At 36.8% G+C, this 144,179-nt stretch overlaps 1 protein-coding gene, 1 non-coding gene and 1 pseudogene across 7 annotated transcripts; 2 read left to right on the top strand and 1 right to left on the bottom strand.

Annotated features, from left to right (window-relative positions):
- Window positions 1–4,799: 4,799 nt before the first annotated feature.
- Window positions 4,800–5,330, bottom strand: LOC116877989 (annotated as a pseudogene).
- An 18,849-nt stretch (window positions 5,331–24,179) lies between these two features.
- On the top strand, window positions 24,180–131,147 carry KTN1 (kinectin 1). 6 transcript variants are annotated; one of them, XM_032875322.1, is made up of 44 exons: window positions 24,180–24,362; window positions 56,354–56,906; window positions 60,362–60,499; window positions 61,935–62,105; window positions 63,096–63,226; window positions 68,720–68,836; window positions 70,948–71,088; window positions 75,977–76,083; window positions 76,902–77,034; window positions 78,366–78,453; window positions 81,598–81,764; window positions 82,164–82,232; window positions 83,701–83,738; window positions 84,427–84,517; window positions 84,873–84,941; window positions 85,462–85,499; window positions 85,651–85,732; window positions 86,574–86,642; window positions 92,221–92,255; window positions 92,668–92,758; window positions 93,452–93,520; window positions 94,361–94,398; window positions 95,259–95,349; window positions 95,520–95,588; window positions 96,656–96,693; window positions 97,552–97,642; window positions 97,719–97,787; window positions 98,268–98,305; window positions 100,989–101,079; window positions 102,835–102,903; window positions 104,038–104,075; window positions 106,145–106,235; window positions 108,257–108,343; window positions 111,607–111,696; window positions 117,106–117,186; window positions 117,971–118,060; window positions 118,187–118,279; window positions 119,257–119,328; window positions 119,844–119,927; window positions 120,083–120,166; window positions 122,558–122,641; window positions 124,332–124,424; window positions 125,658–125,778; window positions 130,736–131,147. In XM_032875322.1, the coding sequence occupies exons 2-44, from the start codon at window positions 56,384–56,386 to the stop codon at window positions 130,738–130,740; spliced, it is 4,074 nt and encodes a 1,357-aa protein (XP_032731213.1). In that variant the 5' UTR covers window positions 24,180–24,362; window positions 56,354–56,383; the 3' UTR covers window positions 130,741–131,147. The 6 variants fall into 6 exon arrangements, with proteins under 6 accessions (XP_032731213.1, XP_032731214.1, XP_032731216.1 ...); XM_032875323.1 differs by lacking the exon at window positions 95,520–95,588; XM_032875325.1 differs by lacking the exon at window positions 108,257–108,343.
- LOC116878152 lies at window positions 90,093–90,256 on the top strand. The gene has a single exon (XR_004384784.1). It is a non-coding gene; the product is annotated as a U1 spliceosomal RNA (small nuclear RNA).
- Window positions 131,148–144,179: the final 13,032 nt, after the last annotated feature.

The raw sequence follows: 144,179 nt of genomic DNA, 5'->3' as shown, positions 1-144,179 counted from the left end.
AATATACAAAAGTCAATTGTTTTCCTATATATGAGCAAGAAACAATGTAATCTGGAAAATAAAATGTTATCATTTATGTAAGCACCCCCAAAAAGGAAATACTCAGGTATAAATCTAACAAAATTCATATAAAATATTTATGAGGAAAACTACAGAACTAATGAAAAATATCAAAGAAGAACTAAATAAATGGAGATATTTCATGTTCATGGGTAGGAAAACTCAATATTGTCAAGAAGTCAATTCTTCCCAACTTGATCCACAGATTCAGTGCAATTCCAATAAAAATCCCAGCAAGTTATTCATGGATATAGACAAGGTAATAGTAAAGTTTATATGTAGAGACAAAAGACCCAGAATAGACAACACAATATTGGAAGTGAACAAGAATGGAGGACTGAAACTGCCCAACTTCAAGATTTATGATAAAGCTATCATAGTACTTATGATAAAGCTATAGTAATCAAGATAGTATGTTGTTAAAAGAATAGACAAATAGATGAATGGAACAGGGGAGCCCAGTAACAGGACCATGTAAATATAATCAACTGATCTTTGCCAAAGGAGCAAAGGCAATATAATGGAGCAAAGGTAGTCTTTTCAACACGCTAGAACAGCTAGACACATACTTGGAAAAAAAAAAAAAGAATCTAGACACAGACCTTATATCCTTTACAAAAATTAACACAAAAATTTATATCCTTTACAAAATTAACACTAAATGGAAAATTCAAAGCTCTGAAATTCCTGTAAGATAATATAGGAGGAAACCTAGGCAATCTTAGGTGATGATACTTTTTAGATACAACACCAAAGGCATGATCCATGAAGGAAATAACTGATAAGCTGGACTTCATGAAAATTAAAAACTTCTGTTTAGTGAGAGACACTATTAAGAGAATGAGAAAACAAGCCACAAACTAGTAGACAATATTTTCAAAAGATACATTGACAAAGGACTGTTATTTGCAACATACAAAGAACTCTTAAAACTCAACAAGAAAACAAGCAACTCAATTTAAAAATGGGCAAAAGGTCTTAACAGACACTTCACCAAAGATGATATGCAGATGGTAACTAAGCACAAGAAAAGATGTCCACATTCTATGTCATTAGAGAATTGGACACTGAAATGAAATATGAATACATACCTATGACCATGGCCCAAATGCAAAACACTGGTGACACTAAATGCTGATGAGGATGTGGAGCAGTGGGAATTCCCATTCATTACTGGTAGGGATGCAAAATGAAATAAACACTTTGTGAGACAGGTTGGCAGTTTCTTACAAAACTAAACATTCTCTTTTATGATCCAACGATCACACTCCTTGGTATTCACCCAAATGAGTCAAACACTTATGTCTACACAAAAACCTACACATGAGTGTTTATAGCAGTTTTACTCATAATTGCCCAAACTTGGAAGCCATCAAGGTAGATAAATAAACTGGTACATATAGACAATGAGATATTATTCAGTGTTGAAAAGAAATGAGCTGTCAAGCCATGAAGAGTGATGGAGGAAAATTAAATGTATATTACTAAGTGAAAGAAGACACTCGGAAAAGGCTATGTAATGTATGATTCCAACTATATGACATTCTTGAAAATGCAAAACTATGGAGGCAGTAATATGATTAGTGGTCACCAAGGATTAGCGGAGGGCGGGGGGCGGGGTTTAAATAGGCCAAGCACAGAGGATTTTTAGGGCGGTGAAACTATTTTGTATGATATCACAATGGTAGATACCTGTCATCATACATTTGTCAAAACCCATAAAATGCACAACACCAAGAGTGAATGTAATGTAGACTCATATAAATCTAAACTATAAACTTTGAATGAAAATAACATGTCTGTGTAGATTCATCACTTGTAAAAAATGTGTCACTGTGGTGAAGGTTGTCGAGAATGGGACAGTTTGTGCATAGGTGGGGGGGCAGGAGGATATGGAAATTCTCTGTACTTTTGCTCAATTTTGTTGTGAACTTAAAGAAAACTGCTCTAAAAAATAAAGTTTATTAATTTAAAAGACCCTCTTTGCTATTTTAGTGAAGAGCCAAAGTTAAGTCCCATCTTTGACAGTTAGCTTTCTTGGCCAGTCTACCTGCTCTCAGAGCAATTCATTCTGGAACCGCACTGTTGTTTGACCTTATTTGACTGGATACCAGAGCAGATGTCTTAAGCGGCATCTTTTTCACGCATTTTTGAGAAGTGCATAAAGTGAAAAATGATTTTTTTTTGGCTAAATCATATAGATAATGTACCCAACAGGTACCCTTATCAATTTAACACAGGATTGTGAATCCAACAATTCAACTTCTAATAACTTATTGTGAGAAAATAATCATTTAAAGAAATTCAACACAGGACAACCCTTTTGGGTCCCCTCCCTCCTCAGGAGCTTTGTACTATATCTATGCTATCACTCAATAAACTTTGTTTCGCTGCTCACCACTCTGTCTGGTCTACCCCTTCATTCTTTGAAGGGGTGTGACCAAGAACCACAGGCACCGACAGAGAAAATCCTGGAACACCCATGCTTTAATAAAACCATCATTTTGCACCTAAATAAATAAATTAATAAGGAAGTCCAACATAGCATTGTTTAGAATAGTAAAAATAAAATGCAATTTAAATATTTACCAGTGCAGAATCAGTTATAAAAAACAAAGGGCATATATGCTTTTTTTTTTTTTTAAGATTTTTTATTTATTTATTTGACAGGCAGAGATTACAAGTAGGCAGAGAAGCAGGCGGAGAGAGAGAGGAGGAAGCAGGCTCCCTGCCAAGCAGAGAGCCTGATGCGGGGCTCGATCCCAGGACAGTGGGATCATGACCTGAGCCAAAGGCAGAGGCTTTAACCCACTGAGCCACCCAGGCGCCCCACATATATGCTTTTTAATAGTGAAAAATGTTGATGCAGATTTATATTTATTGACAGGGAAAGATGCCCACAGCATTTATTGCAAGAAAGTAGCAGGTTATAAAACCATATGCATATCTGTGTGTATTCCCACACAGTATCCCTAGGTGGTAGGTTTTGGAACGTATGCCAGTTATCAATTTATTGCTTTTCTGCTTCACATTCATACTTCATTCCTCATTCTGCAAAAATGGTGATGAGCCCCTATATATTTTCCTTTGCCAGCAGATACATATGTTAAACTTTACTGGTATAGGGAGCTTTCTTTGTGGACAGAAGGGAGTTTCCTCCCTTGTTCCAGTGTACTGCTTTGGCAGGCTCCTGTCTCCAGAAAATTCCCCAACACAGATACCCAACCTCTCCAGTGGTTTTGCAATTGAATGCTTCTGGAGCAACTCCTCCCTCTGATTAGCTCTCCCCAGCACCCTAGAGAGTAGATTTTGAGCCAGTTTGGACCACACAGCAACACAGTAACTTCCCTGCTGACCCAGGTTGACCACAACCTGCCCAACAAATCCTCTCCTCTGCTCTTGGTGGAGAGGGTCCTTGGACCCTCTATCTCAGGTCTTGGGGTTGGGGCTGCCCCTCATATCTACCCTTCTTATATTCTTTAGAGCTCTCTTTGTTTCCTACTGGCTGACTCCTTATTCCTCCAATCCCCTGCCATAGTTAAGAATTCTTTATATTAAACTTTCCCCGTTCAAAAAAAAAAAAAAAAAAAGAAAGAAAGAAAGAAAGAAAAAGAAAAAGAAAAAGCCAGAACACCAAAAGCAAACCCTAGATAAAATTACCTGTAACTGTACTCTTTCTGTGATAATTACCATTTACACCTTGATGTATACACTCTAAACCTTTTCTCTTATACAAATGTGTATGCATGTATTATATGTGTATGTATATACTTATAAAATACATATCTCTGTGTCCACATATAGTATTGAAAACAAAAGGTAAAGCACATTGTGTGGGTTATTTTATAAAATTTCTTTTTTTGTGTGACATTTTCTGTATCAATATTGACAATGGTTCCATTGGGATATCTATCTATCTATATACCTTAAATTTGTTAAAATTTCCCCCTTGTCTGGGACATTTAGGCTCCTTTCCATCTTATATTACAAATGATGCTCCAATGAACAACTTCATGTCAGATATCTCTTGTTTATTCCACCAGATCCACTTTCTACTTTTTTCCATCCTTTTCTCAGCTCTGCTCTCCTTCAGGGAATAAATTAACTGGTTCCTTTGCCCTCTGGTTTCCAGTGTGGTTCAGCCAACACAAGGTCCTGCAGGAGATTGGAGACAAGGACAAGACTGAGATCAGGGTATTAGTCCTTGGCTCCCCCCTTCTGAGGTCTCCTAGAGCTGGCTGTGCTCCTCGACTGGAGGTCACTGTTCTCAACGTGGCCAATCCTTTCTTCCCCTTTCTCAGAACCAATCCTTCCTTTGTCCTTTTTTCCTCTGCACCTCCTCAAGCCCTGGGTACCTGCACCATCCCCTGTGGTTTTCCTACAGCCCCTCCATTCCTTGGTAAGTGAACCCCACGTGAATTACCTTGGTTTGAGTGTGCCAGGTGTTCTCTTCCTAATACAACCTTTAAAACTAAATCTTTGTGTATGTCTTTCATTATATTCTTCAAGTAAATTTCTAGATGGAGAATTTGCTAGGACATTGAGTATACCTGTTTGTTTGTTTTTTTTCGTTTTTGTTTTTGTTTTTTCCTGCAAAAAAGCTTTATTTCCATTGGGTGTGTGGTTTGGGAGAGGGCTCCAGGGTGGTTAAAAAGCTGCCTGTGGCTGCAGGGAGAGACTGGGGCAGAAGCCCTGACATCAGGGGGTGGCCAGAGAGGCCCCTTAAAGGCTGCTGGACTTCAGGGTTGTGCTTGAGGGTGAGTCTTTGGACGCAATCCTAACCTAGCCCAGCTGGGGGCAGCTAAGCTGTGAAGGTGAGTCAGGTGGTCCCCATCTTTTTGATGCGTTTCAACTCTTCACCCAGGAAGTGGTTCTCCAGGAAGTCAGAGAGATGGGGGTCTACACAGGCAGAACTCAGGGCATGAAGCTCCAGAAAGGCCTGGTTCCAGTTCTTCTCCAAAACCAAGGTGGCTTCCATGGCATCCAGGGCTTTATCACCACTCCAACTGGGAAGGTTTCTGCACGTCTTGGATGAGGGCATGGTTACTGCGCCGGTTTGGCATCTTCCAGAGATGTTCAGTACCCTCCAGCTTCTCCTCAGCCAGCTTGAGGAAGAAGGGGCCCACGTCATTCACAGTTACATCCTCATGGTTGAAATAGGAGCCCAGAGAGAGGTAGGTGTCGGAGGCTGGCAGAGGCATGTTGACCAGGCAGCTGATGGTGGTGGCCTCCATATGAGTGGAATAATTCTCATGAATCTGGGAGCTCATGGTGGATCCATAATAAGGAGCTAAACTCAAAATAGGGTGCTGGCTGGTCCCAGAGGCAGAGGTTGGCCGAGATGATGGCTCCCAAGTTTGTGACTGGAGGAAAGTTTGGAGGTTGGTTGAAGACTGATAGAAGGGATGTCCCTGGGTTGTTCCATCCAAACATTGTTGAGGCAAAAGACAGATCCCTGGGACCTCCCAGAACATTGCCTGAGTAAACCTGTTTTTAAGCTGTGTGAAACATGTTTTGGTGTTCAGTTTAGTTAGAATGTTTATAATCTTGGTGGTGTAAGAGGTCACCTTCTAAAAAAATATGTAATCTAAACTCTGGGTTCAACCAGATGAGAATATACCTAAAGATTTAATAAGGATAAAGAAATTGGCAAGGAATAGAGCCCACTGTTTACCCTGGTCCCTGAGAAGTTCTAGAGACCTCTAAATCTTTCTGAGCTTTTTAATAAGCCCATTTTGTGAAGGAGTTATTACTAGGATCCAACTAGAAAGTGAACTAAAGAAAGAAATCTAAACAGTTGATGCTGGTTTACTGAGTAGAATAAATAAGCCTTCCACATCGTAGCTGTTATCTGGGCTTCTGAGAACTCATTCATCCAATTTCTAACACAGGTGACCAAAATTTGTCTTCATGTTTCAACGTGAGACCCAATTCTCATGATGATGATTTCTTATACCGGAGCCCTTCTAAGATAATTTAAAACAGGTGTGGCAGATATAACTGTTTAAAAAACTCAAAGCACAAGAAATACTCCATCTTTTACAGGGTGAACCCTATGAAACTGATGTTTTGTGAGTTAAAAATTGTCAAATATCAGCAATTTCATATGCTTTACCCTAGTACTTTTCTCTAAATCAATTTAATTCTATTTTGCGCCTCATCTTGCCATACTGGCTAGAAAGATAACCTTAGCTGTTTGCAGGACTCCTCTCCACTGACTCTTCATCTACCCCTGTCCTTTCTCCAACCTCCTCCCCTGCTTGAAAATATGTCAGACTTTCTGGGTGAATAGGGAGTCGGGGGGAGGAGGAGAGCATCTGTTCAAGTCAATGCTGTATCTTCCATGTTCTCTGTCTGCCTCTGTTCTTCCTAGGCTATAATGGGAGCATGGGAATCGAGAAGCTGCCTAGGGATCTGGCTGGGCAAACTGGTCAGCAGTTTCTTCTCTGAGGTCTTACTGTTCCCATAGTTGCAGAGCTGTAAGTAAAAAGGTGTTTCCAGATGATCATGCCGAGGCTTACCACAAAGGAAATGGATCACTGTCCACAGTCCCTGGAACATCACAGGTACTCAGTAAATATTGATTGAAAGAATAAATAAATGACTGAAATTGCCAACCTAAGCAGACCAAGCAGAGTGAGCAGAAAAAGAGCAACAGCAAACGCATACAGGACTCTTCACGTGATAGGCATTGTTCCAGTCGCTTTGCATAAATTAACTCCGTTCTTTTTTTTTTTTTTAAGATTTAAAAAAATATATATTTATTTGACAGAGATCACAAGTAGGCAGAGAGACAGGCAGAGAGAGTGGGGGGAAAGCAGGCTCCTTGCTGAGCAGAGAGCCTGATGCTAGGCTCGATCCCAGGACCCTGGGATCATGACCTGAGCAGAAGGCAGAGGCTTAAACTGCTGAGCTACCCAGGCACCCCAAATTAACTCTGTTCTTGCAATGACCCCAAGACTAAGGTAACTGAGTAGAACTAAAGCATTTTCTCAAGTGTGTGGCCCACACTATAGTCTGGTTCAAAAGCCTAACTGCTTAAGTTCTAATCCACACTGCCCCCAAGCATGGAATCACAGATGCATTCTAACTTAGGAGAGAAGGAGGTAGACTTTCAGTGTCCTTGGGTGTTTCATTTAGCTTCACAGATTTTGCTAGGGACATTTCTCTATGATATGATCACTAACAAAGCCCGGACAACCTCCGGCTTGCAGCAGCCCGCTGGCATTCCCCTCTGGCACACTTCGCAGGACTGGTCATGTGAGAGAGACCGCTAACAGCAACAATTGCTGGGTGATGAATGGCTAGAAGTAGGGCAGCTCAAAGCATGACGGAGACAAGGAATGCAATCGGGAAGTGCTGACCTGGGACTTGGAGTGGGGTAAGTTGAGCCGTGATGGATGGAGGGCGACAGCTGTGCGAACAGCATGCTGGCACACACCAGCCGAGAAGCGCTGCTTCATTTGAACTGAAACAGGCAGCTTGAGAGGCAAGCAGTGACCAAAGCCACAAACCAAAATACAAACCTTTCATTAATCTTTCCAACCACACTCATACTTTTGGGTAGTGTTGTTCAGCATCATTCTTCAATATGATTAAAAAAACAAAACAAAACAAAAAAAAACCCAAAAAACCAAAAACCCAAAACAACCATGATGCAGAACAATGGGCCTGGGGCCATTCACTATGAGACTTTTGAGGGAAGAACAGGCAGAAGAGGCTTCGAGTTGATATCTAATGAGCCGATCTCCAAACAAAGGCTTCTGTTTAATTTTTGGAACGGCAGTTCTAGAATGCACTGAGGTGTTTGTGCATGAGAGCAGAGTATGGACGGTTCCCTTTTTTTCACACCTCAAAGTCAAGGGCTCCCTCTGTTATTTCTCCCCTTCCCCACTGTGGTCCTACCTCTTGGATCTCATCCCAGGTCAGAGAGCTGGGTGTCCGGGGTTGCAGGGGACTCCACCAGCAGGAACATGATGACCCTGAGCAGTTAGTATAAGTTTGGGTCCAAGATGTAGGCGCCATGTTGTTCTGTATGCACTTGCACCACTTACAAGGAGAAGACCCTTCATGTGTCTGTTGTGACTTTTCAATAAGGCCTCAAATAAGACTTAAAATTGGTGTTTAAAAATTGATCCCCTCTTTTGGAGCATTGGGCTCCCTGCTCGGTGGGAAGTCTGCTTTTCCCTTCCTCTCTACCCCTCCCCAGTGTTTGTGCTCTCTCTCTCTCTCTCTTTCTCTCTCTCAAATAAATAAACTCTCTAGAAAAAAATTAACCCCCTTCAAATACATGGTTTGCAAATATTTTCTCCCATTTTTTAGGTTGTCTTTTCAATCTGTTGATTGCTTCCTTTGCTGTGCAGAAGCTTTTCAGTTTGATGTAGTCCCACTTGTCAATTTCTGCTCTTGTTGCCTGTGCTTTTGGTATGATATCCAAGAAGTCATTAGCAAGACCAATGTCAAGGAGCTTTTCTCTTATACTTTTCCCTAGAAGTTTTACAGTTTCACATCTTAAATTTAAGTCTTTAACCCTCTTTGGGGGCAGGGAGAGTGGGGTTGGGAGAGGGACGGTGGAAAAAGGAGAGCGAATCTTAAGCAGGATCCATGCCCAGTGTGGAGCCTAACATGGAGCCTGATATAATGACCTTTGATATCAGCCAAAATCAAGAGCTGGGCACTTAACGGACTGAGCCACCCAGGCACCCCAAGTCTTTAACCTGTTTTGAGTTGATCTTAGTGTATGTTGTAAAGTAGGGATCTGATTTCGGTTTTTTGCACATGGATGTCCAATATTCTCAGCACCATTTACTGAAAAGATTGTCTTTTTTCTCTTGTGTATTCTCAGCACTATTGTCAAAGATCAATTGATCATATATGTGTGGGTTTGTTTTTGGGCTTTCTATTCCTTTCTATTGGTTTATATATCTGTCTTTATGCCAGTATAATACTGTTTTAATTACTGTAGACTTGTAATATGTTTTGAAACCAGGAAGGGGCGTTTTGTTTTGTTTTGCTTTTTAAAGATTTTATTTATCTCAGAGAAGGACAGAGCACAAGCAGGGGGAGGGGCAGAGAGAGATGGAGAAGCAGACTCCCTGCTGAGCATGGGGCTCAATCCCAGGACCCTTGAGATCATGATCTGAACTAAAGATAGCTGCTTACCTGACTGAGCCACCCAGGCACGCTGAAATTGGGAAGTATGAATATCTTCATTTTTGTTCTTCTTTCTCAAGATTACTTTGGCTAATTTGGGTCTTTTATGGTTCCCTATGAATTTTAGGATTATTTGAATTTTAGGATTATTTCCTCTATTTCAGTAAAAAAAAAAAGTCATTGAATTTTGATGGGGATAGCATTGACTCTGTAGATCTCTTTGGGTAGTACAAACTTTTTTGGGTACAAATGTTTTTAGAATATTAAGGCTTCTGAACATAGAACTCAACAGTAAAAACAAACAAACAAACAAAAAAACCATGAATAATCTACATTAAAAATGCACAAAGGCCTTAAACAGACATTTCTCCAAAGAACATATACAAACAGCCAACAGGTATATAAAAAGGTACCCAGGGCTCCTGGCTGGCTCAGTGGGTAAAGTATGCAACTCTTGATCTCAGGGTCATAAGTCCAAACCCCATATTGGGTGTAGAGCTTAGTTTAAAAAAAAAAAAAAAAAAGATGATTAACATCAATAATTATTAGGGAAATGCAAATCAAAACACAAAGAGATAACACTTCATATCCATGAATAGCTATAATAAAATAGGATATCTATCATCTTTTATTTTTTTTATTATTATTTTTTAAAGATTTTATTTATTTATTTGACAGAGAGAGATTACAAGTAGGCAGAGGAGGCTGTCAGAGAGAGAGAGGGAAGCAGGCTCCCTGCTAAGCAGGGAGCCCGATGCGGGACTTGATCCCAGGACCCTGAGATCATGACCTGAGCTGAAGGCAGCGGCTTAACCCACTGAGCCACCCAGGCGCCCCTATCTGTCATCTTTTAGAGTTGTAGGAGTTCTTTACCTATTCTGAATATAAATACTTTGTTGGATACATGTATTGCAAGTTTTTCCCCTACCCTGCATTTCCTTCTTTTAGTGGTGTTTTTTGCATAAGAGAAAGTCCTAATTTTAATTAAGTACAACTTTTTTTGTTTTATACTTATACTTTCTTTTCTTATTTTATATTTTATACCTTAAGATTATGAAGATATTCTCCTACGTTTTCCTGAAAAACATTATTTTACTTTTCATATCTAGGGCTATAATCCATTTCAAATTAATTTTTGTGCATCTCCTGTGAAAGAGGCATCACCTTCCCCTTGTCCGATTGATCCACTGCTATTTACCGAAAGGCCAGAATGCATAAATTTAAACTATGAGTATAATGTGAGGAATGGAAGGCAGCGGTGTCCCAACACTAGAGAATGGAAGGGAGTGCCACAAGGAGCAGTATGTTTAGGAATGAGTAAATAGGTCCGCTTGAGGTGAGTATCTAACTTTAACATCCATGGTATTACCTGGCAAAAACACTGATTCCCCGATATACCCCCGTCCCCACCCCCCTTCAATCAGGTCTAATGTAGATCACAAGTAATTTGTGGACTGAACTTTGAGAAATGCTGGTAAAAGCATGCAGGTGCTGTACATCTGTCTTTTTCAGATCATGCTGATATAATTACTTTTAAAACTTTATGGAGTTCCTGAGTGTCCATTTATAATCCATTCCATGGTATAGAAGTCAGACTCACAAATCTTTTTGAAATAAGCTTTCCTCTATCTTGGACTCTCTGTAAAACCGCCGTGGGACCATGACCTTAGATCCTTAGAAGCCCCGTTGCTGCAACAGAGAAAGTCTAAGAGACACACTCTTAAAATCCTTAGAAGCCTTTCTGTCTGTCTGTGGGATCTATGAGGTGCTCCCTTAAGTCTCCCTGACTTTTAAATAAAGGATCTTACAGCTGTATCTTAGACTTGGTCTCTGCTCTGGAGCCCTTTGAGAATTGTTTGCCACTTACAGTACACTCCTACAGCTTGATGAGACCAGATTAACAACAGGATTTATGGGAAGAAATAGGGACAGAGTTGAGGGATCATTCAAACCAGAAGCTTTTGTGTAATGCTTCAGCTGCTGATTTGAACTCCTTTTAATCCAAACATTTTTTCTTTTTTTTCCTTTTTTAAGATTTATTTAAGTGAAAGAAAGTGAGAGTGTGTGCACACGTGCATGAGCAGGGGGAGGAGCAGAGGGAGAAGCTGACTCCCCACTGAGTAGGGAACACGAGTTGGGATTTGATCCCAGGACCCTGTAATCATGATCTGAACCCAAGGCAGACAGTCAACCGACTGAGCCACCCAAGTGCCCAAAACATTATTGTTTCTTTCAGAGATATCCATTATTCCTCTTTTCCTAATATTAAATAACTTTTCACAAAAGTATTTATAGATTGGTGGGGCATTATTAATGCTTGGATCTGGGCTTTTTACCAATCTTGACATTGTATTCTCTACTGTCAGACTAGGAGCTGAAAGGAGTTTGGTGCTGTTGACCCTCCTGCTCTTGTCATCTTGGTTTCTTTCAATCTCCTGCACCAGCGGGAATTCAGATCTCCCATAACAGTTTCAACCCACTCAAAGTGAGGAAGTAAAGTAATAAAAGAATAAGTTTTAAAGTGAAAGAAGGAAAAACATGGTTTAAAAAAAATCTCTTTCTGAGGCTTTTAGCTAACTGTAGGAATCTCCTTTCTTTCTTGGCAATTTCATAGCAAGTGGATTCTGATAAAACCTTGCATTAGCTTTTAAGCATGATGACTATATCTTGGTCAGTGTTTAAATTCAGTTTGTTGTTTCTGCATATTCTGCTCTTCTTTATTGTTGTCATTGAAATATTAGAACTGATTCGTAAGAACATAATACAGAACTAATGATCTATTTACCCATTATTTGGTGGAGAGTAGCACCAATGGAGGTTTTGTGGGAGGCTATTGTTTTACCTTAGTTTTTGCTGACTCGAAATGAAATACATCTTAATCTTGAGTTCTACTCTGTGATTGGTGCTGTAAGCTAAGTCCATCTGCAAACGGATCTTTTGACACTGATGTCATTACTCAGGCACAATAGAAAATGAGACTGATGTGCAATACTTAGAAGACTAGGGTCCCTCATCAACAAACCCTCATTGAGTTGTGATTTTTGATGAGATGCTAAAGAACACTGAGCTTTTTCTAGGTTTTGAAAGTCAGAGCTCACAATCGTTTTACATGCAAAAAATAGGTTACTCACTGGATTAAATGTATAAGTATAATTTTTGGTTGGTTAAGGAAATGAATGTTTTGTGAACATGACAAATCATAAACTAAAACAAAAATAAAGAAGTCTAAATAACAGAACATTGTAAATGAACACGAAAGTCTTGGGGGATGAGATGATTTCTGTGGTTTCTTCCAGATCTAACATAAATTTTCCATAGTCCTGAAAAATTAGATCAATGAGAATTCACAAAAAAAGATAAAGATCAAAGTATTATATCCATGCCCTAGAAAATATGGGAAAATATGAGTGAAGAGCATAACTGAGCTGAAGCGCGTGACTTCCAAGACTTTCTCTTCAACTTGCCAAGAAAGCATAACTCTGTCCTCAAATACATGTAAGCCACTGAAGATAATTCTGAGAAGTGAGCAAAAGGAAGGGTAAGCTAATATTACTATCAAACATTTCTCCCTGGGAGGCGAAATAAGTTTGGGTGTCATCAAAGATATATTTTGGGGACACCAGGGTGGCTCAGTCAGTTAAATGTCCAACTATTGATCTCAGGTCAGAGCTTGATCTCAGGGTCGTGAGTTCAAGCCCCATGTTGGGCTCCATGCTGAATACAGAGCCTACTTTAAAAAAAATATCAATAAAAGGATATAATTTGGGTGGGTAGTGGTGGATTTAGTCTGATATAAACAAGATCCACTCTAAAGCAATTTTACTGAATGACTTAAATATCTCAAGTGAGTTGGGTAAACATCTGCCCCAGTTTGCCTAGGACCATGGGGTTTTTCGGGATGGGAGGCTTTGAGTGATAAAACTGGGAAAACCTCAGGCTGTTTTGCACAAGTTGGTCATCATAGTTATAAGAGAACTAAGCAGAGGTCAGATACCCTTGGTACAGATCCATCACTATAGTCAGTAGTGTATAGCCCTCTTCTTGTTCAGTGGCTTGAGAAAACACAAAATGGCCAGATGGAAGCCTCGATTTCCAGTTCAAACTGAGTCACATTGGGTCTCCTGGGAGAAACCTTTCTCCTTTGAGAACTAAGACTTCTAAACCTGAAGAGAGCAGAAGCAAAACTTTGTAAGTAGATGATGAGGTATAATAACAAGAAAGGCTACTCTCCTGTCTTTCCCTTGGTTTCTGCACCTATATAATCTATGGGGAAAAAAGCCATACATTTTGGTAGCTGACTCAGAGTATATATTACACTTCCAGAAAGAGCACGTTCATGTTGCAAGGTATTGTCTTTGTCTCTCATTTGTCACCAAAACAGGGTCTTTGATAGCCATTCCAACCATTTTGTAACATCAGCTATTTCTAGCAAATCCCTTGGGTCTTAGTCCATTGCTTCACTCTTTTTGTTGCGAAATGAGGTCTTTTGTCAGAACAATATTGTATGGGATTCTGGGACAGTAAATAGGCATTCACTAAATACACAGATGGTGGTAATGGCAGAAGTATTGCCTGCAGGGAAGCAAATCCACATCTAGAATGAGTGTCTATTCCAGTGAGGGCCAATCTCTGCTTCCTTCATGATGGAAGGTATTTAAGAAAAATCAGCCTGCTATCTGGTGGCTGCTGTTCCACCCATGGTATGGTGCTGTGTACCAGGGTTCCATGTAGGTTTCTACTGGTTGGTAGGTTGGGCACTTAGCAGTGGTGGTAGCTAGATTAGTCTTGGCGAGAAGTCCCCATGCTTGAAAACTTGCATAATCTCCATCCCTGCTAACTGTGTCCATTTTATTCATGAGCTCATTTAACAAATTGCAGGTTGGACAAGGAAAGAGTTGGTATACCTGTAGTTATGGCTCCTCTTGCTCCTTCAATTATAAAGAATGGCAATCTTATGCCCCCGATGAACATTGACATGGAAAAGAAATGTCCTTACATTTTATGTTGATTATTAAGTAGACATATTCACATGCCTCTCTCCCAAACCTCCTTGTTATCAGTTCTTCAATCTTGCACCTTCTAGGTCACTAACCATCCATGAATCTGTGTAGACCTAAATATATAAGCATCTCTCCTTTCAGGCAAAGTGCACACCAAATGTATGGCTTGATTTCCTGTCCACTCGGAAGATTTATCTTTCCTATCGTCCTTCAGGGCCACCCTTGAATGGGGTTATGATTCTGCAACAGTTGACTTTCAGCTGGTGCTCACATATTGTGTAGTTGCATCTCTAAGCCAGACTCAAATTTTTGGCTTTCTCGATCAAGTGGAATTTCATATGAGACTTTAGGTGTGAATGAAGCAGAGGTGGCACCAGAGTAGACAGCACATTTGTGTAACTCATTTGTGCTTTCAGAAACTGCTCAAGCTAGATCTTACATAAGCCATATCTTTCTTTTTAATAATTTTTTTAAAGAATTTATTTATTTATTTGACAGAGAAATCACAAGTAGGCAGAGAGGCATCAGAGAGAGGAGGGAAGCAGGCTCTCCGCTGAGCGGAGAGCCCGATGTGGGGCTCGATCCCAGGACCCTGAGATCATGACCTGAGCCGAAGGCAGAGGCTTTAACCCACTGAGCCACCCAGGCGCCCCAAGCCATATCTTTTTGATGATAACATCCTTTCCCCCACCCAAAATGGGTTGTTTACATCCAATTTATAATGGGCAGCTCAGGTCACCTGTTCACTTGGTGTCATTTCATGGTCAGGTACTTGAACTTGATTAGGGCACAGTGGCATTCAGTATGTCCCAAAACCTAGATGTCTGCACTCTGATTCTTCTATTGAGACTTGCCAGAGGCTGTCTACCGTTTTCTCTTCTTCTGGGGATGACAATGCCTCCAGCATTATTGAACCTGCTGAGTCATAAGGTTCAACTGATGACAGGGCACAAAAGCCCTGCATGGAGTTCTTTCTTGTCCTGGGCCCCACTTGAAGTTAGCAAACTAAATCATTCAGTAAATTAGAGTAGCAGACCCAGATGTGATATCTATCACCCTCAGAATCTAAAGTTACTCAGGATGGCTATTTTTTAGGTATCAACTTGACTAAGCCACAGTATCCAAATATTTGGCCAAACATTATTCTAGGTGATTCTATGAAAACAGTTTTTAGATGGAATTAACATACAAATCAGCAGATTTGGGGTAAAGCTGATTGTCCTTCATAACGTGGCTAGCCTCACCTAACCAGCTGAAGGTCTTACTGGAGAGAGCCTGACCTCCCTGGGAGAAAATGAATTCTGCCAGTAGACTACTTTGGGACTTGAACTGCAACATCAGCTCTTCTCTGAGTCCCCATCCTACCTGCTCACCCATAATATTTTGGACTTGCCAGTTTCCAGAACTACAGAAGTTAAGGAATCATCAATTCCTTAAATCTCTCTCTCTCTCTTTCTCTTTCTCAGTATATATTACAACTTATTGGTTCTATTTCTCTGGAGAATGTGAACTAATACAGTTGCCTTTTCCATAGTGGCAGGGGTTGCAAAAATGTACCAACTTGGCCCTCGCTCAGGAATACAGCTTATACTATAATCCAAGGGAGGAATGGCAAAATGAGAGAACAAAGGGACCAGGCTGGAACCCTGAGGGACAGCAAAATGAAAGTGACAGAGAAGAGAAACTCAAAAGGAGACTGAGAAGGAGCTTCAGGCTACAGAGAAGGAGAAGAAGAGGCAGAAGAGCCATGTTGGTATGGTCCCTGAAGTCAAGGAAAGAGCATTTCCAGAAGTAATCAGTGGTGTCAAGTGACAAAGAGAGGTTAGCAGGGGAGGGATCATTGACATTGATGAGAAGTGTTTCAGAAACCAGTTGTGGTCGCAGGTTACTGTAGTATGAGGAGTAAGTGAATGGCTAGTGAGAATAGAGTCAAGTAAGTTGTCTCTTAACCAAGCAATCAACCAACCAATCAAAAACCTGGCATTGCAAGAAATGGGGTGGTCTAGAGTTTGAAGGAATGCCTCTTCTCCCTCCATTTGAGTGGAGGAGCCCTGAAGCATGAATGGCTGACAGAGAGGGAAAGAGTGAAGAAACAGACAGAAAGGGTATTGCTGATTAAGTGAGGTCTCTGAGGAGGCCAGGAGGGCTGACATTCAGAGCTCTGTGTATGAGTCAGCATCCAGAGGAATTATTCTACAGCCTTCACAGGATGATGATTTATAATGGAGTTTGCAATCTGTTTACCTTGTCTCATAAGTACAAAGTTTCCCAAACAGGGGCACCTCAATTGCTCAGTTGGTTAAGTATCTGCTTTTGGCTCAGGTCATGATCCTGGGGTCCTGGGATGGAGTCCTGCATTGGGCTCCCTGTTCAGTGGGGAGTCTGCTTCCCCCTCTCTCTCCCTACCTCTCCCCTCTGAGCACGGGACACTTGGACACTTAAATGACTGTGCCACCCAGGTGCCCCTGGCAACAAAAATTTTTAGATGTACATTTTATATTTAAATACCTAATGTGATGCTATACATGTTGCAAATATTGCTTATTTGGTTTGATTTGATCTGCCCTCAACAGGTCACACTCTTAAGAATTATTTGAGTAGGAGTGGTGATGGTTTATGCTGAAATATCCATTTTCTCTTGCCTGAGTCCTTAGGCCATGGTTCATCCTTGCAACATGGCTGGTTGGGATAACGCTTGTAGACATTAGTGTGAAAGAGAGTTTTGTTTAGTTATTGTTGTTGTTTTGTTTTGTTTTGTTTTGTTTTTAATATGACACTAAGCAGCCTGAGTGTTGACCACATTTTTTCTTTAGGCCTTATTAAATAGTTAATACTAATGAACAGATAAAACCTACCAAACAAGAGACCCTTGTCATGGGAAGACTCAAGAATGAAAAGTTAATCTTCTTTGACCCTGAGCATTATTTAGGTCTCTGATTAGTAAAAGTGTAGCATTGGTTATTAGGGTGCCATGAAAATGTTAAGAGAGGACCCCAAAGATGAGGCGAGAACTAAAAAGTAAGACAGGTAGTAATTGGATTAGAGAAAGGAGAACACTGTGAGGGTCATTTTCCTAAAGTCTTCAAGTACTTACAAAGAAATGTATCAGAAGATACAAGAAAAGGTTTAAAACCACACTGACTTTTGTCCTTACATTTTTGTGTTTTCTGCAAATTTTCTATTAACAACCATATGTTTCTTTTGGATTTTTTTTCTTCAGTGTTTTATTGTGGAAAAATTTCAAATGTACAGAAAAGTTGAAAAACAGTGTAATGTATACCTGCATGCCTACCTCTTAGACTCAACAGGTTGTTGACATTTCCCCGTATTTCCTTTATCTATATATAGTTTTGAGGAATCATTTGAAAGTATGTTATAGACATCATGATTTTTCACCTAAATACTTCGACAGGTGTTTCTGAAAAATAAAGGGATCAGACATGTTTGTTTATTGCCGTCACATATATTGTTACACACCAGAAAATTAGCAATGGTCCTCTAGTATTATCCAGTACTCATTCCATATTCAGATAACCCCAATTTGTACTCCAAATGTCTTTCAAAACATTTTTTGCATGATGATCCAATCAAGGGTAACTTATCACATTTCTTTGTTCTGTCTCTTTAATATGTAGCCGTCCTGCCAGCTTCCTGAGTTAAAGTCAGAAAGAATAGATGATAAAAAACAGAACGTTATCTAAAAATTTTTGCATATGTTACTTTATTTGGCATTTATAATTATACTTATGATAAAAATGTGCACAGATTTTTAAAAATGGAAGAAATTTTAAAATGTTACCTTTGGTGACTCTATAGCTCTATAGGTTATAAACTTATTTATTTATTTTCTTATTTTGCTTCTTTCTATTTATTTGTTTTTCTTTGCCAAGTGTATTTTAACAATGAATGTGTAATTAAAAAGGTGTCCAAGATGGAGGTTAGATTAACAGAAGGATTACATGGGGGGGGCACTAAACATTTTAACTGTGAAGTCGCTGTTTGAGGAAGAATGTTGAATTGTATGTAACTTTTTTTTTTTTTTTTTTTTTTTTTTTTTTTAGAGAAAAGAACCATTTCTGCCTAATGGGTAGGGGTAGGAGTGGTTTGGCCTGAGGTGAAAGGAGAGATGTCAGCTCTCTCTTTTTTAACACTGTTTAAGCAGTTTATCCACTAGCCTACTGGCATGTCAGGGGTAGAGTGGAAGAAGGTTGGATTTGGGAATTTCAGATTCAGCTCTGCCACTAACGAGCCATTTGGCCTAAGCAGGTTACTTGACTTCCGAAGACTGCTTTCTCAACTGTAAAATGGGCATAATTATGTCTCACTCAACTGTTGTTAGAATTAGCAATTTTAAGCAGTACATAAAAAGTAGCTGATATCATATTTATACTTCAGATATAATTTAGTTTAAACAACACATGATTTAATATTCATATTGAGTAAGAACCTGTCATAAGGTGGTTAGTCTATAATAACATAGTAGTTATATTACCATCTTATTTTGGAATATTTAAAAATACATAATCTCAGGGCACCTGGCTGGCTCAGTTGGTAGAGCATGTGACTCTTGATCTTGGGGATGTGAGTTTAAGCCCCATGTTGGGTGTAGAGATTACTTAAAAAAAAAAACAAAACACACACACACACACACACACACACACACACACGATCTCATTTAATTCTCACACTAATGCTTAAAGCTAAGTACTCTTATCTGCTGTAATAATGGAGGAAACTAAAACTCTGAGAAGTAAAGTGACTTGTCCAAAGTTACACAGCTAGGAAGGAGCACAGCTAGGGAGCAAAACCAGGTTCTGTGATTATAAATTCAATTATTTAACAAAAGTCCTTATAAGGAAGTGTATAAAATCATGGAGTCAAGTATCAAAGAGGCTTTAAATTTAAAGGTCGGTTCTTCCAGTTACTATGTATACTTAGACAAAGTGTATGTTTTCAATACTGAATTTATTTTTCTTTCTTTTTTTCAAAATTTAAATTCAATTAGCCAACATATAATACATCACTGGTTTCAGAGATAGTGTTCAGCAACTGTGTTGCATAGAACACCCAGTGCTCATCATATCATGTGTCCTTCTTAATGCACATCACCCAATTATCCCATTTCCCCACCCAATTCCTCTTTAGCAGCCCTGTTTGTTTCCCATAGCTAAGAGTCTCTCATAGTTTGTCTCCCTCTCTGATTTCTTCTCATTCAGTTTTCCCTCCCTTTCCTTGTAGTCTTCTGCACTGTTTCTTATATTCCACGAGTGAAACCATATAACCGTCTTTCTCCAATTGACTTATTTCCCTTAGCAAAATACCCTCCAGTTCTATCCACATGGATGTAAATGGTAAGTATTCATCTTTTCTGATGGTTGAGTAATATTCTATTGTATACATATATACACCACATCTTCTTTATCCATTCATCTGTTGATGGACATCTTGTCTCCTTTCATAGTGTGGCTATTGTGAACATTGCTGCTATGAACATTGGGGTGCAGGTACCCCTTCGTTTCACTACATCTGTATCTTTGGGGTAAATACACAGTAGTGCAATTGCTGGGTTGTAAGGTAGCTCTATTTTTAACTTCTTGAGGAACCTAAATACTCTTTTCCAGAATGACTATACCAGCTTGCATTCCCACCAACAGCATAAGAGGTTTCCCTTTCTCCACATCCTCACCAACATTTGTTGTTTTCTGTCTTGTTAATTTTAGCCATTCTGACTGGTGTAAGATGGTACTTCATTGTGGTTTTGATTTGTATTTCACAGATGACAAGTGATGTTGAGCATTTTTTCATGTGTCTGTTAACCATTTGTATGGTTTTTTTTTTTTTTTTTTTTTTTTTTTGAGAAGTGTCTGTTCATGTCTTCTGTCCATTTCTTGACTGGATTATTTGGTTTTTGGGTGTTGAGTTTGATAAGTTCTTTACAGATCTTGGATACTAGCCCTTTATCTGAGTTGTCATTTGCAAATATCTTCTCCCATTCTGTAGGTTGCCTTTTAGTCTTGTTAACTGTTTCCTTTGCTGTGCAGAAGATTTTATCTTGATGAAGTCCCAATAGTTCATTTTTGCTTTTGTTTCCTTCGCCTTGAGAGACATGTTTAGCAAGAAGTTGCTGTGGCTGAGGTCAAAGAGGTTGCTGCCTTTGTTCTCCTCTAAGATTTTGATGGATTCCTGTCGCACATTTAAATCTTTGATCCATTTTGAGTTTATCTTTGTGTATGGTATAAGCGAATGGTCCAGTTTCATTCTTCTGCAAGTGGCTGGCCAATTTTCCCAGAAGGATTTATTGAAGAGACTGTTCTTTTTCCATTTCAATACTGAACTCTGTTAGAGTTTACAGGACGGTGGCTGATAGCCATATTCAAATTGCTGATTTAGTTGAATGTTATATGTGTGCTCCTTATTTATGCTAATGACAGAAAAGACATCTTGAGTAAGTGAAACCTACATATAAATGAAAACTTAGGTTTTAAATGTTTGTGTACCTAAGGGTTTATACTTTGGAAGTTAACATAGTACAGTGGCACATGCGTGGAATTGGAGTCTGGGTTTAGATGCTGGTTTTTGAGTTCTGTGCCCTTAAGCTAGTTACTCAGTGTAAGCCTAGTACTATACTATAGGGTGGTTTTGGTAATTGTGTGAACTAGTGTACAATAAACACTTGCACTGTGCATAGATACAATCAGTACTGGTTTGTCTTTCCTCATTTAATCTACAAGTTTTCGATCACTGGACAAGCCTTTGAAGATGGGAGACATGAAGGTGGTTTCAATAATATTTAATTATGCTATAAAGTAGCTTTATATCACTACCCAATCCTGCCCAAGTTTCCCTTGAAGACTTCCCCCAGTGAAGTCTTGGGGTTGTATGGGTAACGCTGGAACTCCCTTCTGCTTATACGATACTCTCATATTTCTTGCAGCTATTTAGAAGTGGAAGAAAGATTGTTCTGCTTATCTATTATTGATTAACAAACCACTTAAAAATCATAAAAATTATATGGGGCCAGAAGTTCATTTGGGGCTTGGCTGGGTGGATTCTTCTCCTCCACATGGTATTGAGGACCCCTTGGTGGTATTTAACTTGTGGCCTGGGTGATCTGGGGTTCTAGAAGGCTTCGTTCATATATCTGGCACAAAGGTAGGTACAGTTAGAAGGCTAGGCCCAGGTGGGTCCTCCCCCCCCCCCCCCCCCCCCCCCGCCCCCATGTAGTCTCAGGATCTCTCCACATGGTCTCTCCACAAGGTAGTTGGACTTCTCCCATAGTAGCTCAGGGTTCTAAGATCAATGGTTCCAAGGGATAGGAAGTGGAGCTGCCTGTCTCTTATAGCCGGGGCCCAGAACTTGGGATATTTACTTCTAACGTATCCTATTAGTCACAGCAGTCACAGAGCCCTCCCACATTCAAGAGTAGGGGACACAGACCCTACCTCTCCGTGCAAAGATTGGTGATAATTTTTCATGAAAGCACTTGAATACCATATGCTTGAAGCAACAACATAAGCCACCCAGGCGCCCCTTGAAGCAACAACATGTCAAAGGGGGCACAGTTCAGATTCAAATATGCACAGTTATGTGCCAGATACTTTGTTGGAATAGCTGATTACTTGTAGATCAGCCCCTGCAGATGTTCCCAAGTGCTTCCGCATTCCATTACTTGGGAAGAGAAGCATACCTGGAATCTGCCCTTTACTTTCAGTTCCGTGAATCGCTTCATTATACTTTCACCTCTGACATCCCTGATCTGGTGGAGATGTAATCCTTTACTCACATATTACTCAGATCTCTACATAACTCACAACTTCTGGGAAATCTTCCCTAGATAAAACGGGAATAGCCAGCTTTCTCTCTCTCCACTGGAGAGATGTGTACTGTGTCTTTAAAACTTTTCCAAAATTCAGAACAAAGAGAATTATTATCGGGAGGCACGCTCCAGTAAATTGCACTTTGTTAAATTAAAAAAGAGACACACACACACACACACACACACACACACACACACACACACACGAGTCCTCTTAGGTAACAGTGTTACACTTTACAATTTTCAATTTAATTTATTTCTTAGTTGTTACAATTAGAGATACCTCAGATGCTAATCCTTTTTAGCAGGTTAGTTGCTGTCTCAGTAGCTTTGGAAGGTAGTAAGCAGCAACCAAAATTAATTATACTTTAAGTTAATTATATGTGCTAACTATAGTTAATTGTACTATATTTCAAAATTTAGAGGATATGTCTTAGTTCTTAATAGGGTTTACCATGCATAATAGTTCTAGTTAGTGTTTTTGTTAAGATGAGAATAAATATGAAGCTTATAAAAATGAAGCAACTAATCACTTTCCTTTTAAGTCAAAGTTCAATCACCCAGAAAAACCTAAATAGCTGATACATTTATGCTTCTTTGTTTCAGACTGCAGAGTACAAAAATAAGTGTACTTTGATTGTAAAACTTAGTGTATTTCGGGTAAACATGTCCCCAAACTCCTCTTATTGTCTTATGTATAAATGTACTTAAATATTACTGTCTCTAAAATGACACTGAGGTTTTACTGAAGTCAGGAATATTATAGAAATTTTTATTCTAGCCTAAAACGTGCTTTAGTACTAACCCAAGGGAATTAGGTGGCTATTTGTAAGCTAATAAAGAGTCCTTAAACTCCATTATACAAATGATGCACTGCCACCTTTGTATTGGGTCTAATGGCTTCCCTCTTCAATAGAGCTGGATCCTTGGGCACACACTCAGGAAACTTCCAGTGGTTTAGAGGTAGATTGCTTTGGGGGCATTGGCGCAGCTGAGGGAATGAATTACATTACTGAGAAAGGAAAAAGGAGGACAGTTCTGGAGTTAAAATAAGACAGAATGCATCTTTGGAGGACATAGTGGCGGCAGACTGGCAGAATTCTCAACATCTCAGGCTAACACATAATTTTCAGTTTTCATTTGTATTTTGGGGGTGCTCTAGAAAGCTTAGACAAAAAGAATTGAATTCAAATGTAAAGTGCATTTTTAGCCAGCCCATATACAGGAGATTCTCTGTTGGTGTAGGAACTGTTCTGATGTTCATTCCTTGAAGACTGCTGCTATTCCCTCTAGGTCAGGATGTAGGGGGAGGAGTTAGTGAAGAGTCCCTAATTTTACTTATCTCAGTCCACATCTTCAAATGATTGAAAGCGTTTCAATCATTTTGAGTTTCCATAACGTTTGAGGAGAGCTTGGGGTGTTTGTGTATGTTCTGGGCAGTGCCTGGCATTTTGCAAGGGACTGATGAGCAATCAGTAATGATAATCAGCACATCTCCTTTGCCAGTAGACCAGGAAGATCGCTGCTATCCTCTCAGCAAAGAGCAAACTAATAAGCAGGGATTCGGGCCAACCTCTCCTTTCCGTTGCAGCTTCTTGTTATTTACTCTGGCTTAATGAATGGCCACCAGCTGGCAGACACAACAGCTTCATAATATTTGCATACAATTTGTTTGGGTCGGTTTTTCATTTCTCTCTCCGCTTGAAGCTGGGGTTACCCGGAGGAGAATTCAGGCAAACTCTGGAGACCGAGGAGAGGAAGATTTCGTTTTCTAGTGATTTCTGGGAGGAAATTCAGGACGGGCAGGGTGAAATCGGGTACCATTTGGTTAAGGTTTAAAAAAAAAAATCATCCAGTGTGGGGGCCAGGTGGTTCTTCAGTGGGAGGGCCACGCAAGACGAAACCAGCTTTGGCGAAAGGGGGGAGAGGGAGAGAGAACGAGAGTAGGGCTACTGAATGAAGGGAATTCCGCTGAGCCTCCAAACCCTGTGCTCCCACCCCCCCACCTAGCTGCGGGACGTTGCCTCGAGAGGAAAGCCCTGGAATCCCGAACCAGTCTCACGCTGAGGTTTACCGGAGCCCGCGGACGCGCACGCGGAGGTCGAGGCGGCGGGCGCCTGTCCCTTTAAGGGGCCGGTCTCCGGGCACCGCCGGCCCAGACGCCGGGACGTGCCGGGGGCCGCCCCGCCCCGAAGCTGCCCGTTTCCTGCCGGGCGGCGCGACGGCACCTGAGCAACTGCGGTGGTGGCGGCGCCTCAGAGCGGGCGGCCCGGGCTGTAGTGCCCGTGCCGCCGCGTCCTCCCGGTCGCCTTTCCCAGCTGCGCAGAGTAAGGGTAAGCAGGCCGCGCCGGGCCTGGCGCCGGTCGCGGGGACCGCGGGGACCGCGGGGACCGCGGGGGGGAGGGTTGTGCCAGCCGCGGTGTCCCAGGGCGGGCGGGAGGGCTGCGCTGGACGGGGGGCGCGGCCCCGGGCCCCGGACGCCGCCCGCTGCTTGTTCCTGCCCGCCGGTAGGCCTCGGGCGCCGGGTCGCCCCGGCGGGGCTCCCGCCGGAGCCGGGCCGCCGCGGCGGGAGAGTTCCGAGGGACCGCTTGGCCTCGCCGGGCCGCTAAGGGCCCGACCCCGGCTCCGCGGCAGCGCTTGCGAGCGCGGAGTCTCCTGGGGACGTCTCCCGGTGAGAGGTTGGCCGGAGAGGGCCCTGGGGTGACCGAGGCGCCTATTTTTAGCTGGGGCTGAGGGCCCCCAGGAGGAAGGCGGATTACTGCCTCCTCGGCCGGTGGACAGAGGGAGCCCGTCTCCGGCGGCGTCCCTGGGCCGGAGCTGGGCCATGCTTACGCCATGCTGGAATTTCAGTTCTCGCTGTCCCTCCGGATACTTAGGGAAGCGGCGCTGGCCCCCTTCCCAGTGCTCCCTCCCACCGCCGTGTGCGTGTCCCCGGGTCGCGGTGGGGGGCGGTTGGGGCTAGGAAAGCGGCATGAGGGGAGTTTGGAAAAATGTGGACCGCCCTCAAGCCGGGGGAAGTTATCCCTTCCTCTCCCCGAGGGGTGTGTCTTCCTTAGTGATTCCCCCTCCCCCCTTCGGTTTCCAACAATGAGATTTTTGGCATTGGGGAGCTCCGCCGAAAACCAAACCGGCAGCCTAGAAAAGTCGTTCGGTAATCAGACACCTGGTGTGGGATGTGCAGTCCCGCACGTTTGTCGTGAAGGAGTGTGTGTGCACCAGAGACGGGGAGCTCCCAGCGCGGGGAGCGGCATCCTAACCTCGTCCAGCAGCAGCTTGATTAGGTTCAAGAGCGGGCTGTTTAATTTTAGGCATTCCTTCTCCCGGCAGGAAGGAGGAATCGAAATTCGTATTTGGGCATGTATCAGAGAAGGATTCCATAGCAGACATGTGAATATGCACTGTCTAAAGAGCTAACTGTTTAAAGTTGTGGGGTTTTTTGAGATGCTTTGTGGAAAGTCCTGAAAATTATTTAGACACCCGTGCCTTGCTATAGATAAATACCTTGGGGTGTACGAAACACTTGGAATTGAGTAGGAATTGATTTAAAGTTTGAGTTCTTGCTAAATTAGGTTGCACTTGTTCTACCTCACCTAGCCGGTGAATGGCAACACCGTCTTCAGTCTGGCTAAAACGGTTGCTAACAAGATTGGGATGATCTCCCCAAGAATAACACTGAGTACTCTGGTAGACGTGCTTTGCTGTAGACTTTGGTATTTACTGTGTTCTCTCATAAACAGGCTCCCCCCCTTCGCCCTTTATCTTAGGATCTAACAAGAAATAGCTGGGCTTATTGGTAGGTTCTAAGAAAAACATTAATTTCCCTCCGTAACATTGAATTAGAAATGAGTTTTCTAATTTTGCAGCATGAGCAGTCATAACAGTATCTGTCAGGTGTGCTTGGAGAATGAGGTGTTCTGTTTACCTTTCTGAGACTCATACTGAAACTTAAAATATAAGAAAGCCTAATGAAAATTTTTCGTAAATGCGTTAAGCACTTTAAAATTATAAAGGATATCAAATATTATTTAACCTTTTCTTGATGACTCAGGGTCAACAATATGGAGAACCACTTATGATTTTGTTCCCAATTTAGTTTTTTCTGTATTATTCCTTAATATCAGTGTCTCTTCTGCTTGATGATGTGTTTTCTTGGATCTCTCACTCCAAGTCTTCTTCCAGTTTGTAGGCCTTAATCTACTTCGAGTAGGGAAAACATTTTAATTAGATGTTAAATAACAGTCAATATGGATTTTCTAAAGGGCCTAATAAGTGAAGGCTTTTTTGAAGGACTGAAGGACTCATGTTAAAATTGTTACTGTTATTAAAGTAAAAATTGAATTTTACTTGACAAGATATGGAAAGATGTATTTTTAATTGAATGTTTATTATAATTTTTGTATTGCAAAGAAAGTTTTAATCTAAAAGATCTCTAATGTTTCCAGGAAGGTTTTGGGTTTTTTAGGGATCTGATCTCTAATGTGTAATAAAGAAGTGAAGAGAAATCATGCTTTGCGGGAACATTAAAATATTTGAGGATGACAGCATGTTATAAGCTGCTTGTTCTTGTACTGTTTATGTTTTTAATTACGTTGAAGGTAAATCCAGAGTATACTTAGAGGTTAGAAGCAAGTAACTGGTTCTTTATAAATGACATCGATTACTCTTATGCATAAATAGAGTTGGGTTTTACTGCTTTCTCTTCCAGTTTTTGTGAACATGACTTTGGAGGTTCTGATCTTAAAAATGTAGTTCATGTGCAAATCAAAGGGAAAACACTGGTTTAGGTAAGAGTGTAAGCTACTATTTCTATGAACAGAATTAAACAGGAAAAACTTAAGTACTGTGAATTAAGGAGTTTGAGTAACTTAACCTGCTGTAGCTGAGCTCTAGAAAAAGAAATGATAATTTGTAATTGTTTGCATGCCAGGCTGTTCACTTGTTTAAATATTTTTTGGTCTTTGAGAGAGAGAGCAGTGCAAACCATTTAGGCTTCCCCCTCACCCCATTGGCTTTAAGGTTGGAAGGATAGGCAAAATGTACTTTTAGTACTAAGCCTAGTTTTAATAGAGACTCTGCTAGGAGATAGAGTATTCCTAGGAATTTTTTAAGAAATGTTCCACTCCTTTTGAAAAAGTTGTGATTTAGTATTTTATGTATCATCTTTACTACAGGTGGGATTAAGAACTTTTAGCTTAAATCTGGTTTCAGCAAAGTGATTTGTACACTAAGTAGAACCTAAGTTAATTTGTTTATACTCTCCCCTCCTTCCAGGACATTGCTTTTTGGGTTTCTCTCCTATTAATTGCTTTGCTCTTTCTGCCTTATGATTCATCCTCTACTCTTGAAGTAGAAGTGCTCAGTCCTTGGTTCACTTTTTATACTCCCTTGGTGATCTCATCCAATGTCATGGCTGATGGCTTCCATATTTATATCTCCAGCCCAGGCTTTCCTTCTGTACTCTACTCCAGACAACCTGTTCTGCCTTTCCACTTGTAGGTGAAGCAGTCAATTCAAAGCTAACTTCCATTTTTCCCTTTAAAACTCCTATGGTGCAGTCTACGCCATCTCATTTGATGGCAGCTCTACCCAATATTCAGGCAAAAGAAAAGTTGCGAGTCATTCCTGACTTCTCTCTTTTTTATCTTTTACACTTGGCATTCTTGGCTTTATCTTATCTTGGAAATATATCCAGAATCTGGTCACCTGTATTGCTTGCTAAGTTGGTCCAGGCCATTTATCTTTAGCCTAGAGTTTGGCGATTAGCCTCCTGACTGGCGTTCCTGCTTCTTCCCTAGCTCCCTATAGTCTTTTTCAAGCAGATCCAATCACTTCTCAAAACACTGCAGTGACTTGTCATTTGCAGAGTAAAGGCCAAAGTCCCTATAGCCCACAGTGCCTTATAGAATCTACTCTTCCATATCCTTTACCTCTCAAGTTAGCTACTGCTCTGCCCCCTATTTATTTCTTTCCAGACCTGCTTGCTGTCTTAAGGCCTTTAAATTGACTATTGTCCCTCCTTGGATCACTTTTTCCCTAAGATATCAGCATGGCCAACTCTCTCGTTTCCTTCAAATCTTTATTCTTCAAATATTTTTTCAAAAGGTCTATCTTACTGCTTTATTTAAAGCTGCACTCCCTCCGGGTGCCTGGGTGACTCAGTCCGTTAAGTGTTCAGCTCTTGGTTTTGGCTCAGGTCCTCATTTCAGGGTGGTGATGCAGTCCCGTAGTGGGGCTCTGAGCTCAGTTGGGGAGTCTGCTGGAGATTCCCTCTCCCTTTCTTTCTCAAATAAATAAATAAATGAGTCTTAACAAAAAAATAAAGCTGCACTCCCCTACTTAATGAGTCTTGTATCCAGCTCTGTTTTCTCCATGGCACTTGCACCTTCCAACGTACTATATAATTTCGTTGTTGATTGTGTTCATTGTCTCTCCTCTCTGTCCCCCCATACATACTGTAATGTAACTTCTATGAAAACAGGGCGTTTTGTCTGTTTTGTTTATTGATGGATCCTAAGGATCTCGGGCAGGTGTTCAGTAAAGATTTATTAAATATCTGTTCATTGTAAGTGAATTAAATCCTTATCCTGCAGTTTCTTATTGTGATGGATTCATTCTTGAACACACGGAGTTTTCAGTTTGCTCCTTTCCCAGGAACAGAGAACAGAAGAAAAGTGGCAAGAGCCTTTGGGAACCCCTTGTTGGAGGTAGTGGTGTTAGAGTGTTAAGATCTTCTGGACCTTCCCTGTGCGATTAGGACCATTGGTTAGGTGACTTAAAAAGTTGGTTGAAACAAGAACTCATATCTATGTACCTTAAGTGTTTTTGTTTTAACTTAAAACACTTATTTTTGTCTTTTTATTTGGATCAGTCTCTTTGAGTAAGGGTTACTGATCTTTTTTCTTTGTTATACCCTGAAAGCATTGCCTAGGGTTTCTAGTATTGGTTTCTTTAAAATGGAATGAAAATGTAGGCTCTGGGAAACATTCCAGGTTAAAAATCATTCTAGATTTTCCTTTCATTAAGGCCTTCCAAAGGATATAACTTAGTTTTTATAGAAATAACAGCTTCTGTTTTTAATCTTCTATTTAATGAATTTATAGAAATAAATGAGTATATAGGAGAGTAGACTGCTCTCCAGAAACATTTAGCTTTCTGTAGACACTAGCTCCTGTGTTTTTACCAAGGGGAGAGATGTCATTTACTGCAGTGGGAGAGATCCTTGAAGATAGCTTCCATATTGAAAAGGTTTTGTTGTGGCTATAGGATCCTACCTGCCTACCGTTACTTGAGGAAAATGTCCTTTATCCACATTTTTTTATTTTGACTGGTTAGTAACATTTAAGATTAGTTATCAGAACTTACGTGATTTTCAGTAATTGGCTATCAAGAGACCTGATATTCTACATTCTCACTGGAAAATGTAGGGCAATTATTACTTATTTTTGCTCATGAGTCATTTAAGTTGCCAGGGAAACAGTCTGGCCTGGTGTAATAAGCTGGAAGTCAGTACTTAGGAGACCTACACGTCTTAAACTTTAATAACTCCAAGATTTTATGCAATTTTCTTTTTTCTCAGTACTTTATATAATGTATGGTGTAATGGAAAAAGCATGGTAGGGACTATGAAGAGCTTAAGTTTGGTCTTGCTAGTTAGTACCACTTACTGTATGTGTGAACTTACTATCTTTAACCTGCCTAAGGCTCATTTGCCTTGCGTGTATTATCTTACTAGTTGCTACATAAGTGATAGCTAATTATTAGAGTGCTATAAGTCTCTGTGAACACTTCCTGTACAGTACCATATTTAATCCTTCTGAACAGTTTTATGAGATTGTTACTGTTGGGTGGAAACTAGGGAGACAGGTTAAATAATTTGTCCAAAGAGCAGCAAGTAAGAGGAGGAACCTGAATGTGAACTGAGGTATTCTGACCCTAGAGTCTATCCTCACTCATTGAGCTGTTTTGTAAGTATGCTTTCTAAAAATAGAAAGACAGAAGGAAAGGGAAAGAAGGAAGGAAGGAAGTGCCTGGTTGCCTCAGTTGGTGGAGTGTGGTCCACCATTGGTGGAGTTCAAGTCCCACAATGGGTATAGAGATGTCTTAAAAATAGGGGTGCCTCCATGGGGCTACCTACTCAGCTAAGCAGGGAGCCCACTTCTTTCTCTCCCTCTGCTGCTCCCCCATTTGTGCTCTCTCTCATTCTCTGTCAAGTGAATAAATACAATCTTAAAAAAAAATAAAAATAAGGCACTGTCCATGTGCAGTTATCTGTTAGGTGTTAGAAAACTACATTAATGTTATACAGATTTTTTTCTCCCAGAGTTAGAGGGTTGGCTCTTAATTCTTAATGTTAGTGACTTAAATTTGAGAACTTGAAATTTTTTAAGTGGAGGAAATAGAAAAAGCAACTTTAAACCAAATGCCATAAAATGTTTTATGTAGAAAATAGATAGACTATGATTGTTCTGGATCCTAAGAAATTTTTTCAGTTTTAATTCTTTTGACTGTGTATTATGAGTTACTGCCATGTGATCTTGTAGGCATCGCTCAGTGGTTATATCAGAAAGGCCCAACCCTTACCACCCTGCCTAAAATATTCTATTCCTTGTCCCAGCCTTATTTTTCTTCATTGATCAGTTACTACCAACCATTATAGTATATGCTTATTTATATTGCTTGATAGCTGTCTCACCTGTAAAAATATAAGTGCTACGAAGTGGGAACTTTGTCGTTCACCACTGAACTCTATCTCTGGTAGGTGGTGTTCAGTTCAATGAATGAATTGCTTGATTGAACGTGGTGAGGACTCACTGAGCCTTCTGCTTATCATTTGTGCCATTCTTCTCTGCTAGCAAGGCTAGTTGATTTATATGAAATCCCATGTAAAACGAAACCTCCAGTATAAGGGTTTAGGGTTACTCTTGGGAGCTGAATGAAAAGCTATTTAATACACGAATTTTAGCAAAAATGTATCTGTGCCTAGTACCAGTTAACTTTGTTGATCATTAATGTGTTTTGAGTAAAGTGTGTACATAATTTAGTGATTACATGTGTTTAGATCTAGTTGTCTTTGAAATAAACTAGAACAAGCTAAGCTGTACACTGAAAGCTCCCAAGTGTTCTGAGTGCTATGTTGCTGAACATTTAAGATGTTTCCTTACTTTTTTAATATCTACACACAGTTTGAATTCATTTATGTTGCTTCTGACCGTACTTACTTAGTTTATTGGAAAGTCATGTTTATTTGAAATGTGCTCTAATTCTTCTTACAGTTTTCTTAACCTGAATGAGGTTGACTGACAGTTACGATTTCTGTGATGTGAATTTCTCAAGCTTGTCATATCATTTGGTACTCTTCATTTCTGGGTACAGTTTTCATGTACTCTTGTGTATAAAACTTGTGGTTGGTACACTGTTCTGATGGATGGAAGTAATTTCTTAAATTGCTTTCAGTTTGACCTAGATGTTAACTGTAATTTAAGGTTAAATTGGATCCTTTGTAAAAGTGTCTTAGTTCTTTTGTTCCTTTGGTAGTTGCAGGTGGGAGTCCAAAAAATTACATTTAGTTTTAACCTGAACGAAGTCTTTCTGAATTTGAAATTTTTGGAGTACTTTTCAAGTAAAATACACACTTAAGATTAGCCTTGGAATTTTATGTGAAATATAACCTGTGCATTTACCTTGTTTAATAGGGGTAAGGGAAAAAAAATACTTTATAAATATAAAATAAGTATAAAATGGGCAAGGCTGCATTCTTATCTGCTTGTCTGGCATTAATTTATCTGGCATAAATTGAATAATTATATTCCATATTCTTTCAGTTTTATTTAAGCAAAACATCCCAGCAGCATTTAAAATAGCATACTGCTTTTTTTTTTTTTTTTAAGATTTTATTTTTTTAAGTAATCTCTATACCCAACATGGGGCTTGAACTCAAAACCCTGAGATAGAATCAATCACTCCACTGACTGAGCCCGCCAGGTGCCCCTAAAATAACATTACTTTTGTGTAAGGAGTTTTAGTTACTACTTTGGGTTACTATATTTGATTTCTTAAGGTAGCTTTGTGGTAGGTCAAGAAAACCCTAGGTATTTTTGGTTAAGATTTTAGAAATTTCTTTATATTTTGAAGTATTTGCTTTTATTTTGGGGGGCGGAGGATTTGTTTCAAAGTATAACTTTCTAGAGGTATTTAGTGCTGTCGTAATTATATTGTATACATTTAAGAAGGGGGGGAGTATATACCTATTTGTTAGTTTCAAACTTACTTTGACCTTTTTGTTCTTGTCATCATTTTATTTTGTTGAAAGTTAAAACAAATACTGAGGGGCGCCTGGGTGGCTCAGTCAGTTGAGTGTCTGCCTCCGGCTCAGGTCATGATCCTAGGGTCCAGGATCGAGCCCCATATCAGGTGTCTGCTCAGCAAGGAGTCCACTTCTCTTCACCTCCCTTGCCTACCATTCCCCTGCTTGTGCGGGCTTGCTCGCTCTCAAATAAAACAAATACTGAATGATTCACATGTACAAGGGAATATAGAATGTGTCTGTGCAATTTAAAGATAAAATATAAAAGAAGTGCCCTTGTACCAAATACCTGTGTACCTTTCATTCAATTTTATTTTAAAAAATTTTTCTTTAAAACTAAGTACATAAAAATAGTATTTATAAGATATATGTAAGATAAAGAGTAAGGATACAGTGAACAGCCTTGTACCTAATCTGCAGTTCAGGAACATTATCCTAACTTTTAATTCCTTTTTGTGCTCTTCCGCCCCAGAAGTAACTATTATATTTGCCTTTTTTTTTTTTTTGTAGTTTTGCCACATATATTTTTATACCTTTATACCTAAAATATTTTTTTCTGTTTTTGTATTTGAACTTTTTGTTTTGTTTTTGAACTTTAGAAAAGAGATCCTTCTGTATGATGAGTTTATTTGCAACTTCCTTTTTACTCTCGGCTTTATGGTCCTGATATTCTTCCACCGTGTTATATATAGCTCTAAATCATTCACTTCCACTGCTTGCATGGAATTTCATTGTGTGAATATTTTTCACTTAATTACCTGTTCATGGGCATTTCGATTGTTTCCACTTTTCTTTTGCTGTTGTAAAAATATGATGTTGTGAACACCCTGCATAGGTCTTTAGGTACACTTGCATACATAAATGACATACATAAATGTCTCTAGGTAGTGTTTAATTTATTATTAAAAAAATTTTTTTTCCCAGGATAGTGTTTTGAAAAACCTTTTTGTTACTACTTACTGTAATAAATTTTACATTGTGAGACTCAGTACGTTATCAGATGTGCCACATCTATAACAAAAAATGTTCAAGAAAAGGTACCTATGTGATGCTAGTCCATTTCATTAAAAATAAGAATATTGATTAAGACCCACTAAGTTGATTTTTGCTACCCACTAATGAGCTGAAATTTGCAGTTTAAGCATATTGTTTTGGAGCACCTGTTTACCCTAACCCTAACCCTAACTGTTGGAGGGGTGCATTTTCAGCTTTATTAGGTATCACCAAAATGTTTTCCAGTGTCGTTGTACCAGTTTATTTTTTCCCCTCACTAACATATACATGTGTTGGCTCACGTTCTTGCCTATACTTGATAATTGGCAAATGCTAAAGTTAGAAACCCTAATGAAATGATAGCTTGTAGTTTTTGCATTTTTGCTTCCTGAGAAGAAACCTTTTTTCTAATGTTTCTGGCTATTTTTTCCCCTTCTCTCGGAATGGCTGTTTATTTTTCTGTTGGGTTGTTTTTCTTTTTGATAGGAGTTCTGTATATGTTCTGAATATTAATTCTTTGCTGATAAGTATCACAAATGCCTTCTCCCACTTCATGGCATCTTACTTTTTTTTTTCTTTGCCTTATATATTGTCTTAGTAAAAGTTCAGAATTTTAATTTAGTTGAATTTATTAGTATTTTCCTTTTACAATTTATACTTTGTGTCTTAAGAAATCCTTCTCTACTTCAGGGTTATAAAGATATTCTTACACATCCTTTTATGTTGCCTTTCACAATTCTTTGCCTGGAATTGATTTTTGTTCTCTTTTATGCTACTGTTTTCTCTAAAATTTTATTGCTCAGCATTTGTTTGTTTTTTTTAAGGCTAAAATGTGTGAATTTACTAGATACTTTGAAGTAAGTCTTTGAGTTACTAGTTTTTATGCAGTGTCCACAGCTTGCTTTCATAGAGTCGTAATTATGTAAGAATGTTCAAGTATGGATAGAGTTTAAAGTATAGGTAACTTTGAAGTCTACATTCATCCCATGCAACTTTATAAGAGATTTGAAAACATTTTAGTGATGCCAGTATTTGCATGTGGTTTCATTAAGTTACGGACATTGTTGTGAAGCAGTCTGGTTAATTATTTCCTTAAGTAGCAGCTCTTTGTGCTTGCTATTTTGCAGTTTTCACCACAGTGCATTTAAGTGTGGGCAGACTTCTTTATATCCAGCTAGTACTGAGAATAATTACATATACTGTGAGGAATCTGATCTTCAAGTTAGGAAAATTCTCAGCTCTTTAAATATGGCTTCTGTATTTTCATTTCTCTTTTGAAAGACCTAAGTTGGGGTCTTTGTATCTTAATTGTTATTTCGTTTTTTTCCCTTTATTTTTCTATGCCGCATAATTTAGTACTATGTAGCAGTTACCAATACTACTCTATTCAGTGTAGACTATCTTCTCTCTTGGGTCTCTATGCTAGTATCTACAGTTTTCTTGGATTTGGAGTTGTTTTTTCATACATACCTATTTCAATTCCTTCTGGTTTTCTATAATCTTTTGGCTACTTTAAAGGAGTCTCTTATCTCTCTGACATCTTCAACATGTTCAAATTTAAAAATCTTTGTGAAGACTATTTTGTAAAGCTAGTACCATTTGGTGTTAATTTTTTTATTAGGTACCCCACCCATCATTATATTTCTTCTGTGGTTTGAAATTTGGGTTTGTTAGGCTTATTTTGAGTGGAGAGTTTTTAAAACTTTTTTTTCCATCAGTGCTAACCCCCTTTACCCCTCTTTCCAAGTTATTTAGTTTCTACCAGGCCCACTGCCTTTAGATGCAGTTAAAAAAAAAAAAAAGGCAAAGTGGATAGATGTTTTTAATATGTGATCATGTACTAAGAAGGAGATGGTTATATATATTGCTCTTATTAAAAGAATGAAGTCTAAAAAAATGATGGCTACTTATGGGGAAAGAAGCATAGTGTAGAAAAGCACAAGGGTATAATCTATGCTTTGAATTTTCCTTTTTCTGAAGACTTTACTTTGGAGCCGTTTAATATTTTATATAATTATTAAACAAAAATCTAAAAATCTGTAAAAGTCAAAAGTAAAATGAAACCACTGAATCTTTCTTGTATTTGCTTGCTGGATGCCAGAGTGAACTATGCCACATGACTTTAAAACATGGTACTTGACTGTAAGTCCTAGTTAGAATATACTTTAGGAAGAGAGTGGAGGAGGGATGGCAAAACAACAACAACAACAAAAAAGAAAACAACAAAAAAAAAACAAACCAAATCTTCAACTATCATAATCATAATTTTGGTAGTAATGTGTACATTGTTGTTCCAGTACTGAGTAATGTGTGCATTGTGGGCTAAATGAAATGAGCAATTACATTGGTATTACTGAAAATGGATTTTTAACATTGTTGAAAACTGATGTAGTGTTAAGGTCAGTGAAATTAAGTAAAAAATCCCATAGTACTATATTTGAATGAAAGGATCTGTATGAGTCATGCAATAATTTACCTTATTAAAGATGTGTACATTTTCTGGCCCAAAAGACCTAGAAACAATGATTAAACCCAGTAGCAAAAAACACTCCTGCTGCCTATATTGTGGTCTTTAAGTACCTCTCTCAATAAAAGTAAACTAGTGTTTAGAATGGGCATTTTCTAAGGCAGGAATTGTATGAGATGAACCTACAAATTAATGATTAATTTCTGTGTTACAGTATTAGTACAAGTTTAGAAACAACACATTTATTATACAATACACATTTAAAACAAGACACATTATTATACTACGGTTTCTGTGGGTCAGAAGTTGCTTAACTGGGTCCTCTGCTTAATTGGGTCTACAGTGTTTCACAAAGCTGCTATTATTGTTTTGACCAAGGCTGGGACCCCACCTGAAGGTTAGCTGGGGGAAGATCTGCTTCCAAGTTCATGTGGTTGTTGGTAGCTTTCGGATCCTTGAAGATTGCCCAAGTAAAAGCCCCACTTTGTTGCTGGTTGTTGTCTAGGAGGCCGTTGTTACCTCCTTGCCATATGGCCCTCTCCATAGGCAGCTTACAACATGGCAGCTTGCTTTTTCAAAGCCATTAAGGGAGAGAACGCATGTCTTAGTAACATGGGTTACAGTCTTAGGTAGTGTAAACATGTATATGTACGGTGACTTAGATCATGTCACTTTTGCCCTACTTTATTAATCAGAAGCAAGACACAGGTCTCACGCACACATAACAGGAGGAGATTGCACAAGGGTGAGAACACCATGAGGCAGGGGCCATTGGGGAACTCTAGAGTCTGTTTGCCACAGCCTAGAACCTATCCGAAGCAACAGAGAGGCTGCAAACTATGAGGGTGGTATCAAAACAACCCAGGGGCCATCCTGAATAATATCTCATTGGCCAAAAAGGGGGGGAATTTGAACATCAGTGATAGTAATTAGTGAATTGAGACCAATCAAATGTCTAACCTGTGAATTCAAGATACTAAAAAAACATTAAAAAAAAAACCCTTTAATTAGTTGCTATTGGGCCAGCTTATTATTTTGACAACTGGTACATAAAAAAATAAACATTTGTCCTACTCATATGATTTATGTCTCAGGGTAACCAAGTAGAGCAGGAGAGAAATTTCTGTGGATGTATTCTACCTAATCAAGAAAGAATAATGGAATACCACCATTTTGTATCTCTTAATAATGTCTAGGCAAAGATCATCAATGGCTGCTATTGTCACTACAAAGGGGGAGACATCTGGACATTAGATACATACTTTATGTATGGATGTACTTTTATGCCATAATCATACACTCAAGTCATAATCCTGAATCTGACATAGCCTTTATTATTATTTTTTTAAAGATTTATTTATTTGAGGCAGAGAAGAGAAGGAGCAGAGAGAGAGAGAGAAACTTAAACAGACTCATGCTGAGCACAGAACCTGATGTAGGGCTTGATCTTATAACCCTGAGATAGGGACTTGAGCCGAAACCAAGAGTGTCTCTTAACCAGCTGTGCCACCTAAGTGCCCCCGGATGTAGCCTTTAAATTTACCAATTTATAGGAAATAAAAGGACAAAAAACTTGTTAAATACTATGAAGATACCATTAACAAAATTCACACTGGGAATCCCTACAGGACCAACTGGCTTTTCCAACCCCAAATTCTAAGAATGATAAACTGAATAATAAAAAGAGAAACCAAGATGATAAATAATCAGCAAAGAATAACTGAAAAGATATTTATAAAGCAGTTGGATTGTTGTGAATACTAGCTTAATACTTGGTATTAAGGAGTTAGTTAATTTAAAATTTGCTGTAAGATTAGATGTTTTGTCCTCTTTCCCATCCAGGTTCAGAGCTTTTATGAAGTTTTAACTCTAGGTAATATGTTTGCAACCTGATTATTTTTCATCTCTCTTCTCTTCCTCTCTTTCCCTGTCCCTACTTTCCTCTCCTCCCTGTCCATACAACCTGTGCAAATCCTATTCCCATGCCTACCCCTTGGTGTCAGGTAGTGAATTTGGTTCAGTTCTGTTGCTGTTACCTGCAGGAGCTGAATTTCTGACCTTTTGCTTAGTATAGAGCGAGTATCTGGTCTTCTCCGTTCTTTCTTTCCTATACTGCATTTAGGTATTGGTTACCGTTTTGGATTTTTATTTTTTCTGACTCAGGGAAATGTTATTTTAGTTTTGAGTTGAGCCAAATCTTTGTTAATCTCTTCTTATGTTTAATCTATCATTTTAAATGTTTGGAATAGAACCATCCTTATTGGCAGTCTTCATCTTCGTTTTTACCTGTTATAATCCTGATTTGTTTTTTGACGGTCAGCTCACAGTATCCTGACTGCTATAGTTGTGTTATCTGTTCCTTTGTGCAACTCTGCCTTCTTTTAATCTTGTTGGGTATTTTTCAACTCTATAGAACAAATCTGATTTTAGTATCACACTAATTTGTTATGATTGCAATCAATTAAACTCCATAAGACTTGAAGTGTGATTCTCGTTGCTGCTAGTTGATACCGCTCATCCTATGCTTCTTTAGTCTCTTTTGGACTGTAGGTATCCTTTGCTACTCTGAGGTTGAATAATTTTTCTTTTTTAGGGTAGAACTGGTATCTTTTGCTGTCTTAACTCTTGTTGTACACTCTGGTTTTTCTTCAGATCCTTATTAGTCTTTCGCCTTTTAGCTCGTGTTTGTTGCCTCAAACTCAGAATCAAATGTACGTATCCTTTCATGTCTTGAATTCATTCTTGAAAACTCTCCTGCTAAGTGAAAAACCATTACATGAAAACATATTTCCATTAATTTAAAAAAAATTTAAAAGATTTTGTTTATTTATTTGAGAAAGAGAGATCGTACAAGTGGTGGGCAGAGGTAGACTGGGAGGGGGGTTCGGGGGAGAGGTGGAGCTGGGGAGAGTAGGAGCAGAGAGGTGAGGGAGATGTGGTACTCAGTCCCAGGACCTTGGGATCATGACCTGGGCGAAATTAATCGGCTGAGCCACCCAGGAGCCCCTCCATTAATTTTAATGGAAAATTAATTTCCATTAATTTTAATGGAAAATTATGCTGCTTTCCATTGCAACCGATGAATCACACATATAAGAAAATATTAATTCAGCGGGACTCTTGGGTGGCTTAGTCTATTAAGTGTCTGCCTTAAGTCAGGTCAGCTCATGATCCCACAGTCCTGGGGGGTCAAGTCCTGCATCGGGTTCCTTGCTCAGTGGGGAGCCTGCTTCTCCCTCTGCCTGCTCTGCCTGCTGCTCTCCCTGCTTGTGCTCTTTCTCTCTCTGACAAATAAATAAAACCTCTTAAAAATATTAATTTAGCAATGAAGATGAACTTATGTAAATGTAAACAATTTGAAAATAAATATACTTTGAATGTAAAATGTAATTGATAAAGTAAAGGTATATTGTACTTGCCAAAAGTGAAAGAGAAAACTTGGTGATGGTGGTGATGGTTGGTGGGGTGTTTACTCTTTGGAAAGTTTATTCTTTTTGTACCATTTTCTTCACTCATGCCAGCTTTTCTGATGCTCAGGGTTATCTTGCATTTTACACTTAAAAGTCAAATTATGGCACAGATAAGCACCTTCAAGGGAATAAAGGCCAAACAGAAGTCCTTAAACAGTATGGAAATAGAACACAGACAGAAAAGACCGAAGAGCCATAGGAGATAATAGCTCTGCATTCCTCTTTATGTATACAAAGCAAAACGTTCTGGGTTCATCCAGTTGTGTGTAGTACATAGATACCTGTGTATAACTGGAAACCAACCTCTCTTTGCAACCGCCCATCTACTTTCTGTGTCTATGATTTTTTTTTTTTTTGAAGATTTTATTTATTTATTTATTTGACAGACAGAGATCACAAGTAGGCAGAGGGGCAGGCAGAGAGAGAGGGGAGGAAGCAGGCTCCCCGCTGAGCAGAGAGACAGATGGAGGGCTTGATCCCAGGACCCTGGGATCATGACCTGAGCCGAAGGCAGTGGCTTTAACCCACTGAGCCACCCAGGCACCCCTATGATTTTTTTTTTTTTTTAAAAGATTTCTCATATAGATGAGATGTTAATAGTATTTGCAATATTTGTCTTTCCTTGTCTCCCTTATTTCATAATGCCCTCAAGGCCCATCTTTGTTGTTCAAAATGGTAAGGATTTCCTTAATATTGTTCATGGCTGAACAATATTCTTGTGTGTGTGTGTGTGTGTGTGTGTGTGTGTATACATTTTGTTTATCCATTCATCTTTCAAGAGAGACGTTTAGACTGTTTCCATATCTCGGCTCTTATAAATAATGCAGCAGTGAACATGAGGGTATAGATACCTCTTTGAGGTAGTGATTTCATTTCCATTGGATATATAACCTGAAGTGGGATTGCTGGTTTATAATGGTAGTTCTGTTTTTAATTTTTGAGGAACTTCTGTACTGTTTTACACAGTGGCTGTACCAATTTACATTCCCACCAACAATGTACCAAGTACTCTGTGTCCTCGCCAGCACTTGTTTTCTGGTCTTTTTAATAATAGCTATCCTGACAGGTTTAAGGTGATATACCATTGTGGTTTTGATTTTCATTTTCTTAATGATTAGTGATATTGAGCAGCTTTTCATGTATCTATTGGCCATTTGTATATCTTCTTTGGAATAATGACCATTCAGACCCTTTGCCCATTTTTTAAATCTTTTGTTTTCATTGTTGGGTTGTTATAAAATTTGGATATTAACCCCTTACTTGATATATAGTTTACAAATTTTTTTTTCCTATTTTGTAGGTTGCTTTTTCATTTTCTGATTGTTTCTTTTGTTGTACAGAAGCTTTTCAGTTTGATGTAGTCTTTGCTTTTGTTGCTTGTGCTTTTGGTCTCCTATCCAAACATCACTGCCAAAACCAGTGTCACGGAGCTTTGTCCTTATATTTATTTTCTAGGAGTTTTACATTTAAATCTTTAATTCATTTTGAATTAATTTTTGTGAGTGTTGTAAGATAGGGGTTCAGTTTCATTCTTTTACATGTGAACAGCCAGTTTTCTCTGCACTGTTCATTGAACTGCACTTTTTACCTTTTCCCTATTGAATATTCTTAGCTCCCTTGGTGAATATTAGTTGACCACATATATGTGAGCTCATTTCTGGGCTCTTGATTCTGTTCCATTGCTTTATGTGTCTGTTTTTTTCCTACTACCACACTGTTTTGATTATTGTAGCTTTGTAGTATAGTTGGAAATCCGGAAGTATGATGCCTCCATCTTTGTTTTTCTTTCTCAAGATTGCTTTGGCTATTCAGGGTCTATATGAAATTTGGGATTTTTTTGTATTTCTATAAGATGTGCCATTAGAATTTTGATAGAGATTGTATTGATTCTATAGCTGTAAGGCTTAAGGCAGTATGGACATTTTTTTTTGTTTGTTTGTTTTTAGATTTTAAAGATCAGATTTTTTTTTAAGATTTTATGTATTTAAAAAAAAAGATTTTATGTATTTATTTGACACAGAAGAGAGAGCACATGTGAGCACAGCAGGGAGAGGAGCAGGCAGAGGAAGAGGGAGCAAGGAGCCGTTTGCAGGGCTCGATTCGAGGACCCTGGGATCATGACCTGAGCTGAAGGCAGACGCTTCACCGACTGAGCCACCCAGGCGCCCCCAATATGGACATTTTAACAGTATTCTTCTATTCCATGTGATAACTTTCCATTTATCTGTGTCTTCTTCAATTCTTTCATTGTCTTAATACCTTTCAGTGTACACATCTTTCACTTCCTGGCTATGTTTATTGAATAGTGTTTCTGGTGCTATTATGAAAGGGATTGTTTTCTCGTGGCTATATTTTAGATTTCTGATATCTGGTCACCTTTGAAGCTCTTAAATATTTCTGTTGTTTGGAGGGGAGTCTTGGTAATCACGACTTCGAAGGTTCACTGTATTCAAAGCTTTGATTATGTTGACTATATAGACTTACAAAGCAGTTTTGAGTGTGGAAATTCAGTTGGTGAAATCTCAGAGACTTGACTTTTTCTTGGAGATTGTTCTTAATAAGGTAACTTTTCTCACTGTTTTTTGTTTAGGTTGCTTATTGGGAGTCTAAAAGAATAGCATCAAAAGCAGAAAACAATGCAAAAACAAAACTTGTTTTTTTGGGGTTGTTGCAGGTGTAAATGTTTGTTGAAATACAAAAGTTATACTTCCGGTTTATGGTAGTCTTGTCTAGACTTTCTAATTTTTAACTTTCCGTTATACATTCCTTTTGCAGCTTGAAGAGTATTATAATGAAGTCCATATTGTGATAAAAAGTCCTTGATTTTGTTTTTCAGAGTACTAGTGAACACAGATAGGATTAGCGTTTATTGTATTTATGAAGGTTTATTTTGAAAGAAAATCCAAAGGGAGGGACTCGTAAGGACTACCAGTATAAAGTTATTTATGTTTTGAAATTATTTGTGTCATGAAGTAAACCTTTTTCTTTCCAGGTTTATGCTAGTTGCCTTTTAGATAGTGCTATGCGTTGAGCACCATGTTGGGCTTACATTACAAACAGTAGGTGGGAGAGAACATACAGATCAGTAGGGAAGTCACTTATTTGTTATTTTGTTAAACTCTCAATAGTATAAAGTAAACCTTGTAGTAAGTAAGTAAAAATCTTAAGTGAATTTTTTTTAAACTGTAGTTCTCAAGGTACAATTTCAGAGAAAGGTGGCAACATAAAGATTGTGAATGTAAAAGCAAAGTGCTGCTTCAGTTCAGTGAATGGGAATGGGAAAATATTCTGAAATTTTTAAAGATTATTTAACTTCAGTGTAGGTAAATAATTTATTATGTAAGTGATGTTTTGGAAAAATATGAAAATGAAAACATAAGTAGTTGCCTTGCAGTCTTTTAGTTCCATCAATTTATATGTGCTTGCAGTTGGGATATGTGTTAAGATTTTGCTGTTCACAATTTTGCCGTTTGTGTAGACTTTATATCTTTGCTTTCTCTTAAGTAGAAGAAGTAGGAATTTGTGGAATGACATTAAAAAAATTGAAATACAGACTGTGGAAGTATAGAAATTAAAAGGTAGACTGAAGAATAGATTGTATTGTCTTAGAAAAAATCACTTTGGTGCACTTGATTGTAAAATACTGTGAAGTTTTGTTCTAATTTTATATGGTTTTGTATTTGGAAGCTCTGAACACTTTAATTGAGGGGCCAGAAGAAGAAAGTTGTTTGTTAGCACTTTTCTCCCTGGCTTCCCGAAAAGTTTATTAGGAAAAAGGTCAGCTATAATCCCTAATGTGATGAAGGAGTCTTGTAATATTCTCTATTGTATTCTGATAGGAAGTATTGCTCATTTTAAAAACTGCATTTTAGATTATTAAGTTTCACATCAATTATTTTTAATTGTTTGCCAACATTAGCAGTCTGTTTTGTTTGTACAGTCTTTTCTGCTTCTGAAAACTAGATATTCCAGTGTTTAGCTGGATCTGGAATTTTGTGTTAATGGTAATTTTTTTCTACGGAGATTTTATTCCATTATCCTTTGGCTTCTATTGCTGAGTAGTATGTAAATGTAATTTAATTTTTTATAGGTTTTTCCTATTGCTTTAAGACCATTGCATCTTCTGTTACATTGTTTTAAGATATATATGTGTGTGTGTGTGTGTGTGTGTACACACACACACACTTAATGTGTATACTATCTAGATTTTATGCCCTTCTGGAATTGGAAGGTTCTAATCTTTCAATAGTTTTTGAAAATTCTCAGTTATTATCTCATCAAATACTACCTTTCTTGATTCTTTTCTCTCCTTGAATTCCCATTTGACCTTCTGGACCTTTTCTCATTCTTTCCTTTGTGTCTATTAGTTTTTCTTTCATGTTTTCTCTATGTATGTATTTTGTGCCGCATTGTCAGTTTTGATGAGATCTTTCTGTTTTATTATTCCTCAGTTATCATTATCAGTCTGTTTAGTTTTAAAAGTCTGTGTATCTGTGTGTATATATATGTAAGGATGTTCATACACAATTTCTTCTGTTCTTTCTAATCTCTCTGGTCTTAAGAGTTTTCTTTCTTGTATGTGATTTCTTTTATGCTTCTAACAAATGAAAGTTTTTTGTTTTTTTTTTTAATACTCTCTCACATTATTCTGTTTGGAATTCTTGGAGGTATAATCCCTGTTTTGTAAGTTCACTTTCAGGAGGAATGTAAATACTGTACGGTGCAGGCTCGACTGGGTAGAAGGAATTTTTTTCCAGCGGATTTCAGGACGTTGGCACCATTTTTGTGTTATTTTTGATTGAAGGGGTGGGAGTGTTCTGGACTGGCAGAGACTGTGGATGCAAATCTCAGAACCCATGGTTATAAAAATCTTTATGAAAACTTTGTTAGCTTTTGAATGGTAGGAAAAGTGGGACAAGCTTTCTCTTTTTCTTGTGTAAATATGGGAATTTCTTCCTCTTAATTAGCCTTTGCTGACTGTGGAACCCTCGAAAGTCTCAATTTTAGTACCTAATTTCCACTTTCCCAAGTGCAGCTCATTGTCTTCTGTCTTTGTCTCAAATGGCCATTAACACTTTCATTTCCTATTTGATTTTCCCCCTTCCTTAAGGAGTTCCCTTAAATACCAGAAGACTTGCCTGTTTTAGAGCAAAACAATTTTAATTGGAAGAGTGTTCACTCATAATGCTACACATGGATTCCTCAATTTGGTTTTTAAGTTATAAATAAACTCATAATTTAAAAACAATTAAATTTAAATTATGTTATAAAAGTAATGTGTGCATGATGGGAAAATATAAACATTCTGAAGGATAAAAAGTGAAAAGTTACCAAGAAAAGTATCCAGAAATCACCATAGAGTTAATGGTTTCTGATGTTTCCTAGGGGTTTTCTAAGCATGTATGAGCATGGCTTTGTCACGTGAAAGGTAATTTTCTCTCTATACTGCTCTGCAACTTTTTATGTGTGTTTGACTTGTGTGCAATATTTCTTTCAATGTCTTACCACATTACATGTGAAACTCTATTACAGGCTTATTTAGTCATTTCCCTAATGCTGGACATACAGTTCTTTTTGGTTTTCACAGAGTTACATTGCTAAGTGAACACTGTGGGGTATGTCTTTGTACTTGTGTGATTAGATTGATAGAATATGGATGTCTGGTGGCTTTTCTGGAGAAGGAATTTTTTTCTGTCAAAGAGTATGCACTATTTTTATACTTAATGATTTCCGCAAATTTCTAAGGAGATTATACTATTTATAATTAAAAACTAAATGAGAATACTGGTTTTCATACTCCCTGTCCATGCCTGATATTTTAGGCAGCTTTATCAAGATATAACACACAATAAACTGCAAATATTTAAAGTATACAATATGATAAGTTTTGATGTGTACATTGTAAAATTTGATGTGTACATTGAAACCACTAGTCATGATAATGAACATATATGTATCACCTCCAAAATTTCCTTGTACCCCTTTGTGATTCCTCATTTTCACATTTTCTTGCCCTGCCAATTTAAGTAGAAATTTGCAGTTTAAAAGAAAAAATTACACCACAGCTTTGAGATATGTATTTGGTCTATTTCTTCTGTGTTTATTTGGCTGTTCTTGGGCAAGTTTTAAAAATTCTTGTTTCCTACTAAGTGAAGCTTTTTCAGTAGTTCCCTCAGTCTTTTTGGATAGTATTTGACATTCTTGTCTCATCATTTGCATTTCATGTTTGGTTTGTGAAATGATGTTTTTTTAATATTATGCCTTTCCTGGGAACAGGCAAGAATAAATATAACATTTTATCATTTTAGTATTCTCATTGTTGAGTGACCTAAAGTGATGAACATAACAGGCTGATAAAATAACTTTTAGGTGCAACTTTTAACACTCTAGTGAGGCTTTCCTAAGGGATGACAGGTTTTGAAGTAGGTTTTCTGTTTGCTGGTAAATTGAATTGATACCAGACATTAGAACTACTTTTTGGTGGTGGGATTGCACCTGTTTCGTGAGGTTAGGCAGGAGTAGGACCATGGGAAGGAGTTATAGGGAGATAAGATTTTGGATCAAAACCAAGAAAAATGTTCTAACAGCTTTCTAAGGCTATAAAAGGGGCTTATGGGAAGTGCTCATCCTAGGTTTTCAAACAGAGACTCACTGACCATTCAGGTGGGTCCAATCTTTGAATGGTTAATTGGATTGGATGGCCCTCTCTAACCCAAAATTCTAGTGAAAAGGTAAAGGTAGGGTGCCTGGGTGGCTCAGTTGATTAAACAACTGCCTTCAGCTCAGGTCATGATCTCGGAGGTCATCGGGTTCCCAGCTCCACGGAGAGTCTGCTTCTCCCTCTGATCTTCTCCTCTCTCATGCTCTCAGTGACTCTCTCTCAAATAAATAAATAAAATCTTTAAAAAAAAAAAAAAAAGAAAAGGTAAAGGTAGGTCAAGATTATAGATGTTAAGGGAAGGAAGTCTTCTGTATATGGTATAGCTATTTTACAATTATATTACTGATGCGAATTTTATGTCCTACTGTTCATTTTTGAGCAGTTTTGATGATTTATGTTCGTATCTTTGGAAACTATGTATTGATTTGAAATACTGAGTATTTAGGGGTGCCTGGGTGGCTCAGGTTGTTGAATGTCTGATTCTCAATCTCAGCTCAAGTTTTGATCTTGGGGTTGTGAGTTCAAGCCCTGCATTGAGTTCCATACTGGACATGGAGCCTATTTGAAATACTGTGTGTTTAAAGTGTGCTTTTGGTATTAAAGTTTTTGATTTGTTTAATTATCAGAAGTTAGATTTCTTTACAGAACTAACTTTTAACAAGATTACTACCAATGGAGGTGTTATGCAATGTTGTTTGCTGAGAAAATGGACTAGTTTGGGCTTGATGGTTAAGCAGAAGTCTGAAAGATACTGGTTTAACATTCAGCACCTACCAGCTATGCAGATCCTTTTTAATTTCTTGAAGAAGCTGTTCAGACTGATTTATCTATTCTTGTATTAAAAAAAAAAGTAAGCTTGGCTAAAAGAAAATATAGAAGCTTCATCATGTATTGTGACATAATATCAAATGGAGAAATTAAATTTTATTACTCATCTCTGGCATTAGTTGAATTTGTTTCAGATTGGAGTAGCAGTGCCTTAGAATGGGTATTGCTTCAAATAAGTTAAGAGGTGTGTTAATAAGGTATGAGTCACAGAAATAACTGTGTGTTACAGTTTAAAAGAAGAAATTACACCACAGCTTTGAGATTTCAGTGTAGTCTATAAAGTTAATTTTAGAAAAGCTGTTGTAAATGGAATTCCCATGTCAGGCAATTCAGTGTTTCATTTACTAGATTATATTTTAGTAACTTTGAAATCTTTTCCTCTTATTTTAAAAGATGAATTTATAGTTTTATTGTGGATTCTGGGGCCCTTATGCTTTTGGTGTAGCAACTGACTAGAGAATGGAAATTTAGATGAGTTTTTATATTTTGATGGCCATTTCAGGAAGTGGCTAATGGCTTCGGTTTTTTTCTCATTGGTGTCTTTTTTTTATCGATGTGTAGAATCAAGTGGGTGTTTTTTTGTTTTTTTTTTTGGACTTATTTATTTATTTATTTGACAGAGAATTCACAAGTAAGCAGAGAGGCAGGCAGAGAGAGAGGGGGAAGCAGGCTCCTTGCTGAGCAGAGAGCCCGATGTGGGGCTTGATCTCAGGACCCTGAGGTCATGACCTGAGCCAAAGGCAGAGGCTTAACCTGCTGAGCCACCCAGGCACCCCTAGAATCAAGTTTTTAAAAATTCTTACTGCAGGTATAATACAGTTGTGAACTTTTAACCATACACAACTGTACAGAATAAGGTGAGTCTTTTATTTCTTGTGTTTTCTTTAGTACTTTATACATTTTTTTAATGTTTAAAATTTTAATCTGGTGTCTTCCTTTGATATAAATGATGCAGCCTTTATTGACTTGGAATAACATACAGTAAACATGCAGTAAACTAAATATTTATCTATTTGGTTCCATCTTAGATTTGGGTTCTGTTACTGTCCTTTTATCTGTACCACACTGCAATAAACTGTTGCCTCCCTTTGTTAGATAGTTTCCTATGTCATAGAATTCTGTTAATGTGTACATGGAAAATAAGTACTCTAGGATTTTAGGAGAAGGGGGACTAGCTGTAGGAATGGTACTTGAGCTGTAAGAGTAGAACCACATGGAGGTTCGGGTTTGGTATTTATGCTCTGATTTATTGGTTACTATATGCTTAACTTCCTCAGCAAGAGCACGAATTCATTTAAAGTCAGCAGATCAGTTTGTGAACACTGCTAAAGCATCCTGCATTCTCCATTCACATTTTTAAATTTAACTGGACAGTCAAATAATTTACAAAGAATAAAAAATTAACAATATAATAATGATAGTGTTTTCAGTGGGACCTCCAATACCATCATTTTTATCCTTACTCTGGACTAATAACTGTTCCCCATTTCATTAAGAAAATGGCAGCATTGAGGAAGAGTGTTTCCACAAACTTCTGTACCATATCTATCCCCTTGCCTATGTCAGTGCCTATGGACTCTTCATTCCTTCTGTTTTTACACAAGTTTATGCTTCCATCTAAGACCACTCTCTCTGCTTGTACACCAAACCCTGTTCTTGCCCTTTGAAAACATTGCCCTTCATTCTCCAAGACCCAGTCTTCGCTTTCTACTGGATCATCTTTGTCAGTATATTAACGTGCTGTAATTTCTTTCTTCTATTTTTAAAAATCAAAATCTCAAGCTCATATTTCCTTCTAGCTTCCATTTCATTTCTATAATCTCTTCATAGAAATTCTTCCGAAGAGTTGTGTCTACACTTGCTGGCATCCTTCTCACTTTTGAATTCATTTCAGTCAGGTTTTCATCACAACTACTGCTTTAGCCAAAATCACCACTGATGTCTGTGTTCCTAAATCCAACAGTCACTTTCTAGTTTTCATTGTACTTTATTACCAATGCCATTTGGTAAATTTGATCCATCTCTCCTTCTTCATACACCATTCATTTAGCCACCAGGGTAGCATGCTCTTGATTTTTGTTAATTGACTTTAGGTACAATTCATGTGCTGAATACTCCTAAATTTGTATCTCCAGCTTGCATGTCTCACCTGTCACCCACTCTTTTGTTTAGCTGTCTCCTAGACATCTCCACCTGTTTAAAACCTATCTCCTGATCTTCAACCCCAATCTTGTCCTTTCCACATTTCCTTCATCTCAGTAAAGGGCAGTTCTGTTGTTTTTGGTGTTGTCTAAAATCTTTGGAGTTAGTTGACTTTTTTTTTTTTTTTTTTTGGCTGATTCTCTCACACCCACAGTTTAGTCCTTAGCAAATCATCTTGTCTTCACCTTCAAAATGTAGATAATTTGACAACTTCTTATTAATAGCCCCCATGCCACCAACTTGCCTAGCTAGAGATGAAGAGTGTGTTAATCTCCTCCATCACTTTCACTATGTTCTAAGAGTTGCCTTGTCCCTGTTTGTTGTTCCATCTAAGTGCCCCTGTCTGCATTGACTTAATTTACTCTCATCAGATCTCTTTGGCCTAGCGAAATAGTAATTTTATTTTTTTAAAAGATTTTATTTATTTCTTTGACAGAGAGAGATCACTCTGAAGGCAGAGGCTTAACCCACTGAGCCACCCAGGTGCCCCGAAATAGTAATTTTAATGGGTTTCCTTGTATGTATGTTTTATGTATCCATTGGATTTTAAATTTTATATTTTTATTTGTAAATGTTCTGATTGATTCATATCTACCCAGTTAACTTTTGGTAGTTTCAGTTCTTTTCTTATTTTCCCAATTCCCTCTTACTTGTGTATGTTGTAATCTATTGGTTCCAGTATCTTAAATTTTTAGGGATACTTACTTAGTTTTTGTTGCCTCTTGCTCATGGTGGCTTATCTTGTGTTCTGTCATTTTGGATTGTGAACTCTTATTTGGATGATAGTCTTTGGGTATTTTGAGGAGCCTAGCTTGAGAGAGCATTCCACCAGAGAGGGTGTGTGCGTTTATTTCTGGCCACAGGCACTGTGGGCACCATCATCTTGGGACCACTTAAATTTTTTGGCTTCATAGTCCAAGATATGTGGGTTTTTTGGACCTTAAGAGCTTTGTAAGAAAAGACCCCTGGAGCCAGGGCAGAAGGGGACCAAAAGTCAAGACTCTGTTTCATTTTAGTGCTTTATTATACTGCTATTCATTGGTCTTAATTTATTTTGGCTTAGGATATATTTGGACTGTAACGTGCAGACTGTATTTGAAGGTTAGCAACAACACAATGCCTACTCTTAAATTTTAGCAAGAAGAGTTCAGAAAAATTATAGATACTTCTGTTGTGGAATGAAAATCTGATTAAATACTTGTCCACCAGTAATAGACTTTTTATCACTGTACTTTCCATAAACCATTTTTTATAAAAAAATTAACTTGTTCATTTAAAAAGTGTAAGATGTTATTATGGATTTAAAGGAAGGGAGACATGGAGTGAGTAGTGGCATGTTTGGAATGCAGATGATTTAGATTCAGTGCAACCAGATTACAGATCTCTTTTTTACTTACGAACAATATTTTTATAAAGAATCTGTAATAATAGCTTTTAGTTTAGGCTTCACAGCTACTTACAGAATTGTAGCTATGTTGTATACTGAATAAAGCTCCTATAAGCTACTCTGAGTGTATGTATATATTTTAAAGGTGTGTTCATTTAGTTGTCCAGACAGTATTGATTTATATAGGAACTTTAATGAAATTTAGTATTCCAAGGTTGAGAACTATCTTTCCCTCAGTTGATTGCATTTTTACAAATGTGCCTGCTTACTACTATGTTTAGTGTATATCAATGGAAAAAAATTGACTTTGAATTTGTTTGGATCTTAGTCTAAATTTTGTTATTGTTTTCCCAGTAATTCTTTGAGTCATCCCAGTTAACACAATTTTATCAACTTATGAGCAGAATTTATAAAATTAGTTTGTTTTTTTCTTTTTGGATATCCTTTGTTTTAAATCTTTTTAGGTTAAAGATAAATGATGGCAGAAACAAGAGTAACTGAAATGCTATGGTGGTAAGAAAGTAGAATTTAAAATCTTATATTTACTTGAAATTCAGTAGTATACTGATCAAATTCTTTTTGTTTTCCCTCCTTATAACATGTAACCAATTCCTTTTGTGCTTACGTAAACCTATAAGAGTGTAATGTGCATTCAAGATCGTTACTTAAATTTCTGTTTTAATGTAGAAGGATTTAAAACTTGAACACTTATGCAGGGGTTAGAGGCAGTCAAAAACCCACATTTAACTTGACTGCTCCAAAACTTAACTACTAATAGCCTATTGTTGACTGGGAGTCTTCCTAATGAAGTTAACGTGTTTTGTGTAATCTACGATTATATACTGTATTCTTACAGTTAAAGTAAGCTAAAGAAAATAAAATATTATTAAGATAATCATAAGGAAGAGCAGATACATTTATAGCACTGTTATATTTATCAATAATGAAGGTTTATGTATTGAAAAACTCTCATAACCTGTGCAGTTCAAACCTGTGGTGTTCAAGGGTCATCTGTACATTAAATATATTTATAATCTTAATCTAAAAAGTGATTCTCATTTTTCAGTATAATATCTGGTTATATTTATATGTATATAATTGTGCTCAACAGAATTTTTAGCTTTTTTGTTAGTGTAACATATTTTGCTGCATTACACTGTCTTAATTATTTTAAAATGGTGTGATTTTTAAAGATTTATTTTAGAGATAGTGAAGGCAGGAACACTAGGGGAAGGGGCAGATAGAGGGAGAGTCTCAAGCTGATGCTTCACTGAGCTCTGAGCCAGGCTTGATCTTACCACCCTGAGATCATGTCCTGAGCAAAAACAAGAGTCAATGTTCAAGGGACTGTGCCACCCAGGCATCCAAAGGGTGTGATGTTTAAATGTGTGATGTTTCTGTAGATGTCCCACACTTAGATAATTTTGTTGCTTTATCATTATAAACCGTGAATCTGTTATTATCTATATAGTTTTATCCTTTTTGATTAAGTGATTTGGTTGAAATTATAATAATTGTTCAATTTTATTTTTTTATCATTTAAAATGTTAGGTTTTACATTATTAATATAAAAAGAATGTTAAGTCTTCTGAAAAGTTTACAAGATTTAACTGAGTAATGGAGTTCAATTTTTGTATGAACAAATTAAGTTATAAGGACCAGTAAATGGAATCTTAAAATTATTTGATTACCATTCATAATATATACTCAGATGAAACAGAATTTTATATATTGTTTCTCTGTTCTGATGACTTTAAAAAAAATTCTAAAATTCTAAGTCCTTTATTGGTAGGGCAGGGATGAAAACTCTCATCTCTTATTCTAGAGCAGGATTTTAAGCGTGGGATTCCTGTATACTCTTTAGGGAGGCCAGAAACCTTTTGTACACCTTAGCATGTTAGACTTTTTTTTTTTTTTTTAAGATTTATTTTTCAGAGAGAGAGAGCAGTAGAGAGAGCAAGCACAAGCAGGGGGAGCAGTAGGCAGAGGGAGAAGCAAGCTCCTCGTTGGGCAAGGAGCCTGATGTGGGACTTGATCCCAGGACCATGGGACCATGACCTGAGCCGAAGGCAGATGCTTAACAACTGACCAGGCATCTCTGCTTTTTGAGGAAGTGGATTGTTCTTTGTTCAGTTCTTTTGGAGGATTTTAATCTAAATAAAATATTAAGGCCACTGGTATGGAATACCTTTTGAGAAGAGTTTGAGCTACATTTCTTATCCAATGGATATCTCATTCCTGTCTACCACTGGCTGTTAATTACATTCAGGTTAGAATCTGTTAAGGCTTAAGGAATGATTAGGTTCGAAGTTCATTAATATTATAAACGGAATAGTGAGGAGAAATTATTGATGCTGGTGAATTTTGCTGTCATCTCAAAACCTGAGTTGCCATTTGTCTCCGTGTTTTATGAACTCAACAAACATTACATTGAGTTGCATATTGTGGACTGAGAAAATTTTAGCAACTTGATTCCTGTCACCCTGAGCTAAATTGACTTTGTCTCAACTTCTCCTGCCCCTTCCTTTTATTTTTCCATTGTCTTCCCCTGCCCCCACCTTTGCTCTTCTTTGTATTTCTCTGGATTTCATTCCCAGTCGCTTTTTGCCTCTTTTCTCTCCTTAAATTACTTTTTTTTTTTTTTAAAGATTTATTTATTTGAGAGCATGTGTGTGCTTGCACTTGAGGGGGGATAGTGAGGGAGAGAATCTCATGCAAGTTCTTGCTGAGCACAGAGCCCTGTGCTGCTTGATCTCATGACCCTGACTGAGCTGAATCCAAGAGTCAAATGCTCAACTGGCTGAGTCACCCAGGTGCCCCTCTCCTTATATTACTCTTCTACCTGTGTATGTAATGTGAAGTTTCTTATTTTGATTTTTTACTTATTATAGATATTGTAGTACTTATTTGCCAGTTTTAAAATAGGGAAAGAATTAAACATTTTTATGGATTTATTTTAAACAAAGTATAAAACTAAAATGTTAAGGCAGGTGAGAGACTACAGCCATGATTCTGGCACAACTCTTTTAAAAAATCATCTTTATATATCCTATTGTTCATGAAATGTCTTGATTGTAGAGGTAAAATTATGGTTTTGACACTTTAGCTTTATGGAATTGAACTTGACAAAACTTATTTTTAAGTATTTACAGTTTTTTTAAAAGGTTTTATTTATTTGACAGACACACTTTGAGAGAGGGAATACAAGCAAGGGTTATGGGAGAGAGAAGCAGGCTTCCTGCTAAGCAGGGAGCCCCATGTGGGACTCAATCCCAAAACCCTGGGATCATGACCTGAGCCAAAGGCAAATGGTTTAACAACTGAGCCACCCAGGCTCCAAGTATTTACAGTTTTAATAGCAATGTTTTATTGAGTTGATATTTGCTACAAATGAACCCATTTTGATGTTGGATATTTTATGTTTTTCTCAGTTTTTCATATTATGTGTAATTCTTGCTGTGAACATCTTTATCTGTGCTTTTCCTTACAAATGTCTTGGATTAAGTATCGGGATTATTGGATTAAAGAAACTCAAACATTTTCTTGACTTTAAATTTGTCACGGTGTTCTTGTTAGGCTCTTGTAGATGTGGAAAGCAAGTTCAAGAGAAGGTGAATTGAAATTGGGTAAAGGGAATCTCCTGAAAATCCAAAGATGGGAATCATGATTCTTCCAGGCTTATATGGGATCTGGAAAAGGAAATGAGAAAATCATCAGAACATTTGAGGAATGTGTGTTTCAGAGTTCTTGTGGTCTTATGGCTTCTCTTTTCCCTGAACATTTGCTTCTTACTCGGCTTGCTTTCCTAAGACCTTGGCTGCACATGGCTGCGGTTTGCTGTTCATCAAGATCTGACTTTGACCTGACCCTTTTTTCAGCATCTATGGCTGCTGTTAAGTGCCTTTGTGTCTTTTCTTCCCCAGGTTAAAAATCTGGGTATTGACTTGTTGTTTTGTCCTTTTTCTTCCCCAAAATCCCCAGCTAAGTTGGATAGGCTATGGGTAGCCTATGGATGGTAATGTTAAAACAAACAAAAAAACAAAAATAGAACATGGTCTCTGCTCCTTGAAAGCATTTCTGGTTGACCAGTAACACTTAACAGACACAGTAAAATATGTCTAATCAATTAAAAATCTGGAGAGTTCATGAATCATCAGGGAAGAAAAATTTTGTTTAGTTTCTTTTAGTATTTTGTTAGTGTGTGATTCCTGTTCCACTTCAACTTGTTAAAACCTTGTCTAAGTAAGTCTAGGGTTGTGTTAATACCATTAAAAATTGCTTATGGAAGTATGAAGTGTTAATAAATGGTATTTGATTAGATTTTATTTTAGATTTTATTTTAGATTTATTTATTTGACAGAACATGCAAACAGGGGAAGCAGCAGGCAGAGGGAAAAGCAGGGTCCCCATGAGCAAGGGGCCTGATTTGGGACGTAATCCCAGGACCCTGAGATCATGACCTGAGCCAAAGGGACTCAGGCTTAACCAGCTGAGCCACCCAGGTGTCCCTGCAAATGCTGTTTTAATCATAAAGATCAAGAATGTGCCTAATAAACAGCTTTGTTTTCAGGTTCCAACTTGAAAAAGTATACCCCACATTTTAAAATGAGATATAAGCAAGTTGAAAGACTTAAATAATTTGCTTAAGTTTATTGTTATCAATAAAAGATTTCTAGGTCTATCTTGGCAGTTAATAGAGACCACTGTGAATAGCTTTATTTTGTCTTGGAAAATTCAAGTCCTATTAAAATCGTTCTGGTGAAGTCTTAAAATCATTAAACTCAGATTTATTCTGTTTTAAAGCTGATGTTTTCAAAGGTCTAAAATAATTCTCAGAATGATTCCTCTGATCAGGTAGAATTTTGTTTCTTTAACCATTACCTGTTTTTGAGACTTCAGTGGATAATTTAAAAACTTAAAATTCTCAGATTCATTTATACATTAAAAGCACAAAAGTTGAATTTAACCAGCTTTATCTTAAGCATGTCCTCAGGCTTAATTTTATCTGCATTCAATACCTTGCCTTTTTTCACAATAAGTTTGATAAGAGTTACAAGATTACAAACCATATTTATGTGGCTTATACATATTTATAGGAATAAGGATATCTAGAGTCTAAACATCAGAATCAGTCTTACTTTGGGGTTTAATTTTAGCTGTAACCACCTTTCAGATGAGGGATTATAGTGCCTATATTCAAGGCAGATCTAGATGACCACAGCATTACCTTTATTTTCTGTAATTATTGGGTTAATCTAAAAGTAGGACTTACTCTGTTGATTAGGCAAGGCCTCTTTTATCTTTTAGCATTTGGGAAAGATTATGATGGCCAGCTTTGTTTTTGCAGTATGTACTTTGTTTGTAGTAAGGGATACCATGAAAAAAAATGAGAAAACCATCTAATTTATAATTTATTTTAATACCAAATGTTACAACTTAATATTTTGATTTTGTCTTTATTATATTTCCATATTTGTGGCGTATCCCATTATATCATGAGGCTGTTAGTCCCTGAAATTAAGGTGCTAGGAGTTTGTGAATGGGCTTAAATCTCTAAGTGAAGGAATGAGCTGCCTTTTTTCCCCCCCACTTAAAAGTATGGTACTATTAATGAATACTCAGTGTTTCAGTAATAGTTGATGCCTCTATTTCCACATATAGTTGTATTAACTAATGTTTAATAAAAGGAAAAAAGGTAAATACTAATAAAACGTCAAAAGTTGATATTTGGGGGAAAAAAAGTAATGGATATCTAGGTTCTTTTCCTCCCAAGAGGATCTTTTCACATGATTTAAAAATAGCAGGATGTGTTACACTCTTTAGTTATTGCCACACATTTTTCTTTCGTAGTGTATTTGAATTGTAGATGGCAAAATAAGAGTGTGATTTAAGCGATTAACCTGTTTAGATTGTATATCAGGTTAGATCTGAAATACTGTTTAAAAGAGCAGAAATTTTGCATGTTTAATTTTTACAGTACTGACTCAAAGTTGTTTTTTCCCCCCACATTTAGGTTTTATAGGATCACATTAACCAAAGCACCATGGAGTTTTATGAGTCAACATATTTTATTGTCCTTATTCCTTCAGTAGTTATTACAGTAATTTTCCTCTTCTTCTGGCTTTTCATGAAAGAAACATTATATGATGAAGTTCTTGCAAAGCAGAAAAGAGAACAAAAGCTTATTCCTACCAAAACTGATAAAAAGAAGGCGGAAAAGAAAAAGAATAAAAAGAAAGAAATTCAGAATGGGAACCTCCACGAATCTGATTCTGAGAGTGTACCCCGGGACTTTAAATTATCTGATGCCTTGGCTGTAGAAGATGAGCAAGTTGTACCTGTTCCACTGAATGTAGTTGAAACTTCAAGTAGTGTCAGAGAAAGAAAGAAAAAAGAAAAGAAACACAAGCCTGTAGTAGAAGAACAGGTCACCAAAGAAAGTGACGTGTCAAAGATTCCAGGCAAAAAAGTAGAACCTGTCCCAGTTACTAAACAGCCCACTCCCCCCTCTGAAGCAACTGCCTCAAAGAAGAAACCAGGACAGAAGAAGTCTAAAAATGGAAGCGGTATTATAATATATTCAACTATATTATATATAATTGTATTTGTTTTAATAACTTTAGAGCCTGAAATTTAGTTTGTTAGGTGTGTACACTATATTAGATACTGAGTTAGAAACCAAGAACATTGTCCTTTTACTGTGTGTTTGCTTTCATTAACATTAATTGCTGATAAAATAATTGATCATAAAACAGCATAAAACCACTAAAGACCTGTAAATATCAGCAGTTAGAAACTTACATTTATTTCAACCAGTACTTTCTAATCAGTGTGATAGGAATTAAAGATGAAAAGATTAATTAGATACCACTTTTTGCCTTTGATTTTGCAAAGGTTTATGGTACAGCTTTTTTTAAACCAGGCATTACACTAGGTACTAGGACTCCAGAGATGAAAATAGTGCATTTTTAAGCTGTAGACATGAACATAAGTAATTATTATAAAATGTCTATTTAATTTTTTTTAATTAAGTAGGCTCATGCCGATCATGAGTCTTAAACTCATGACCCTGAGATTAAGAGTCATAATTGAGTCACCAGGTGCCCCTCTTACAAACTGTTTAGAATAATGATCTTGGTTATGTCTAAACCAATGTCGTAGTTCTAAGGTGGATCACTTAGAGGCTGTAATGCCTGAAATTTATCTTAGAGGTTACATAAGTACTAGCTAGTTTGGATGGTAGGGGTGGGGTGGGATAGGTTATTCCAGGTAGAGGGGTTAACAGATGTAATTAAGGGACACCTGGGTGGCTCAGTCAGTTGAGGGTCCGACTCTTGATCTCAGCTCAGGTCTTGATCTTAGGGTTGTGAGTTTGAGCCCCATCTTGGGCTCCACATTGTCTGTGGAGCCTACTTAAAAAACAAGACAAAACAAACATGTAATGGAAAGCACATAAGAAATGGTGTCATGATGTGTGAAACTGCAAATAGTTTATATGAAAGGATTTGTGTTCACTATTAAGTTGTTTGTGTCTTAATGGAGTGTTAAATTAGTTATATTGAATTTTAAATATTTGTTTGCCAACTATGATCAAGGCATGGTACTTAGAGAAATAAGAGTAAGCACCTCTATTTTAGCAGGGGGAAAGGACTTGTAATAAAAATGTGACTTGCATAAGAGATGTACAAAGTATAGAAGAAATGCAAGAATCTAAATGACTACTGATGGGGACCAGCGAGGAGGAGCTTTACTAGGAGGCAGTGCTTGAGATCTTCCAGAATGAAACACTTCACCCAAGCAACTAGTGGATCTCATTCCATACTGGCAGAATATCATGTAGAAAGGCATAAAGAAGAATACGGAGTATTGTTGAACCATGAAATGTGAGGTTGGGAGTGGAAGGACACAAAGATGAAAAGATATGCAGGGGATAGACCATGATGGTTTTCGTATATAATGTTAAGGAGATGGGATGCTGTAGGTTGGCTGTTGTTGAAGATTTTCAAGCTGGTTACTTTACACGGTCACATTTATATTTTAGAACTGTATCTTTGGCAGAGCTTGAGGAGGACATGTTTTATGGGGCAATGTTTGATGTAGATAGACTAGTTAAGTAGACTAGTGAAGAGGTTATTTTCTGAAGTTAAATTGGAGGATTGAACTATTGTGATGAGAAGAAATAGGAAGTAGATGAAAAGGGTGCCTGGCTGGCTCAGTTAGTAGTGCATTCAACTCCTCAGTCCAAGCCCCACCTTGGTCATGGAACCTACACTGGGGCCGGGGGGTGGGGGGGAGAAGAAAAGAAAGTGGATTAGAGAGGTCTACAAAGTTTAAAAAAAAAAAAAAAGATGACATGACTAATTGTATTAGATAAGGTATGATGGATTAGGAGAAGGCAGGATCAAAGCTAATTACCCAGTTCTAAGTTTCTCAGGGTTCGCATACTAAAATCATTGAGCTAAATCTGGCCTTGCTTTCTGTTTTTTTTTTATGGTCCATGAGCCATAGAATAGTTTTTACATTTTAAATGATTTGAAAAAAATTCAAAGAAGAATAATACTTTGCTAAATGTGGAAATTATATGAAATTCAAACCTCTTTATCCATAAATAAAGTTTTTTTTTAATGCAGCCACACTCATTCATTAACATATCTATGGCTAGCTTTCCTACTACAACAATAGATGAATAGTTTTGATAGAGTCTGTGTGGTCTGTAGAACCTAACCTATGTAGTGTTTGGCCCTTTACAGAAAAAGTTTGCCAACCCCTGATTCGTAGCACTAAGACTGGGAAGGAATACTGGAGGGAGAGGGGATGTATCTGGAGAGGAGAATGCCTTCAGGTTGTTTCAGGTTCCTATGAGGGGCCGCTTACCTAGGGAGCAATTTAGGATGCAATAGGACATGTAAGTGCAGAGGCATAAAGCTAGAATATAAATTCAGAAGGCTTAAGCATGACAGTAGTCGTTGAAATTATGGCCGTAGATAAGGGCATCCAAGGAAATTATTTAAATTAAAGACTCTACCCTGAAGAATACTCCCATGAGGTCTTCTGTAGGAACAGCTCACATAGGGTCTGAAAAGGAATATTTCAAGTGTAAGAATATTTCAAGTGTAAGAATTATAGGAGCTGATAGAGAATTTTAAATTTATTTTATTGTGGTAAAATAAATAATAACATACAGTTTACCATTTTAACCATTTTTAAGTGTATAGTTCTGTGGCATTAAGTACATTTACATTCTTATGCAACCATCGCTACCAGCTATCTCAAGAACTTTTTCATCTTTCCCAACAGAAGCTCTGTACCCATTAGCCAGTAATTCCCCTTTCCCCTCTCCCCCAGACCCTGGCAGCAGCCATTCTGCTTTCTGTTTCTGTGAATTTGACTATACTAGGTACTTCATATCTATGAAATCATATGTTATTTGTCCTTTTGTGACGGTCTTATTTCTCTTATGGAAAGGGGAGAATTTTAGGAGGTAGAAAGTAGTAGTGTAGAATGCAAAATAGAAATCAAAGAAGAATTAAAGGATATTGGTAGAGTATAGCATTTGGGACACTAGGTGGCTGTGTAAACTCTTTCATGGATATAATGAAGGAGATAAAAATCAGGTCTCAGTCGAGAAATGATTGGTAGAAAAGGAAGTACAGATCATTCTTTTGTCAATATTAGAAGGAAATGGGTGTGGGAAGCTAGGAATTACAGTGGTGGGAAGGGTTTTATTTTTTTAAGATGGTAGAGATTTGAGCATGCACATAGGCTGAGTAGATTAAGAGTGGCTCGGAAGTGGGAGGTAAAAGAAGGAGCAAGTACTTAGAAATCTTGATAAAGTTAAAAACAGGTGTAACCGTAAGAAAGCTAGAATGATGTTTACAGTAGAGAGTTTCAAAATTTGAAGGTAAAGCATTTAGGGAATTATTCATTAGTAATTGAATTTTCTGTGTTTGCTAATTATTCATTAGTAATTGAATCTTCTGCATTGTTGGCTGTGATGACTTTTCATTTATTTTCAATAAAGATGATCAGGATAAAAAGGTGGAAACTCTTCTGGCACCTTCAAAAAAGCAAGAATCATTACCCCTCCATCAAGAGACTAAACAAGAAAGTGGATCAGGAAAGAAGAAAGTTTCTTCAAAGAAGCAAAAGGCAGAAAATGGTGAAATGTGTAGATATATATTTTATAAATACTAATCCTAGAGAAGTACACTAGGATAAGGACCCTAGAGACCTTGCGTGCTCTTTAATTCCCAGCTTAACGTGTACTATAACAACTGTTAATGCTAATACAAGTCCAGGGATCTCTTGAGCTTTGGGGTTTTGTAGTGCTTTGACAGATGGCCAGGGTCTAAGCTTGTGATGAGGAAGTTAATCTGAAATTTAAAAAGGACAAAGCATTTACTAAATATTCTCATTCTTAATAGAGTCTTGGAAATAATGTAAATAGCATATAAATCATAGAAGAACAGTATTCCTGAAACATTTGTACTTTTAAATATCACTTAAAGATTTTGCTGGGGGACATTGACTAGATCTGTCATTATCCTATAGTCCCAATTTCCTAAACATAGCTTGCATGTATATATAGGAAGCATCCAAGTAAGAGTGATGGAGCAATTTTTATGGGTTCAGAATTGTCTAGAGAAGGCAGTTAAGAAATGAATGTAGATTAAATGGTGATATTCAAATAATACTGGGCTGTGATATCAACTATTGCTAGAAGATAGTATAATTGGGAAGGGAAAAGATGAAATTCTATTATTTGTATTAAAATTATAATGTATCAAGCAACCAGATAGAAAATATACTACCCTCAATAGAAAAATACTACCCTCAAATATTTGATGATATTAAATATTTATTAAAATTTTAAATAAAAAACTATGTACCCCAAGTTTTTTTTTTTTTAAAGAAGTAGAGAGAGATTTCCATATGTGTGTGGAAGTTTATATCTCTGGTCACCAGACATCAGACTTTAATTTTGAAACTCTTAAAGTTCTTCCCATTAAAATTGGGAACAAAGTGTAAGGAGGGTTCCTACCTCCACTTTTAATGTTGTTTTGCAAATTTTAACCAGTTTAGTAAGATGTGCCATGGAAATTATAGGCATAACTTTTAGAGATGAGATGATATCTGCAAGGAACAGTGACAGATTCTTGTACCTAGAAAGTGACTCAATTAAAAACTAGCAATTGCAGTAAGAGTTTAGTAAAGTACCAATATAAATACAGATTAATGGTTTTCCTTGGTCACTCATTAAATGTGGATGGATTTTTGGTTAAAACAGGAAGAAAATGAGAACTAACTAAAATGTAAAGGATGTAGAAGAAGAAATCCTAAGATACAATTAAAAAGATATGCTAAATCACTTTTAGATAACTTAAATGATTTACTATAAAATAATATTGAACGGGTACTGCTTTAATTAGACTGTTTTGACTTGTTAAATGATAAAAGAGGAATTTAAAGCCAAGTTGGTGTTAGATATTTGAAAATAACTGCATTTATCATTAAACTTAAATGTGTGTGCTTGTCATTAATTACTGTTACATAAAACCGTGAATAATTGTAATTTTGTTGAATTCAAATTGCAGTCTTGGTAGATGAACCCCTTATTCATGCAACTACTTATATTCCTTTGATGGATAATGCTGATTCAAATCCTGTGCTTGATAAGAGAGAGGTTATTGATCTAATTAAACCTGACCAAGTAGAAGGAATCCAGAAAACGGGGGCTAAAAAATTGAAGACTGAAACTGACAAAGGTAACACATGGCATGCAACAGTTTGTTGTGTTGAAGAAACACATTTTGAGTTCTGGTGGAGTCGAGGAAATTTTCTCATAGAAATAATGAATTGTAAAAGAATAATAGAATCTTTGTACTAAAAGGCTTATTGGTGGTTTCTAGTCCAGTCTGCTAAGTTTTGTAGAGCTGGACTCTTGAATTTGACTTCCCTAAGATCTCACAGTTGTTTTGCTTTGGCTGTTGTCTCTTGTGAGGTTTCTATGTTAATTCACAACCATCTTTTACTACTACTTTCTTAATAGACTTTTTTTTTTTTTTTTTTTTTAAGAGCAGTGTGATAGCTTCACAGCATAATTGAGTGAAAAGTACAGAGAATTCCCATATACGTGTTGTCCTCACACATGCACACATCTGATTTTTTAAACTTACCATGTTACTGAACTGTTAAAACTCTGGGCTTCTTTGGGTCTAATGTGTTGCAGTTGCTTTTTAAAAAGAGGAAGTTTGTACTTGATATTAAGAGCTCCCTGGGGAAATTGGGTGAATCAGGGGATGCTTGATGCATGGATTTTTTTTAAATGTCAAGATTGTTTGTATTTCTATAATATTTATAAAATTAGATTTTCTTTTTGTAATTATCTTTGTGCTTATTTTCTCCTGTAAAATTTGATTCATACGTCATGAGTATTAAATGAGAATGTTTATGAACATATCTGGTATAGATATTAGCATACTAGACATTTGAATGTTTTTAAAGTGAGGGCTATTGGCACTTTAAAGTATTCCACAATTTGACCAAATTTTTAGTTAATGTAATTATTCCATAGTATATTAAAGATGATGAACACTTTTTTTCTCTCTTGACTGGAAAACATTTTTTGTTGTTTGACCTGAAATGTAAATCTGTTTTCTCTTGGTTATTGACTTTCTGGGTCAAGAAATTTTGATGCTTACCTTTGCTGAAGTTATTACTTGTGTTTCTTAAATGCCAACTCTATTTTTTTAAAGAAAATGCTGAAGTGAAATTTAAAGATTTTCTTCTGTCCTTGAAGACTATGATGTTTTCTGAAGATGAGGCCCTTTGTGTTGTAGACCTGCTAAAGGAGAAGTCCGGTGTGATACAGGATGCTTTAAAGAGGGTAAGCATATTTTTAATCATGGGCATATTTGGGAACAGAGACGAGAAGTTCATCGAACAAGGATTTCCCGACTCTCCGTTGGTTAGGTGTCCAGCTCTTGGTTTCGGCTCAGGTCATGATCATGGGGTTGTGAGATTGAGCCCCATGTCAGGCTCTGTGCTGGATGTAGAGCCTGCTTGAGAGTCTCTCTCCCCCTACCCCTCCTTCTCTGCTTGCACTCTCCAACAAAAACAAACAAAAAAAAGTTCGCCAAATAAGATTTTTGCTTAGAGGAATAAATTCACATTCCTATAGTTCATACTCCAAAGCACAGTCACATTTAATTCCAGAATGGCTTCAGAAATTATTTCTTATATCCATACTAATCATTATACTTATTTTGTCAGGTGTTGAGTCATCTGATATTTTGACAAAAATGAAGTGCTTATAATGAGTAAGATGATTTGATGATTTATAGGACTTTAAAGTCATTTGGCACATAACCTTGCTTTGCTCTGCTTGGAAGTATTGAAGGCAAGGTCAGGTGATTTCTGGGTAGACTATATGGAATGTTTCCGTGACTCAGTATAGCATACTTCAAAGAACCTGGGAGTGTGTGTGTGTGTATATGTATGTATATGTATATGTATATGATATCATACTTCTAAAATAAGTGATTTGGATGGTAGAATTTCTGCTATGACTGACTAAAATTTGTTAAAAGAAACCAAAAACACCACAAGAACAACAACAAAAAACAAAGAAAACAACCCCTCCCAACAAAAGACAATCCATCGAGTTAATATTTAATTTCTCATGAGTCATGCTCACTGTATTTTCATGTATACTGTGTCATACTGAGAAAGGTGACAAGTTTTCAAGTGTTACTTGTGTGAGATAAGATGACATGGTGTCTGATATTCAATATTAGATGTTGGACTTAACTCTTCTTATTCTAAACACCCACATACTAACACACACACAGCTAACCACTTACCTGCTTTAAAACCATGAGTGGCTTCCATTTTTTCTTCAGTCCAAGCCATCCCCCTCACCTGATTACTTTTTGTAGTCTCCTAGTTGATGTGTCTGTATCATTTCCTCATAGAAGGCTAATGTGAATTTCCCTGTCTAAATTGTTCTCTCTACTATTCTTTCTCCTAACTATATGGACTTTTTTGTCATAGCATTTATCATAGCATATTAAGTCTATACTTCTGAGGATCTGTTGACAATGTATTTTACAACTCTGGCCTTTTATAATGCTTTTTGAAGGGTCTCCACATGGTGCCAGCAATGGCCTAGAGTAAACAAGGAATTCCAGGGTTAATCAGGGTATGTGTGGTGACTGTGTGTGACTTTGGATACAAAATCAGACTATTCGGTTCCAAGAAACTTTCTTGAAATTCTTATTTGAAGAATTTGCCCTTTCATTTATTTTGATTGGGTAAGTGTATTTCTTAAAAGGGTTCTTAGTTATTTGTGGGGATAAGGGAAAGGCCTCTAGCTGAAGTTACTATGCCTAATGTTTGAAATTACTACTTTTTAAAATTGAAAATAATTGCTTTAATTGTTCTTTTCTGAGGATGTTGGTGGTGGCTTATGGGGGCAAGAATAATTATTTTATTGTCTGAGATTGCTTTGAACTTTAGAGACTGGGTGGTAAATGAGCCTCCCCTTGATAGCTGTTTTAGGTAGGCCAAAGAGGAAGTTGGGTACTCTTAATGATAGCGTTTTAAAATAGAGTACTTTGCAACTTCATATTTTTCCCCATCTTTGGAACTATTTGGTTTTTTGTAAAATGTTCTGGAACCACTGGAGCGGTTCTGTTCTCACCTGTAGAGATTCAGTATCTTTGTCCTCTGTGACTGCAAAAGTAAGTTTAGTTTCTCCCTTTCCTGTCATAGCAACTGCCTTGATCAGACCTTTTAAGAGATGGCAGGGTTCTAGGTATAAATAAATCCCCACACCTAGTAAAGATTGCTCCAGGTAAAGGGTGAAGGTAAGTGCAGGAGCACCAACATAGGATGGAGATATAGGAGTTAGAGGACTTGGTGACCAGTTGGATATGGTAACTAAAGAAAGGTCTAGAATGAATGCTTATTATTCCTTGAGTAACTGGATAGATTGTGGTGATAGTGGTATTTGTGAACGCTTTGCTGAGCAGGAGAGTGTAGAGGATTGTGAAAAATTTTAGGAAGTTGTTTTAGGCATCCTTTGGATCATTTAAGTGGGTATATTCATTTCACAGTTGAATATATATTTTCTGGAGTTGAAAAAAGATTACTTAGGAAAGTAATCTATCTCCAATGCACATGGTAAATGTGTGATGTGGGGAGTGCTAAGAAGGTTTAAGAATGAGCCCTGAGAAACACCAACATGTAAAGATTAGGTAAAGCCACCACAAAGGATATGAAGAGGAACAGCAACACAGGAAACAGTGCAATCACAGATGCTTAAGGCGGATAGAGAGTTCACAGGTGAGGGGGAAAAGTCAGCAGTGACATGCTTTAGAGAGATCAAGGAGGATTAGGATGGAAAAATTGGATGTGATATCCTCAGTGAAAGTAGTTTCATTGGAGTATTAGACTGTAAATAACTATTGAATAAATAGGAAAGGTGATAATGTGTCCAGTTTGAATAACCTTAGATGGGAAGAGGAGAATAAGCGCTAAAGGGGTTGTAGAGTTGAAGAGATTTTATGTTGTGTGCATGTGTGCTCGCATGTGTCTTTATCTTTAAAGTACAAGACACTTGTGTTTTATATTAGACCTAGGTTAATATATTGGGTTCTAGAGTCACATTTCCTGGTCAAATCTGAGTTCTGCCACATTGAGATTTATTTGCCTTTAGGTAAGTGACTTAACCTGAGTGCCTCAGTTTCCTTATTTCCCAAATGGGAATGATAATCAGGTTTTGAAATTAAATGAAATAATATATAGTAGGTGCTTAGAGTTCCTAGCATACAGTAAATGCTCAAAAATGTTAACTGTTAATGTAATTATTAGTAAGAAAATATTTGATTTGATTTTAGTTGATTATTAATTTCTTAGTGTTGCCTTTAGATATACTTGCCTTAATTATGTGATTTTCAACTTTAAATTTTAATTCTTTTGACTCTATGCTATATAACAGGAAGAAGCCTGCCTACTTAAATTTTTTCCTATACTTTCTCCTTTTTGCCTCTAAACTTTTGTTAATTATAGCATTTGTTTGTCAGATACTTAGAATACTTAATGTTTGTTTTGTGACTGTAATTTTCATGTTTGTTTTAGTCATAGTTTTACAGATTAATGGTGGGTTTAAAGCTTGATAACTGTTTTTGGACATAGATTCTGTATTCGTTTCTTGGTTGGCTGGTTATTTTTCTTGAAATTTCTTCAAAAAGGGCTCATAGGAACTCTATTTTCCAAATTCTGGCAGATTAAAATGCCTTTTCTGGTCATTATATTTGAATGATAATTTGGTGGGGTATAATATATCTGGGTTTCACTTTCTTGAGAATTTTTCACTCTTGCTTTACTATTCTCTACTCATATAGTTGGATAGAGGTCTGAAACCATGCTGAATTTTGCACTCTTTTCATGTATTTTTGTTAGACTACACACTCAGAATAAAAACATCCTTTGGGCAATCTTCCCAAGTATTTATTGGACTTTACCAGTGTCCACCTACTATACAAACATCAAGGGATTCAGCTTCTTTTAAGTTCAGCAGTAAATTTAATACTGTTTTGGCCTTGACACCTGTATTCTCTTTCAATATTTCTTTGGGTAAAGCATGTCTTTTCAGTCATGAGATTTGTCCCTTTAGCATAATTGAAATAATGGGTATTGATTAAGTATATGCCAAATCTTTACCTGTTGTCTTTATCTTTCATATTTTAATCCTTTAAAAAAAAAAAAAAAGCTTTTGGTTTCTTTTTCTTTCTTATTTACTTTTCTCCATCCTGGATGCTGTGTCTTACCGTAGTTTAGCAGCGTGTCTTTTTCTGTTCTCTGCTTCTAGTTGGATTTTACTTCTCAGGTGGTGTAATCTTTACTTCCGGTTTGGGTTTTGCCAGCTCATATTTCATCTCATTCTCTGGTCATTCTTTGAGCTTATCTATTCTCATGAGCTTTGTTCTTTGCTGTTGTTTTTCCAAAAGTGACTGCTATAAGATTTTTAAAAATCATGGCAATATATTTGACACAATTTTGTCTGCTCTTTTACAATCCTTTTTTGGTGATTTTTCTTCATTTGTCGCTTATTTTTGTTATTTTCCTTCCATTTTTCATGTATCTTTCATAGACTCTATTTTCTTTTAAAGATTTTATTTTGAAGATTTTATTTATTTATTTGAAGAGAGCACAGAGGGAGAAGGAAAAGCAGGCTCCCTGTCAAGCAGGAAGCCCAGTGTGGGGGCTGGATCCCTGGACCCTGGGATCATGACCTGAGCTAAAGTCAGATGCTTACCAGACTGAGCCACCCAGGCGCCATGACCCTGTTTTCTTTTTAAATCAGTACTCTTAGTGAGGGTGTTGGATCAGCTCTGTGCCTGGCGATTGATAATGAAAGGACCAAGGGTAGCTGCTGTTTTCCTCAGGCTGTGTGTGAAAATAAGTTCTTTTAGCCTTTCTATCTTCCCAGATAAAAGAGTTCACTACTATGGGGCACATGGGTGGCTCAGTTGGTTAAGTATCTGCCTTCAGCTGAGGTCATGAGCCCAGGGTCCTGGGATCGATTTCTATATTGGGCTCTCTGCTTAGTGGGGACTCTGCTTCTCCCTCTGTCTGTCCCTTCCAGTGCTTGTGTGCTCTCTTTCTCTCTGTCAAATAAATCATAAGAAAAAAGAAAGACTTCACTGTGGAGTCTCACTATAGAGAATTTCTCTTGACTCTTTCTCACTAGCTGCTCTCTTTGTAAAGTTTTCTGTCTGATTTCTTCTTTCTTGCTTCTTGAGCTCTCCTTCCAAGAAGATTCTTACCTTCTGTCTTTGTTCCTGATGTCAAGTGGAAGATTGTTTGTTTTTCCTTTCAGGATATGCTGGTTAATTTCAGAGAACTAGGCACCGGGGCACTTCTATAGTCTTGTGTATTTTGACAGGGTTGTCAAGCACTTGTATTTGATCTGCACTAATTTGGGCAGTCTTTTCTGATGTACGTTTTGATATTACAGATGATTGTTTCATTTTGGTTGTTCTCATTTTGGTTTCATATTCCTCTTTTGATCTTTTAGGAAGAGAAGGAGGAGATTGCTATCTTGACTCTGGGTTTAAAACTGGAGACTTAGAATTCTTTGTAAAAAATTTATTTCTTGGTTGATATGTATCCTATTGTATGCATCAGAATATAGAATGATACAGTGACTTTCATGAATGTTATTTCATTGAGTAGTACTTGAACATGATTCTGCTTTATATGTAATTGTGAACTCTTCATTGGCCTAAGAACACTTTATTAGATACTTCATTTTCATAATTTTCAGTAGCTCATGTTCACTCTTACTAATTCTGTATTGATTTCCTAATTGTAGTCAAGTAAAGGAGAATTGACTGCACTTGTACATCAGCTTCAAGAAAAAGACAAGTTACTTGCTGCTGTGAAGGAAGACGCGGCTGCTAGTAAGGATCGGTGTAAACAGTTGACTCAGGTGAAGACATTCTTGGATTTAACGGTTATGTGTTCTGAATCAAAAGCAGTGAGGGATTTCAGAAATTGTCTGTAATCACAGATTTAATTATTTGTTATAGCAAATTTATACCCAGTAAGAGTCAATTTCTTACAGAATTATGGTGGTGATTTCTCACTTTTTCATATTGTAACCTGCAGTTGAATTACAAATTTAAAATAACAGTACTCCTAAGTATATTAATTTCAAATAACAGAAGCATTTGGGCATTGGGGGCATGTTTCAGTTGGGTCTGACCTATAATTAGTCTCTAAGGAAGCATAGAACTGGTTATTTAAATCCAGTAGGATAAATGTGGAACTCTTAATAGGTGATTTTATTTATAAAGGTTCTTGTGATAAATATTTATAATTTTTAATCAATGAAGTTCTTCAAACCCCAGATATTTTACTCTGAGAGATTAAAAAAAATCCAAAAAACCTTTAAAAATTATGTTAAAGATCATGTGAAATGATAAAAATTTCTAATTAGAAGATAAGTCCTGGGGATGTAATGTACAGCATGGTAACTATAGTTAGTAATACTGTGTTATGTATTTGAAAGTTGCTAAGAAAGCACATCTTAAAGGATCTCATCATGAGAAAAAAAATTTGTAACTATAGTGGTGATGTTAACTAGACTTATTGTGATCATTTTACAATATATATAAATATTGAACCATGTTGTATATCTGAAACTTACATAATGTTCTGTGTTAATTATATCTCCAAAAAAAATTAGGTAGACTGAGAACATAATTGAAATTCTATGGAAAAATATGGTCTTATTCCTCCTGAAGTACTTGTTTCTCCTTTTAGGAGTTAAATACAGTAAATGAGGGTTTTTTTTTTTTTTAAATCTTTCATAAAGCTGCTTGATGACATTATGAGGATGGCCTCATTTGAATATAATACCTTTTATGTGAATTTGAAGTAAATAAAAGTTAATGGAAAAACTTGGTCAGATTAAGATTAATCGAAGTTGTTACTCAATAAATGTTACTAAAATAGCATGTTTCCTTAAGATTACACACTTTAGTACAGTTTTATGTGGCTATAATTTTCAGACTATAACTTAAAAATTAAGAAGTTACCCACTTCGTAGAATTCATTGAGCTATATACTTATGACGTGTGTACTTTCTTCCTAAGTGTATTATATACATCAGTATAACACTTTGCAGATATAAGTAAACTCTTATGGGAGGAAACCATCAGTCTATACAGTCCATAAAAGTTTTAAGTTTTGGGGGTGCCTCAGTGGCTCATTCAGTTAAACGTCCCACTCTTGATTTTGGCTCAGGTCATGTCTCAGAGTTGTGAGATTGAGTTGTGTCCCATCCTGGGCATGGAGCATACTTAAGATTCTCTTTCTCCCTCTCGCTCTGCCCCTACCTCCACCCCCCACCCCTGCATGTGCGCGTATATTCACTTGAAAAAAAAGTGTAAAATTTTTCAGTTTCTTAGAGGAGGAAGTATAAACTGATGATGTCTGCAGGTAACTTTAAAGTTGGTTGGCTCTCTTTTACTTTGGTAATATTTGTTCTAGGAGTTCATAATAGTTGCAATACAAAATGAAATCACCCTTTTAAGATTTGATTTGGGAAGATAATAAAACTTGGAGTTCTGATTTTTTACTTTTCCTTCTTCCAATCTTCCATTCTACTATAAACATCTTTTTATCTTTTCTCTTAGCAAAGAGACTTTTTTCTCTGCTAGGTTATTTTTTTTAAGGTCTTTATCTAAACCCTAATTATTTTGCCTTAAAACTATTCTTTCTTATAATCAAGTTAGAATGTAGGAATTATTCTAGATTCAGCTCTTTAACTCTTAGACCAGAAAGTAGATTTGGAATAAGAGTAGATGGAACAACAAAGTGTTTATGAAAGTAACTGATGTAAAGCTAGATGCAGGTAAGATGCAGAGACAATTTCTTTTTTAAACCTTTGACCTCAAGCATGTACTTATTTCAAAATTCATGATTGTCTTACTGACATCAGTTTTGCTGATGCTAAAAATGTTTTTTAAAATTAAAATCTTATGGTATTATTTTTAAATAAGTTTTCATAATATTTTTTCTGGTTTATTCTTCTAGGAAATGATGTCAGAGAAAGAAAGAAGCAATGTGGTTATAGCAAGGATGAAAGATCGGATTGGAACATTAGAAAAGGAACATAATGTATTTCAAAACAAAATGCATGTTAGTTATCAAGAGACTCAGCAGATGCAGATGAAGGTATCTTTTTATTTTTTGAAAACAAAATGAAATTTTGCATTCATTAATTAGCAAACTTTAGGTGCCTAATATGTGCAAGGGTATGTGCTGGGCAGTGGTACAGTGACTAGTTAAACTGGCTCCCTGTCTGTAGGTAAGCACCTTTTTGAGGTAGGTGTGAGGCAGAGGCTCGAAACTGACAAGTAAATACTCCATTACAATGTAGTAGTCCTGCCTTATCCCTTTTCACTTTCTGTGGTTTCAGTTACCATGGTCAACTGTGGTCTGGAAGCAGATGATTCTTCTGACATACTGTCAGAAGGTCAGTAGTAGTCTAACACTGTGTCACGGTGCCTACGTCACTACCTTCGTCTCCTCATGTAGGCATTTACTATCTCACATCATCACAAGAAGGGTGAATGTGGTGTAATATATTGGAGAGAGAGAGATCACCTTCATGTAACTTTTATTACAGTGTATTGTTGCACTTCTGTTTTTAGTTACTAATCTCTTAACTGTGCCTAATTTATAAATTAAAGTTCGTGATATGTATGTATGTATAGGGAAAAGACATAGTATACCCATGGTTTAGTACTCTGCAGCTTCAGGCATCTACGTGGGGATCTTGGAAGGTACTACCTGTGGATGGGGGGGATTACTGTAGAAGTAAGCAGTGGATGCTTTGGAGCTATTGGGATGGGGAGTAGGGGAGAGGAGGATTATAGGGAAGACTTATTAGAAATGATATGCAGACTATGTTGAATGTTTTAAAACAATTAGGCATTATCAGGTAAAAGAGTGAAGAAATGGGCAGTGAGTTACTGGTGTGATTCCTTAGTCCCATCCCTAGAGGTGATTGTTCAGTAAGTCTTATTTTGGGGCCCAGGATGGAACTTTTTAAAGTTTTTTATTAACATGTAATGTATTATTAGCCCCAGGTGTACAGGTCTGTGAATCGCCAGTTTTACAGACTTCACAGCACTCACCTTAGCACATACCTTCCCAGTGTTCATAACCCAACCACCCACCCCCACCCCCTGGCAACCCTCAGTTTATTTTGTGAGATTAAGAGTCTCTTAGGGTTTGTTTCCCTCCCAATCCCATCTTGTTTCATTTTTTCCTTCCCTACCCCCCACAACCCCTAGCCCTGCCTCTCAAATTCCTCATATCAGGGAGATCATATGATAATTGTCTTTCTCTGATTGACTTATTTCGCTCAGAATAATACCCTCTAGTTCCATCCACGTCATTGCAAATGGCAAGATTTCATTTCTTGTGATGGCTGCATAGTATTCCATTGTATGTATATATGTATGTATGTGTGTATATATATATATATATCACATCTTTTTTTTTTTAAATTTATTTATTTGACAGGACAGAGAGAGAAGGAATAGAAGCAGATGGAGTGGGAGAGGGAGAAGCAGTCTTAATGCTGAGCAGGGAGCCCGATATGGGGCTCGATCCCAGGATGCTGGGATCATGACCCGAGCGGAAGGCAGACGCTTAACGACTGAGCCACCCAGGCGCCCCTATACCACATCTTCTTTATGCATTTATCTGTTGATGGACATCTAGGTTCTTTAGGATGGTGCTTTTTAATGAGTGCATCCCAAGTGTTTTTGATAGAGGTTGCCAGGTGATAACAGTTCATAAGAAATGCAGTAGAAGTTGTGTTTGGAAATCAGGGGTAGAGTGAGGAAGAGATCTAGAGATGTAAATAGAGGCCCTGTCTTAAAGGGCCTTATATACCTGAAGACTGGGGAGCCACTAAAAGAGTTTATGGAACTCAGCAGTGTGATTATACTAGTATTTTTAGTTATTACTCTGGTAGCAGTATGGAGAGTGGAATGAGATAATTGCAAGGCTTTTGCAGGAATCCAGGTCTGAGAACAAGGGCCTAAAATCAGATGTTGACAATGAGGGGTTGAGTTTGAGTGATGCAGAAGAGTTAGTAGATGGGGCTTAGTGATGGAGTGGAGGAGAGAGCAAGAGAGAGAGAGCTGATAACGAAGGGTGATGACTCCTAAGGTTTTGGCCAAGTGACTTGTCTCTTGTCTTACTTCCACCTCTCTTCTTTCAGCATTTCAGAAGGTTCAGTTCTTACTGTCTTTTCTATGTGTTACTCGTTTTCATGATTCCAATTAAGTCTGGTTGGTTGGTTGGTTCTCTCTTTCTCTAAGATTGAAATACCATTTTTATCATTGATGAAGAGACTGTTGAAGAATATGGTTTGTGTTGGCTTATCTATTGGGTGTGTAATATTTAGCCTATATGATCTTTGTGGGCCAGTGATTTTTTGAATTTTTTCCATTGCTAGCTGATGGTTCAGTTTGGAAGCTCTCGTCATCACCTCAATTTTAACATATGTCTAAGATCAGACTCTTGCTTTTGATCAAATTCTCATTTTCCAACATCCGAGGCATTATTATCCTCAGGCTTGAATCGTTTTGGTTTCTCTCTCTTGCCCGGTTTACAATTTTTTCTGAAATCTTTAAGATACTTTATTTCAAGGTACTCTTGCATTCAGTTCTTAGATACTTCCTTAGTTTATTATTTCATACTGGAATAATTATAGTGGCTTTTTAATCTCTCATTTCCATTCTAACATGTAAATACTGTCAGATATTTATTTCTTAGATATTATTTTGATCACATTGCTAGTCTGCTAAAAAATCTTATTCTTCACAGCTATCAAAGTCCCAGTGTTTTCCACAGAAAAACACTAAAAAAGAAGTGAATGAATCTGTTGTCAGGTTCTTATAGTATCCACTGCTTTTTGCTTTCACTTGACCTGATCCTCTGTCTTTTCAACCCCGAGTGGTGTGAGATATCCTTTCCCATTAATAAATGGGTTATTAAAGAATTGATTTTCCTAGTTTCAAATGATTTTTTTCTTTTTCTTTCTTCTTTTCTTTTTCTTCTTCTTAATTGCTACTTACTATTAAGTCAGGTATTTGTAGTACTCTTATTGAGGGTGGAAGGTGATTTATTTTTTCTTTTTGTTTTTTAGAAGCCAGGATATAGGTTCTATGTGATATGTTCTCTGAAAGATAAATACATATACTTTAATTTCTCTCAATTAGGTTTTCTTAAAATTAAGATTATTTCACATTCTAAAATAAGACCTTTGCTTACAGGAATATGAGATTCGTGTTCTTTATCTCTTGGTTCTGTAATTCTGAAATAAGAAATAAAGGCCTGAATTTTTTATTTTTTATTTTTTAATTTCTTTTCAGTGTACCAGAATTCATTGTTTATTCACCACACCCAGCGCTCCATGCAGTATGTGCCCTCTATAATACCCACCACCAGGTTCACCCAACTTCCCACCCCCTGCCCCTTCATAACCCTCAGATTGTTTTTCAGAGTCCATATTCTCTCGTGGTTCATCTCCCCCTCCAATTTTCCTCAACTCCCTTCTTTCCATCTCCCCATGTCCTCCATGTTATCCCTTATGCTCCACAAATAAGTGAAACCATGTGATAATTGGTTCTCTCTGCTTGACTTATTTCACTCAGCGTAATCTCTTCCAGTCCCGTCCATGTTGCTACAAAAGTTGGGTATTCATCCTTTCTGATGGAGGCATAATACTCCATAGTGTATATGGACCACATCTTCCTTATCCATTCATCCGTTGAAGGGCATCTTGGCTCTTTCCACAGTTTAGCGACTGTGGCCATTGCTGCTATGAACATTGGGGTACAGATGGCCCTTCTTTTCACTACATCTGTATCTTTGGGGCTAATACCCAGTAGTGCAATTGTGTGGTCATAGGGAAGTTCTATTTTTAATTTCTTAAGGAATCTCCACACTGTTCTCCAAATTGGCTGCACCAACTTGCATTCCCACCAACAGTGTAAGAGGGTTCCCCTTTCTCCACATCCTCTCCAACACACGTTGTTTCCTGTCTTGCTAATTTTGGCCATTCTAACTGGTGTAAGGTGGTATCTCAATGTGGTTTTGATTTGAATCTCCCTGATGGCTAGTGATGAAGAACATTTTTTCATGTGTCCGATAGCCATTTGTATGTCTTCATTGGGGAAGTGTCTGTTTGTGTCTCCTGCCCATTTTTTGACATGATTATCTGTTTTGTGTGTGTGTGTGGAGTTTGAGAAGTTCTTTATAGATCCTGGATATCAGCCTTTTGTCAGTACTGACATTTGCAAATATCTTCTCCCATTCTGTGGGTTGAAAGGCCAGAATGTTAGAGAATAGATTTTTGCATGATGAATTTGCCATCTATTTGGTTATAGCTCAGTTTGTGATAATATGAATGTGTTAAACATATTTTCAGTTTTTAAACTTTTGATTACTAAAATCTTTTCATTAAAAACTGCAAACATAAAATTGATAAAGGATCAAGATAGGGTTATTCTGTAGGAGTCTGTTGGGTAGGAAAGAAATTCTAAGTCTTTTATTTCTAAAACAACATTTCTATTTGTATTAATCATTTCCAGTATGATATCCCCTAACATCCACTTGCATTCTTGAATGTTGGGGCAGCTTGTATTTACTTTGCATTCACCACAATCAAAATGTAATTCATCCTTGGGGTGCCTGGGTGGCTCAGTTGTTAAGGGGCTGCCTTCGGCTCAGTTCATGATCCTGAGGTCCTGGGATGGAGCCCCGCATCTGGCTCCCTGCTCAGCGGAAACCTGCTTCTCCCTCTCCCAGTCCCCCTGCTTGTGTTCCCTCTCTTGCTGTATCTCTCTCTGTCAAGTAAATAAATAAATAATTATTAAAAAGAAACGTAATTCATCCTTTAAATTTGTTTATATTTATTTGAGAAAGATGGTCCAAACTTCATTCTATTGATGCCTTTTACATTCTCATTATAATGAAGTATGTTTTAAGTTAGCTTTGGCAGTCATTGTTTGTAAATCTTATGTTTGTAAAATACTTTTAGTTCCAGCAAGTTCGTGAGCAGATGGAGGCAGAGATAGCTCACTTGAAACAGGAGAATGGTATACTGAGAGATGCTGTCAGCAACACTACAAACCAGCTAGAAAGCAAGTATGTTTCCAAATGCTTTATTTTTAATTGAATGGCAGAATATTTTCATTGAATGGCAGAATATTTTCTTGAACCATCAAAATTGGGTTTGATAATAATAGATTAGACTTCTGTGTTTTACATTTGTTTCTAAAATGAATTAATTTTCTAAAACAATTTTCTTGTTATGTAAAGATCCTCTTCAGCTAAACTATGTGATAAACACAGTGCTAGCAGTGCAACATTGTCTACAAATATATGAAACTGAATTTCTAAGTTTTAAAACACCTGTCCCCTTTAACAGCAGTTTTTAAGCTTCATTATTCAGAAAGGCATCTGGCATGTTCAGTAAAAAAGCATATTCTTGAGTCTTACCCCTAAAAGATTATGATTCAGTCAGTGGCTCTGAGGTGGAGCCCAGGAATCTGCATATTAAGACCTAGTCCTTGTGATAGTCATGAAATTGGCCCTGATCTATACTTTGAGAAACTGTGCCTTAGAGAAGAGTTAGTAGCATGGTTACAAGAATAATAAGCACTCTGACTGATTTCAGTAGATTTTCAGAACACCCTTTTGAGGGTGACGCTGTTGACTTATGCTCATGAGTATGTGGTCATCCATTTTTCTTGATTATGGTGATTTTAGAATTTGTGTAATTATTACCAGGATGATTCACAAATTATAGTCAGCCAAACTTCATTATTAGTAGACGTAAAACATTTTCTTTTCGACTGGCTGTAAGTGGAATTACTCAGAAAAACAGGTATCAAATATGTTTTGTTTATTCTTTTTATGTGTTTGTAATAACAGAAGGTTCCTAATCCAGTTACTGTTTTCAGGCAGTCTGCTGAACTAAATAAACTACGCCAGGATTATGCTAGGTTGGTTAATGAGCTAACGGAGAAAACAGGAAAGCTACAGCAAGAGGAGGTCCAAAAGAAGAATGCTGAGCAAGCAGTTACTCAGCTGAAGGTGATCTAGTCCCATCCCTTTTGTTATCATTTAATAAATAATGTAGATATTCAATTCAGGGACCTAAATATGTATGTAGGTTTGAGAAATGCAGTTTGAGGTTTAAAGGAACCTGTAATTTAAGTGCTCTGCCTGTGTAGAAGCATGTGTAGTAACAAGAGAATTGAATATAGGCTTGAGACTGAAGTTAAAGACTGAAGAAATGAAAAATTAAATTTGCTGATTGACAGATACAATTTCTTTGGGTGGTTAGGGTTCACATGTGAGGCAAAAATCAAGTAGTTAAAATTACCTTTAATATATCACCCATAACTTGGATTTTTCAGTAAGTTCTGTAGGGCATATTTTTCTTCCAGCATTGGAATAGATGATTTTCCTTTGCAACAAGACCAAGAACTGCTCCAGTAGCTTTCACTTGAGCCATAGTATTAAGGGGAAAAAAAAAAAAAAAAGTCACAGTTTTTTAAGATACCAGAAGGATACTTAGTACCATAAGAAGCTCATGTTGAGAAGTCATGCATGGGGTTGCTTAGGCTACAGAGGAATAGATTTGTTTCTTTTGTACCTTATAGCATATGCATATTGAGTAGAGTGATAAATAGAATTGTCCTTTCCTCCTTTTACTGGGGAGAGGATTTATTGAACACATACTTCAATTTGTGTAAGTCCAGTGTATTAGATTCCTACCTAGGTCATTGGTAGAATCATACCTTAATATCCGTTTCAGAGTGGTAGGGGTTAAAAGGACTTTGAGAATAATTGAAGGTGGAAGTTTGTTTTCTTGGCATTTTCATGGTCCCTCTGGGAGATTAATATAATTATCCTTTCTTTTATTCAGAATTTATCTTGCTGGTCTGTTTACTGCTGGCACTTAGAAATAGGGCAGTTCTGTATGGATATGGATAAGGAGATAAATGATATTAAAGACTATAGTCTTCATTGAAGTGTTGTGCTGGACCTCAAAATTTGAATTTTAGGTACCAGTAGGTACCTGGGATTTAGCAGTAAAGATGCCATTCTGTCTTTTGAAAGCCTATCAGCTGAAGAAAATAAAAATGGAAAACAGATCTTAGCTAAATAGATCAGATATATACATAGTAGTAGCTATAGTGACCTACCTGCACAAATATTTGGTTTTTGTAAATTGGAGGGTAGAATGACTGCAGCTGATATCTTTGTATGTTTTAAGTCTGGACATACCTGCCTGTTTTATTAATGTAGGAGACTGATGGGATAAGCAGTTTTATGACAAGAGTAAAGAGGAGGATGTTTTTTGTGTTTTTTTTTTTAATTTGAAATCCTGTGATTATTCTAACTTACTCTTTTTCCAGGTTCAACTACAAGAAGCTGAGAGAAGGTGGGAAGAAGTCCAAAGCTATATTAGGAAGAGAACAGCAGAGCATGAGGCAGCACAGCAAGGTAAGGGGAGAGGTATTCGTGTAAATTTGGTATATAGTCCTGGGTTACATTTGCTCCCCTCTTGGTATTATGCTAAATGAAATAAGTCAATCAGAGAAAGACAATTATATGATCTCTCTGATAAGAGGACTTTGAGAGGCAGGGCAGGGGGTTGGGGGGGTAGGGAGGGAAAAAATGAAACAAGATGGGACCAGGAGGGAGACAAACCATGAGACTCTTAATCTCAGGAAACAAACTGAGGGTTGTTGGGGAAGAGGAGGGTGGGTGGGATGGGATGGCTGGGTAATGGACATTAGTGAGGGTATGTGCTATGGTTAGTGCTGTGAATTGTGTAAGCCTGATGATTCATAGACCTGTACCCTTGGGGCAAATAATACATTATATGTTAATTAAAAAAAAATTTGCTCCCCTCTATGTATGAAGAAAGTGTGATTTGACCTTTTTTGTTTAGGCCGTTGAAAGTAGCTTTTGCACTTTCAGAGTATTTTATTTTTTTAAGAGTTGTTAGAGTTCCTAAAATAAATTCTCTACTAGCTTTATCCTGAAGCATTAAATTGCAAAGGAAATTATAGTTTATAATGGAGTAATAGGAATCTAGTTGTGTGTGTTTCCTTTCTGTAGTTACTCCCTTTGGTTCTTTGATTACCTCTTTATTTTTTGTTTGTAAAGGAGGACTCACTTTCTGTATTGTGAAGAGAAAGAGCATTTCAAATGGCTGACTTAAAACAGTCTACTTAAATGTTGACTTTCATTACTTATTCTTAATTTGATGAATCCATCTGGGGGATAATGGAGCTTGTGTTATGTGTATTATTTGTCACCGTTACTCCTTTTCTCCTGTAAGAGTCAGTGTAGTAAAATATAGTTCCAAACAGTAGGATAGATCATACAGTTTTGGCTTTTTAGACCTTTGGTTTCCTCTGATTCTCCATGCCTGCCATCCCTCCATTCCCATATTTCCCTTTGGTTCAATATTTTAATATACCCAACATACTTAAAGGCTTTTTTCTTTATATATAAAATTTATGTCAATGTTCAGATACATTAGCTTATTTTTTTAATTTACATTTTACATTTCATCAATGAAGCACATATGAATGTTGACAAAAGAATTGAGCTGTAAACTATATATATTTCTCTAAAACTATGTAACTGTAAACCGTAAAACCTCACTCTGACCAGAAGCAATCATTTTTGCTTTTAGTATTCTCCATCATATTTGTAAATACATTTATTATTTGTACGTTTACTGCTTTCCCTTAATAGGCATCTGTTGACTTTTATTATAGGAAATGAGGTCTTAACTCCCACACCATTCCTCCCACCTTCCCCTCATTCTGCCAGCATGGTTACGCATACTTCTTGATCATGTCAGTATTCATTGTTGACATCATTATAACAGTGTAGCTTAGTCCTGAGCCAAGATAAATATTAAAACTGCAGTTCTTCCTGTGAACGATGTTTTCTTTTCTAGAACTAATTACTGCTTTATGTTTTTAACTTGTTTGATTTTTATTTTATGATTTAAAATTTTACCTATGGTTAAACTATTATCCTCTCTCCTCTGCCTGTCTCTCAACATATGAGGGAGTAGAGAATCTTTTCAGATTTTCCTGGGGATATCCCTCTGGAGTCCTCTGTCTTCCTATTTCAGGACTTGTTTTCTAGGTTGGCTCCATAGCTGTCTTCCTGAGACTACCCGGATTCTGGATACTATGTTAATGCCATCTTTCTTGTTTTCCTCCTTCATTTAATTGCATATCTTTTAGTCCCATGAGGGCATGCCTCTAAGTACATTTGTTAAGGCTTTGCATATCTGAAAATGTTTTTATTTTTTCTGTCTTCATGCTTGATTTGAGTTTGATTGGATGGAGAGTTCTAGGTTATTCATAATTTTCCCCACAGAAATTTGAAGGCATTAATTCAGTGTTCTAACTTTCACTATTGCTGGTAAAGAAATATTATGCTCTTCTGAGTTCTAATCCTGGATATGACCAGTATGTTTAATTATAAGTTCTTTTTTGAGTTCTGTTTCATTCTGTTATTAGTGTCTTGTTATGACAGCAACATCTTTTAAAATATACACACACTTGTGGGCACCTGGGTGGCTCAGTCGTTAAGTGTCTGCCTTCGGCTCAGGTCATGATCTCAGGGTCCTGGGATTGAGCCCCACATCAGGTTCCCTGCTCGGCAGGAAGCCTGCTTCTCCCTCTCCCACTCCAACTGCCTGTGCTCCCTCTGTCACTGTGTTTCTGTCAAATAAAATCTTAAAAAAAAAAAAATATATATATATATATATATATGTATATATATATACATACATACATACATACATACACGCACGCACACACACACACACACTTGCATTTTCTCTTTTTCCCTATATTTGCTTCTCTTCCATGGTGGTTGTGGTGGTGAACTTGTTTATTTCGTGGGGCCAAGAAGTAGCTCTCATGATACCTAGTACCTCCATTTCCTGAGACTTTCCAGGTTTTTCAGACACCTTCCCCTTCCATGTTAGTGATCATCTATTTCCCTATTCATTTTATCTTAATTTCTGGATTTGGAGTTAATTCATTTCTGATTGCATCAAAGATAGTTTGTGTTTGTTTCTCATTTTTTTGTTGTTGTTTTGGGGTCATTGCTAATAAGAGAAGCAGACAGAAAAGTTGTACTTCCTTCTACACCAGGACATTTGTCAGCCCTCAACAACTTTGTCTGTTTTCTAGGTAGGATAGTACAGGGAATTTATAAGAAATTCACTAGATAACTTACTAAAGTGTCTGGGGATATAAAGAATGCTTTCAAGACATGATACAACACTTTTAAGCATTCATGTACTATTAACTTAACACATTTTTGAGAATATGTTGTGTACCAAGCCTTGGGCACTGCTCTGGATATAGAGAAAAGGTAGTTCTGATCTCAGAAAGTGTACTTCCTAGGTGAGGATAAGAATTAGTATAGTGTGGCAGGTTCTGTGATAAAGGTAAACCTGGAGTGCTCAGAGGAGCCATGTGCAGGTGGGGGAAAAGAGGAGAGATTCAAGGAGTTTTCTTCTAGAGGAGATAATGCTTGTGCTAAAGATGAATAGTAGTAACCATGCAAAGGAAGAGAACTTTGTAAAATGCTGTTTGGTTACAGATTTACAGAGCAAATTTGTGGCCAAAGAAAATGAAGTACAGAGTCTGCATAGTAAGCTCACAGACACCTTGGTATCAAAGCAACAGTTGGAGCAGAGACTAATGCAGTTAATGGAATCGGAGCAAAAAAGGGTGACCAAAGAAGAGTCTTTACAACTGCAAGTTCAGGTATCTAATTCTCTTTTTGAGAAAATGTGTGTCTCTGTAGAAGAGAGAGGACCATCTACCTTATCCTAATTGTGGAGTGGTGATGAATAATTATAACTTAATCTTTGAGCAGTTGTCATAATATGGTGTGTTTGAATATGTGCTTAAAGATGTCCTCACTCAGTCTTAAGTTCTTTGTGTTAGATTAGGGACAACACAACCTATTCTTAATTTACCTTCTATATCAACTCTCAAAATATAGTGCCTAGTCATTGTTGTTAAAATTATGGCTTTTGGAATCTGAGAATGCCTTTTTAAAGATAAACATAAGTTTGTACCTCATTTAGTTCATGTACATTGGTATATTTGTTAATAGCACACCTCCCCCCCCCTCTTCTTTTTGGTTGTTATTTATGTAAGGATATTTTGGAGCAGAACGAGGCTTTGAAAGCTCAAATTCAACAATTCCATTCCCAGATAGCTGCCCAGGTAATTGTGCTTTCATATTGCTTGTCGTTACTAATATGTATTATAATAATGATAACATATTATTACCAATATATAATATAAATACATATAATTTAATAATGATATAATAGAATATAATTCTTAGCCATTAAATTAATTGTCTGAATGCCTGTTGAGTGCCAGGCACTGGATTAGTAGTTGGGAAACTAGTCTGTGAATCAACACTGATAGTCCTGATAGCCCAACACTCTGATAATTATATATATAGTGTTGTGGGAAAATACCAAGAAAGAAGTCCAAATCCAACTAATGGAGAGTTTTTACCATAGGAGGAAGAAACGTTCATAATCTTGACTCAGAACAGAAGAAATTGCCCAAATGGTGTTTAGAATAGTGGTTTATGTATTAAAAATGCTTACTAAATACTGACTGGCCATAAGGGAAAACTTTATATACCCTTAGTTGGTAGCAGTATGTTAATAATATAATATAGTATGTTAATACATAATGTGTGCAAAAAGATCACTTTGTGCAAAAAGATTATGTGTGCAAAAAGATCACTTTAAAACTTCTGTTTAGTAAGTGGGGACACCTTCCAGAGTTTTGCAAGTTGTATTGTTAGACCTGTTATACTTTGGCAACATTGCTTTTTAACATAGTTATAGTCTAAAGTGTATATATCTATAATACAATATTAAAAAAGAAAAACTTCTAAGTACTTATTTCTGTAACATGTACTGTTCATTTCAATTCCTCAACTTCAAAATTCTAAAAATTGTAGAAAAAGTACTAGTTTTTTTCTACCTTAAAAAGTAATTTTAACATTAAAAACTTGTTTTTGAGGTTCAGGCAATTTCAAATTCTCGACTTTGAGATTGCACATATTTGTTTCTAGTTGTTTTCTTTGTAGAAACTGTAATCAAAAATGAACTAAGAATTTTTTACTATAGAGGAGGTTGTTTGTATATATGTGAATGTACATGTATATATGAATTATCAATTCAGAGTGGATTAAAGTCTTAAGTTATTAGCTGTGAGGTAGCTCTAGAAAATTTATCAGGAATTAAATATAGAATGCTATAAGTATGTTTTTGAAAAAGAGGAGAATGGTTATTACTAAATGACTTAATTGTTACCTTAATCATGAACTGTATCATTCCATTATTGGAAGTTGTTACTAAGATAAAGATGAAACGAGGCCTTTGTAGGTGTTTTTCTTGTATATTGTTACTTGTCAGTTATATAATTTCCAGGCCTGGCAGTTTGTTTCATTTGAACTGCTTTATGCAATGTAATTCCCTGATACTGGTTGTTGGTGATCAAGTTGCTTTCAGAATAATAGCTACTATTTATTGAACACTCATCATGGGCCAGATACTGCCTTAACAACTTGATATACATTAATTTCTTTTAATTTTTAAAGCTGTTTGATTATTGTACAACTTTTAGACTTAAATGCTTTTATGTTGACACTGTTTTTCTTTCTTAGACCTCTGCTTCAGTCCTAGCAGAAGAGTTACATAAAGTGTAAGCCTGCCTTTCTACACTTCTCTTATAATTGCTTAGTCACCACTAAATGATACGTGTTCCATCAAAACTTATGATTTCTTTATATTCTGACTTGTTCAGAAAATACTCTTACCTAGATCTGGAGCAACTTTTGCTCTCCCCCCTTCCCTCAGTGAGTTGAGTTCCTAAACATTGCACATTTTGTGTTTTTATGTCTTCATCGTAAAAAGAGTTGGGGAACCTTTTTTTTTATGTGGGGTTTAGCAGTGAAAGAGTATTGTGATTTGAGATTAATGGAAGTAAATTAGTTTTTGTGCCTCATAAGTAGTTATTACCTACTCTGTATTTTAACTATATGGTGGTATACCCCAAACAAGGTTCTGTTTTTAGTGTATTGTTTAATTTGCATAGACATGGCTCACTTGAGTTCAGAAGATCTAAAATCTGGCTTTGGCATTACCAGGTTTGTGAGCTTAAGCAAATTACTTCTTTTACCTCAAGTTTTAAAACAGGGGTATGTATTTTAGGAAGTTGTAGAATATATATGATAGATACTACTAAACTGAAAGGAGCTACAGAAATGGAGGGTACAGATGCATGAGAAACTACTTAACTAAGGGTGAGCATATTTAAGGCTTTTAATCCTTCGATTTGTGACTTGACATTGAAATGTTTATTGAATATAAAAATGTACTTCCTGTTAAAGGATTGCTGAAAAGGATAAGCAGATAAAACAGACTGAAGATTCTTTAGCAAATGAACATGATCATTTAACAAGTAAAGAGGAGGAACTTAAGGTACAGTAATTCTGATAAACGGCAAGTTGTTTTATAAGCATTGAATTATCCTGATATGGTAATCAGTATGACCATCTATGAAAAATGGAAAATACTCTAAAGTCATTTAAAAAGTGTCTGTCTCTTTATTAAGCTACAAAATCCTCATTAGCCTTCCAAGAAAAGAAGTTCGGAGGATTTTCTCATATGATACAATTCACAATAATTTGGGAAATATGCTAAATAACAGGAATTGATGATTTCCTTTTCCTATTTAAGAAATTGTGATTTGAGGCCTTTACTTTGAGACCTTTACTTAGGTAGAAGAGATGCTTTACAAAGCATATTTACATGTTATTTTTCCTTCTTATTCTAGGACATACAGAATATGAATTTCTTATTAAAAGCTGAAGTGCAAAAGTTACAGGCCCTGGCAAATGAACAGGTAGATCTTTATAGCTGTTGAGCGTTTACGTCAGAATTTGACCTTGTCTATACTTACTTCCATTGGAATTGCAAGCCCTAATTTCATTCATATACATAGTAAATGTAATGGTTATTTGTGTTTGGTTACATGGCATATTGTTGAAAGCCTCTTCTATTTGACCATGACTATCACAACCCACCTAGATAGTACTATTTTCATGCTGAAACTCATGTTTGATCAAATGAATTGATCACTTTTAGTGGATTCTTCGGAGATCTTAAAATATTCTTAATGTGCTCATTTGTTTTAGCCTTCTGCTATTTAATCAAAAAAGGATACTTTCATTTGGATAAAATTTGATGAATGAGAAGTACAAAATACTGGACAGCAAAAAGTATTACAAAAATATGTAGATACTGCTTTAACATTTACTTCAAATATACGGAAATGCAGCTTTTCAGTACATAAAAATAAGGGAAAGAATGGTTTTGAGTGCTTCCTAAGAAATGATTTAATTCTCATCCCATTCCAAACACAGGCTGCTGCTGCACATGAACTGGAGAAGATGCAAAAAAGGTGATTAGAGCGTTGCTATACATGGAGCCGTGCATACATTTATGTTTAAGTATAGTTGCAGAAATTATTGCTACTCATAACTGATAGTTGTGCACATAATTTATGTAAACCTTTGTGTGAATTATTTTAATTGATTTTTTTTTTCTCATAGTATTCATGTTAAGGATGATCAAATAAGATTGCTTGAAGAACAGCTACAGTGTGAAATTTCAAACAAAATGGAAGAATTTAAGGTGTGTGATTAAGCTTGTCAGCTGAGCTTAGAACAACCTACTAAAGTTTACAGTTGAAATGAATCTGATTGTACTAGTTTTTATATGAAATCACCCTGAAGCAATATTTCTGTAGTTTATTTGGGGATTATACGGACAATGAATGTTACACTTTTTGCCTGGATTATCTGTTCTTATAATAGACTTTTGAAATTTGTTTTGCCTCAGTCTTTGCTCTACTGTGGTTTTCATTTGGTAGTCTGTGATAGTTTTAATTGCCTCCATTGTCAGTTCAGTGCTAGTTTCTCTGGTCATGGCCTCTCAGCTTGAGTTGGAGTGCATTCGGACTGCTGGGGTACATCTCTTCATGTGTATGAGATTTGTATTCTTCTTCCTCTTTTTTTTTTTTTTTTTTTTTTTTTGCTTTTGTTTAATAGGAATCCTGTAAATATTCACTTAGGAAAGCAGGATTTCCCAGAATCCATTGGCATAGACTGTTTCAGTTCTTTGAAATACATATGAAACAATTCTAAGCACAGTGTTAACACTGTTCTGTTTTGGGATAAACCACATGACTGAATTGGGAGGCTTAGTTAAAACTAGTTTTAGAGATCATTGTACAAGTGGTTTTTACTAGTCCTGTATTTTTATATTTTGGAAATATATTCATTGAAAATGAAAAATGGAAACCACATGAAATTTGCATTGTATGTCAGTATATAATTCACCTGTCACTTTAAGTATATTTGGGTTAATATGGGTTTGAATGAGGGGGGGGTTGATTTTTTTTTTTTAACCTATTCAAATGATTGCTTTATCTTTTCTTAATAGAACAGTAAATTCAGATTTTTTTTTTCTTCAGATTCTAAATGACCAAAACAAAGCATTACAGTTAGAAGTTCAGAAGCTACAGACTCTTGTTTCTGAACAGGTAAGGCTTTAATGAATTGTAAGGCAGAAATATCTAATATTAACAAGATCTGATTCTTCTTAAATAATAACCACCTCATTTTTGAGGAGTTTTGCTGAATTATGGGTATATCTTTTCATTGCATTTCAGTTCACCTTGTGCTTATCAAGTGTCTAAGAAAAATATTTTTCTTCTTGAGGGGAAGCTAATGCTAACTTCCTGTTATAAGCACTTAAAAAAAAGTTCCATAGAATACAAAAAAAGTATTTTACGTTCGGTTCTCAGGATAAAAGTCTTTACACTTTTGGAGCCTTTTTTCTAAGGCAGCATGGTTTCTTAAAAAGAAAGTGGGTTTGAAACCTGCTACCAGCACTTAAAAGCGGAGTGATATTGATCAAATTGCTTAACCTTTTTGAGACCTTGTATTCCAAGTCTCTTACACTGAGATTTTATTTATATCATAAGCTTGTTAGATTTAAATGGGGACCTTTATGTATAGTGCTTAGCCTAGTGGTTGGCATTAAGCAGGTATTTTAAACCTCAGTTCCTTTCCCTTAGAATATTTATTTTTTCATCTCCTCTTTACCCCCTGTTGTCATCAGACTCTTCTGTATTTATAGCAACCTATCAAAACCGTAGCGGCCTTAGTATGCATGGCTTCATAAACTGGAGCTCCAGGCAATGTCCATTCTATGGCTATTCCTAAGAGTTGCCTTTGGACTTTTCTCCTACAGAACTCTTCAAATTCCAGGGTTTAAAAATACTCTAGAAACTCTTGATATTAGATGACACATTAAAATAGCTTTGAATGTTTCTCTAATAGTGTTAAACTTAGGGACTTGTATTAGAAGCTGAAATGTAAGTTGCAAATGGTAGCACTTCCTTTCAAAGATATATGCTTTCATTTTTTATTTGAAAATTCACATTGTGGAGGTATTAAATTGTTATAAGTAGTTGTTTTTCAGGCGAGCCACATGCTGTGGAAGTATTTGTTAATATCTGTTCACTTTTCAAGAAATAATCTTATTCTCTTCCTCTTAAATATGATAGTGCCTTGCATAATCTTTATTATTTTGTATATACTTTACCCTTGCAAACAAAAGGCAGTAGAGGAGGTAATGCTAAACTGATGATATTTAGTGCAGTGCGGGGACATGACTTAATGCCACTGTAATCCTAAAATAATATTTAAGTCTTACTGTTAAATCTTATTTCCCTTTGTTGTCGTATAGCTTATAAGAGTTTCATTTCATCAGTTGTAAGAATTCTCCCCCCTCAGTTTATCATCTCTGAAGTCTGGATGTATCTTAGAATCTCTGGTTAGCTGGCAGCATTTAAAATTTTAGTAGCTACATAAAATACCAGGGGGGAAATGTAACATTAATGACTTGGAAGAGGTAAAATGTGATTGATAATTTTTGATTATGTTACCTCTTGCCCAGAAAAGCAGAATGTTAAATTGTGAGTTGGTTATAGAGATTCTGAAAAACTTATTTCAGTGTATAAGCTTTTAAATACTTCCTAAAATTAACTTCATGAAAGGGAAAACAAATGCCTAGAAATGTATGACTCTGTTGTGGAATTTTAGTAATAACGGTGCTGGTAACTCTTACATTTAAATAGAAAACCGGAATCTTTACAAATCTTTTAACTTTTAGAATCTTTTAATCTTCTAGTTCTGCCTCATTAGACAGGAACAAAACCAATAGCTTTAAATTTTTCTTTTTCTTAAAGAGAATATGATGATGATTTAAGAATTGCCATTCTAATAGCTTACATAAAATTCCCCAGCATATGTGTGGAAGTTAATATTAAAAAAGAAAACCCTCAGGACACCTGGGTGGCTCCGTGGGTTGAAGCCTCTGCCTTCGGCTCAGGTCATGATCCCAGGGTCCTGGGATGGAGCCCTGCATCATCCGGCTCTCTGCTCAGTGGGGAGCCTGCTTCCTTCTCTCTCTCCGCCTGCCTCTCTACCTACTTGTGATCTCTGTTTGTCAAATAAATAAATAAACTCTTAAAAAAAAAATCCTCTAATTTCTACCTTAACCAAATCAGCCTTCTGATACTCCTAAGATTCCCATGTACTTGTAGATATTCGATTAGAATAACAACTTTTTGCATGAGATAGGTTTTAATGAATGAAGAATAGTTTTAGGAAGTTTAATGAAGAGTCCACAGAACAAAATTTTATAGCTACATTTTTAAAAAGAATTTGACAGGGAAAACTTACTTTGTGGTACTAATTTAAGATTTGCCAGTTGGTAATTCTTAGAACTTTTCTTCTCCTTAAAGTTCTCTTTTTAAAAAATAGTTTAGAAAACATGTTAACTACGATGGTGTGTTTTGGTTGTAGTTGTGACTTAGCTTTCTCATCTTGGCAGACCAAAGAACCATCTCTTTGGCTTCTTCTCTGGTCATTTTTATTGCTATCACTAGTGAAAGAAGAGATAAAGATTAGTGTAATCTTAATTTCTTTGATTTCCACCTTTCTTTAACCCCTTCCTATCCAGCAGTCAGAATTCTAAGTGACAGTTGAGAGATGAACAGTTTAGTTATATAAAAAAAGAAAATTCAGTCTTTTTGCTCCATGGATTTTTATCGGGGAGGAAAAGATTGAGCTTATTGAAACAGAAACCAGTGATGGTGCCAAGTTGTTGTTTCTTCAGGTGTAGGAGACAGAAAGACAACAAATACCAGGTAAGGTAAACTGTTTATACACTAAAGAGGGCAAGGCTCCATGCTGATATAAGCCTATATGATAATCCTAATGAAGCAAATAAATCAGTTACTTACTAGGATCTCATTTATTCAAAATAAAACTTCTGGGGAAGCAAGGTTCTGAGTTATTTTTTTTTTTTTGAAAGCATAAGGGCAACATTTTTATTCTTATTCTAGAAGATTTTTATTAAGTAAAAACTATAGGGGTAGGAAATTCTTTCTTCTTTGCCCTGTTGCCTGTTTGTTTTATTGCAGAAGAATTTATTGTATTAAATGTAGTTTGGGAAATTGTCTAGGGAGAATAAAATTGGATTGGGTTAGGCTGGTAATGTTTAAAGTAAAAAGGTTGGATGGATGCTAAGCTGGTCACTTTTCTGCAATTGAATATTTGGTAGGCTGATGACCGAGAGTACATGTTAAAGTGTATCTCTGTTAAAGGAAATTAATTTTATTCAGGTTTATGAATTGAGTATCTGCTAGGTACTATGCTCCATGCTGAGGCTACAGAGATGAATGAGACTTGGTTCCTACCCTCAGGAATATGGCTTTTAGTGTGGAGATAGATGTGTAACACAGAAAAGTATGATGAATAAAATTCTTTAATTGTGGTACAGGGTTGGAGGAAGAGATAATGAATTCTGTCTGAAGGACACTGAGGGTAAAGAGGCACCACAGAGAAGGCTTGATTTTGAAAAATAGCCATTACTTTGCCCAATAGCTAAGGGGAAATCCAGCTCAGGGAATACAGTATTAATACTTACTTGGCAGGGGAGATACTATGGTCACAAAGGTGTTTTTCCCAGGGCAAGGCTTATCCATTGCACTCCGGATGTGCTGACTCCTGCGATTTCCCCAAATGTGGGAAACTCAACTGCATAATTTGTGGTGGTGGGGGACTGTGTTTGCGCTTTCCCCTGTTCAAAAAAAAAAAAAGTCATGGGTCATGGCAGTGTGTGGCCAAACTGGTGTATTCATAGTTTATTGGCATGTTGTAGAAAGTGTAAAGGATGCAGTGTAAGGAGTAGAGAAAGAGAGGCTATGGCCCAATCATGAAGGACTTTGTATGCTGTGTATGGTCCATGAACTTGATCTAGCATGTTGGTAAATCCCTGAAAGATAATTGCAAGGATGAGTAAGTGTCTTGTCTAGCATTTTAGATTACTCTGGTAACAATGAGGTATTTGAATTTGAATGGGGGAGGAGTATGTAGGACTAAAGGTATAATGCAATAAGTGATTAAGGTTTAGATAACTTGAACTTAATAGTGTTGTCTTTTTTTTAATTGAGATATAATTGACATATAACATTAGTTTCAGAAGGACTAATGATTTATGTGTTGATAATGTGAAGTGAGCACAGCAAAAGTCCAGTTAATAGTTAACATTCATCACTATACGGTTACAAATTTTTTGTTTAATCTTTTTTTTTTTTTTTTTAAAGACTGCAAGTGTGTGTGCACTCTAGCTGGGTGGGAGTTGGGGGAGGGGAGGTGGTAGGGGAAGGGGGGAGAGAGCAAGGTCCACACCCAGCATGAAGCTGGGATGTGGTGCCTGATCTCATAACTGAGATCATGATCTGATCTGAAATCAGGAGTCCAGTGCTTAATTGACTGAGCCTCCCAAGTGCCCCTGTTAAATCTTACGTGAGATGGCCATCATCAAAAATAAAGATGGACAAAAACCCATCTTGATGAAAAATTTGTAAACTTACTGCATGATTTATATTTGTAGTTTATAAACCTGACTTACTATACTTTTGACAACTCCAGTCTCCTTTCTGGTGATAGGGAAATTTTTCCCATTGGGAAGTTTTTCCTGTGCCCCTCACAAAATACTCCTTGTAGGCAACAGGCAGAGAGAAGTATAGTGTGGTATTGTGATATTTGAGATGGATGAAGCCAAGGGTCTAACCTAAGGCATTGAAGAAAAGGGGGTTAATTTTAGAAATATATAAGAAGTGGAGTCTCAGGACTTGGATTTGGCAATGGAAAAATTAATAGTATTTGTGAAAAGGGTTATAATAGAATTGGGGGAAAAGTAAGAAACTAGAAAATTAGAAAAGTACAGATAAGGAATGGGATGGGCAGAAAAAATATTCAAAGAAAACACCTCAAGTCTGTTTTGGTAGGCTACTTAGCTGCCTGAAGGCTTACGAGCTAAGGGGGAAGCCTCTCTTCTGGACACAAAATAAATTATAGCAGTGGGGACTTTTTGTGTTTCTGGAGAGATGCTGGAAGGGAAGTAGTTAAAAGTGGGAGTCAGCTTCCATGTCCTGTTTTAATGCTTTACAAGGAGAATATATTCATGTGTTGTTCCTGCAACTTACAATCAGTTTTAAAACATTGTATATATTTGTCTAGGTGGTGGTCACATAATATCTACATGTTAAAAATTAATTGATTTGTATATGGGATTTTTGCACTTGCCCATATAAATGTTATATTTTAGTTTTTAATGTCAAAAATCAATTTATTAGAAGAAAGAACAAAGCCTCCCTTCTTGGTCTTCAAGGCTTTAGAGCCTTGGATTTTTTATATTCAAAGAACAGAATTGATACAGAATTAAGGCAGATTCTTTTCTTTATTCTTAAGATTTTCTTTTATGGCAATTAAAAATTATTCAGAAGGTACTGCTTCATTTTACTGGCTCATACTGCATCTTTTTCTGTGTCTTTTGTGTAGCTGCTTCTCTTTTGTCTTGTGTTTTCTAAATTAAATAACACTTTAATTATTATCAGTCTTCAAGTATGGCTCACCTTCCTAAATTTTGGTTCTAATTAAAACTAAACAATTTTCATAGAATTATATTTTTAAATTAGTTTTACATCATGCAAACTTAGTAAAATTAAACGTTTTTCTTTTTGGGGGTAATTTTTATTTTAGCCTAATAAAGATGTTGTGGAACAAATGGAGAAATGGTAAGTTTAAATTTTTCTTTTTATATTTTAATGACTAATTTCCACCAAATTTGAGGTAACAGAATTATTAACTAAATTAATCTAGATTTTTAAAGTGCTCTTTGTACTTCATAATGGAAGTATGGTGGCATGCTGTTGGTGGCATGCTGTTGATTGGTTTGATTTGGGATTACATTAGGTTTGTGGTGTTAGGTGTGGGAATGATTTTATTTAGGCCATTATGTATTACTTGACACATTTTACTTCCAGGTTAAGAAGTACTTTTAGACCATGATCAGAGATCCTCAGAAACCTTTCTAGAAATTAAGTTTATAAGAAATGAGAGACACAGGAGTTGATTGATATAAAATATTTAGCAGTGATAGTATTTACCTTGACAAATCGTTAATATATTTTAAATTTATGATTTCAGTATTCAAGAAAAGGATGAGAAGTTGAAGACTGTAGAAGAGTTACTTGAAACTGGACTTATTCAAGTGGCCACAAAAGAGGAGGAACTGAATGTAAAACATTTTGTGCATTTGTTTTCCTTGTGAGTTTGTCAGTGAACATGAAGGGGATTACTGTAAATTAAGATTTTTTTCCATAACTTTTAAAACTTAATATTTGTTATCCACATTTAATGAATATATTATTTCTTTTTTCTGTTAAACTTAACATTTTATTAGGAATACAAAAATGCATAGTTGATGGTAGCATTCACTGTCTTAATGAAATACATTTTTTTTTTTTTTTTTTGGTTTGTAATTAAAGCTTCCCCACCTCCACCATGCCCAGATGATAACTAACAGGTTTCATAAGTTCATGAAACAGTATTAGAGGCCAGGGAAAGGAGAGACTCCTGTTCTGTTGTGTGATTATCATTAGTTCTAACTAACTTGATTAGGACAGGGTTGCTGGAAGAAATGTGAAAAGATGTATTTGAGTTTAGGGGGAGAAATGACTTAAGTGGTATACTGTGTGCTCTTGAGGTGGTGGAAACATAGGTAGAAATACTTGTGGGAATAAATGAATTAAAAATTCATTTGAGTATCTCTAGAAGTTATAGAATTGTAGACATGTGTGACAAAGAGACTTCTGGGTCTTCCAGAGAGGGAAAGAAGCAGCTAAAGAAAAATGAGAAATGAGGATATTTTGAAGATAGCTAATTTTTTAGAAAGTTAAGAGTGTGTTGTGCTTCTTTATCTTTGAAAAAGGCAATAAGAACAGAAAATTCATCTCTGACGAAAGAAGTTCAAGACTTAAAGGCTAAGCAAAATGATCAGGTAATGTATTCAGTAGATCCTGCAGCTGTTCTCTTTTAAACTGCACAAACCTGTTCTCTTCAAATAGAGCAAGTCTGTTGTTTATTCCTCCTTTCACCAATGTGGAATTTGTCAGTCATAGGTTTTTTTTTTTTTTTTTTTAAGATTTTTATTTATTTATTTGACAGACAGAGATTACAAGTAGGCAGAGAGGCAGGCAGAGAGAGAGGAGGAAGTGGGCTCCCCGTCGAGCAGAGAGCCTGATGTGGGGCTCGATCCCAGGACCCTTGGACCTGAGCCGAAGGCAGAGGCCTTAACCCACTGAGCCACCCAGGAGCCCCTGTCAATCATAGTTTTAATCCGTTTTAGTTTTAATGATTAGTGACTTGATTAACAGTATTAGAAGCTGCAATTTTTTGAATGCTGACTATTTACCAGACACTGGGTAGCATACTCTAGATAGGATATCATTGCTGCTTACTGCAGTTATAAAAGTTCTGAGTGTACAAATATGGAGAAAGACTCTAAATAGCAGTAGAAGGAGCTATCTGGAATTAGGCAATTTCCTAATTCTGTTTTCTTTTTATCTGGTTAGAATTATTAATGAATTGTAACATGTATCTGTTGATTTTTCTTTTAGCCTACACTTTCCATAAGTAGCCTTAAAGCTACTTACTTTCAGAGTGCTTTTCATTTTCATAATTAGAACATTAAAAAAAACCTAGAAAGAATCAATTCCTGGGTTTATTGTTCTCATTTGGATTTTGGTATAATAGAAAATTTAAGGATAATATACTCTCTGTTTCTGAATTCATTAATATTTTGAGCAAATTGCTAAGTAGGTTACTTTCCTATTTCCAGGTTTCTTTTGCATCTCTAGTTGAAGAACTTAAGAAAGTGTAAGTGGTGATATTTTTAAACTGGTCTTTCTCTTTTGGTCCATTTTCTTAGTGCTCATAAATCTTGTGCAATTTAGATAGCTGTATGTTAGTTTAACCTTCACTCTAGAATTTTTCACTGCTGGATTAAGGGAATTTCATTGTGCTTTTCTAGTGTAGTGTGATTGCTAAAACATTTATTTCTGTAATTGATTCCAATTATTTTCTTGTGGCATCGAACTGTTAATTTTCTGTTTCTGCAGTAAGAATTGAACTATTTAAAAAAAAAACCAGGTTATACTGGATATGGAGAGCATGTATCCTCTTCTTGACCTCTGTAAAGTTTCGATGCCATAATTGTGTATACATTCTGCCACTGCTTTCAGAACTTTGGAAGCCAATATTGTTGAGAGAAACTTGATTCTTCCCGGTGTTTTTCAGGGTATAAGTCATAACATTCTCTGTGCACTTTTGAAGCAGATCACCTGCTTCTCCTTGTGTGTATCAGCTTTAGCCATCTGGTATTTACTGATTAATTCTCATTTAGGAATATTTCCCTGCCGCCTCTTTTAGAGAGGGTGGGCAGAGGCAGAGAATCTTAAACAGGCACCACACTTAGTACTAAGCCCGATGCTGGGCTTAATCTCAGTACCCTGAGATCATTACCTGAGCCAAAATCGAGAGTCATATGCTTAACTGACTGAGTGACCCAGGCGCCCCTCATTTAAGAAGACTTTTAAGTATGTTTTTCCCTTCTTCTGTGCAAGCTACTTTGCTATTTTATTTAAAATGGGAAGAGTTAATTTGGATGACCCCTGTTGGTGCTATTTGTTTATGTCTTGATTTCTATTAAAGTTTAATACTGTATTTCTTCATCTAAGGATTCATGAAAAGGATGGAAAGATCAAGTCTGTGGAAGAGCTTCTGGAAGCAGAAGTTCTCAAAGTTGCTAATAAGGAGAAAACTATTCAGGTATTGGGAGAGAGTAAACTGTGTGCTGGGTTTTTTTCTTCCCTTTTTTTTTTCCCTTGTTTATCAGCTTTAGTGAATATCATTTAATTTCATGTGTTTGTCTGACATTGCATTTTATGTCAATTTCTGTGTTTCCATTGTCCAATTTTGTCTGTTTTGTCATTGTCAAGGATTTGAAACAGGAAATAGAGGCTCTAAAAGAAGAAATAGGAAATATCCAGCTTGAAAAGGCTCAACAGGTAAAAATCCCAGAGCCATAGCATGACAGATTTGTTAGTGTATGTGTTTATGAGCTATTTGGTTTTTTTCTTGTTACTCAGAAAAAAACTTTTAGTAGTGTGCTGTAAGTATTTTGGGTTATGTGCATTTTTTAAAAATGTATTTTATTTATTTATGCCTGATTTGAGAAAGTGTTCTTGATATTTTATTCAATATATTTTTTAACTTTTGAAAATTATTTTCTGTATTAATGTTTCATTTTAGTTTGCCAAGTTAAACACAAAACAATTTGGTAAATCTTTTTTTAACCTTTTTTTTTTTTTAATTGCATGGATTCAGATGTTTTGTTATAGAGTATGTATTGCTTAACTTTTGCCTATAGAACAAAATACAGACTTCATTGGGGGGATTTCAGAGGTAGCCGGAGATTACTGGACATAGATGGGGTTTGGTGAGTTTAATCTGATAAGGCTTCATTGAAAAAGTAAGATTGCATAGAAGTGAGGATTCATCCATTCATCCAGCAATATTTCCTGAGTTCCTTCTGCTTGTGAAAACACTGTGTTAATGATTTAAGATCATGTGTTGAAAGAAACAGGTTATGATGAAAAGATCACAGTTCTCTAATATAGATTGAAAGGTTAGGAAAATCTCTTGAGGAACTGACATCTAAGCCAAAATCTGAAGGAACTCTGAGAAGACAGTGGAAGGTAAAAGTTGGTGTTGAATAACTGTATGATTTTAAAAAAAAAGGACAATGTTGAGTACTGTTGAGTAGACAGCTTGGAAGACTGGAAAGAAGAGCTCTGATACAGTAGAGAGGTATATGTACAGTTACTACTCTAATTTTCACAACTTTAGAATTACCACATTATTTAGACTTATTATTCACATTTTTATTTTGTTACTCTTACTGTCTTTGGAATCAAGAGAAGGCAAAATCCAAACACATCTCATTTTGGCATGAATAATTCAGCTAGGATCTCTGTAATTTGAAGTGTACACATTTTAAAGTTTATCATAAAGCATAAGGTCAGTTGAATGGATTATAAATAGCTTTTTTTCTGCTTTTTTCTTTCTATTTCAGTTATCTATTACTTCTCAAATTCAGGAGCTTCAGAACTTGTAAGTACCATTTCTTTCATTGCCCTTTAATATCTTTTTCCACAGGTTAAATATAAGTATGTATAATTCAAATACAAATACAGTATAGTTATAATGAAAATCAGAGCTTCTTTTCATTTAATTTCACGTAGTATTTTTAGGAATATGAAATTATATCTCAAAACGTTATCATAGTTTTACGTTTTCATTAGGATTTAACTTAAGCTTTTTGATGGAAATGGGGATAGAGTGGAAAGTCTTATTTTTCATAATCTGTAATCTGAATATGACCTCGGACTGAGATGTTGCTCTTTGCCCTTTTTAATAGCCACTGTGAAACTGACTGTGTATTTCATAGCCAAACCAGTGGTAATACGCTGTCTGATTTCCTGGTATTGATTTAAAGAAGATGATATGGAGTGAGAGTAGAGCTACCCTAATTTATTCACTATCTGGATCTGTAGTGATAGATGGAAATTTTTTAATAATCCTATACTTACTTTCTTAAGATTTTATTTGAGAAAGAGCACACAGAGAAAGAGAGAGAAGACACAAGATGAGCAGGGGGAGGGGCAGAGGAAGAGAGAGAAAAAGACTCCTCATGGAGCAGAAAGCCTGATATGGGGCTTGATCCCAGGACTCTAGGATCATGACCTGAGCTGAAGGCAGACTCTTATTTGACTGAGCTGCCCAGGCACTCCAATCGTCTTATACTTCTTAATTTATTATCTGCAAAATCTTGTATGGTTTTGTACTTAAAATATTTAGTTTATTTTATGTCTGTTTACAACCTAAAATCTACTTCTCCAGTCGCCAATAATTTTGGTTTGTATGGTCCTGTAATATTTTCACTGATAGTTCTTACTAACTTATTTTCAGATTACAAGGAAAGGAAGAACAGATGAATACCATGAAGACTGTTTTAGAAGAGAAGGAGAAAGACCTAGCCAATCGAGGGAGATGGTTACAGGTAAGAAGTTAAAAACAAAAGTAAACACCTTTTTTATACTTGACTGTCAGTTCAATTCATACCAATTCTTTTTCAGGATCTTCAAGAAGAAAACGAATCTTTAAAAGCTCATGTTCAGGAGGTAGCACAATGTAACTTGAAAGAGGTATAGTATAAATAGACTACCAGTGCATTACATAAAAAGTGAGGAGTCTGTTTTATATTTTGCTAGAAAATAAAGAAGTTAGTATACTCTCTTAGTTTACTTGGCATAAAAATTACTGTACCGTAGTTGTGGTGTTGTTGATAAAATAAGTTACATTTTATCTTTTTCAAGTCTTTCTGCCTGATTTGTCGGCCTAAGCCTAAAAGCATTTCCCATCCTTACTTTTTGAGATTGACTCTTAAACTTACCTAAGTATCCGTGTTTAATTGGTATATTAATCTGTAATCCTTAATAAATGGATATACAAAATTCAGTTAAAGTTCATTCTATCTTTGTGGATAGCCTAATTTTAACATAAAATTATGTCTTTATTTTTATGTTTCTGTTTTATTGGTGCTTTATATATAGTACATATACTTTGTAGTTTGTAATACCTGATCTTTTTGATGTTAGAATTAAAAATGTGAATCTCTTCCTTAGGCATGTTCTGCATCACGATTTGAAGAACTTGAGACTGTGTAAGTATAATTTTGTACTTTTGAGACAGTGTAAGTATAATTTTATACAGCATTTCAAAGAGGAAGTTCTCATTATTTTGCAGAATGTACTTGAATATCATGAGTTTCTTCTCAGTCATTTCTTGTTAAATTAGGAATTAAAGTCCAGAGGCATATAAGCTAATAAGTCTCTTTCGGTGTAATAAAACAGTATCTCTCAGTGCTTTCAGATACATGGGGATATTATCCTTTCCAAGCCCTTCAAACCCATCAACCGGAAGATAATCTTAGTTATAACCTTGATGAAGATTATTTAATCTCTAAGAAATAACTTGCTTATTGAGAAGAATGGTTATCTGTTTTCATACCAGTTACTGTGCTAAAGAATAAAAATATTGAGTCTGATCAGCCCAGAAGGTATTACTAGTCTTAATAGACGTTCATCCTAGCAAATTTTTATATTAAAAAGTCTGTTCTCTTAACTTTAGCTAACTAAATCAGTTCACAGTGGCGAGAGGGGTATCTGGACTTCATCTTTTTGGCATACTATAGAATTACTTTAAAAAGATTTTTGCTTTGCTGTGATGCCGTCAATCTTTATGGATGTTTAAGAAGTGGCCCTTTGAAACTGTGTCTTTAAAAGTAAGATATTGAAGACATTAGGTCATTGTCTTTATGAGGACAAAGGAGATGTCTCTATTCTTGACACTAAAATTCTCATTTGTACAACTAATTGTTTATCATGGGGGCATTGTACAGTTATCAAGGTACTTGTTTCATTTGCTAATAGAAAGCTTAGAGACACATTTCTGGCCCATTTGTACTAGGTATATAAATCATTAAAGTATGTGATTTTTTTAATTTTAATTTTTATTTATTTTTTTAAGATTTTATTTATTTGACAGAGATCACAAGTAGGCAGAGAGGCAGGCAGAGAGAGAGGAAGGGAAGCAGGCTCTCTGCTGAGCAGAAAGCCCAATGCGGGGCTCAGTCCCAGAACCCTGGGATCATGACCTGAGCCGAAGGCAGAGGCTTTAACCCACTGAGCCACCCAGGCGCCCCATTTTATTTATTTATTTTTTAAAGCGTTTACATATTTATTTGACAGACAGAGACTACAAGTAGTCAGAGAGGCAGGCAGAGAGAGAGAGGGAAGCAGGCTCCCTGCCGAGCAGAGAGCCTGATGCGGTGCTTGATCAGCCCGATGCGGGGCTTGATCAGCCCGATGCGGGACTCGATCCCAAAACCCTGGGACCATGACCTGAGCTGAAGGCAGAGGCTTTAACCCCCTGAGCCACGCAGGTACCCCAAAGTATGTGATTTTAGATCTATTTCTGCATCAGTTTTCTTTTTTAAAAAAACTAATAGGGGCCCTTTGGTAGCGCAGTAGGTTAAGTGTCTGCCTTCAGCTCAGGTCATGATCTCCATCCTCAGGTCCTCAGCAGGGGGTTGGCTTGAGCCTCCCCCTCTGCTCCTTCCCCATGCTTGTGTGTTCTTTGTCTCAAATAAATAAAATTTTTGAAAAAATAAAAAAATAGAATTAGGTTTGTGGGGGGAGCAATTTTAGGTTTACAGAAAATTGAGAGAAAAGTACAGTTTCTGTTTTCCCCCCACCTCCATCCTGTTTCTCTTGTTAAATCTTGTGTTAGTGTGTAGGTGTGTTACAATTGATGAACCAGTGTGGAAATACCGTTAGTAACTGAAGTCTATAGTTTCCATTAGGGTTCTTCTGTCTTCTGTGGGTTTTGAGGAATGTATAATGGCATGTATCCATCATTACAGTATCATACAAAATAGTTTCACTGTCCTAAAAATCCTTCTGGCTCTACCTGTTCCTCCCTTCCTTCCTCCAAATACCACCCCCCACCACCCCCAATCTTCAGCTACCACTGCTCTCCATAATTACTGTCTCCATAATTTTGACTTTTCCAGAATGTCATATAGTTGAAATCCTACAGAATATAGGTTTTCAGAATGGCTTGTTTCACCTAACAATATGTATTTAAGTTTTTCTGTGGTTTCCCCCCAACTTTTTAATCCTATTCTACATGTGTTCTCCTTTGCCATTTTTCATGTAGACCTAGAAACATTTTGAAGTTATTTCTACATTAAGGTGGGATAAAAATAACTTTCAGTTCAGCAAATATTTGAGAGCCGGTTTTGTGCCCTTTGGCCCAGGAATACTGAAATGGCTAAGATGGGTTCTTCCCCTGAGGAAATAGATAAACAGATCAGTTTAATAGTGCTGGGTGTTACTGAGGTCTTTTGCTTAGGTTGACCAGGGCAATTGGGATTCACATGAGCTAGATAGAGTAAGACTTAAATCTATGTTGGGTAAGGGAGAACCAGATTAAATTATATGTAGCATAGCTTTACAAAGGCTTGGCCATATTTGAAGTTCCAGTGTCAGCTAATAATGGCTTTTTTTAAAAAAATTTTTTTATTTTAGATTTTCTGCTTTGATAAAGCCATGCTTGCTTAAGAAATGCTAACTATGAAATAAACTGTAACAGTTTTATGATGTACTTTGAGTTGAGTGATTCTGGAAATGTTTTTTAAAACAAATTTATAAATTGGTGTAATCTGGAGAGAAGATCTGTTAGACATTGTTTCTGCTATCTTTTTTTCCTTAGGGGTGGTATTAAAGTCTGGTTGTCCTTTTTTATCTGTATAACTAAATATAAGGTCTTTATAAAAATTCTAGGTTGAAAGAAAAGGAAAATGAAATGAAGAGAATAGAAACTGTACTAAAAGAGAGGGAGAATGATCTTTCTAGCAAAACAAAGCTGTTACAGGTGAATATATTAGTTAAAACTAATTATTGTGTGAATTATTGTCTTTGCATATTTTAAACAATTTTAACTACCACAAAAGAAAATCGGATAGAGAGATTCTTTCCTCCCAGCCAGGTACTGGGTCTCATTCTTCAGAAAACTAGCACTTACTTGTATATCTTTTGAGAAAGTGTCCATTCATAAAATATGTGTGTACTTGTTTTCAACACAGTGTATTCAACTATACACAAGTTTGTATTTGGCTTTTCTCCCTCTATTATTAATGTTTTTGAGATCTTTCCACATAAGTGCATTTCTATCTTCAAGTTTTAGTGGCTTTGTGGTATTCTGTTTTATCATCTGCTGTCATTTATATAACCAGTCTTGGTTTATGGATGCCTAGATTATTTAGAGTTGTGCTTCCTATTACAACAGTGAACATCCTTGTGTGTGCATTGTCAATACTTTTGCTAGTATATCTGTATTTAAAATTCCAGGAAGCAAAATTTTGGGTCAAAAGTTATATAGTTTTTCTTTTTGAAAAGAGGTAGTTAAAATTGAAAATCCATATCTTCTCATTCCCATGTTGTTACATTGAAAGTATTGAAAGAACATTAATTTGAAATGAAAGCAAATTTTAGATGGCTGCATTGTTTCCATCCACTCTTGCTTATTACATTTCTTGCTCCAAGTGTTCTTTTGCGTTCTCTTTCTCCGCCAAGTGGATTCATTTTAAATATTGTTAGATAATGCTAAATCACCCTCCAAAAGTTTTTTTTAACACATCTACTGCAATAGAAGGCCATTTCCTTTTCATTCTCTCCCAACACTGACAAAGATGAAAACATTTGATACTATGCTTAAAAGATGGTTGGATTGTTGTAATTTGCATTTGATTGTGAGAGAAGTACTTCATTTGTCTATTAATTGGCCTTTAATTTTTCCCACATTTTTTTTTCTGGGTTGACTTTTTCTCACCAAATTAAAGCCTTTTTTTTTTTTTTTCATAATAAGAGAAGTTAACCTTTTGTCACGTAAGAAGTAACTTGTTTTCTTAAATTTTTTTAAAATTTCGTTTGTGTTTTTCTCCCTACTTTTGGAAGTTAAAACTTTTATATACTCAAATATAAGTAATTTCCTGAGAAGTCTTGGAATGAAAGGTATCTCTCACTCTATGATTATAAAAATATTTTCACGTTTTGATATGTTTATAATTTGCTTTTTTGTTTGATGTCTTACTCTGTAATTTATTTGAGTAAGTTATGAGAATAACATTTTAGCCTTGGGGGAAAAAAAGGTTAACCACATTATTAAAGAATCCATTACTGCTTTACTGGAGTGGTTCTGCTTTCTAGGGGACAATGTCTGGAGACATTTTTGGTTGTCATAGCAGGTGGAGGGGTGCTAGTGCATATAGAAGATGGAGGCCATCGATACTGCTGAACATGCCAGAGTATACAGGATGGTCCTGTTAACAGAGAAACATCCAGCCCAAAATGTCACTTAGAACTTGACCTACTGATCCGAAATGTCACCCTATACACCTTAGAGGTATTTGGATCTGTTTCTGGATCCTGCACTCTTCCATTGAGACATACTCTCAGATTGGTACTGAGTAATTTATTCTAATTTTATACTGTGTTTTAATATAGGGCTTATTTTTAAATGATCACTTAAAAAAAACTAGAATTACCCTGGCTTATATGGTATGTTTCAAAAATTTATATGGAAAATAATCTCTGTGCAGGTATTCATGTTTAATTTTTGTTTAAATAGGAAGTACAGGAAGAAAACAAATTGTTCAAGTCTGAAATTGAGCAATTTAAGCAACAGAACTACCAACAGGTAGGTACTATTAGGTAGCTTGCCTTTCATTTATGTGGTAAAAAGTTACATAACTCCTAACTGTCTATAAGTATTCTTAACTATTTTGCCTTTTTATGGAGACTAAAGTATCTTGTTTTATTTATAAGTGTTTAGAAGATGTCCTTAAAAAGAGTAATTTACTATGCCATATGCAAGATAAAATAATCTATAATTTATAAGGTATATGCAAATAATACTGCTACCTATATTCTAGCTCTTTTATATAGCTCTGTGTTTTCAGATCCTCTAGAATGTTTTTCTTAGCAATTCAGTTAAAATCCTATAGAGGTCAGTTTAACTCTAGGTGTATACCGTATTTCCCTCCTCCTTTCCGTCCCCACCGCCCTCCCTGCAATTTAGTAATTGGAGAGAAACTAGGAAATGTGTAATGTTATGAATAATAGTTGACCTCTATTTAAAATACTTTTTCAAGGTATAATTCTGCTTAATAAAAATAAAATGGAAATGTGTAATTTTTTTTTTTAAGGTGTTACCAAAATACAGTTTGATTTTTCTGTAAGCTAGAGAGTATTATGAGGGGCTAAAGAATGTGTTCTTCTTAGCAAGAAGATTATAGAATAGTGGTTCAGTTTGGGAGATTGTAGTCATTCAGTTTGGGAGATTATAGTATAGTAGATAAGTTTGGGAGATTGAATGTAAATACTGTATGTGAAGGTCTGTGTACTTACACATATTATGTAGAATTTCTGTTTTTACATGGAAGCTAACTTTTCTTAGTTTTTCTTTTGACTTCATCTTAAGGTTTTTGTGTTTGTTTTTGTGTTTGTTTTTTTTTTTTTTTGGCTTTTGGAAGTTTAATATAGTCAAATAAGAATTATACAATAGGAAGATTTAGGGCATTAGCTCAGTGCTTTACATATATTGGAAATTGATAAATACTTGTTAAATGAAGAGTTTATGTTATGGCAAGGAAGATTCGATTTAATACTCAGTACTTTTCCAAATTTATACATATTTTTATTAAAATTACTTGGTCACATTGTATACAGAACATACAGTGTTTTTACCTTTGTTAATTTATATCTGAGAAGAGCTTTTTTGTAGTCTTGTAGAAATAACTATTTTGAAATAACATTTAACTTTTTTTAATAGGCATCATCTTTTCCCCCACATGAAGAACTATTAAAAGTGTAAGTAATAATTTTGATGCACAGTTTGGAAAGTGGTAATCGTTTTTATGTGTTAAACAGTTCTCAGATAAGAATTTAATGTACTTCACGTGGCACCTAATTTTTCCATTTCTGTTTGGATTTCTTGAACTACAGGTCACTAGCATTTAGCTATGCCCTTGGCTAAACTGATGTGCTTTTTTATGATATTTGGATTTTTTTAAGGGAGATTTTAAGGTTTTTAGTACTTTAGAAAACATCTAATAAAGCTAAAATACATATATGTATATATATATTTTTTTCAAAGATTTTATTTATTTGACAGACAGTGAGAGAGGGAACACAAGCAAGGGAAGTGAGAGAAAGAAGCAGGCTTCCCACTGAGCAGGACCCTGGGATCATGACCTGAGCTAAAGGCAGACGCTTATCGACTGAGCCATCCAGGCGCCCCAAGTTAAAATATATATTTAAGCCTTTATTTTCCTTAAATTATCTCAGTTATCCTTCTAGTATCGTTGTGGAATTGAATGATGCAAATAATTTTCTGCTTCTGCCCTAAAAAAAAAAAAATCTCAATCTTTATAGTTGCTTGCTTTCTTAAAAAATTTATTACCTTTTTTTTTTTTTTTTTTAAGAGAAAGCTGAGAGGGGGTAGGGACAGAGGGAGAGGGGAAGGGAATCCCACGCAGTCTCTGCGTCCAGCCTGGAGCCCCATGCACAATCTCATGGCCCTGAGATCGTGACCTGAACTGAAATCAAGAGTCAGATGCTTAACTAGTGAGCCACCCAGGCAACCATAGGAGTGCTCTTTTAAAGAGACATTTTTTTTTTTTTTAATTTTCCGGTGCAGGTTTATTTTAGAGAAAGCTCAGAAAGGAGGAGGGAACAGAGCGAGAGGGAGAAAAGCAGAGACTCCCCACTGAGCAGGGACCCTGCAGTGGGGCTTGACCTCGTGACGCTGAGATCATGACCAGAACTGAAACCCAGAGTCAGATGCTTAACTGACTGGGCCACCCAGTCACCCTTAAGGAGACTTTTTTTTACTAAAGCATTTTTCTTTGTTAGCTTGTATTTTTCTCTAAAAGGGTATATTTAAGGTCATTTCAGCTAAGTTGGTGTGTTTGAATATTCTAGTTGTTATCCACATTATGTGTATTAGGTGATAAAAGTAAATATTCTTTCATCTTGATTCATTTACAAGGTTGTTGGTTTACTAGTTTAGAATTATTTACTGGTATATTGAGTCTGGAGTTTGTATAGAGCAAAGGTCAACAAACTTTTTCTATAAATGGCCTGTAGTGAACATTTTAGGCTTTGTGGGCCACAGAGTTCTGTTTTGCATCCCCCCCTGCATTTTTTTTTTTTTTTTAACAATTCTTTAAAACCATAATATCAGCTCTTGGCTTGAGGGCCAGACCAAAAAAGACTGTGGTTTGGGCCTCGAGCCCTAATTTGCCAACCTCTTATATAGAACCTACTCTTAAGGAGGAGCTATTTGTAATTTAACTTTCTACCCAAGCTGCTCTCAACTATAACAGAATTGAATTATGAATCTTTGCCATTGTTTTCTGCATTTCTGGGAATTAACTAATGCATTAGAATTAGAAAAACCTGAATCTTGAGAATGTTATGAAAATGATGATACCAACCTCACATTAATATCATACTTCTGTTGTGGGTTAGCCATTTAAGGAAAGTCATAACTAATTTCATTACCTTTTGGGAAAAATATCAAAGGGAATATGTCTATGTCAGTTTTCACTCTTCTGAAAATAGCTACTTCCCTGCCGCAGATAAAAATAGAAACAACTATAACTACAGCAGTTCATATATTCATGAACTGTTTCTTAAGAGGATGATTTCTCTTGAGCACAAATATCATCATGCCATATTGTAAAAGCCATTTTTGAAAGTAAGAATGTATCACAAATAGGTTTTCTATGGTGACAATTAATAGCTAAGCTTAAAAGAGTTTGCTTGTTAAGTTAATAAGTTTTGCAAAGCATCATCTACTTGTTTTTATTTTGTAGTAATAAATACCTTCACTATTTACCTAAAATGTTGCTATGTGTATTTATGTTCTGGTTTAGAATTTCAGAAAGAGAGGAAGAAATAACTGGTCTTCAGAATGAGTTAGATTCTTTGAAGGAGGCTGTTGAACACCAGAGGAAGAAAAACAATGTAAGCAAATCTTTGTCAGAGTAAAGCTTTTCTTTTTATTTACTGAAATACCATGCATCACATTTTTAAAAAATTTACTTCTGTAGTTTTCTTCTTGATATTTGTAAGAAAGTACTGTTCTGTGTGTACCTTTTTGGGGAGGATTATTAATCATTTTGTTGGAGAACAGATATTTTAATGAATAAATGAAAAGACTAATTTGTGTACTTCTAATTATCATTTTAGATATTGAAACTATAATTACTACAGCTTCAGATTTCTTATTTTTTTTAAATACAGCTAACTTTCTGTTGAACTTTTATTTGAAAAAATTATTTTTTCATCTCAGTATTTTAAAATCAGTGGCATCTCCTTTTAATTTGACTGGGCTAGCCTTTTTGTAAACCAGAAGTAACCCAGTATTGAAACCTAGTATTTTCAGTAATTGTCTTCTGGAGCCTTGTGGAACCTCCTTTTTTAAACTGACAGTTGGTTCAGATTTTTGGTAATTAAGAGTGTTAGGGGCCTTAGAACCTTAATACATTAATACTAGAATGGGAAGGGGTAGTGCCCTAAGAAATTTAAGTCCTAATACTTTTACTGAATAGACAGTGAATTTAGGTGATTTTCTTAAATTCTTTTTGACCAGAAGGTGATACCTGTAAGTGGAATCCAAACATTCTTGTTAGAGAAGGGATTTTTGCACACAGAAGTATGATTGCTAAGACTTCAACAAGGTTAAACATGTTACTGAAATCTCTTACGGGGATATTGGTAGGAAATTGATATGTGTTTTCTAATGAAAGCTTAATTTTTCAAAGTTTGCATAAATTTGTTAATTTAACAAGTTGACATGTACTTGCACCCCTGAGTTTGTCAAAATTAGGTATGTGAATTGCCCTTTGTATTTTTGTGTAATATTACTAACAGTATTGCTTGGCCACAAAACCTGAGGTGAATTTGCCAGTATACTGCTAACATCTTAACTGTGTTTTATTATCCGGATTCAGAGATGAGGTGGACATAGTAAATGCAGCAGCATTGCTCCAGGCATTGAAGTGTGTGAAAAGAACCAGCACATTGGGGAATCAGTCCATTCTAGTTCAGCCACCACCCTGGCTGTGTACATCTGGCCAAAATTGTTAACTTACCCTACCTGTGGTTTCCCCATCTATAAAATAGGAGTAAACACCACTTAGCGTTGTTGTGAGGGTTAATGAGAATTTATGAGAAGCACCAGGTTCAGTGTTGGGCACATTAAGAATTCAGTAAATGGTGATTATTGGCTTTTTATTTGTTTTTAATCTAATGTTTAGATTTCTAAATCTGAAGAAAGACTGAAATATAGCAGATTGTCCTTACTGGTATTTGCTAATGAAATGCTATTAAAATAGTTCAGAACTCAGTTTCCAGTGACTTCTGTTTCTCTTCCAAAAGAATGTGGTTTTTAGTTTTCCAGCCTTGATCAAATAGCTCATACATTCATGTCACGTTGCTTTATGGCATACACATTTGACCATGCCAAAAAAGATGGGCAAGCACAAGGAGTGACTCTGTTATTCCTAGGTGGACTCGAGATGCATTAATTCAATAAAACCTATTTAGAGGAAAAGATGTTATGCTGTAGTGGAAAGTCTGAGTGTTCATGGGCCTTGTTTAAGAATCACATGTAAAGCTTTTTGCAGTACTTGTGTATTTGCCCTGTCCTTAATCCCCTAATATTTGGTGTACCTGAAATCCTATTTTTATCTTGGTTTGTGTGTTTACTTTTGAATGCTTTCTTCTTTGTCACATGTACACAGTAATTACTCTATAGCTGGCATATCTGGTGTGTATACTAAAACATGGGAAGTGGGCATCTTTATTTTCTCATTCAGACTTCTAAACATTGCTTTTTATTTTTTTGCTAATATACATATTTCCCATTGAAATAATTTTGCAGTAACCAGCATTTAAATGCAGTGCAAAATACTGATGAAATAAAAAGCAAAAAATCTTTCAATTATGGATAAACTGAAATCATTCTTTCTAAAAATGATTAGGACCTTCGGGAGAAAAACTGGGAAGCAATGGAAGCATTGGCATCAACTGAAAAAATGCTGCAGGACAAAGTGAACAAGACTTCCAAGGTTGTAATGCTAACTCCTAGAAGCAATCCACTGAACAGAGAAAATCTGCAGCTTGTCTTAAAATCAGACTAAAGCATTTAATTTTACTGCAATTTAAATATAAAATCTCCTTATCATCCACATTTATCATCTCTGTCATCTCTGCTTTTTTCATCTACTCTTTGAAGCTTTAATTTTGAGCATGCAGTTGTGATTACCTGATTGTTAGAGCTTTGGTGATTACTGCTTTAAGCTGAAGAATCTCAAGAGACCTATGCTATCCATGTAAGCTCTTGTCACTGTACCCCTTGTGGGTTAGTTAAGGGCACTTTAGTAAAAACCTTGGCCCCCAAAAATCTAACTGAATTAACGAACACATTTGAATATCTAAATGCACACTAACTCTCCTAAGTTCTTTGGGGCACACCAAGATGACTCACACAAGGTAGAAAATGATCAAAGTGTTAAGGATCAATTCTGGTGGTTCCTTAGAAGAGATGAGTTAAAACTTCAGGTTTTGAAGTGGCTGGACAGTAATGGGGCATGTGTTATGTTTAGTATGGAATATTAATAAAAGGGATAGTTCTCTTGACCTGAGTGTATAAAGTATTCCTAAAACATATAGCTCCCTCTTTTTCAAAACAATAGAAGATATTCTCCATGAGTTCAGGTTGTTCCATGGGTTCAGAGATTCTGATGGCTTAATATTGAGAAGAGTTGTTTTTAAAGATGGAGACAAATGAATGTGCCAGTGCAGTCAAGCATTTTGACAATTTCTACCAAGAATATATGTGGAACAGCGGTATTGAATTTTGTAAATGGGTTAATAAAGTTAATTATGTGATTTAGTTGAGCATTCTCTAAGTATTTTGTGGACCATGGTAATCTATTGAATTTTAAATGTAGGTCTTAATGACATTTGAAGGACTTTTTTTTCTTTTTAAATAGAATAGTTTCTATAAAGTTTTTTTTCTAATCAAGTGTGTTTGTCATTATTTTTCCTCTAGTGTAATAGATTTGTACTTCTGTACCTATTCACCTGCCTTAAATTTCACTAAGACCTAAATTTGGGACAGCTGGCAGACAGTGGGACAAGAGAAATATAGGCCAGGGAAAATAGAAAGCAGGGCCAGCTAGGTAGGACATTATTTCATTGTGAGTGGTTGCAGTCAGTTCCATTAGCAGTGGGTGTTCTGGTGTAGTTTCTGGTTGTTTTTGTTACTTTGTATTTTACTGTAACACCTGCCTTATAGTTTTTATTTTGTTCATAAGACTGGGTTTCTGGGAAGTGTGCATCCCTTACTTAATATCATGCCATTCCTGCAAGAAATTACAGGCCACCGTTTTCGGCATTCTTGCATATTATTTCCAAAAGAGAACTAGAATTTACCCATGTTTCATCATGTGCTTGGTATAGAAATTGACCCTTATTTCAAAACTCAACACCAAGTGTATGGTGGCTTCTTGCATAGCTAGTGATCTACAGAGAATAGAATTTACAGTCTTTCTCTAATTTAATGGAATTTACACTGTTGTCAGACAGCCTGGGTGTAAAGTGATGTTGATTGAAGCAGAACCCTAAGTTACGCTGGAAGGAGAAAGAACTCTGTAGAACTCCTTTAGTGCTTTAGAAGATAGAAGTAACAATAACTTTATGTAAAATGTAAGAGAGGGTGAAACACTGCTTTTTCACAGTTACCTTTAAAGTAGTAAATATTCTTGAGGAGCTACTCTAAATGATAGGTTCATATGGAAGATACTTCATAAATATTACACTTAGATAAAAATAGCAACTTTCCATATTAGATCTTTTCCAGGTATTAAAGTGGAATAGAAAATGCTGTCCACAGCCGAACCAAATTAGATGGAAACTTTTTAGCAAAATTAGTACAAATCAAAATTAACTTATTTTTCTCCCTCTTGTTAGAAATTAGACACATTTCTTTTAGTTAGATTCCTTTTCCCTTGGAAAGTTTTCCAAAAAACTTCGTTGCACGGTGCTCTTTTCCTCTTTTTCTTTAGTGACTGTTCTGCTACTTCTGTTGTCAGATGATAAAAATGACCTCTTAATTATGAATTAATTCTGAATTAGCAGTTAATCATTTTCCTTGAATGAATGTATCTTACGCAGTTAGGTGTATTTCTGAAAAATAGTGGACTTTATTGAATCACTGAAAATAATCCATTAAGACATCTAGTAAAATACTGCCACTAATGTTGAAAAAAAGTTTTTTGTGTGTGTATAGAATGTGATGATTCTCTAGCTTTTTATTGTGTAATTTTTAGATTTTCATGTTATTTAGACTTTCTAAATTGATGTGTATTCATCTTAAATCAGCGATGGATTTCAAAGGTCACATTTAAATGGTGTTTGAGAGATAAGGTTGAGATGTTGCTAGCTCGCTTTCCTTCTTGTCACCTGTTGAATTTCGCAAGTGTTTTTTTCTTGGCTTAGTTTAGATGTGCGTTTTTTGGGTGTCATTTTTTTTACTTTTGTAGAGGTAGTTTGACCATTAGATTTTTATTTTGCGTGTGATCAAGTTACCCTAATTTTGACAAACCATAGTTTTGAGTTAATAATTGATATCCATTGTAGTTTTAAAATCACCAAATTTAGACATGCATTTGTAATACCTTCAAATTTACAGCTGATAGAGTCCCTCTAAGTGTCAGAATTAGTCGTCTTGATGCTTGGTATTGGTGAATTAATCACCATCAGTTTTTCCTCTTTTTTCTTTCCTGTTTTTCTCGTATGTACCACCCATCAAATTTTGATGGCCTTTTTTTTTCTTTGTAACTTCACTTGACCTTGAAACTGGAAATGTGAAATTGCCATTTTTAATCCCATGATGCTTTTTTTTTTATAGAAAGAGATTTGCCAGCCAGTAAGCCTCAGTTATATTGTCCAGGTGGATATTTTTTTGCATGTAGTTTAAGTTTTAGTTGTAGGAAGTGTATTTTTAATTTTTTGTTCTTGTTTGTTTTTTGCATTGTTTCTAGAAGGGCAAATCACTTGATTTCTAAGAGCAAGGAAGGTGTCCATATTATCCGATACCGCCTTGGTTTGATTAACTTAAAACATCATTATTTAGGATGCTTTAGAGATTTGCAGATTTTTTCTTATGGAAGCATTTTAACGTTTTAAAATAAGAAATTGTAGCTTTTGTCAGTATTAAGATGAATTTTTAAAATACTGTGACTTTTTCCTCCCTTAAAGCTTAAAAGACTTTTTAAAAAAAATTCTATAATCTTGTAAGTTTGACTTGGCTCATCTTCTGCCTTAGGAAAGACAACAACATGTGGAAGCTATTGAATTAGAAGCTAAAGAAGTTCTCAAAAAATTATTTCCAAAAGTATCTGTTCCTCCTAATTTGGTAAGATTGATTTATTATTTCTTTAAATAAGTCCTCTTTACCATTATTTAAGGAAGTTGTGAATAAACAGCATTTTCATTCTACACTTGGTTTAGAAGTACATCTATTCCTTAATCTTTTCTATTTTTAGCATAGGGTGCTTTTGAGTAGGTAAGATAAATAGCTTGGTTCAAAACTAATTTCTGTTTATTCAACTGATACTTTTGTATGCTATAAAATTTATATAATATGTATTATTTAGAAGATCATAAACATTTGGGAAAGAAATATTTCTTAATGTTTAATAAACCAGTTATGTTTTTAATAGCTTTATTCAAAACAGCATAATTTTATTATTATAATTTAATTTTTTTGTGTATATTTATGTATTTATTTATTTATTTTAAAGATTTTATTTTATTCATTTGACAGAGATCACAAGTAGGCAGAGAGGCAGGCAGAGAGAGAAAGGAGGAAGCAGACTCCCTGCTGAGCAGAGAGCCCAATACGGGGCTCCATCCCAGGATCCTAGGATCATGACCTGAGCTGAAGGCAGTGGCTTTAAACCACTGAGCCACCCAGGCGCCCCTATATGTATTTATTTTTAAGTGGGCTCCACACTGGGCATGGAGCCCAACATGGGGCTCGAACTCATGATGTTGAGATCAAGACCTGAGCCGAGGTCAAGAGTTGGACACTTAACTGATTGAGCCACCCAGGCACCTCAAAATAGATGTCTTCTAGTTTTAGGAACACCTTATTATTTTTTTTTTTTTTAAGATTTTATTTGTTTATTTGACAGAGATCACAAGTAGGCAAAGAGGCAGGTAGACAGAGAGATGGGGAAGGAGGCTCCCCAAGGGGCTCAATCCCAGGACCCTGGGATCATGACCTGAGTTGAAGACAGAGGCCTTAACCCACTGAGCCACCCAGGTGCCCCAGGAACACCTTATTTTTTGATTAAATGTGTTTAATACTTTGAACCAGGCTTTTTTCATTTCAAAGCTCAAGATTTTGGTCACCTATTAACTTCTTTAAGGAAAGGCTTGAAGATAATACAGAAGAGCTTGCTTTACTTCAGATTAAGTGAGAGATAGAGATAAAAGTTGCTTTGATTCAGAGAATTATTACAGTGAATATTTGAGGGCAGAGTGAGTGCATATAGTTTCTTAAAATGATGTAGGTCTTTCTTTAAAGTTTTATTTTCATGGAAAATTATATAAACACTCAGAAGTAGAGAGAATAGCATAATGAGGCTGGTGTACCCCATTCATCAGTACACAGTCTTATATTAACTTGTTTCTTGTACTTCCTAGATTATTCTGAAGGAACTCAAACATCAGAGCATTTTGCCTATGATTATTTTAGTGTGTATTTCTAAAAGATAAGGATTGCTTTAAAAATTATATTAAAAATCCTTAATTTATACATTTGTCAATCCATTTCTCCCTTTTGCCATATAAATTTTCAGTTTTAATGAAATAACAACCACTTACTGTAGTTTGTTATAGTCAGGAGCTAAGTAAGGTCAGTATGTGATTGGTTTAAGATGTCTCTTAGATCCTTTTGATTCTGCGGATCCCCTCCTATATGCCAGCAACACCCCCCTCTTCTCTTTTCTTTTCTTTTCGAGAGGGAGAGAATGAATTTAAGCGGGCTCCATACCTACCATGGAGCTTGATGTGATGCTTGATCTCATGACCTGAAATTGATCTCATGAGCTGAAATTGAGTCAGATGCTTAACCAGTGGTGCCACCCAGTCCCCCTCCATCCCCTGCCTTTTTTTAGACCAGGTGGTTTCATAAGAAATTTCCCAGCCTGGATTTAACTAACTGCATCCCTGTAGTGTCAGTGTGTTCTCTGTTCTTTTTATGCCCCATAAATTGGTAGTAGAGTCCTGATGAGATTCAGGTTCAGTCCTTCAGGTGTAGGATGGAGTAAGGCAAGACTTCTTCATAGCAGTGTTGTGCCCTTCTATCATGAGGTCTGTAAAGGTCTGCTTGTTTTTCTTTGGCCGATTAAGACTTATTTAGGCTGGCTATCAAGTCTTTTTTTTGACACAGCACTGCTGAACTCTCACAGCTTCTTTGTTTTGTGATATGACAAGATGTTTCTGATTTATCGTTTACATCTTCTACCCCAAACTTGGGAGTAAGCTGTTTCTCCAAGGAGCTCTTGGCTCTTCTTTCTGTGGGTGCTAGGTGTGGTATAAGTAAACTTAATTTAATAGTCTATTTTATGTGTAGTCTGAGTTTAGCTGTTGCTCTCAGATTATATCTGCATACAGTCTACATTTAACTTGTACAAGAAGCAGCAATTCTTTTGCTTCCTTGTTAACTGTTGTGGATACATTCGGGTTTGATCAATATAGTTAAATATCTACCACTGAGTTCAACTGATGAGACAACTTGTACTGGACAGACTTAAGGATACATTGTTCTAGTGCTGGTCTTACATGAAGCCTAGAAAAAGGGGTTGCTATTTGTTTATTTAATGTTTTTTCTTTTATGGCCATGACCTGTTTTTATTTCTTTATTTCTACTTTATAATTTTATTACTTAATGGAAATAAAATTGGGATTTATTTTATTTGGCTATATTGAGCTGAGAGTTAGTGATTATGATACCTGTTCTTTAAAGATAGTATAAAATCACTGACATGAAAAATTCTTCTTAATGTAACAGACTCTCTTTTTTTTTTTTTTTTTAAGATTTTATTTATTTTTTTCAACAGAGAGAGATCACAAGTAGGCAGAGAGACAGGCAGAGAGAGAGAGGAGGAAGCAGGCTCCCCGCCAAGGAGAGAGCCCGATACGGGGCTTGATCCCAGGACCTTGGGATCATGACCTGAGCCGAAGGCAGAGGCTGTAACCCTCTGAGCCACCCAGGGGCCTTAACAGACTCTTTCTTAACAGCAGTATTACCCTCAACAGCCATATAGGTTTTGACACTATAAATAATTACAAATCACCATAAGATTTGGGTGATGATATTTCACTTTTGTTCATCCACTTGTTAAAAGTTGGCTATTTCTGCATGTAGTCTCTTATTTGAGAAATATATCAACTCTACTACTAAAAGTGTAGCATTTTTAGGCTTTTAAAAATGTGAAGGATAGATTAATTTATGATAAAACAGTGTTAATTAAAGTTATTAAGTTAATATAGTCAGTAGATATAAAAGGAATTTTATACATGAAGTAAAATCTTTTTACTGTTTTCTTTTGCTTTTCTGCTAGCTAATCAATATAGGAGAAATCCAAACTATATGACCTAGAGGAATGTTTACAAACTTTAAGCAACTAAATCATCTTTTCAGCTGACTTTTAACTTTTATCGAATTCCAGTATTTGAAGCTAAGTAGGATTTTAATAGTATATGTTTAGTCTTGGATCAAATTTATAATGTGAGAATGTAATTTTGGGGGGCGCCTGGGTGGTGCAGTTGTTAGGTGTCTGACTTTTGGTTTTGGCTCAGGTCAGGGTCTCAGGGATGTGAGAACGAGCCCCGCATTGGGGTCTGCACTGAGTGTGGCGTCTGCTTAAGACTTTCTCCCTCTTCTCCCCCAACACCACGTGTTCACTCATTCACTGGCTCTCTCATTCCCTCAATCATAAATAAATCTTTTTAAAAAATAGGCCTTTTTGACCGATTGGAGCTATGAGTTACTGTACTATGGGGTGATCACAGCATCCAGCTTTATTTATTTTTTATTCTTACTTGATAAAGTATAGAGAATCCTGATTCAGCCATATACGTAAAGCTTTAAATTTGAGCAGTTGATAGAAATCTCATGTGTTCTTTTTCCTCAAAGTAAACTAAACCAAAGAGTTTAAATCAAATTACCTCTTAGTCTCTTTTAAATATCTAACAGGTAGTCTTTTTTTTTTTTTTAAGGATTTTATTTATTTGACAGAGATCACAAGTAGGCAGAGAGGCAGGCAGAGAGAGGAGGAAGCAGGCTCCCCGCCAGGCAGAGAGCCCGACGTGGGGCTCGATCCCAGGACGCTGGGATCACGACCTGAGCCGAAGGCAGAGGCTTTAACCCACTGAGCCACACAGGCACCCCTATAACAGATACTCTATCAGAGTTTAAAATTTGGACAAGGAGCATCAAAAATGTAGGATAATTTATTCTAAAATCTAGAATGACTTAAACCAAGGTATATGCCTTGTCTTTGCATTAGCTAATCAGCACAAATAGAGCTTTTGTTGTTTTTATTTATTATAATTTTTCAAAGATTTTATTTATTTGAGAGAGATAGCAAGAGAGAGCATAAGCAGGGGTAGGGGTGGAGAGAGGGAGAAGCAGACTCCCTGCTGAGCAGAGAGCCTGATGTGGGGCTCAGCCCCAGGACCCCAGGATCATGACCTGAGCCGAAGACAGATGCTTAACTGACTGATCCACGAAAGCACCCCTTTGTTGTTTTTTGTTTTTGTTTTTGTTTTTGTTTTAAAGATTTTATTTATTTGAGAGCGAGAGAGAGCATGAAAGGGGCGAGGAGCAGAGGGAGAAGCCGGCTCCCTGGTGAGCAGAGGGCCTGATGCAGGACTCGATCCCGGAACTCCAGGATCATGACCTGAGCCAAAGACAGTTGCTTAACCAACTGAGCCACCCAGGCGCCCCCCTTTGTTGGTTTTAAACAAGTAAATGTTGGGGCACCTGGGTGGCTCAGTGGCTTATGCCTCTGCCTTCGGCTCAGGTCATGATCTCAAGGGTCCGGGGATTGAACTCTACATCCGGCTCTCTGCTCAGCAGGGAGCCTGCTTCCGCCTCCCCCTCTGCCTGCTTGTGATCTCTCTCTCTCTGTCAAATAAATAAAATCTTAAAAAAAAAAAAACTTTAAACAAGTAAATGTTTATATATTCTTACTGCTTCTCATTATGATTTTAAAAACATTTCATTATATGTATGTATTTCTAAGTATTTTCAGAATCCCTGGAGCACCTTCATAGTGTTTGAAATCCTCTGAATAAAGTATTTTCAGTTGAACTTCATTAGTTCATGAACTCAGAACACTTAGTTTTTGAGAAAGGGTTTACCTGAGAAAAGTTTTGAAAGTTATTTATTTTCACTTTTCTCTGTTTTAAAGATTGACTCTATTAATCCTGGCACTAGTAAGTGGTAGAGACTGGAATTAAGTGAGTTCAGGTCTCTATATAAAAGTCCAGAACTCAGTTGCAGATATCCTTGGTCAAGGTAAATAAGATGTGATTTTGGTGGTAATACAGAGGTATATTTTCAGTGTTTATTTTCAAGACTGGGTTAGGTACAATTTATGCAGCAGTTATGTTCTTTGAAATTTCCAGAGGGGTGGTGTTTGTCTATAGGTTTTTTTCATGGTCATCTAATTCGGTTGTTTCAAATGTTTTACCTGTTTCATTTAGATATTTTTGAAAATTGGTTATTTTGACTTCTCTTTTTTTACAGAGTTACAGTGAATGGTTGCGTGGATTTGAAAAGAAGGCAAAAGAATGTGTGGCTGAAACTTCAGGTTCAGAGGAGGTTAAGGTTAGTTCAAGAAATGAACTATCTGTGTTGTAACCAGACATGGAAGAAAGAAGTAAATCAGACTTTGTCTTTATGAGCTTAGAAAGATAAAGTATATATTATGAGTAGAATAATGACCTTTTGAGAAAGTGTAAGAAGGTGATTTCATTTTGTATAAATTTTGATAGAAATGCTGTAAGTCTTCATTGCGTTTGATAAGTATACAAAGCTAATGTTTGCTGTTTCTTTAACTCTGTATCTTAATCATTTCTGAAATTGTATATTTAACTATCTCTTACTCTCTTTTTAGCCTGGGTTTAAAAAGTAAAGATCAGTTGAGGTAGGTAGGTAGAAACTGACTGATTTGCTAAAGTATCCCCAAATACATCATTAAAAGTGTTCAGAATCTAGATGTGTTTTTATCTTAGCTGAAATTTGGAAGATTTTTTTGTATCTCAAGTGGCATGAATAAAATCCTCTTTTCCATGTGTGTGTAGCATAGGTGTTGTGACTTGACTTCACATGTGGTTCTGCTTTGATTTTATCATCCTGCTAAAGAGTGATAACCCTCTTATAAATTGTGTAATATATTTTATAGTAATCAGACTCAGAGTTTTATTAGTAAAGACTGAATGACCAAAATGGTCATTGAACTTGATTGCTACTCAAGAAGGTTGAAATGTAGTGTCTCACTATAAAACAATTAGAAACCATTTGTCATTATATACCATTAAATACTGTAACAAATTTGAAGCACACAAAACTGGTAAAACTAGAGAAGTTTTCTTTATTTCATTCTTTCTAGGTTCTAGAGCACAAGTTGAAAGAAGCTGATGAAATGCACACATTGTTACAACTTGAGTGTGAAAAATACAAATCCGTCTTAGCAGAAACAGTAGGAAATGATTTTTAATCTACATTTTGGCTTTATTTTTAAATTAACTTATTCCTTAGTGGCTTAAATAGTTTATCTTGTCATTAGAACATGAATTTTTCAAAACAACTATGCTTTTGCCCATAGGAAGGAATTTTACAGAAACTACAGAGAAGTGTGGAGCAAGAAGAAAATAAATGGAAAGTTAAGGTTGATGAATCACAGAAGACTATTAAACAGGTATCTAAAAAAGCTTAGAGCAAGTAGTTCTCAAGAATGTGGGCCCTGGATCAGCAGCATCAGTAAGCCAGAAACTTGTTAGAAATGCCCATTCTTGGGCCCCACCTGAGATTTTCTGAATCTGAAATTCTGTGGAGACAGCAGGCTGTGCTTTAAAGAGCTTCCACAACTGATTCTAATGCCCACCCAAGTTTGAGAATTATTGTTTTAGAGCGTGGCTGAAAGGTAGTTATCTAGAATGTAAAGTGCTTTGGAAGTTATAGACCTACTATGTGATAAAATAAGACAAAGAATTTGGGGTTCAGAACAAGCTTTGCAATGTTGATATGTGACCCATGATATAGTTTTCAAGAAAAAGTTAATGAGTCTTTCTCTTCATGTGACCTGAATATTCTTGTACAGCCCTAATTTTTCTCCCATTTACTTGGCTGTGGTAAAGAGTGTCATCTGTTGTAGTAGTCCTCTTCGTATGGTGACAAATGGTAACTAGACTTACTGTGGGGAATATTTTGTAATGTATGAAAGTATCAAATCACTATAATGTATACCTGAAACTAACAGGATATGGTATGCCAGTTATACTGTAATAAAAATCCATTACAATAAAGGGAAAGTAAAGAGTGTCCTCTGTTGCTCAGTTGTTTTCCTGGGCCAACCTGTGTAGAATTCAGCATTGCCTGTGGTATTCTATGTTAATGCATTTGGGGATTAAATATAGCCAATTATTAGATGGTTGTTAGGAAAAAAAAAATAAGCATTTCTAGCTAGGCCTTAATATAATATGCCAATGGGGTAGGTTTTGGTGACAATATAAATCAAGTTAAATGTCATGCTCTCACTGTCAAGGTCTTTTAAAATTCAGTATGGCTTTAGAATGAGATGCATTTCAAAATCTCTGAAGTGTCTGATCAAAATTCTCCAAGATAGAAGCTCTGTGTTCTTGATTTACTTGGTCATATAGTTGTTTCACATTTCAGATGCAGTTGTCATTCACATCTTCAGAACAAGAGCTAGAGCGATTAAGAAGAGAAAATAAAGATATTGAAAATGTATGTTATTTCATCGCTTGACTTAAAACCTGTGGACTCATTTTTAGCATTAAGCATTGTCTTAAGATCTGTTTTTTAAGATTTCTTTAATGATGCATTTGTTTATGCTTTTAAGAATATCTTGGGTAGGGGCGCCTGGGTGGCTCAGAGGGTTAAAGCCTCTACCTTCAGCTCAGGTCATGATCCCAGGGTCCGGGGATCAAGCCCCGCATCGGGCTCTCTGCTTGGCGAGGAGCCTGCTTCCCTTCCTTTCTCTCTGCCTGCCTCTGTGTCTGTCAAATAAATAAAATCGTTAAAAAAGAAAAAAATCTTGGGTAGTGTTTGAGATGATATTGTAGTGTTTGAGATGATACTGTGTCTGTCATAAATAAAATCTTTAAAAAAGAAAAAAATCTTGGGTAGTGTTTGAGATGATATTGTGTCATATTTGTAAGTACCATAACTTCCGTTATGGGGGAGCATCATGAAAGGAATTCTTAAATGTGTTAACATTTTCTTCTTTGTTGCATTGCTAGCTGAGAAGAGAACGAGAGCATTTGGAAATGGAACTAGAGAAGGCAGAAATTGAACGATCTACCTATGTTACAGAAGTCAGAGAGGTACTTAAAGAATTTTTTGACCTTGCTTCTCAAATTAAGTTTGTAATAGTGATAAAATATTTCAGTGTAAGTTGTTTGTGGCAGAGCTTCCAAGTAGCGTACAAAACATGGGATATCATAAGGAGATCAATCTTAAACTCTAAACTTCATTGCAGCTGAAAGATCTGTTGACTGAATTGCAGAAAAAACTTGATGATTCATATTCTGAAGCAGTAAGACAGAATGAAGAGCTAAATTTGGTAAGAAGCTTGTTCTCCACTGGGTATCAAGTAGGCTCTGAAAACACTTGTGTTGACATGTGGAGAAACCATCCAAACTTTTTCTCCTTGCTAACATCTTTAGCTTGGCATTTTTGTAAGTTTAAGATAATCTTCGTATTCTGATGACTCCTAAGTTGATCTTTCTTTTCTTGACTCCTAAAATGATCCTTCTTTCTTAGCTCCTAACAATGGCATGTTTGGCTTGCAACTCTTTTTTCCAGAAAAAAATTCATGTTTTGTAAAACCTAATTCTTTGGACAGCATTATTTTCAGTTAATAAAGAAGTGAAACAAATACATTAAGATTGGCTAAATTGTGAAGATTCTCTTTTTAGAGTTAATGATAGTTAACTGGTCTTGTTCTCTAATCTGGAAGGAGATTATTGAAGGTTGAAGATACATATTCTTCATTCAAGGGCAATAATTAATTCCAGCTTCTTATTTTAACTGGTCTTCCTACAAATTATAGATAACAACAAGCTTGTGAAAGTCTTTATCATCAACATAATATTTAGAGTATAGCAGTTCTAAAACTGTACACTTAAAGTTAACTAAAGATAGCTAAATGCCTTATAATGACAGAGTACCCTATATTCTCATTCTTAAATTTTCTGGAAATTTACATTGATTCTGGCAGATTTACAAATTTACACTGCTTCTTAGCTGTTACATAAATATAACTGTCTCATTGTATGTTTCAAACAATTGTCGTCTTTCCATGACTGAAAAATTATTACAACACGTGACTAAATTGGAAGTGTCTGAATAAACTCTAGGAAGATTATAGTTAGTTTTCTCCTTACATCAAGTCCTGACCAGTTTGGAACTTTCTTAGTACTGCTCTCTGTATCAAAGAAAACTTCTTAACTCACTCAGTTGTGGTTGGTCTTCTGTGTTATGGCAGCGATTTATGGGAATGAGTTTTCAAAGTAGGGCTCTTTGAAAAGTACACATAGAGTCCTCCTCTTTATTTTTGAAATAAAATTTTGGTTTTACTTACCCTCTTCATTTTATTTAATTGAATCATTCCCACTGCAACATGTGACTAGTTTTATACATATGCTTGTTATATATTGTACAGATCAGGACCGTGATTATGCCATAGCTGCAAGCCATAAGCCTTACCTTATAATGTGTTTTTTAAAAATCATTTTTAACTACAATTGTTGGAGATTTTACTTTTAACTTTGGTGCTTGGTAGCTGACCCCAACAGTAGCATCAAACCCATAGGATTATGGTTAAATTCAGCCTAATGTTCTTGTTGTATTTTTGCCTCTTTACTTCTGTTAAGGGGCCATTTTAAATGATACTTGTTTCTTATTTTTGCCTTGAATTTGTAATCTTTATTTTAGTTCTGTTTGCTCAGGATGACTGTTGCCACGTTTTAAGAGAAAATAATTTTGTTTGCTTATACATACATTGTATGTTTAGGGGCCAAGGGAGTAATTCTCTGATGTACTAACTAGAGTTAAGTGAAAGAGCAAAACCTGAAGCATTTGGGTCTTTAGATAGAGTTCCCCAAATAAAATTTCCAAATGGAATGTCCCTCATTAATCCTTTCTCCATTTGGAAAGGTTAGTATCTTATATTTCTCCCTTTTGGATCTCCAGAAATGGATATTATGCCTATCAGTGTTAGGCAAAATCAATTAACTTGATGAGTTTAATAAGAAAGTTATTTGTTGTCAGTGTGGTCCATTTCCCTCATTCATATTTAATCGGAGCATTTATCATGAGAAGAGGCATTACATATTGGCACTAGAGTTTATAGAACTTTATAACTGTTGGGACAAATTGGTTCTTGAGAAGTATATCTTAAGACATTGCTTATTGTATAATTAGGCCCGTGTGGTCTTGCACCGATTTCTTTAGTGATGTTTTAAAGGATGGTCAGCATTTAAATTTTTGAAGTTTTCATTTTACTGGATTTGTAATCTTCCATTCAGTGTTTTTTAAAATATTACACAATTGACTGTTAACTGTATAGGTCATAAGGCCTTAAAAAACCAATCAGTAAAATTTCTCGCCTACTTGCCTTTTACTTTAATTTAAATATGAATGAAGTACTTTATGAATAGTGAATAGTAATACTTTTAAAAGGCACTTTACTGGAATGTGATGGTTTTATTTTTACATTTACAGTTTTCTACTCTGAACCCAACTTTGTTTCTGTAGCTTTTCTTATATTTAGCTTTCCAGATGGGAACCTCCACTGCTTAGCTTTTCTCTACATCTGGTGCAGCATATTGGCTAATCCACTGTGCATAATAACTGTTAGCGATCCCATTCTTTCTCATTCATTCTTCTAGAGGTCTCAGCACAATCAAAGAAGGATGCAAATTAAGTTAATTGTGGTCCTTTATTTTTACAGTTAAAAACACAGTTAAATGAAACACTCACGAAGCTTAGAACTGAACAAAGTGAAAGACAGAAGGTAGCTGGTGACTTGCACAAGGTAAGACACTGCTTGTCTTAAAGATGCCATATCACCATGCTATGTTGTTGTGCCTTGAATTTTAAGTAAACATAATGCTAATTCTGGATTTTTTTTTTCATATTAATGTGTTTATAAATTTAAGCTGTTGCATTTTTGGAACTAAACTTTCTGACTTGTTTTTTGATTATTCTTAACTTGCTTCATTATTTCAACACATTTATATAAATAATTACTTTATAAAGTACAGATTAAGTTTTAAACGTAATTGAAGGTACTCTTTTTTAAAAATGTGGTTACATCCATATATTGTTTTGTTGGGATTTTCTTTGTAGTTGCTTACAGAGTATGTTTCTTTTGATTTTTATAGATCCAAAACGTGTAGACCTCTGATGTTTCAGAAATTAGTTCCTTTCATTTATTTCTTTGTGGAAATACACTTTTCTTTAATCTCATATATAAATAGGGAGGGTTTTTTTTGTTTTTGTTTTTTGGGGGGGTAGTTTTTAAGATTACATTTCTTATTCTCTTCATTAGGATGGCAAGTTATTTGTAATTCTGTTTTTAGGTATTTTTAATAGTGCAAGTCACATATGCTTGTATCAGAGCTGCTTTAGCTCTATGATTGTATTTGTGGGAGTCATTAGGAAAACAAATATGTCACTTTTTTAAAGATCGGAAGAAATATTTTTGTTTGTTTTGTATGATATAGCTTCTAATTTGTTTTGTAAAAGTCTAGGAATCCAAAGAGTACATTTAGCATGATGAAAAAATAAATGTAGGAATTCAGAATTGCTTCAGATTATTTTGGTGTTACTATTACCAGTAGATAAAATGTGACCTCAGGTTGTTTGTCTCGAGCTCAAACGTAGGTTCAGGATACATTGTCAAGGATGAGGAATCTGACTTAGTTTGATAGGTGATTTTAATTTTTGACCTCTTGATCAAAATATAAAACATGCAGGTTTAGCCTAGCATTTTAGTTTCTCAGGTATTAAGGATATTAAACAGGTGCTCAAAGATGTGGATGGGCCGTGCTAATGCAACTGTAGAAGACAGTGAGCTGTCCCATATCTGTAGGCCAGAAATACTGTGCAACACTTGATTAGAAAGGCACATAAATATTTATTGATATAAAATATTAACAAAATACTTTGTAAAACAAGCAAGTATAAAATAGGTATGTTAAAAGCCCATTTATATGAAATTTTCTGCCCAAATTTTCTGTTAGCGCGTATATGTATACAAGAGGGATCTGGAAAAGAGGGTCAGAACAAAGCCACTACTTAGAGTTTGTGGGGTATGTATGGTTTCTCTCACATACCCTTCTTTGTGTGTTTAACACAACCCCTTAAAAATGTAAAAAACAGTTCTTAGCTTGTGAGCTATACAGAAACAGGCTGTGGCCAGATTTGGCTGATGCTTGATCTACACTAATGTTAACCTAAATATCAACTGTGGTTATTTCTTCTTTTAATGTCTTTTTACATATTCTCTATTGCTTGAACTTTTTAAAACAAGCATATATTTTTATAATCTGGTCAGGTAGGAAACTGTTTTCATTTTGGAGGAAAAAACAGAGTAGTTGGCTGTCCATTGTATTTTGAGATGAACTTTAGTCTTGTACAAAATACCTAAGAAAATCACTCCTTTTATCCCTCATAATACTCCACTGTAGTATTTAGAGGCTACCATATTGCTTTCCTTACAGGCTCAACAGTCGCTGGATCTCATCCAGTCAAAAATAGTAAAAGCTGCTGGAGACACTACTGTTATTGAGAATAGTGATGTTTCCCCAGAAATGGTATGCATTTTCTTTTACCCCAGATCTCTAGGCTAATTACCTTGTTGTAAATTACATGAAGAATAAAATGTGTGAGATCTGTCTCTGACTAAAAAAAATGATATACTTCTGTCAGTTTTGTTGGATTCTTACCGAAGGTTGTCTTTTCTTCCAGATACTCTAGCTCTGAAATGGACTTTTTTAATTAATGTTTTTATTAATGTCACTTTAGCTTAGTAAGATAGTACTTTAATTGTACTGTTTGTGTTGGAAGTATTATGGTATATTGCTGAAGAATGTGGGCTTTGTTAGACTGCCTGTGCTTGAATCCTGACCCTGCTACAGTAGCAGTGTGACTTTGGACAACTTTACTTAGCCTCTGTGTACTTTGGTTGCCCCATCTGTGAAAGGCCATAATAGCATCAGACCTGCAGGATTTTTGAAGGGAATCAATGAGTTACTATCTAAAACACGTAAGAGTAGTGCGTAGCACTTAAAACGGTGCTGCGTAGCACTTAAAACGGTGCTGCCCAGCACTTAGAGCTCAATATATGTGAACTTAGTTTTAGTGTTAAGAATGTGCTCTCCTGGGGCACCTGGGTGGCTCAGTGGGTTAAGCCGCTGCCTTCGGCTCAGGTCATGATCTCGGGGTCCTGGGATCGAGCCCCGCATCGGGCTCTCTGCTCAGCGGGGAGCCTGCTTCCCTCTCTCTGTCTCTGCCTGCCTCTCTGTCTACTTGTGATCTCTCTCTGTCAAATAAATAAATAAAATCTTAAAAAAAAAAAAAAAGAATGTGCTCTCCTTTGGTGTCTGGCAGATTTTTTTTTTGAAAGGAGAAATGGATTTACCACTACTAATCAGAGTCTAGATTTTCACCTTTGTTGGCCTAGTGACTTAACATAGGCCTTTTTTTTTTTTTTTTTTTTTTAAGATTTTATTTATTTGACAGAGATCACAAGTAGGCTTGTGCTGAGCAGAGTCCTATGTGGGGCTCAGTCCCGGAACCCTGAGATCATGACCTGAGTTGAAGGCAGAGGCTTAACCCACTGAGCCACCTAGGCACCCCATAACATTTGGTGCAACCTAATTTGTGTCACTAGATAGCACACACTGTTTCTGTGTGTGTTTTTTGTTAATTTCTGTCATTTTCAAGATTTCTCATGTTTGTATCTAAAACAAATATTTTCTGCTTTAGGTTGCAAATGCCTTTTCCTTATGTTTGGAGTTTTTTCATCACTTCCCTCTTCTCTTTAGGAGTCTTCTGAGAAGGAGACGATGTCTGTAAGTCTAAATCAGACTGTCACACAGTTACAGCAGTTGCTTCAGGCAGTAAACCAACAGCTCACAAAGGAGAAAGAACACTACCAGGTATTAGGTAAGAGTAACTGAAGTACTGTTGTCTGTTTATGGCTAATTGACAGAATGTGTGTATTTGTAGTGAAGGTTTACCAGGACTACCAGAGCTCCTGTTGCCTTCATGGAAATATTCCCTTTCTCTCTTTCAGCCCCTGCAAATAACATCTTTAGCTTTCTTAGAGTTTTATTTCCATCTCTTCCATGTTTTGGTCTGACAGCTTGGAGGGGGTGGAAACCTTTTGTTTTTGTCTCCTTTGACCTTCTTATAAAACAGGCTCTCTTACGACTTGTTTACGTAGGTTTTGTTCATTGCATAATATGGGCAGCTGCTTCTGTAGTTTATCCTGATCTTAGTTTTGGTAAAGTATCTGTGATTTTTTTTTTTTTTTAATGACTTAGTAAAATAAAGTTAAATGTTTTTACTGAGATTAAATACTGAATTGAAAATCAAGTCATCACAATTTCTTTAAATTGGAAACTGAGTTTTTACTTAAGTCTGCTTATAGGGTAATCAAAGAAATCTCACTTTTAAACCTATCATTAACTAAACCATATTATGAAATTTTATTGCCCTCCTGATAGGTTAGGTGTCCTGGAAAAGTTGGATGTATCACCATTTTGGTTATAGAGGCATTCTATCTCACTTTTATAGAATGATTGTCCTCTGGTCTGCCTTAGCATAAACTCTCCTTTAAAATGCTATTCAGGAGGCACCTGGGTGGCTCAGTGGGTTAAAGCCTCTGCCTTCAGCTCGGGTCGTGATCCTGGGATCGAGCCCCACATCGGGCTCTCTGTTCAGCAGGGAGCCTGCTTCCTCCTCTCTCTCTCTGCCTGCCTCTCTGCCTTCTTGTGATCTCTGTCTGTCAAATAAATAAATAAAATCTTAGAAAAAAACATGCTTTTCAGGTCATTTACCTCCATAAGATTTTGTGGACAAACGTAGCTCATTCTTTTAACCTATCAGTAAAATTAATTATACTTTAATCATTTATCCTTGGTAAGCTGACCTCTCCATTGCCTACAGTTAAACTTCTGCCACATTACCTTCCTTCTCCAAATTAGAAAGTAATCTGCTTCCCGCTTCACTGGTAACTCTTTCCCATGTCTTCAGCCTTATTTTCTTCCCTGTACATGCTCTTTCTGTTCAGTCTTGAAAATCTACTCTAATGTCTTATTTTAACCTTGTACTTCCTTCAGTTACCACCCTAATTTTTTTAACATTACTGTTTTAACAGCGATTCTTAAAATAAGAAACTATTCTCACAGTATCTACTTCTTTACTTGCTTTAACAGTACACTAGAATGCATTCCGATGAAAACTTTTTTGCTAAGGTCATTAGTGATTTCCTGATTGCTAGATCTAATACAGGCCTTTGTTTTGATACTGAAAGTATAAATTTCCAGTATAAGAGATTAAAAATAGTTATAAAATATGCTAAATAGGCTGAAGTCATTCCATAGGCCTTGGTATGATAAGGAAAGGGCTTCATTTCTGAGAGCCTAAAAAATTGTAAGATTACTTACTACTCTGTGCCTTTCAACCTTATCAGTAGTATCTCTCTAGCGTCTCAAAGGTGTTCTTCAGTGTTTTTCTTCCCAAACACGTGGTCTGCTCATACTGTCTTATGAACCTGTTTCCACATTGTTCATTTTCATATTAAATTTGAGACTTCTACTGATTGTTGGTAGTATAACACTTTTAATTTTCAGAGTTTTTCTTCCTGATTTATGAAATTGTAGTAACTTGTTAAATATGTATATCCTGACAACATAGCTAAAACCGAACTATAGTTTGGCAGGCAGCTTCTCTAAGTGATAACTCTTTCGTCAGCTAATGAACCTCAGTCCAAATTTGGCTGGTGGAAAGGTGGTTGAGCATCAGCAGTGCAGTGTGAAGGATGGAATGGATTGTATGAAGAAAAGGGTCTTCAAGGCCCTTGAGAACTCTTTCTTCTATAGGTTCTACCTGGCATTGGCAGTGGTAACCCCTCCCTACAGTTTCCCTTGGTTCCACAGCCTTCTTTGTACCCTTTAAATGTTTGTTACCTAGTTTTTAACTTTAGCCATCATTTTTTGCTGGGTATATTCTACCTCTTGTGAACTGTTTTTTTCCTTTTAAAAAGGGGGTGGTAGAAAGGGACAGAGGGAGAGGGAGAGTGAGAATCTTAAGCGGGCTGGATGGCTAGTGTGGAACCTGATGCAGAGTTCCATCTCACAACCCTGAGATCATGACCTGAGCCGAAATCAGGAGTCTGACATTCAGCCAACTGAGTCAGCCAGGCACCCCTCTTGTGAACTCTTTTTTAAAACTAGTACATATATTGGATGAGAAAAACAAACAAACCCACTACTACGTGGTGATTAAATTGGAAATACAGCTTATTAATCATCAAAACATAGCTAATAGGTTAATATCTGATATCAGGAAACTTGCTTCTTTTTAAGATATATAGCAAGTATATATCATATTTGTTAAGGGAAAAACAGTTTTTAAAAAGCAAAAATGGGGGGCGCCTGGGTGGCTCAGTGGGTTAAAGCCTCTGCCTTCGGCTCAGGTCATGATCCCAGGGTCCTGGGATCGAGCCCCGCAGTGGGCTCTCTGCTCAGCAGGGAGCCTGCTTCCTCCTCTCTCTCTGCCTACTTGTGATCTGATCTGTTAAATAAATAAATAAAATCTTAAAAAAAAAGGCAAAAATGGGATGATGATATGCAGTTATTTAGTTTTCTGAATTCTAATATTCATTACTTAGCATTTCTCTGAGCTGTAGGGATATGTGTATTGATCTTATATCCTTAATTTATAAAACTTTAACCTTTCTTTTATTTGGAAGTCTTCCAATCTCCTATCCCCCCACCCCAAAAATAGATTTTCATCTCTTTCCTTCTGTATGAATTAAGATACTTTTCTTTTTTAAGCTTTGGACTAGCAACACTAGTACTTTATAGTATGTTTTTTGTTGTTGTTCCCAGATATCTATTTTTCCTTATGTTTCTTTCATATTTGCTTGTCTTCTAAGTGTTAAACTATATGTCTGACCATATCAGAAGATTTCATTACTCCAGTGTTTTAGTCTGTTTGGGCTGCTATAACAAAAATTGCATAGACTGGGTGGCTTAAATAACATTTATTTCTGACAGTCCATGCATGGCAGAATGGTCAGGGGAGCTGTCTGGGGTCCCTTTCAGAAGGACACTAATCCCATTCATGATGGTGGAGTCATCCCAAGGCCCCACTTCCAAATGCCATTACACTGGAGGATTAGAATTTCAATATATGAATTTTGGGGGTAGGCACAGACACTCAGACCATAACACTCTGGTCCCGTTTACGGAATCCTGTGGAGGGAGGAGGTTGATTTTTAACAGCAGTCACTTCATGAGTATCACTCTAAGCTTGAGAGGCTTCTGACTTGTGGTCATTTGCTTTGTCTTCACAGCAACTCAGGGCAGTGGGTAGGTAGGTGTTATTATTATTATTATTTTTTTTAATTGCCATTCTACAGCCGACCCTCAGAGGTTCTATAATTTGCCCAAGGTCATGCAGTTAATGGCTGGGTGAGCTGGGATTTAAATTGAGATGATCTCTGCCCAGTGCCTATGCTCTTAGTCAGTACTTTTCTTCTGTAATTCAGGCATTCTGTGCCCTGACCTCTTTTTCTTGATGCTTTTTTACCTCCTCATTCTGTCTAATCCTTTGTTGCCAGCATCTTACAGTTTGTGTTGTCAGTTCTGACTTTTTTCTAAAGTATTTTGTTTGGCAGTAGTGAGTTGGAGAGACTCTTAGTGTTACCCAGAAAAAATTGAGGTGACGTTTTGTGTATGTGTTTTATATGTATGTGCTCTCCCTGTTCTGTGTGACAAATAGATGTTATGATGTAGTTGTCTCTTGTTTCTGAAAGATGTTCTTTTATAGTGGTGTTGAAGTATAAGGATTAGTGTTCCAGATTAAAAAGTAGCTTTTATTTCTATACTTTACACTTGGCTATCACTGATTTTCATTTTCATTTTCTGTGGTGTGTTTACATAGCACTTAAAGTGTCCTGTACCTGTGGGCTATGTAGACTTTCTAATCCAGTGTTAATCTTGTTTTTAATGGAGAACATAATAGCCAGTGATAACTTCACTTTTTTGCTTTCTCATTCTTTTTCCCTGACTTTTTATTTTGAAAAAGTTCACACATAAAGTAAAGCTGAAAGAATAGTGCAACACTCATACATCCTCTACCTGCTTCATTTCTTTCCATGTATATACGTTATTTGGTTAATGTCAAACTGTTTGAAAGTACCTTTCAGATGTGACAGTTTATCTCTAAGCACTTGGGTATGCATCTTTGAAGAACAAAAGCATTCTGTTATAAAGGCATTGTACCGCTATCACATCCAAACAAAACCAGTAGTTACATAAAATTACCTATTATTAAACCCATGTTCAAGTTCCCCATTTATACTGCAAGTATCTTTTTAGCTATTTTTCCCAAACCAGGATTTATATGTTGGATTTGGTTAAGTCTTTTTAGTCTCTCTAATGACTTTTGAGGTTTAATTTCTTACAGTCATTTTATCTGACTTGGAAAGCTTCACATGACCTCAGAAAATTTCTGTCTGAAACTTTTATTCATGGGGGAGAGTTGTAAATTTCAGTGCTACTCATTTCATTAGCTTTATATTTTCTTGAGTAGAACTAACAAAAATGGATTCCCAATGTTCTCTTAAATTTTCTAATGGTATTTTTAAATCCCCACATTACTCTGTTTGGTCTGAGGTTTTCACTCATATTTTTAAATCCACCTCAAAAGCTTCTGATTCCTGTTATTTCTCTCTTGTTTTTGATTACCATTAGTATAATTGCTTTGATCCTAGTTGAAAGAGCCATGCTGGATCAAATAGAATATGTATGTTTGGTGTTTGACAAATGTCTTCTGATTGCCTTTTACTTCTTCTTTTAAAATGAATTTCTTTCTTTCTGATCTTTTACAGAGTGAAGTAACTGGGAAACTGTTCATTCAAGGATAACAGAAGGCATTGTATTATATTTTGCCAAATTAAAGCCTTATTTATGTTTTCACCCTTTCTACTTTGTCGGAAACACTGAACAGAGTTTTGTCTTTTCTAATCCTTGTTAGACTACTGATTTAAAGAGAGAAAAAAAAAAAGCCAACTCTGTAGACATCTTCAGAGTTTAGTTTTATAATAAAAAACTGTTTGAATAATTAGACCTTTACATTCCTGAAGAGAAAATAAACATGTAATCTTTTATCTTATTTTGCTCAATAAAATTGTTCAGAAGATCAAAAGTGGTAAAGAAAATATAAAATTTAACATTTTAATACTGATGTTGTACACTGTTTTACTTAACATTTTGCGGGGGGGTAACTGCCTCTGACTTCAATTCAAGAAAACACTTTTTTGTTGCTAATGTAATCCGTTTTTTGTAATGGCGTCAGCAAATAAAGGGATGCTTATTATTCAGACTTGCTCTAATTTTCATTGTGCTTTAGCAGATCTCATTAGCTATACAGATCAACATAATTTAGAACACAGTTATTAATTGCAGCTCTTGGACAAGGTAAGATAGGTATTGTTGCTCATACAGCTTCTGTAAGGGGAGTTCGGGGTCTTCTGTGTGGCTCTGTGCGCTGTGAACTGTGTCCAGCAGTGCTGTGCGCTGCAGAAAGGCCGAGGCAAGAATTTAGCTTTCAGACCCACCACTCCAGCTTTTGGTGGAAGAGCTCCGCTTTTACACTTAACCGTTATTAACCAATAATAGGTAACTTTTTAGTGTCCTTCTTGTCAGGCACTATGTTATATAATTTGCACGTGTTATTTTTTGTTGAGGAAGTTCTAATTAAATAATTTGATGCAAGCACTGAACCCTACAGATGCTAACTAACCACTGAATGCTGTCTTGTGCTACTGAATATGAAAATGCCTGTTAGGCCATACTGTCGTCTCTTTTTTTTTTTTTTTTAAAGATTTTATTTATTTGACAGAGATCACAAGTAGGCAGAGCAGCAGGCAGAGAGGCGGGGGGAGCAGGCTTCCTGCTGAGCAGAGAGCCTAATGTGGGGCACAATCCCTGGACCCTGAGATCGTGACCTAAGCCAAAGGCAGAGGCTTAACCCACTGAGCCACCAAGGTGCCCCATAGTGTGGTCTCCTTGCTATTTCAGTAATGCTTCTACTTAAAACTCTCTGCTCTTGGATATCAATCGTGGCTTGTTCTTTCACCATCTGGAAATCTGTTTGAATGTCACCTTTCTCACCAGGTTTTTCTGGATCATCCAGTATTCCTCCTGCCTCCCTATCCACCTACCTATTTTTTTTTTAAATATTTATTTATTTATTTGGCAGACAGAGGTCACAAGTAGGCAGAGAGGCAGGCAGAGAGAGAGGAGGAAGCAAGGTCCCTGCAGAGCAGAGAGCCCGATGTGGGGCTCGATCCCAGGACCCTGGGATCATGACCTGAGCTGAAGGCAGAGGCTTTAACCCACTGAGCCACCCAGGCGCCCCCCACCTACCTATTTTTGTTACAATGTTTATAGCCTCCAGTATATACTTGGTCACACCTCTTCTTCCCACTAGAAAGTTGCTGCATGAGGGCAGGAATCCTCTCTTCTGTTCTTTGATTTTTCCTACCCTTGAGCAAGTGCCTAACACTTATTTGTGCTCAGGTATTGAAACAAATGAATGGATGAAATTCATTTTTATAGTTTGAGAATTATTTGAAGTGGTGCCTTTTCATATCATCCCACGTACACCAGATAGTGTTTCTAAAGTATGTAGAGAGAAACTGAAGAGGCTGCTCATGGCCAGTGATGATTGGCCTGAGGATTTGGACTACCTCAGGGCTTACCTGGCTGCCTTCAGCAAACCACTGGAAAATTGATCGGAAGGCTAGATACCATATCATCTCTCAACCTTTTTCCTTGGCTATTGTCTATAAATACACCTGTGTCTCTGCCATCTGAAAAAAGAAAACAGAAATCCTTCCTTTCTTTTGCCATTCTCCTCTCCCTTCACAGCTTAGTTCCTTGGAAAAAATGTGTAATTATTTTTCAACTTCTTCATATGTTTGAATTTTTAAAAGTTAAAACAATTTTTAAATTATTAAATTAAGGATTCAGTCCAATCTTATTAATTTGTGTCCCCTCCCTCAACATTCGAATCAATACACATTCATCTTTTTGCCTCTGAAGTGGCAAGAAGTTCATACCATGGTCTGTTCCAATTTGGGACAGTTTTATATTTCTCTCTTCCATCCTCAACTGTCCACCTTTTCCCAGTGTGTTATAAGCAGATCCCTGAGAGAGGAAAGGAACATCCAGAGAGAGAGGGTCCTGTGTCCTCTGTCTCTAGTGACTCCCCTTGCCACCACTGCAGCCAATTGAGGCAGGAAGCCCTAAGAAAATTAGGTTGAGAAGAACCGACAGGGAGGGGAGAATGACCAGCACACAGTGTTCACAAAATCAGGCATGGTGACAAGATCCATTCTAAGGGATTTCAGTGTGACAGTGCCAAAAGCTCACTGATGGGGTTTCAGACTCCATGTTGTAATTAATCTGTAATTATAACATGTTGAATTTTGCTCTTATGTCTGAGAACATCCACAGTGGTCTGAAAGGCTGCTGCTCTGTTTTCCAATGACATGTTATTTGTGTCCAGAGGCCAGGTTTTCTTCATATACTTCAACCCAGACAGCATATCACAGCAGATTGCACACAGAAGTAGTTGGCTTCCATTAGGCCATGTAGTAAAGAAATTTGCAAACATGTAAAGTAATGCCAGTTTTCTCACTCCATCTTTTTGGTTGGTTTTATTTTGGAAAATGAAGTTACATTTAACAAAAACATATTCATTATGTTGTTATTTTAAAATAAGAAATGAACATCTAAAATGTTTCTTGGTTTCAATTTCTAGTATATTGAATATTATACAAATAACAAAAAAGCTTTGTATAGTATAAAGGATTTCCAAGACCAAAAATTTTAGAGCTGCTTGTCCTGGCGTGTTGTTTTTTTCCCCAACACTGGGCAACTATCAGAACTTACTTATTTGTATTTTGTTTTATATTTCATTCATTTATTAGTGAATTAAAAAATGTTAAAAACATTGTCTTTTTTTTATTTTGTTGCATTTTGCCAACTTCTTGTTCTCATAATTTATTTTCAATTCTTGTTTTCTAATTCATTTTAAGGCTAAGTTCTCTGAACTTATTTGCATCCCACAGATTTTGATATGGGAGGATTTTGTTGTCTTTCAGTTCTTAACTTTTAAAAAATCAGAAGTATTTTAGATACACAGAAAATCATGGGAAAAAAAACTATGAGTATCCTCTCAATAGCAAGTAACATTTTGTCCTGCTTAAGGTTTTTTTTTTTTTTTTTTTAATTAAACATAAGGTACAGTTTAAAAGGCTTGTATACCCCGCCCTGGTCCAGAGGTAGCCACTGCACCAAAGGTGATGTTTATCATTTAATTTCATGTTACACAATTAACATATATATGTGTAGCCAGAAGTAGTATGTATTTCACATGTATTTGAACTTTATATAAATCATTCTGCTATTTGCTTTATTTGCCCAATATTAGCTTTAAAATTTATACATGGAGGTTTTTTTGTTTTGTTTTCTTTTGCTTTTCTTCATTTTTAACTATGGATATGCCACAGTTTATTTGGCATATTCCTCAAAGGGACATTTAAATATCACCAACTTGTGAAAATTTTATGTAACTTTATTTTTATTTCCTTTAAGGTAAGAGATTATTTTTTTTTTGGAGTGTGTATTTTTCACATCATGGATTTTTTCTTTTGAGAGCAAGAAAGTGAGAGGAGGGGGGTAGAGGGAGAGAGAATCTGGAGCCGACTCCGTGCAGAGCCCAACGTGGGGCTTGACCTCATGACCCTGAGATTATGACCTGATCAGAAACCAAGATTTGGATGTTTAACTGACTGAGCCATCCAGGCGGCCAAATCATGCATTTTTTAAGTATTGTTTCCTAATATTGCACTTGGTCTGTGAATATGCCTTGTACGACACCAATCTCCAGAATTTGTGGAGACTTTAGGAGAAAGAAATTAAAAACAAAACAAAAAAATCATTTAGTTTTGGTTTAGAATAAAAGATTTATCAGCAAGAATGTGAAGTTGTAGCAGGAAATGAGTTCATTAAATGAAGTGATTTGAAATCTCAAATTACTTTACCAGGCTAGTTCTTAGCCTCTTCAGTTAGAAAATGAGAAAGAATTGGGTAATATTTGTTTTCTGGTGATCTCAGGAACACAGGAAACAGAGTCAAAGAGGTAGGTGAAGTTCTTACTTACATTTAGGCATTCTCTTGCTATGAAGAATCAAGTCGTGCGTTTGAATTAAGAGCAGGTTCTTTCTGAGCTATTCAATACAGAGTTCTTGGGATTTCATTCATTGCCAAAACACAGAGCTCCTGTTTATCTGCTCAGAGCAGTCTTCATTTCAAAATATCTAAAACATGGTGTTGTTGTAATCTATAGATGATAGTTGTAGAAAATGGAAATTTGTTCTTAGGTCGATGAATTGTGTTGATAATCCTATCTCCATCACCATCTAAATTGTGCAGTCTTTTCAGCCCTGGGCATCTAGTTTTTCTCCTTGCTAGCTGTGCAAGTAATAAAACAATGTGGCTCTAGTAAATTCTAACCCAAATACAACAATGAATTTTCCTCAATTCCTTGGTTGCCAGTAGTTAATATTTTTAAATATTCCAAGCAATTGAAGTGAATGGATATTTTCTATTTGTTAAATTCAAATTGTTGATTGATATATTCCTACCGTGTTTCTGATTTGTTAGGTGTGAGATGGGGCTCAAGAATTTGCAATTTGGAATGAGTTTCAAGTGATGCTGATGTGGGTTTGGGGACCACACTTTGAAAATCATGCATTGTGGTTTTTAATTTTCTTTCTTCTTTTGCATTTTCTCTGCAGTTTCTTGTCAAATGAGAGTTCTCATTTTCAAACATTGCCAAATATTTATTAATTATTTTTATATCATTTCTATAATTTCTACAAATTCAGGGAGGTGGAGAGAGATTGCAGCATGTCAGCCTACTACCTTGAAAACGGAATTCTCCCAAAACTTAAAAAAGATGTGCTAATTGGTGGTTTTCTTGGTGTTTCTTGATATTTCCAGGTTATGCCACACGAGGAGGGTTTTTTTTTTTCTTTTTGTTTTTTAAAGATTTTATTTATTTGACAGATCGCAACTAGGCAGAGAGGAGGAAGCAGGTTCCCTGCTGAGCAGAGAGCCTGATGTGGGGCTCGATCTCAGGACCCTGAGATCATGACCTGAGCCGAAGGCAGAGGCTTTAACCCACTGAGCCACCCAGGCGCCCCAGGAGTATTTTCTTGAAAACAAGTTCATCTTAAGTTTTTTTTCCTCTTTGATGAATTTCTCTATCTCCACTACTCCAAACCTGAATGTGCATGAGTGTTATTCTTCATATTGACTAATGTTAGGATTTTTCTCTCCTTAAAGAATCAGTTGGAATAAAGATTTAGACCTTGGCTCTCTAATAAATTACCACAAACTTAGCGGCTTCAAACAATACAAACTTAACTGTCTTACAGGAGGCTAGAAGCACCAGATCAAGTTCAGTAGATGAAAAGTGTCAACAGGATTTGTTCCTTCTGGAGGCTCTCGAGGAGAATCTGTTCCCTGTTCTGTCATTTGGGGGCCCCTGCATTCCTTGGCTGGTGAGCAGCCCTTGCTTGTATCATTCCAAACACATAACTTCTGTTGTCACATCTAATCCTCCTTTGGTTTTCTTGCCTTCCTCTTACAGGGACCCTTGTGAGTATATTAAAGGCTCACCTGGATAATCCAGGATCATCTTCCCATCTCAAAATCCTTAATCACAGTCTCAGGTGCCCCTTGCCATATAACATAGTCACAGGTTCTGGGGGTTAGGATGTGGCTGGGGAGAGGGCCGTTATTCAAAAGACTGCAACTCCAAAGACCATCCCTTTCACACCTATGACCACACCTTGAACCTTGTAATTATTCTCCAGTATCCTATCCTCTGATAGAGTCCTGCATCATTCTAGATCTCTTGGCCTCTAAATGCCACTGTTCCTGTCGTTTGCCCTTACGGAGGCCTTTGCCCCTTGACAACATTTGAAAAAAAAGTTACATTGCCTATTGATTTTATCCCTTTCTCAATGGTCCATCTTATCTCCAGTTCTTTGGTGATAAACTAAGTTCCATTACCCCTGTCCTTCACACATGCCTGGCAAAGAGCTCCATATCTGAGTAAAAGTAGAAGCAAATGTGTGAAGTGGTGAGATTCTGAAATCTGCAGGACTGGAAGTGGAAGATGGGGGAAATGGTGCTGCTGCTTTTAATTCCCACGTCCACTCTGATGTCATAAAAGGGTTCAGAGTTAGCAATGAGGTAAGAGGGTTTTTCAGAGATTGCTGTTCTCCTGCTGAGTCCCACCTCCACCGAAGGGGAGAAATAGGTGGTGGATGGTGGGAATCCTTCATCTCCAGTCAAGAGGGAGGGCTTTCGATGGGACTGTCTCTAGAGCTTGTAATGCATCCTCTGCATTTGGAAAAGAATGGACTGGGGAATGACTTTGGGAAAATCCAAAGGCCAAAAGGTGGTTGCTTCCATGGCAGGTTAGGGGAGAGGTGGCTAAGCTGAATGGCTTGCATTACACAAACTTTTCAGAATGAAAGATATGTGGATATCTGTGGTGGGCCAGACAGGAGGCACAGGAGGGAGAAAGCCAGTGGGATTGTCTTGGATTCTTTCCAGAAGGACCATCGGAAGGAGGAAAAGACCTCAGCAAACAAAAGCTAAAGGTACCACCAGCTGCCTATGCATTGAGGAAGAAGGAAGCGGCAAGTTGCAATAGAGATGCTCTTGCCCTCAAGGCAAGTACAAGTGCGAGATCTCCATGGCTAGGAATGCAGGTTCAGGTTGATGGAGTCACACCAGAGAGCTCTGTCAGATTCCAGATCCGTGTTTGGAGGAGAGCTGTGCAGACACATACTGGGTGGGCAAGAAATAATCTGTTTAGCCACTGGGGCTTACTTGTTCCCACAGCATGTTCTAGCTGTGTAGCATGGTCCCACATACAGCACAGCCAATTACCCCTGGTTGTGGGGGAAGTGAGATACGAAGTGTGCAGTGCCCTGGGTGATGTTAATTTTCCTCCCTCCCATGGCGAACTACATCAGCCTCCTATAGTAAACATTTGCAAGGGGCTGGCATGTGCACTGAGGTGTGTTTGAGGCAGGGGAATAGGGTCCTTGCTGCCAGGAAACCAGTTTAGATCCTTTGAGCACCATCTCTCAGCCCAATTTATTGGTTTGTCTTCTTCTAATTTTGATTCCTGTGTTAGGATTTTCTACAGATCTCCCCAGGAAGTGGCTTCTTGGTATTGGATCATATCAAAGTTAAGCCCATTCCTTCTTGGCTTTACTTCTCAGGTGTTTTTTGCTTGTTTGTTTGCTTTCTGGCTAGGAATAAAGGCACTTCCTGTAAATACAGGTATGCTACAATATTTTTATGGCAGATGTATGACTTTTATTCATTCAACAAGTTTTTATTTTAAGTCTTCTAGGAGATCTGGGGCTGGGACACAGCAGAGTCCAGTGTCTTCACAGAGCTCAGGGGGCCGCATGGGCTTACAAATCATGGAAAGTCCTGTGGAAGGTCCACTGAGCCAAGTCAGGGATGGCTCAGGAGAACACAACATCAAAACTGAGGCCTGAAGTGGGAGATACAGGTAAAGAAGGGAATGTAGTAGGGTGGGGAGTGGCAGAGATACAGGAAATGGTGATGGATAATGTTAGGTGTGTTTCCACCTTCATCTAAATAATTCTGTCCTGTTGTTGAGCTGGTACACAATAATGATGACAAGACAGTTCTGTCCCTAAAGTTTCACTCTTAAAGCATTTCTGAATGAGAACCAGCACATCCATCATGGCACTCATTTATGGAATGTGAATTAGGAATCAAGACTCGGTTTAAACATATCTTTGTCCATTCAGGCTTCTATAACAAAATGCCTTGCACTGGGTGGCTTGAAAACAGAACTTTATTTCTTCCAGTTCCAGAGGTTCGAAGTTTGAGATCAGGGTGCCAGCATGGTGGAGTAAGGGCTGGCTTCCAGGTCATGGATTTCTCATTGTGCCTTCATGTGGTACAATTCAGGAGCAAGGGAACTCTCTTGGGCCTCTTTCACAAGAGCACCAATCCCATTCATCATGGCTCCTTCCTTATGACCTAGTTCCTCCCTACAGGTCCCACCACCTAATCCCATCATCTGGGGGTAAGATTTCAACATACAAATTTTGGGAGGTCACATTCAGACCATAGCAAGCATAGTTTTTGCCCTGAAACTTTTCTGATCATATGTGGCCTGTCCACTTAACAGCCATACCAAACATCCTTCTCCTTTGCCGCCTCCCATTAGAGACTGAAAAGCCAAATAACTCACTTTTCCAGCTTCCCTTGCAGTGAAGGGTGGTGATATAGGTCAGATCTGGGCTGTGAACCCTAAGTTGAAGTCTACAGAAGGGACTTCTTAGAAAGCAAAATCTCACTTGATTCAAAAGGAAAAAAGAAAAGGAATACGTGAGCTGATCTAACCCTTCTGCATTTTCTCTTTAACCTGCCTTGAACACAGACACAATGGTTGGAGATGTAGCAGTCATCTTGTGGCATGTAGGACAAACCAAAGGAATACCGGAAAAGGAAACCCCCAAATCTTTGAAACTCTGACCTACCCCTGTAACTTCTCACCTCCAGACTCCTGAGTATGTTTTTTTGAAACAACAACAACAACAAAACACCAACTCTGTTTAAACCACTATAGTGATTTACAGCAGAAATCAATCTTAATTGTTACACAATGCTGGGCAGAACCTAGTAGTCCTCTGAGCTTCTGTGCTACTTGTCATATAGTCTTTCTTTCCATTATCCCTGAGTATTACTTTTGGTTTGTCTGTCTGACTTCCCCAATACCAAGAGCTCCTTGGGATCAGGGACTCTCTTACCATTTGGATGACCCCAAAGCTATTACAGTGCCTGGCCCGTGATAGCTGCTTAGTAGCATTTTGTTAAATGAGTGAATAACCGAATGAATGATGCGGCCGCGTGGAGAATGATGTGGGGACGGAGACCTACTAATGGCAGTGAGGCCAGTGGAGAGGTGGCAGCAGTAAGAATCCAGGCAAGAAGCAGTGAGACCCTGAGCTAAAACAGGACAATGCAGATGAGAGAGACTAAAGTCAGAGCTAACTGAGGAGGCAGACAGGACAGGACCTGGTCAGGGGTTGTGGAAGACAGATGGGAAGAGGAAGGCCTTGAAGATGGCTGAGAGCTCTTCAGTGCCTGGTGGGTTTGGGTATCCACCGGTTCTGTGGTCCTGGGTTACTCAGACATGTGGGTGCCTTAGTCATCTCATGTGAAAAAGGGATAATAATGCACACATGGGTTTGTTGTAGAAGGCAAAGACGTAGCATGCGTAAACTGCTTTTTAACAGTGCCTGGAATGTTCTAAGTGTGCGATACATGTTACCAGATGTCACTATCATCATCTGTGGATACTGGGGCAGCAGAGCAAGAAAGCAGGAAGGGTGTTGAAGGAGAGGAGGCTGAGGGTGAGCAGGAAGGTGGCGTTCAGGAGGAACAAGGAGGAGGACCTACGTAGCGAGCAGTGACTTTAAGATGTTCAGCAGCTTCTCAGGCTCAGCCGCTGGAGTGAAAGGCTTTATTTAAAGTGGGACTGAAAGTCACTTAATGAGCTCAAGAGGAATGGGATTAGGTGCAGCCTGCTTTTATTCAAGACTTGTGTCAACCGGTTATGCTGCTTTGATTATTGTTTTAAACATGTCCCAGAGGGCTTGAGGTAAGAAATGAAGAGTGCAGGATGCTTATTTTTAATGTGAAGAATTGTAAGCTATTCTGGGGCACAGTAGGAATCTCAGGAGGGTTGTGCCTAACAGATCTCTGAAACAATTAATGAAGCCTAAGCACAAGAGTAACACAAGAGGCCCCCCGTGTAAGGGCCATTAGCCTCGAGGCAGGGAAGGACCCTGTGTGATCACATAGGGCAAAATGGCAGGGCAGTAACCACGCTCTCGCTGATGGGACCAGGGGCCTTTGATTAGGTTACAAGGGAACAATGACAAAAGTTCCACTTACTGCCTGCCTAAGAAGATCCAGGATTTTACACGTTCCTCTACTCCTCTCGATTTCCTTGCAAGAGTGAGTTGTTATTATTATGCCCATTTTAAGAATGAGAAAACTGAGGACCAGAGAGATTGAAGAACTTTCCCAGGATACACTAACCAGGGAGAGGTAGAACCAGGGAGGGGTAGAACCAGGATTCAAAACAAGGTCTGGCCAAGACTGACTGTTTCCTTTTCATTGTGGAGGAAGGCGGCATCGGGATAAAACCATTTCTGTAGTCCCTGCTTTCCCTTTTTCTTTCTCCTCAACTTGTTATCTCATAAGACTGAAAAGAGACCTGGCAAGTCTTGACCTTGTCAGGGAGTGGAGACAGAAGTTAACCCTTGTTAACCTTGTGCCTGGGTGACTTTTAGGGTGTCAAAAGTGCTCAGAAACAAACTTCTCTGCATCCTGACATCTGCTCATTCCAGGTGCTGGACCTATTTTTGGTAGCCAACTATAGGAATTAATCCTCACCATCCCCAAATAGATCTCATGAGCCTATAACTACTCTGAACCTCTGTGGGCTTCTGTGTGTGCACATGTACTTCATAAGCTTGGCCAAAGAACAAGTCTGATGTTTGTTTGTTTGAATGAGAGAGAGCAGGGGGAGAGGGACAAGCCGATTCCATGGTGAGCATGGAGCCCAACCTGGGGCTTGATCTTACAATCCTGAGATCAGGACCTGAGCTGAAACCAAGAGTCAGTTGCTTAACTGACTGCTCCACACAGGCACCTCCTAATTTAGTCTTAAAGAGCTCCCTGCGTATTTTTCTGCCTTTCCTCTTGATCACTGGCTTCTCTTTATCCACCAGTATAGAAAGTCTTTGAGTAAGAGCATCTTTTCTGAGCAAAGTCTGGTCTGAACACACTCTTCTGGTTGTGCTCAGGAACCTGGGTGCCTAGGGCGTGGACAGAGAAACTCACAGGCGCTGAGGGAGCAGCGGGAAAGTGTGTCCTGTGGGTTTGCATGTGGCTCTAGTTTCGTGACCGAAGGTGAGGGATGGCAGAAGGGGACTCTTGTGAAATGCCAGCATTCTTCTTTAAAAGTAAAGTGTGTAACAGGTCATCAGCCAGGTCCCAAAGGGAGAAGTAACTGGAAGATGAGGATACTTGAACAAAAGAAAGTATATTTTAGTACTTCCTAGCTGCATGTTTTTCAGTTTCAAGGAAGAAATGCCTCTGAGGAGGTCCAGAAACCATGACAGGATTTCTAAGGAAGCAGAAGCCCCTCCCCCAAGATGCCGTTACCAATAGCTGCAGCAGCGACAACTGTAAAATTTGTAGGGGCCGTAGCTCACCCCAGGATCAACGCACAAGCCAGTACAGATAGGACTCACTGAACCCTTCCCACAGCTCTCCGACACCTGCCGTCTCAGGCCCATTCCATGCATCCAGCAATGCAGGCACAGCACAGAAGGCACTGGCTGGAAGTCACCAAGGGATGCGGGGCAGCACCGGGCTTCACAGGAGGGTTTGACTCTAAACTCTTAGTTTGTTCTCCTTTCCCAGTTTTGGGGAACAGGCTCTGAAGCAATGTCAGCATGAGGCAATTTGGTGCCTATTGCACAGGGCTGTGGTCAGGATACAGAGACTACATGTATGAGAGCATTTGGAGGACCGTGCAATGCCATCCAAGTAAAAAGCACGATTATTGTGATCATTGGTCACTTAATTTTCCAGCTGTCAATGGATTCTTGGTGTACATCACATATGCGATCACTAGGGGGAGGCAACAGACAATGCATATAAGCTGGCTTAGTCTTGGAAGGAAAGTCTATTTTTCCTGTAAATGATGCTCAGGGGTTTAAAATAGAAGAGCAAAGGTTTGTATTAGGGACTGGCAGGCATTCTCATAAAGGTTTGATGTTGTGTTTTTGTTGAGTTGTCTCCACAAAGGCATCCTAGACCCTGTGAATGCTTTTGAATAGTGGGTGTTGCCCCCCCAAAATGAATGGATGATGTAAAAGGGAGAAGAATTGACTCTTTCTCTTTGTTCTCTGACTTCCTACCTTCTGTCTCCTTTGTGATCTTTTTGTTTTTGTTGAGGTTCAGCTTCTTTCTCTCCACTTCATTTCACCCTAGTAGGGTACATTCTTGATCCTTCCCATCCCAATAATAGTGTTCTCCTGAGCTGGCCTCTTTGACTATTGTATGTAGATCATTCGATGGCTACTTCTATGTCATTGTCATCTGCATTTTTCTCTTAGATGTGTTCCCTTTCCATTCTTCTAGAATTCTTCAACACCCCCTCTGCTAGGTGGAAAAAAGTATTGGGCTAAGAGTTCAAGCCCAGTGAATACCCCTCACTCGCTGGTTGACCTTGAGACATAGTGGAATCCCACTGAGCCTTTGATTCAGGGATAGTTATCATTTCTATGTTTGCCATCCAGGTAAAGCACTATTTATTTTGTAACCCATATTAATCTGGCTCTTGTCTCTGCTGTTTATGCACAATTATCCAAACAGTCCCTTTTCTCTCCTACTCTGAAGTGTTTCTGGGGGTCGGTCCTTGGTACTCCTGAAGAAACCCACCTGCGATGTCAATTCTGTTTGACCGGATGATCCCTCAGCCACCGTCCATTTTTCCTCGGCTTCCCTGGAACCATAGCTGCATGGGGCTCTGCTGCTAAAGGGAAGAGTGGCTCTCTTACCTTTGTGTTACCACCTGTTAGAAGGGTCCCAAAGCAGGGTTGTTAAATCTCTCATGCAGAGTTGCCTCTCCCTCACATTCAGGGCTGGCTGGAGGTGGGTTCATCTAATAGCTCCCACACTTTTATCTTGAGAATTTCGATGTCCTTTAACAACCAAGGACCAATCAGTTGTGCTGAACTTCCTGTGCCCTTAGGATGATTCCTACCTTTCTCCACCCCTCTGAAAACAGGTTATTTGCCAGCCATAACAGAATTTTTGAACCTATTGGAGGACAAATCTTGAGTTCTTCCCACAAGACTATGACCCACGCACATAGACTATTGTTAGACTGGTTCCTATGGCCATGGAGCATGTCTGGACCCCTGTAGTGGATGGTGGGAAGCTCTAGTTGAAGATAAGATCTCTGTTTTAGTTGAAACCATAAGTATCCTCTTGTCCAGTCCTTCATGGTTCTTTTTCCTCCTTCCACATTTCCCTTAATCTTTTTCTTTCATTTTATTTTTTAAAATTATTTTTATTATTTTTTTAAGATTTTATTTATTTATTTGACAG

Source organism: Lontra canadensis, unplaced genomic scaffold (genome assembly GCF_010015895.1).
Source record: "Lontra canadensis isolate GAN:19392208 unplaced genomic scaffold, GSC_riverotter_1.0 scaffold55, whole genome shotgun sequence".
Classification (NCBI taxonomy): Eukaryota; Metazoa; Chordata; class Mammalia; order Carnivora; family Mustelidae; genus Lontra; species Lontra canadensis.
Note: the sequence above shows the minus strand (reverse complement) of the source record. Positions and strands in the feature narration are given on the sequence as shown.

What these genes read in the sequence shown, in the direction of transcription:
- KTN1 (XM_032875322.1), top strand. Translation starts at nt 56,384, where the DNA reads ATGGAGTTTTATGAGTCAACATATTTTATTGTCCTTATTCCTTCAGTA. An exon ending in AGACTCTTGTTTCTGAACAG is followed by an intron (nt 86,643 to 92,220) that starts GTAAGGCTTTAA and finishes TTTTTATTTTAG; the next exon opens with CCTAATAAAGATGTTGTGGA. An exon ending in AAAATAAAGATATTGAAAAT is followed by an intron (nt 119,329 to 119,843) that starts GTATGTTATTTC and finishes TTGCATTGCTAG; the next exon opens with CTGAGAAGAGAACGAGAGCA.